This window comes from Leuciscus leuciscus (genome assembly GCF_965113295.1).
Source record: "Leuciscus leuciscus genome assembly, chromosome: 20".
Classification (NCBI taxonomy): Eukaryota; Metazoa; Chordata; class Actinopteri; order Cypriniformes; family Leuciscidae; genus Leuciscus; species Leuciscus leuciscus.
Genome location: NC_138744.1, coordinates 28,501,373 through 28,645,551, shown reverse-complemented (window position 1 = coordinate 28,645,551; position 144,179 = coordinate 28,501,373). Strand labels below are relative to the sequence as shown.

At 40.1% G+C, this 144,179-nt stretch overlaps 4 long non-coding RNA genes across 4 annotated transcripts; 2 read left to right on the top strand and 2 right to left on the bottom strand.

Moving 5' to 3' along the window:
- The first annotated feature begins 49,890 nt into the window (after window positions 1–49,890).
- Window positions 49,891–52,180, top strand: LOC309484299. Its single transcript, XR_014200835.1, has 2 exons — window positions 49,891–50,190; window positions 51,564–52,180. It is a non-coding gene; the product is annotated as an uncharacterized lncRNA (long non-coding RNA).
- A 615-nt stretch (window positions 52,181–52,795) lies between these two features.
- LOC309484243 lies at window positions 52,796–114,277 on the bottom strand. Its single transcript, XR_014200770.1, has 3 exons — window positions 111,963–114,277; window positions 95,310–95,356; window positions 52,796–53,583 (listed from the first exon to the last, which is right to left on the bottom strand). It is a non-coding gene; the product is annotated as an uncharacterized lncRNA (long non-coding RNA).
- LOC309484257 lies at window positions 71,983–75,963 on the bottom strand. The gene is made up of 3 exons (XR_014200791.1): window positions 75,823–75,963; window positions 73,448–74,404; window positions 71,983–71,997 (listed from the first exon to the last, which is right to left on the bottom strand). It is a non-coding gene; the product is annotated as an uncharacterized lncRNA (long non-coding RNA).
- On the top strand, window positions 76,345–79,764 carry LOC309484252. The gene is made up of 2 exons (XR_014200782.1): window positions 76,345–76,431; window positions 77,649–79,764. It is a non-coding gene; the product is annotated as an uncharacterized lncRNA (long non-coding RNA).
- Window positions 114,278–144,179: the final 29,902 nt, after the last annotated feature.

The window sequence follows — 144,179 nt, the reverse complement described above, 5'->3', positions numbered from 1 at the left end:
TCTAGCGCATGGCGCCTCGCTAACAGACATCTGCAGAGCTGCAGGCTGGGCGACACCTAACACATTCGCGAGATTCTATAATCTCCGAGTGGAGCCAGTTTCTTCTCATGTACTCGCTTCAACTAGCCGGTAATAGATTCTGCTCAGGTGTCTTCGCTTGCTCGCCATTCCTCTCCACGGATGGGATACGTGCGATTTTCCTCAGGTGAGCCTCATAAGCCCTGAGTCTCCTCCAGCACTGACGATGTCATCGCCAGAGTTGCCACCGGCAGCTTTCGCGCTTGGCTAGGTGCCTCCATGTGCATGGTTCCCCCTCTGGGCGACCCCCACATGTGTATTTCCACTGTAAGCCTCTCTGAGCATGTGTCTTTCCCTTGGCAAGCCACCTTGCCACCCCTGGGGTTGAAATATTCCACCTGCGGCTGGATACCCCAGTGTTTCTCCATATGCAGCCCTCCGGGGTCATATGTGTATTCCAAGTCCCCCCCTTTGGGTTGGGCATGTTTGCATATTTCCACTGAGATATGCTTCCCAGTGTACCTTGGTTTAATCCTGTGTTAAGTAGGAGTCCTTCGTCCGTGCCAGTCTCACGACAGGGAGCTCACACTTACGCAGGGCACTGGAGGACAGTCGGGAGGTGGCGTGATTACACTGGGAACCCCATTCGTCGTCATCCGACGTAACTCGGAGTGACAACGAAAGGGAACGTCTCGGTTACGTATGTAACCCTCGTTCCCTGAGTAGGGAACGGAGACGTTACGTCTCCCTGCCACTTCCGCTGTACCGCTGGAACGCCTGAGTTCAGTCTCGGCTCCTCAGCGAAGACATATCTGCATGTTGCAGCGTACTTCCTTATATACCCCTAGGGTGGGGCGGAGTTACGCTATGCAAATTCCGCAGACCCATGGCATTTCTTTGCCATTGGCTCGTTTTATATACTCGAAGTTGATAGGCTTTCTAAGCGAAACCCCATTCGTCGTCATCCGACGTAACGTCTCCGTTCCCTACTCAGGGAACGAGGGTTACATACGTAACCGAGACGTTTTTCCTAAATAACTACCTGAACCGTGGCACCGAGGATGAAGACATTTTTATGGTATGTTGGTCTACTAGACTTTTACGGAAAAATTTCGTTTGGTCCCCGGGGGCCACTTCCCCCCCCCCGCGCTGGGGCCCCCTTAAATTTTTCGTCAACGATACCAGGGACACCGAAACACCGGGGAACATGAAATTTGGTGGGCATGTAGCCCCACTAGACTTCTAAGGAAAAATTTCGTTTGGTCCCCGGGGGCCACTCCCCCCCCGCGCTGGGCTCCCCCAAACCCCCAAAAATGCAGTTTTTCCTAAATAACTACCTGAACCGTGGCACCGAGGATGAATAAATTTTTGTGGTATGTTGGTCTACTAGACTTTTACGGAAAAATTTCATTTGGTCCCCGGGGGCCACTTCCCCCCCCCGCGCTGGGGCCCCCGTAAATTTTTCGTCAACCATACCAGGGACACCGAAACACCGGGGAACATGAAATTTGGTGGGCATGTAGCCCCACTAGACTTCTAAGGAAAAATTTCGTTTGGTCCCCGGGGGCCACTCCCCCCCCGCGCTGGGCCCCCCCAAACCCCCAAAAATGCAGTTTTTCCTAAATAACTACCTGAACCGTGGCACCGAGGATGAAGAAATTTTTATGGTATGTTGGTCTACTAGACTTTTACGGAAAAATTTCGTTTGGTCCCCGGGGGCCACTTCCCCCCCCCCGCGCTGGGGCCCCCGTAAATTTTTCGTCAAGGATACCAGGGACACCGAAGCACCGGGGAACATGAAATTTGGTGGGCATGTAGCCCCACTAGACTTCTACGGAAAAATTTCGTTTGGTCCCCGGGGGCCACTCCCCCACCGCGCTGGGCCCCCCCAAACCCCCAAAAATTCAGTTTTTCCTAAATAACTACCTGAACCGTGGCACCGAGGATGAAGACATTTTTATGGTCGTCTACTAGACTTTTACGGAAAAATTTCGTTTGGTCCCCGGGGGCCACTTCCCCCCCCCCCGCGCTGGGGCCCCCGTAAATTTTTCGTCAACGATACCAGGGACACCGAAGCACCGGGGAACATGAAATTTGGTGGGCATGTAGCCCCACTACACTTCTACGGAAAAATTTTGTTTGGTCCCCGGGGGCCACTACCCCCCGCGCTGGGCCCCCCCAAACCCCCAAAAATGCAGTTTTCCCTAAATAGCTACCTGAACCGTGGCACCGAGGATGAATACATTTTTGTGGTATGTTGGTCTACTAGACTTTTACGGAAAAATTTAATTTGGTCCCCGGGGGCCACTTCCCCCCCCCCCGCGCTTGGGCCCCCGTAAATTTTTCGTCAACCATACCAGGGACACCGAAACACCGGGGAACATGAAATTTGGTGGGCATGTAGCCCCACTAGACTTCTAAGGAAAAATTTCGTTTGGTCCCCGGGGGCCACTTCCCCCCCCGCGCTGGGGCCCCCGTAAATTTTTCGTCAACGATACCAGGGACACCGAAGCACCGGGGAACATGAAATTTGGTGGGCATGTAGCCCCACTAGACTTCTACGGAAAAATTTCGTTTGGTCCCCGGGGGCCACTCCCCCCCCCGTAGATGGTGCTGTTGAGCGAAGGGTTGCTGGTTTAGGATGATACTGTCACACACACACATGCAGGAATACAAACAAACGCAAGCATGCACACACACTGACATCCACACGCACAGACACACACCCATACACACACATACAAATCCACATGCACAGACACACACACACAAACACACACGCGCACACATGTACGCACACATACATACACGCACAGACACACACACACACACACACACACACAGACACACACATACACAAACACACACACATACACACACACACACACACACACACACACACACACACACAGACAGACAGACATGCACATACTATTACTTTTTTTAGGTATATACATAAACACGCAATACAGCCAAATTACTCCACATCATTTATTTTTGTGGAAAGCCAGTGCAGGCCTGAGCGGCGGTCATATTTTGTACCGCGATGCGGTACATCTAGTTTTACATCTTGTGAAAAGGGGCATAATAGGTGCCCTTTAAAGGTGCTCTAAGCGATGTTGGGTGATGTCACTTCTTGTTGACGTTCGAAGTATTGTCAAACTAAATTTGTTTTGTTTCCTGAAACTGTCATGAACGAGTCGAAGGCTTTTCCGATGTAAAGTCGTGACTTCGCCCGTTCCTTCTCCTTTACCCTATTCTTTGATATTTCTTCATCTGAACATCATCTTGTGTGTCGGCCATATAAAAAATTAAGAGAATATAATTCTAATGTCAGTGGTTAGTCGTTGTCGTTGTCTTGGACATCTCTCCTCTAGCTAACTTCCCTCTTCATGCTTCTCTCTCCTCCACTCCCCACACCCCCCTTCATGTGCACGCGCACTAACCCCCAGTAACGTGATGCTCTTACTGCCTCAGATGTGGCAGTTCTAATAATGGAAAAAAACACGACATTCACTGATCAAAAACTTTGTAACTTCATTTGAGCTTGATCATTTATAAAGCCTCAATATAAACTTCTTTTTTTTTCTTTTTTTTTTTTTTAAATAGTGTTTTTTTCATTTCCTGAAAAAATATAACAGTTTTGGTCATACAAGGTCAACATTTTTATGTCAAAATATGAGTTAAAGGTAGGGTAGGTAGGAATTTTATAAAAAACTTTTTTCCAAATTTGTTTAAACTTTCTCTATATATCAATACATAATTAAAATGTTAGTACTCTGAAAAAAAAGAGTATAAAAATCAGTCGACTCTCGACTGTCACTCTCTCGCAACCATGGCAACCACCCTTTTGCCACACAGGATCTGCCCACTTGCGCGCACCCGTTTGATTTGAGGAATTCAAGAGGCACGGAACCTAGGAATAGCAAAACAATGGCAGAGAAAGAGCAATCAAAATTCACATTACCGGCATATGCAGTTAGCGAAGGCAAACAAGGCAAAAAAGGAAGACAGTACTAGAAAAGGTAATGAACAAAAAGTCTTTGGATAAACAAAGAAATAAAACGCGTGTCAATATCCTCGGACCCTAGTTGCACGACCTCCTCTGCTTCGCCCTCGACCCCGGACCTGTCCTCGAGCTGACGATGCGGTACTTGTCTCTGGAGTGTAACGTTAGTCCTCATCAAGAGTCAACAATGTTTTCATCATGGAAACTCTTACATGCAGAACACCATATATGTTATGAATCTTACACGAAATTCATCTTCATCACAGTGTAAATGATGGTAATGGAAAAATGTGTATCATGCAACCTGTTTTTAGCTTTGCCTTATAGATAACTAGCTCGTTAGCGAATCAAAAAATATATATTTTAAACTTTACCAATATCAATATGCTAGCTTGATAGTGAGTACTAAAATACATCTTATTTGTTTATATTCATAATGATAAAGTTCAATTTTTTTATTACATGTGATTCTGACTTGATGTCACTGCATGCACTGCGCTCCTTCCTCTCCGCTCGTCTCAGGTAAACAATGCGAATGCGTCTTCAGCTCAGCTGTCGGAGTCGCGCGTTCATGTGTTTTGGGGGCGTGGCTTTGGAAGGAGCCCAGAAGGGAGGGGGTGGAGTGAATGGAAATAATGAGCTGTCTTTAAAACAGTTGTGAGAGGTCTACAGACACTCGATTTTTATACTTTCTTTTTCAGAGTACTTAGATTTTAATTATGCATTGATATATATATAAAGTTTAAACAAATTTGGAAGAAAGTTTTTTTATAAATTTTTTACCTACCCTGCCTTTAAGTTCAGCCCTGATAACGACAAAGGGGAACAATATATTTTAAATCACTTTTGGGGGAAAATCCTTCATATTTTAAAATACACAGTTCAGTTATGTTCACAGAATGTAATCGAAGCACTTGAACAGAATAAACAGAATGTTTATCGTCTGACATTTAGTTATCACTATGGTTATAGTTATAGTTGTTGTGTGAACGGACCTTAACTTGAGTCTGAGTGTGAGGTCTTCCATGTGGAAGTAAGTGCAAATTCCAAAGTGCAGCGAATATGTCAAACTAACCTCTGCCCTGCTCAAATCTGCTGGGACCATTGCTGAAGGCAGGCTGGCCACCAATTACAATGTCTGTGTGGCAGCTGGATGCAACAGAGGGACATCCCACTGCCCCGAGGGTCACTGTTTTCATCCTCTCTCAGCCCACCTCTGACGCTCTGCTCCACTTACAGTCCGACAGGAGCATCTCTGAGGTATATGGCCATCACTCAGCTGTTGCCCCTCAGTCCCCACAGATGAGTGGAAACGTCAGCAGTATCGCAGGAGAGTTCGGTTATGACTGTCTGTCCACATTGATCTGGGCAGAACAAAACCCCAGGGCTCATCTCCACCTGTATGAGAAGCTGCCCACTAGAGAACAACAGTCTAAACATATGAAAAATACATATCTGTCACAAACGCCTCAAAATCTAACTGTTTTCTGTTTCATTTTATTATAAAATATTACAAACGTATTTTCTCCCGAGGATGTGATACATAAAACCTGTTTCAAAGTTTGCGTTATCAAGCCACCAAAACGCAGTTGTCGTGTAAATGAATGGCAGAATGCATAAAAAGTTTTCTGTTTTCAGTTGAAAGTGGTGTTGTGTAAACGCCCCCTAAATTAATATCTAATGATTTTTACAACAGAAAATTAATCAATGTTGAACTTACTTAAACTGCACAATGACTTTCTTCTAGAGCTACTGTACAGCCAAAACAATTGCATTAATTTCCTGTTATCACTGTAAAGCTGCTTTGAAACAATCTGTATTGTAAAAAGTGCTATATAAATAAAGGTGATTTGACATGAACAACAGGTGCCTTTGTGGATTAAATCTGATGATGGATGGACTCTCACGGCAGGGCCTCAGTGCAATTCTCAACTCAATTGTTGTCTTGATTTAACCATGAAAACTTTTGCATATTATGTAACTGTAATTTGTAAAATGTAATTTTTGCACTGAAGTTGTTAGGTGGCATAAAAGTAATGAAAATAGTGGAAAAATGATTTACTAATACACAACACCAGTTAAAATCTTATTTTACTGCACATTATTCAGGTTTTCACAAAGCAGCCATGAAAAGATTTAAAGGGGTCTTATTGTCATTAAAGGGTTGTTATTATCTTTTGTTTCACTTTCATGGACTTTCAGTTTGTTTTCATTCATCACGTGTTCTTTTGTTTGATTTTTCTGCCACTCATCAGTTGTCATGGACACTCATCAGATCATTACACCTGTTCGTCATCTCCTCATTATCACTGTGTATTTAAGTTCCTCACCTTCACTCTGTGTTTATTGGTAGTTGTTTGTGTTCCTGTTACTTTCTCTTCATTGTTGTGGATAACCTGAGATTGTTTTCATTAAAGAACCTTTTTTTTTTTTTACTCTCCATCTTCTTCAACTGGTGGTTCAGCTATGTTTTTTTTAATGTTCACTGAACTCTTGCCGTCACCAGCCCCTTCGACTGCATCGGGGTGAACTATCACCATTCCATAGACCTCCCAGACACCTCTGGATTAAACTGGAGGGTCACTATAATCCGGTGTCTGGAGAGTGTCTACCCCCGGTCCAGAAAACAGCCGGACCCAGAGCATGCGTCACCACCTGCGACCACAGTGGTATTGTGTGAGCCCCCAGCTCTTCTCTTCCCAGTCTGTCTCAAATGCATGTTTAGTTCCTCTTTCGATGAAACACCTCCTTCCTCCTTACCAAAGTGAGCCCTGTAGCTAAACACTACATCAACACTGTTATTCAATATTAGCTAGCAGGTTAGTTACTGTTTACATCGTAGAAACAACATAAAACGTATAATTGGAACAGTTCATTGAAAGCACAACACATAATTAAACGCTTACAGGTTGTGATCCATAAACAACTGATTGTCCCGACAAAGTGGGGAGTGCTGTCTTTCAGGAGAAGCATTTGTGTGTGGCCGGCATTGTAGGGCAGTTTTATTGTAGTTTTCATTATTATTACTGTTATTAATAATACAAATTTTGCATGCAACTGCCACACACAAATGTAATTCAATTGCAATTACAATATTTGATGATTTTATTTATTTATTGCAAAACTGTGCAGCCCTTTCCTATATCTCTAAACATGATATTGATCCATAATAAGGATGATTGGATGAGGGATGGATGTCTGGATATCTAACTATACAGATGCACAAACAATATCAAACTATACAGATAAAATAGTACTGAATTATGTGTTACACACAAGTGTTACAACTAACCTGCCTGTTACTATTAACCCCGCATATGGGGTAAGTTGTAACATTTGCAATTCTGTCACTGTCAGTGCAACTGTACGAAAATGGTAGGTCCTAGAAAAAAAACTTTAGTGTTCATTTGTAGCAGAGATGTATGTTGCTTGTGTAAAAAAAGATTTTTTTTTTAAAGATTTAAAAGATTAATCTAACTTAATGTTTTTTCTTTTTTTATATATATATATATATATATATATATAAGGGTCATTCCTGGGATTCGGTAATATTTCAGTCCCCTAGATTTTTGAAAGTGGTGGTTCACCAAAATGAAATGTTTAAAGCTTTTCACAATACTTTGGTATGTCCTTTATAAGGAATACAAATAATTATTGCATTTAAATCATTTTTATCATTAAAAAAAATCCTATTTCTGTCTTACAGCAAGCATTTTGTCATGTCCCTGAGGTTCTTCGCTGAATATGTACTTGGAAAATAATTAATAAAATGTGCACAGTGTCTATAATTTTTGGCAATAATGCAAGTATTTATTTGTGTTCTTTGCTTTTGAAAAGATTTTTTTATTATTTTTTTATGCAAGATATTTGATAAAAAACAACTTATAAAGTTACGTCCCTCAGTCTGAACTCAACCCCGTCACGCCAACCATTCTCCGCCCATAATAATTTAGACTCCACCCATATGTGACATCATTCACAGGAAGTTGCATCATTCAGCTCTCTTCAACAGCATGGTGCAGAAGAAGATGAATGATATCACACTTTTTATTCATTTTTTGAGGTGTATTATAGTCAGGGAGGTTACTGTCAAGCTTAACAATTCAACCCCATCACATACAATTAAGATGGAAAATGATGACTTTTCACAATTTTATTTTAATCCATAAAAATCTAAAATATACTTATTTCATTGGCTGCCATGTGGCCCACTCTTCTACACCACATTAAGAGCAGTGGCCATTTTGAGCAAAAAAACTCAACCCCATCACACTCAACCCCGTCACATATGTCATTGTTTCGGGGTTGTAAACTTTGTGACAGGGTTGAGTTATTCATTTAATTTAATCAATGATTTCAATTTAAAAATTAATTTCAGTAAATATATTATTACCAAAATCATAACTAATAAGTTGAGAGTAGAAAATTAGTTTAGAGCATGTACCATACCATACCATCTTCTTCCGCTTATCCGGGGCCGGGTCGCGGGGGTAGCAGTCTAAGCAGAGATGCCCAGACTTCCCTCTCCCTAGACACTTCCTCTAGCTCTTCCGGGGGGACACCGAGGCGTTCCCAGGCCAGCTGGGAGACTCCTCCCAGTGGGACGCACCGGGAAGGCGTCCAGGAGGCATCCGGAACAGATGCCCGAGCCACCTCAGCTGGCCCCTCTCGATGTGGAGGAGCAGCGGCTCTACTCTGAGCTCCTCCCGAGTGACTGAGCTTCTCACCCTATCTCTAAGGGATCGCCCAGCCACCCTGCGGAGAAAGCTCATTCCGGCTGCCTGTATCCGGGATCTTGTCCTTTCGGTCATGACCCACAGCTCATGACCATAGGTGAGAGTATAAACATAGATTGACCGGTAAATCGAGAGCTTCGCCTTGCAGCTCAGCTCTTTCTTCACCAAGACAGACCGGTACATCGACCGCATTACTGCAGAAGCTGCACCGATCCATCTGTCAATCTCCCGTTCCATCCTTCCCTCACTCGTGAACAAGATACTTTAACTCCTCCACTTGAGGCAGGAACTCTCCACCAACCTGAAGTGGGCAAGCCACCCTTTTCCGACTGAGGACCATGGCCTCGGATTTGGAGGTGTTGATTCTCATCCCAGCCGCTTCACACTCGGCTGCAAACCGTCCCAGTGCATGCTGAAGGTCCTGGTCTGAAGGGGCCAACACGACATCATCATCCGTAAAGAGCAGAGACGAAATCATGTTGTCCCCAAACCTGACACCCTCCGGCCCCTGGCTACGCCTAGAAATTCTGTCCATAAAAATTATGAACAGAACCGGCGACAAAGGGCAGCCCTGCCAGAGTCCAACATGCACCGGGAAGAAATCTGACTTACTGCCGGCAATGCGAACCAAGCTCCTGCTTTGGTCGTACAGGGACCGGACAGCCCTTAGCAAAGGACCCCGGACCCCATACTCCCGGAGCACCCTCCACAGGCCGCCGTGAGGGACACAGTCGAATGCCTTCTCCAAATCCACAAAGCACATGTGGACTGGTTGGGCAAACTCCCATGAACCCTCCAGCACCCTGGAGAGGGTATAGAGCTGGTCCAGTGTTCCACGGCCTGGGCGAAAACCGCACTGTTCCTCCTGAATCCGAGGTTCTACTATCGGCCGTATTCTCCTCTCCAGTACCCTGGTATAGACTTTCCCAGGGAGACTGAGAAGTGTGATCCCCCTGTAGTTGGAACACAACAGCACCTCTGGTCCACTTTCTTAAAAAGAGGGACCACCACCCCGGTCTGCCAGCCCAGAGGTACTGTCCCCGACCGCCACGCGATGCTGCAGAGGCGTGTCAGCCAAGACAGCCCCACAACATCCAGAGACTTGAGGTACTGAGGGCGGATTTCATCCACCCCTGGTGCCTTGCCACCGAGGAGTTTCTTGACTCCTCTGTACCTCTGTGACTTCAGCTTGGGTGATGGACGAGTCCACCTCTGAGCCCTCAGCCTCTGCTTCCTCAATGGAAGACCAGCACTGAGGAATGTTTTAGACACTAGTGAATTTACCTATTGTGCCCATTTGATAAAAGGTTCTGTTTAGTAATCTATTTTAGTTTTTTCTTACCAAAAATATTTGAAAGTTACTAACGACCATACTGTCTGCAGTAGTTTTCTTTGTTTAAATTCTCACTGCAGTTCAGATAATAAAGTAAAAACTAAAAAACTAAATATGACTATGTCTTTATTACATGGTTGCCTAAAATAAAATAGTGTTTTGTTTGAGTCTCAAAGACGGATTTTCGTATTAAACAAATACAAATTAAAAGTAGGCCAATGTGTCCTTTCAACCCTGTTACAGTATTCAACCCCATCACAGTATTCTCAACCCTGTCACATTAATATTTTTGGAAAATAAAATAAGGAAGACAATTCAAAATTAAAGCATTTCTTGCTGATTACCACTCGACATGTTAAGGGCTAACACAGTAAAATTGTGGTTTTAGTGAAACATCTAAATAAAAATGTTTCTTACTAAAATAAAGAGACCACGGACAAACAATTTGGATATTTGTAACTTCCATCACATACAAATGTGAAAATTATCATAAATGTTACATTTGAAGTAATTTAATTGGTATGAGGGACACATGAGTAGTAGGTAGATGTTTGTTTTATAACAAGTTTTGTGTAAAATCCTGTTTAAACTAATTCAATTTTGTCTGTTACGGGGTTGAGAATAAAAGGTGTACAAATCTGAAAAAAACAGAAAATAATAAAAAGTCTTTAATGCCTGAGATGGGAAAATATGATTTTTTGAAGGTTTGATATGTGCCTAATAATGTGGGGTATTTAGAAATGTAATCATATGTAGTTCAAAAATTAAAAAAGTCCAAGTTGAAATATTACCGAATCCCAGGAATGACCCATATATATATATATCATTGAGCCAAAACCAAAATGTGTTAGGTTGTGCACCAGTCTACCCTACTCTCTTAGGTTCTGAAAGCTGACCTCCATAAAAAGTGCAGCACACAGATACTGTAAACATTGGGGTTATAATGTTCAGGAACAGTGTTAAAATAAAATAAAAATCCAGATTAATCTTAGAACGTTTTCTAAGTTCGTCCATACAGGGGTTTTGGAACTGGGGTGGAAAAAGCAGGAATCTGCAGGATCTCTTTGACATGGCAACAACATGCTACTAAAGCAGCTTTTCTTTGTCTTCTCTAGCGCAGCTCAACCAGGCTCTTCTTTGCATATTCTGTGGGTGAGGAATATTTAAATGAGTGACATTGTGATTTCACAAGTACCTGAAGAAGTGTGTTGTAGTTCTTAAAGTGTTTTCTGATAAAGGGGTGGTTGATTATGATTTCACTTTTCTAACTTTAGTATGTAATGTTTCTGTTTGAGCATAAACAACTTCTGCAGTCACAACGCTCAGTTCAATGCAAAGGGAGATATTTTTCTTTTAAAGAAATCACTTTTTAAGGACTACAACAAACGGCTGGTAGAGACTACAACAAGCTTTTCACTGGGTTAGTGACATCACTAACCCTAAAATGTACATATACCCCGCCCCTCAGAACACGCAACAAAGGGGGTGAGGCCATGTTGTGTTGCTTTAGAGAAGAGTACAGTATTTGTGGTAGAGTGTTGTTGCCATGCCGTTGAAACGCTGTTATTTTCTCCCCGATTGCAGGTCCTCTTTGTTCGACCTTCCTAGGGACGCTGGATGAAGATTATAATCTCAATATAGCTGTCTGTGCCACACATTTTACAGAGGAAAACTTCCTCTAATAAAAAAAAAAAAAGAGGCTACAATTCAATTATGTATTCTGCTGTACTAAAGCTTTAATAAGGATAAAACCGTATATCAAAAGCTAACATAAACAGCAGTAGCATTTACAAATAACAGTGTATCTAACAAGTATGAGACAACTGCAAACAAAAAAACATACCATTCTGAAACGTCCTGTAACAGTTAATAATGTTAGTTCAGGAGCCGTGGTTCAACAGGTTCTGCTCGATCCTCCTCACTAATATTCTCTTGGTCTGATTCGGGCTCAAATTGATAAGGCAATATTGACGCCACATGTTTACAATACATGCACATGCAACTACCAGACGTTTCCGGACAACATGCACTACGTGGTTAGCAAATCACAAGACACTAGGCCAGCTTACCAATCGGAGCCCATTGCGTATTTCTGAGGGAGGGGCTTCATAGAACCCGGAACTCAACAGACGTTTTTTAGGATAACAGGAACAGCAGTGTAGAATAAAGATTTTTTAACAAAGCATGAACACATATTTCAGTGCACCCCATAAACACAATCAAGCCTTCAAAAATAGATGTTTTACCACCCCTTTAAAGAGAATATCTCCCTTTGGAATGGACTTTGAGCTTTGTAACCTTGCAGATATTTTTTTTTTTATGTTCAAACAGAAGCATTACACGCCAACTAAAATTGAAAAAAGCATAATAGGACCCCTTAAATAATCGGAATATTCAACGCATTCTCATCCTAGGGCGTCATATACTGACGCTTTTGACATTTCGTCCACATCCAACGCACATGGCACCCTTTAGCGTCAATATGACACGCACAGAGCTTTGTTCGGTTATGGGTAGGTTTAGGTCTGGGGTAGGGTTAGGGTTCTATCTGCGTCTCATATTGACGCTAAAGGGTGCCATGTGCGTTGGATGTAGACGAAATGTCAAAAGCGTCAGTATATGACGCCTTGGGATGAGATCGGGCTGGAATATTTGCACTTATGCATATTGTAATGTAATGAAACCATTTGTCTGCTGTAAAGCTCACTATTGGTGTTAGTTAAGCCACTAACCAGCTTACTCCGAAGCACTTGGCACCATTTTGGAAAATATCAATAAATCATGGCTAATTTAATTTACATGGTTTATTCATTGACCAACATGTATGTTATATATCTTAGATCTAGGTAAAAAGTCTCAATTTGCAGATTATGCACTACCATTTTTCAGTATAAATAATGCGAGCTGGCAATCTTTTCACTCATTGCGTTTATTGCATCGGAGAACATTGACACAACCCACATGAAAGGGCCTTTAGTTGTAGCTTTAAGCTTTTGTATCACTGGACACTGAAACCACGTTTTGGCTCTGGTGGGCAATTCTCAAAGCTCCAACATTCAAGATACTCAAAGTGGGAGATACAGAGATGATCCCAAAACTAAATACATCTCACTCTGTCCTTTGCCATCTTTCTTCAATCCTTTCTTTCTTATTCCCATGTTGCCCTCGGTCTACTTTTTAGTCCCTTAAGCCTCAAGGAGATCAAATCCAGTCCAGCAGTGTGTGACTAACGTTGCAGCAGACAATACGTTGCTACGATGCTTTGATCATAAATCCATTTAACAGCAAGAAATTTTAAAGAAAAGAAAGTGGGGGAGAGAAAGGAGCACGTCAGGCTCGTTATGGATCCTTCACGGCCCATCAGTCTGGCGTCGCTGATGTAACGGCATGAGTATGCCAAGCACGTACACAATTACGGATTAGTTTCTTTGACTGAGCCTGAAGCTAGAATATAAGAATCACCTTATTTCAGGAGTTGCATGCGTATGCTAATCACATGTGATAATGGTAATAAGTAACCTATATCAAATGCAAATGTGAAATTTGTCTTGAAGGTTTCTTGCTTAAAGCTTTTACTTTATTTTAGGCATGTTGTGGATGTTTGCACACTAAAAAAACATTGTTTAGCAATAAGCCTTGTTCACATGGAACTGGTTTTCCCTCAGGAGGTTTTCACAGACGTACTTTGTGATTTCAACCACGTCCCAATCGAACACATCTATGGTTTTTTCTCTGGGTAAAATTTACACAGCAAATTGCCTACTTTTTTTTGCAGTATTCAGGTGTCCTCTGAGAAATCTAATCCCGTCCGGATGGGAATGTATGATTATGGATATTTTATTTCTTATCCACAATGAAACGTACGGTGACCTTTGTTTAATACCTTATCTAAAGCCACATTTCTCATTGCGCTGTCTGTCGCAGCTTCAAAATGGATTTAGACCTTATAACCAACTTTCTGGGTAAAATAACAGCTGGAGGTTCATCCTTTATTCTGATATAAAAAATTAAAAAATTATATTAAAAAAATCACACACTATGCAGAAAATGATTGCTTACTATTCAAACAAGTTAGACAAGCTTCATTGAATATAATGGGGAACATTTAGTTTTGACACATGTCATGTCTAAATGTAGGTGGTTTATAACAACATTATTCATATTAATATAGATTTCAACTGATGTGCATCACAGTGTGCCACCTTTTTTACAACAGTGGCTCATCTAATCAGAATGATCATATTTTGTGGTTTTATAGTTTAATTTATTTGGTTGTCTTACTCTATGATGGGAAAATAATATTTTGGCCTCTTGGTCATTTGTAAAGTATTTCATAGATCAGGGGTTCCTGGAGATCTAACAGGATCCTTCAGATCCAACCCTGATCCAACACATATGTCTGTAGTTGTCAAGTGCTCCTGAAGATCTTAATTAGCTGGTTCAGTTGTGTTTGATCAGATTTGGAGCTGAACTTTGCAGGAAAGTAATAGACATTAATCCATGTAATGTATAAAATATTTTAGGTTGAATATTGCGCAAAAAATAACTATACTGTGGTATTAAATTACTTGTACTGAAGATTTTTTTCATATAAGCAAATCTTTGGAACATTTAAACTATCACTTTGTAATAACTATAGTGCAACTATAGTTAGAGAGCGTTTATAATAGAGATCCAAAACCAGTCAAATCAATATGAAATTACAGATGGCCAAATAGGTGTTAAAGGGGTCATAGACTGGATTATTTTTTAATGTTTCCTGGGGTGCCCTTATAATGTTAGTATGATTTTCAAATAAAAAATTGTCATTTATAAGTAAAAGGCATTTTTCCAAGCCTGATTTGAACGCTCTGTTTTAAGGGATTTAGTCTGCTGTGAGACTTCAGTGTAAACGCCCACTGCTGTGATTGGCTGACATGTTTGCATATGAAATAGCTAGTATTACATGTGGAACTCTCTCTAAAACTTTTACTACGTTTTTGCTATTACAGCTATCGAGATTAAGGAATCGTGAAAAGTATTGATCATAATGATCTATTTCCGTCACATGAGCATTGAGCATATGCAAAGATCTTATCATTGCAACGCAATTTCGGCACTCTCACAAATGCTTTCACCAGAGGTGTAAAGTCCAGGGGTCAGAAAGTAAAAGTCCTGCCATATATTTATTCCACCCATGAACCCAGCAAGCTGATTTCACTAATTAGTTATATCTCATGGCTGAAAAACAGTGCTAATTAGCAAATCCAGGTGATTGGAACAATAGCTACTGAGGAGGACTTTTACTTTCTGAACCTGGACTTTACACCTCTGGCTTTCACCAAATAACAATGCAAACACAATGTAAATACAGTAAGAGCTTTGTTGTACTGTACATTGTAACAGCTTCATGATATTGTGATGATTGATCTCAACCAGTTTTGGCAAGTGTCCAGATAAACTTGTGCTGTTTGATTGACAGCTTGGGCAATTGGAAAGGGAACGTTCTTTGATTGCTTTCTTTATATCATTTAATAACAGTTTCAATAAGATTATTTTCATCCAACAAAGAGAAACGACGTGGAGTTAATTGTTTACTCAATGGCTTGATTTACTGATGCATAAATAGTATTGAACAATATTTTGAGAGATAATCTGTCTGAACTTGAATAATTACATCAGAAATCACTGATCACAGATCAGGCATTAGAATAAACATGACTACTTACATGTTTGTGGCGTTGCTGGCAGATCCATATCGTAAAAGTCTGTTTGCAAAGTCTGCGCCGAAATTGACCAAATAATCCACAGTGAAATACACCGAATACAAACAAATAATGCACTGCTGAGACATTCACATTGTTGGGAAAAATAACCCACTCTCCTAGCATCGTTTAGAAGGTAATGGTATTATTGATCCTGTATCGATCTTTTCTTGTTCTCATGTCATTGTTCACTAACGCTCCAGTGGGCGGAACCAAAGCTGCCCTGTGACATCACAAGTCTCCACTTTTTAGATCCTGTCGTTTGCTGGCCTTGGTTTCAATAAAAGGAGTTTTTGGAATAACAAGAAAGTTTTGAGTTTTGAAACTTACAGGGTATTTTTATAGTATAACGAACTCTTAACTGTCAAAGGATCAAGGAACATTTGAATTCTCAGTCTATGACCCCTTTAATGGGCAGTAATTATAACTCTAATGTTCATTAGAAATTTGTGTGTAAAATACATAATCTTGGAAAAAAAAAATATATATATATATATATATATATATATATATATATTTTTTTTTTATAAGTAAATCTTAATAATTTGTTCTTGTGTAAAAGCTATGTTGCATCATCTCTTAAGGGGGAATTTGTTGGATCTGCTGTGGAATTCTTCATTTTGAAAACTGCATACAGAAATAAAGAATGACCCTCACACCATCATCATGCCAAACCACTGTTGCATATTCATTAGTAATATTTGAATGTTGAATGTACTTTCAAGTAGTCAAGCAAATCTCACATTTCCTTTTCATCATTAGGGCAGTTGACAGGTTTTAGCGCTTTTTTGAGCTGTCAGACTAGGAGCGTCTCTCACCACAGGTGGTCCGCCACACATCTGACATGCTGCTTTTGTCACTACAAAACTGGCAAGGTGAGAACTTCCCTGGTGAATGTATGATAGTTTAAACATGTTGAAGAGAGGGAGTGATAGACTGAGGTCCATATGTCTGGAAGAGAGATGAAGAAACAACAAACCAAACAAATAAGAAAACCCTCTCTCCTCTGTTTGTTTCATCAGCTGTCAGGTACCTTCGGTCCAGCCCTCTGTTTGGTTGAATCCTCTGTCTGCCAAAAATTTATAAAACAAAGCAAGCACATTGAGATGATTGAAAAAGCTTTAAAGTGCTCTGAGCTCGAGCAGTTATCTGGCTTTGTTCGCTGATCACTCTACGGTCCTGTGCGAAGCCCATCAAATGAGAGCATATCAGATGAAGGAGAACTTCACAGTATACTGAACTCTTTGACAATCAACTCTAATGTATTATGCAGAAGAGTAAGTAGTGTGTAGCTTTTCAAAAGCTCTCAAAGTCTTAAATCAACACAGTGAGAGATCACAATCCAAATCACATTATTTTTAGGCCTAACACTTTTACTGTAGTGACTGGATGTCATATTGTGGGTAGTCATCGTCGGTCACTCGAAGTGGGTATACGTATACTGTAGACAATGTAGTCACAGCTGCTCTGTCTGTAATGTTAGAAAACATTAAACCTTAAGTATCTTACTGCTGCCTCTTAAGCCCCTTTCACACAGAGATTCCGGAAAATACACGGATAAAGTGACCCGGGATTTGACCCGGGTTCGTTTGATTTTGGCTCATTCACACTGCCAGTGATTTTCCGGAATCAGAGAGTGCGTTCACACACAACCCGTAAAAATCCCGTAAAGACACGTGACATCGATGTGACTTTAATGTCTCAGCAGCGTCTTAAGTTTGCTTATGAGCTGTGATTTCTCTCTCGAGACACCACGCTTGAGCATTTTTTTTCTCTGATTCGATCATAAACTTGTGCATTACGTACCGTTTCACAGCTGGCGAACGATCCCGGCTTCAGCGTCATCACTACGACACTGCATTATTACGGCTTTTGTTCACACAGCGCGCGTTCCGGGACTGAACACGGCAATGTTACTAAGTCCCCAACACGGCATCGATGCCGGCATCAATCCCGGGTCGTGTTTGCGTTCACACAGAAGGCGCTCTGGCAATTTGCCGGCAATTTCCCGGGTTCAAAGCGCTGTGTGAAAGGGGCTTTACATTGCTCATTAAACACCTGACCTAACCATGAGTGGTGTGATTTTGTCACAAAAATGACTTGTCCACAAAGAAAATTTAAAATATCCCATGGTGCAAAACAACCACAGCCAATCAGAACACATCTTATAACTGGGAACTGGGATTTCATTGTGAGCTACCCAACACAATGTGACAGACATAACCAAGAAACCTGTTGCTTGTTGACCTGACAAAAAAGTCTGATTTCCCATCTATCATGGAACGTTCTCAGAACTTTATTCAAGGTTCTCTCAAAGTTATGAACAAGCATTTGTCCAGTTACATTTGTTAAAATATATATGGTCTTTAATAATGTTCTCAAAACCATAGCATTTTATGTACGTCGTCCATGGAATTAATATTATTTGTATTTATTTTTTTCTGAAATGTTTTCATTGGATGTTCATCTAACACTTTTAAATGTTACTTGCTTCAGAATGTTCATAGAAACATTTTGCAAAATGATAAGATGGAATGTTCTCTTAATGTTCACATAAAACATTTTTTAAACATTTTAAAAACTGGATATTTTAAACATTCAGAGAACATTCATAAATCACGTTTTCATAATTTTATGGGAACGTTAGCAAATAGTTCTTAGAAGATATTTGTGTAAGCTGGGTTATCAGGTTGTGCTCAGTTAGGACATGGTGTAATCTCTTATTTTAATGAGTAGGATGGCAAGTCATACCATCATCTTAAACACAATTTTGCTAATATTTCTGACAAGATAAGAGCCTTAATTACTGTAATTATCATTTCCGACTCCATTATGATGATCATTATGTAGTTAATGATCTACACGCACTATCAGTTTGGCTGACAGGTGAGGATTAATTAGTGTTAGGGCCGGTCATTTCATGGGCCCCTGGACCACTGGACCAGATTTGCTCTGACAGCTCCTGGTAAAATCCTGCAGTGACAGCAGATGCTCTACAGAGAGAAGGTGCAATCACATTCAGCCATGCTAAATATTGCTGCGTGATGTTGTGGAACTTACAATTAGATTTTATGTGCAATTGACGAAGTATATTGCATGATGATTTTACACATTGATAAAAATAAAATAAAAAGATCATCCTGATTGTCTGTCTGCTTCGTTTCTCTTCATAAACAGAGATTGTCTGATTGTTACAGACAATCAGTTACATCAGTTACATCAGTTACTTCATATCCTGTTACATCAGATGCAATCACAAATAGCCATTGATAAATGTAGCCTTGTTGCCATAGAGACAGAAGAATTAGTCAAGTTTAGATCAAACTATTAGTATCTCAAAAGAAAAGAAAAAAAAAAGAAAAAAAACCTTCCATTTCTGTTACATTTTAGCACATCAGAAAAATATAATTATGTTTCACTTCAAAATGCTATACAAACTTTAATAGACTAAAGGACAATCAGCGAAATTCATTATGGCAGTCATTCCATCCAGAGAGCTTGTAAGTTTAACCTCTCCTGGAGATGAGCCTGTCATGAGCAGCTCTGGGATGCTGGAGATGAAGAGCAAGTGAAGGGTGAACTGTTTCACAAGAGTGCTGCAAGCCGTTTGGGCTGGTTTGGTGTCAGTTCTGCGGTTTTCAAACATTTAAATTTTATAAGCTAATGGTTAATAATCAAAACTCAAGTGTGCATGTACTCCATAAAATCCGTCATGATGTTATTTAAACACACAAGCCCAAGAGTCGACTGCCATTGGTGTTGTACACACATGACGTCGCAGACGAGCATGCACTTTTACCCAATCAGCAATCAGCAGACAGGCGTGATCATTCATAATTGACAGGTTTTTAGCGGGATAACTTGTAGCTGTATATTCAATTGATCGCTTTGCCAAAGTAGCATAAATATACAGTAGGTTGAATCTACAGTGAAGAGTGGAAGAGTGACCCAACTCTCAAAACGTGAATTACACCTGTGGTGGGAGATGACTCGGCTCTTAATAAATAAAACTAACTCTGAGAGCACAGTTGAATGACTTAATTAAAAGCCTTCTGAAGCAAAGCAATGAGTTTGTGTAAGAAAAATATTCATATTTAACACGTTACAAAGTAAAATTCTAGCTTCCGGCAAGCTCAGCACAACTTCCGCAACTTATGACGACGGAAGTAGCATAGCACGTCATCATGGCGTACTGTAAATAGCAGGAGTACGTCTCATTACTTGCATAAGTTGCGCTTTAGACTTAAGTGGAATCCGCATGTTCAGCACACGCTACATTATGGCCAAGCATGCGCCCTTAAAATAGCATCTGAATAACGCGCCACTGACTTTAGACTAGGTTTTTCCTGGTCTGGGCGGAATTGTTTTCTGAAACTGCAAAATAGCACCAGGGAACATTTGCGCCGGAACACGCCTCCTCTTTTCGCTAAACGGCCCCTGGGAGCACGTTCATTCCCTAATTTATAATTGTATTTTGTCATCATTATTTAGTTTTAAGGAGGTAAATGGTACTTGTACACCTTGATTGTCATGACAATAGAGTTCTATCACATTCTTTTGGCAGTGAATTATTCAGTGGGTCTATAGCCCTATTCGGACAGTAATTGTTTCTAATGGGGTCGTAAGGTATTTTCAACATTTACAGGGGTTAGTCAGTGATTTTATTGCCGTCTGAATCCAGAATGTCAGTGTTTTTCTCCCACCACCAGTGTAAAAATCCCTGGCCGGTTGACCTACTGTTTTTTGACAAACACCAAGGTCGTGTGGTAATTTAATTGCCGTCCGAATCCACATCTCTGAGTTTACAGGAGGAATCAGTTCAGAATTCAGTTTAAATCCACTTAGACCACTGCCAAGCACCATACGTACAATAACTGTTGCGCTTCACTGTAATTTGTTTCATTTTAAAGATGTTGTCAGGATACAGGCACGGAGACAGAGGTAAGCGAATCCAAACACAGCTTTATTCAAGCAAACAAGAGTGCAAGGTGAGTATTCAATGAGTTCAGGTGCAGATACGGTGAAAATCACTCGGTGCGGGGCAGATAACAGGTGAGCATGTTCTTTTCAGGTTAGTTAATGTCAAGCAGTCAGTTCATTAATACTTGTCCTTTCTCTTTCAGATGCAGTCGTTAGCAAGCAAGCAAGCTCGGAGGAAACACAGGAAGCTCAGGATGATGCAGGATCACAGGTAACATTGAGTCGAACAGGATTTCTGGAGTCAGCGGAACAATGATACAGAGGTTAGTGTTTCACAGGTGAGTATATGTTACTTTTTTGGAATCGTTACGCCTCAGAGACTCAGGAGACAATGGATCATGGTCTGTTCCTGTTGGAGGCTTGACAAGGACTGAAATCACAGTGAGTGTTTTATGAGTTGGCTGATGAGGTAATTGATGATGAACAGGTGTGTGTGATTATTAATCCGGAGAGATTGAGTGCAGGTGCGCCAAAGAGGATTCTGGGAATTTTAGTGTATGACAGAGCCAAGGAGAACCAGGGAAACCGTGACAGATGTACACTTATTACTGAAATGCTGGGAATTGTTTAAAATAATAATATTTCATCACTGCTCCAACTCAGCGAACAAAAATGAGAAAGAGAAAAAAAAAAACATGTAAACATTTTAAATGGGCCGTTATTGTGGCAGCAATATATGCAATACAATTTTAAAATATGTATTAGCTATATAAAATTATATACATTAAAATATAAACCAAGCAGCTTTATGTTTACTGCATGTAAATAAGTGGCTGCATTAACTTATTACTAATGACTAATTTCCATATTTTTTAAATGACATCAAATGCAAGACAGAAATTTTAACTACTGCATATCCTATTTTTTTAAATATATATTTAAATAAAAAATTAAATAGAACATTATTTTCCTATTATTAAATTATATATGAATGTATTCATATTATTTCAAGCATATGACATTTTATTTACATTTTATTTGCCCGATCTGGCAACACTGCTGGTCTCCACAGAACCTGCAGCATTTGAATCCTTTCAATAGCATCATGGTTAACCAAATTTTTTTCCACCAGTAAACACTAACCGGCCCAAACCAGCATGGAAATCCTTGCAGCGTATTTCATTAGATTGCCGATGAAGAAAGACAAAGAGATGTTACCATGCCACTTAGAAGCCCACCAAAGGACGTCTGCGATTAGCAGAAAAGTGCCACTTCAACCTGCATGCCTTCCTCAAACTGTCTGAGCCCTTCATCTGCAGCTCGCTGGAGTCAAACCATCACGGTCCATGTAAAAAATGTGAGCCCTGGAGGTTAAGACCCTCATAATCATACTAATCACAGACTTTTCCTGTGTAATTAATATTAAAATGCAGCAAGACCTGATAAAACTCAGGGGTGAAGTAAACGTAAACATGCAGACCTGCCGTCCTCTGGAAAATGAAAATCAACAGAGGTCAAGGAATGAGTCTGAGCCAGAGAGAGGCAATGCTAATGAAAGGAAGCCCTCTGTGGAGATCTTCCTGTGAGTAACACAATGGCGAGGGCTTGACCCCGTGTTTCCCTCATGAAAGATTCATGCCGCTGACTCAACCTCAGAAGGAAAGTTTCTGTTGTGCTCTGTGATGATGCTAAAGAGTCTTTAAAGTACATTAAACACCAACATCGAGCACATGAATAAATGGAAATAGCCATAACCACTCTCCTGAAATGCAAACACTGACTGGTAAATTCTGAGAAATAGCTTGGATGCATCTGTAACCTCACCATTTCAGTCAGTGTTGGATTTAAATGAGTTAATGTTACTGTCATAGCATGTTAAAGAGAGGACAGCAGCGTTCTTTCATTAGCTGAAGGGGAAATTATTTGCAGTCTAAATATGTTCTGAGCAGGTTTGTAGCTCATGCTCACATGCTGATAATAGCACAACACAAGATCTGTGCAGTGGCACAGCTAACATTTTTGTATGTTCCAAACCAACGTTCTTTCTTATCTTCTAATCTAAGGTATAAATTATTTGATTGATACAATAACTTTCTGATGAAAATTTGTCAAAAAAATAAATAAATAATAATATATATATATATATATATATATATATATATATATATATATATATATATATATATATATATATATACACACACACATATTTACATATTTATTATTTAATAATAATTTAATAATTATTAAAAGTGAAATGCATTCACAACCACATAGCAACACCCACAGACATATCCATTAGTGTACACAGGCAAATATCTATTACATTCTGTTTCAGAAAATATGCTTTACAAATATTATTGTTTCAAAGAATTTCAAGACATGTTCAGACCTCAGACCAGCCGACAAGCAGGTGAACATGATTTTAACAAGTACAACATGATCCTGGATTAACATCTGTGTTTATACTGGACCAACATTCCAATCAACCAATTAGATTTGAGGGAAAAGCTTACAGTTTGTGTCAAGTTTAGGCTTACAACCTAAACTTGCTTCTACCTCAGTGTTATTCACCTATCATTTCCCACTGATTTTAGGGATAAGTTATGGGTAGGGTTAGGTTTAGGGGTAGGGATAGGGTTAAGACTAAAATTTTGGACAGGAATGCTGTTCCAGCAACAACAAAATATGTTGACCCAGGAACATGTTTTACTTGGCAAAATCACTGTGACCCTCCAGAGCAACATGAACTTCATCCACAGGAAGAGATAATATGAATCATCCTTCTGTTGGTGGAGTGAAGTTGGTGCTGTGCTTCCACACATGTGGCCTAGTGAGAGCCGCTGCTGGAATTTAGATGGGTCACCTAGGGTAAAAACATTTGTGTATGAAGCAGGAGAAAAAGACATGGGAGGGGGGATGAGCCCTATAGAGGGAGGTGATTATGTAAATGCTACTATAATGAGCCTGCCTGACTATCCCTTTCTCTCGTCTGTGGTTCTTCTGACCCCAGCAGCAGCCAGTCAGACAAGAAGCCGGGTTTGAAAGGGTGAAACCTCACTGCTCCGCTCAAACACACACATGCACAAGGCCTGGGCCCTTTCCAGATGGTGGTCTGTGATCATTTATTAATGAGGAAGTTCAGAGAGTTACTGCCAGCTGCTGCTCCGTAGGCCACACACACACACACACACACGTGCCCTCTAACATCCAGGCTCACTGTTGCCACTAGCTGCAGAAATTTGGGTAACGCTTTTAGATTACAGCCCGGAAAGTACTGCACAATTAAGATGAAGATGAGTGTACCTATAAAGTACTTGCATGTAAGTATAAGGGAACAATATGTAAAGTTTGGGTAATAAAGGGGTAACAACCAGGAGAATAAATAAACAAATATTTTTTTACTGTAAGTATTATAGAACTAAGGGGTACTTATTCTACTATTTTGATACAACAATCTTACATTTGGGAGCAATTTAGCGAGAACATACACTGCTTAACTGTGTACCAATACATACTGTATAGGCTTTTTTTTTTTTTTAATGACAGGGTACACATCTATGCATTTATTAAAAACAAATATTATTATTATTTTTATAGCAAAAGTGCAGATGTTTAAGTTTGGGCTTACATGTTTCAAGGCAAGTAAAACTAAAACTATTGCAATTTTTTTCAATACAAATACTCTTGTTCCATGTAGTTACAGGGTAAGTGGTGCTTGTTACCCTCTTGTTCCATTTAGTTACAGGGTAAGTGCAATACAAATACATACACAATCTAATATCACTGATTCGGAAACCTTTATTTGAAAAACAACTTATTACCGTTGGTCTGAAGCAATTAACATATTGCAATTTTTCTTACAAACACCTATCGTTTCACTTCAGAAGACATTGATCCATCCATTGGGGTCGTATGGATTACTACAGTTATTGCATTATGTGCTGATTGATGCTCCAACTTTTAGGAACAAATGAGCTCGCATTATATGTATTCCCAGAGATGTATTTTTTATTTTTCTAAAAACCTTCATTTGTGTTAATCTGAAGAAGGAAAGTCAAATACATCTTGGATGGCATGAGTGTAAAAGATGAGTAAATGGTTAGGATGTATTTCTGGGTGTACTGCATTTTCTATCAATACAGAATAGCAAGAGACATGATTTCTTCTTCAGATTCATCAGTGGAAAGAAAGAAAAAGAAGAGGAACAAAATGAAGAAGCCAAGCAAGAGAAAAAAAGGGGGGATAAAACGTGATAATTTCTGTCAAGACTTAAGTATTTGAAATGAATTGTTGATTTAAAAAAGCAGTTTTAAATGAAAAAGTAGTATTGTAAATCTGTTTTGAATTAAGTTGTTTTTTCAAATAAAGGTTTCTGAGTCAGTGATATAAGATATCAAGTTATGATGATTTAAGCCATATTTCCTATCCCCGTTTAGAGAGAGAACTCTGATTGGCTTCTCAGCTTAGTGAATAAGTCAGTGCATGAGAATAAAAGCAAAACAGCGAGCAAAGAAGTCAAGACGGTATAGATAGAAGTCTGTTCTACTCTTACGTCATCTTACCTCAGAGTTCATTAAAGTGATGTCCATGTGACAGTGAAATATGTAAGTGAAAAGCTGTGGTGAATGACGTGCACGACGACAGGAATACGATAACAACAGTCTTTTAATATAACACTCAGGAGCATCAGAATACACAGCCACTTAGATAAACAAGAACAGACAAAGGAACAGACAGAAACTCAGGGTATAAATGCATGAGGCAAACAAAGGGGAGTAATCAGGACACAGCTGAACAGAATAACTAATCAATCAGTAACTAAGGAGATTAATGAGAACTCAAACAGGCAGGCAAATGCGGAAATAACCAACAGAAACAGAACATGACAGTAAGCAATAAGGTACGAGAGGCCTTTCTTTATTGTGAATGCAGTCTCGACTGAAGGATAATATGATACCAATGTATCATATTACATATTCACAGGACAGAGCATGTTTGTCTAAGATTCAAAAAGCAACATTAAATAGTATAACTCAATGAACATTCAGTACCATCCATAGCTGAAACAGAAAACTTAAATAATATTCTACACTTCAGAAACTGAAGCAAGGATATAATGTTTTTGAGGGATTCCCATTTATTACGATTCGTCTAGGGTTAATCGTAACAAAAGAATAAAATAAATAAACATGTCTCCCACGCCCAGTCGTCAGACCCAAAGAACTCAAATGACTTCAAAAATCAAGAAAAACGATAAACGTTTTATTAAGACAAAAAAATTTGAACAATTTGAAAGTTGGATGTATTCAAATAAAGTAACAAAAAAAAAATCGGAATCGCAACAACTCGTCCTCTGGAAACGGAAGCACGGTCTTAAACCCACGTAAAGGGGTGGAGCCAGCTCACAGCTAATCATCGTAATCCTAAAACAAAGCAGCAAAATAAGCACACACACAAAAAATAACAATAACAAAATAAATACAAATACAAACAATATACAAACTCAAAACATTATATTGAGGGAGCAATGTTTCTCCCTCATAAGAAGACTTTCTTTAACAGGGGACATAACGGCAGCAGGGGTCACTCAGGTTCCATTAAATAAATAATAAACAAATTATTTTTTTCTGAAATACATATTACATGGAACAGTTTTGACAACATAATTATTGTTTTTGCTGGCCAGTGGCGGTTCTAGACCACAGTAACTGGGGGGGCCAGGCAGGGGCCACTTGTGCTTTTAGGGGGCACACCTTTAACATTCATCTTAACCTATTTTCAGTATTATTTCAAGTCATTTTTCACCATGTCATGCATGACTGCAATCTCTAGAAAAAGCTAATAAATTATATTAGCTAAGCTAATAAAACAATTTCAATTCAAATGAATGTTTCATTATGTTTAATTGTAGTGTGATATAATGATCAATAATAACACATTTTTAGCATCTAAGCACATCTAGGCACTTTTTTACACCTGGGGTGGGCGATATGGCAATAATATCATATCACAATTATTTTTATTTTTTTTAGGAAAATCACGATTTTATCACGATTCTTATTTCATGTTGGTTTTACTATTTTGCATGTGATTGAGCATTACAGCCAAACTAATGTCCCTATTTTAAAAGCAAAGCCTTATAGGTAACAAAATATAGGTAACAAAATATAAAATAAAAAAGAATGGCAGACATTTAGGCCAAAGTGGCGAAAATAAAAATCTTTGTCACTATTTTCTTTGTTATAAAAATTAAGAACAGAGATACATATTACACATACACAACTTAATATACAAATGAAATAAACAGTGCTTTATTTTTTCAGCTATAGGTGTATTTAACAGTAGAATTGAAGAAAGTAATTAAATGAACACATATGAAAATAAAACACAACAGACTTAAAGTTCTCAGTCAAGAGCAGTGAATGATTTCCTCTGTGTGTTTTGTTGTTTTATTAACATTAAAGGGATAGTTCTCCCCCCAAAAAGTCATAATTTACTCTCTTAAGTTGTTTTAAACCTGAATAAGTTTCTTTCTTCTGTTGAAAATAAACGTTATTTGAAAGAATGTGAGTAATCAAACAGTTGATGTACCCCTGTGACTTCCATAGTATATTTTTTTCCTACTATGTATGGAAGTCAATGGGGACCAGCAACTGTTTGGTTTTGGGTGAACTATCTCTTTAAGGACAAGCGGCAGCATGTTTATTATTAGGGCTACTGTCTCTTTAAGAACTGCACGCGACGCGTCTAATATACACGCATATGACAAGCAGATTTTAATAAATTTTCTCTGTTTGCTTTCACTTTAGACATAACCAACTTTGTTTGTGTAAACATTGTCTGTATTTGACAGTATTAGCGCAATATAAGACTCAAAAGATAACTTAGTCCAGTAACAGGCTTTTAGTGCATGTGCGCGTCGAGTGTACGCGCTCACTAAAGCGCATATTTGAACAGCGCATCAGCAGCGAATGACATGTTTAACCGGCAAGGCTTTAAAGCACATGCAAATAATGAACTTTTGTGAACTGCAGTGTCCCGTTCCTCTGCGTTAACATTTGATGTGAATATCCGTCGTGCTGCAGTGTAGCCTATGAAGGCGCCGCAACTGATAAAATGCGCAGTTGTTTGGTGTGATTTTACGATTCCAAATTTTGGGGGGCCAGAGGGGGGGCCAAGCTTGGTGACACGGGGGCACTGGCCCCCCCGGCCCCCCCTCTAGAACCGCCACTGTTGCTGGCAAGTGTGCAGTCACACTAAGGGTGCAGTCACTCACAGATTTGTTCGATTAAGCGGTCATAGCCATGTTTTACTGTAATAAAACTCAGAGTGACCAATCAGCATCAAGGACTGGAACTATCTGTTAATATAATACATATTATCTGGTCAGTTAACGTCATGTATGAACACCTTTATAATCCATTAAAGATAAAGGCTTCAAGTAAAAAAAAAAAAAAAACAGTAGGTCGCGATGATTTCCATATATGTCATGCATATCGTTATTTAAAGCTGCAGTCCATAGTTTTTCCTCTTTGTCGCCATCTCTGTTAGAAATCTACAATTGCAGTTATTTTTTGATCATTTTTGGTAATTGATCATTTTTAATCTTTATTGGTTTGTGCCTCGACACGGCACAGTGCGGATGAATCCAATGTTTTGAGGAGAATGTGCGGCTGTCAGTCAACGCGACGGTGTGGATACTGTCATTCAGAATCACAGATCCTACTTTTTGGAAGTATGCCCAACATAAGAATTTTCATCGGAAAATGTCATCTGAACAAGTAAGTAACATCCACTTTTGTTCTGACCAATTAAGGGGGAAAAAAAACATTGCAGTAAATTGTGCTGATTAAATCTAACATTTGCTTATCATATTACATCAAACCTTGCAAATTACACTTTGTTCTCAAATTGTTAGGCAAGCAGATAGTTTGGAACACTGGCTGGTTATGTACTTGCTCAAAAATGTATTTTGGATAATTTTTAACCCCAAAAAAGTTACAGACTGCAGCTTTAAGAATTTGCTTAATAAATAAAGTAAAGTGTTACCATCACTTCCTTCAAGTAGAAAGTGATAGAGAGAATGTAGCCCTCTTAGTTAAGTTGTTGTTAGTCATATACATTTAAAGGGGTCATGACATGGATTTTTTTTCTTCTTATTATTAATATGTTCCTTGAGGTTCACTTATACTGTTAATACATACAGTACATACATATATATATATAGATATATATATAGATATATATCAGTATATATAAAATTTTATTTATCAGAGGGGAACCCTTCAGGGTCCTCTTCGCCCTCAGGGCCAAAACTATTGTCAAAATACTATTTACAAACTTTTAAATAATAGTTTAAAAGGTAAACACTTTTAAAATAAAAAATCATCCGTTTTAATGTTATTTTTGGAATTCATAAAGTGACAATAAAAAACTAAATATTGAATAAAATCAAAATAAACCCTTAAAATCTACCTATTCAGTTTATAATGTGTTGTGTAGATAGTACTAGGCACCCATTTTCTGCATATTATAATTTTTCTACCTAATGCTTTCAGTTCTGTGATTGCTGGACCAGCTATGAAATTACCGAGGGCCAAGCAATGGCAAGTCAATGAGAGACTAATTTCAAATGACAGGAAAATCGTCCCTGTAAATGGGTGGGGCTTGTTATCCCTAAGTTCATTAAAAAGATCCGCCCGCTGTGGGGAACACGATCGAGAGATAGCTACCGCTATTATCTTTAAACACTGTCCTGCAGAGTTTAGTTCCAACCTGCTTTAGCACACCTGCCTTTGAATACTCAAGCGATTCTGAAGTGCTTGATGAGCTGATTCAGGTGTGTTTGATTAGGGTTGGAACTAAACTTTGCAGGACAGTGGCCCTCCAGGAGCAGGATTGAAGACCTCTGGTACAGATTGACCAGTAATTCTGCAAAATTCCTAACTCAGCGACAATTATGCATGCACATTTGTTGTAATTCTGCATAAGTAATTTTGTTTCCCCAAATCATAAGTTAATTAAGGTCTGTTACATTAATTTATCCACTTTGCACCGGCCCCTTACGGTCCCTCCTGCAGGTGGTGGGTCCACGGGAGGGTGGCCCCACGTCGCTCCTTCGGGCTGAGCCCGGCCGGACCCCATGGGGGGAGGCCCGACCACCAGGCGCTCGCATACGAGCCCCAACCCCGGGCCTGGCTCCAGGGTGGGGCCCCGGCTGCGCCATACCGGGCGACGTCACGGTCCCCAATTTTGTTGGCATCATAAGAGTTTTTGAACCGTTTGGAAGGTTTGGGGACCACACAATTTCATCTCTGCTCTTTGCGGATGATGTTGTCGTGTTGGCCCCATCAGACCAGGACCTTCAGCATGCACTGGGACGGTTTGCAGCCGAGTGTGAAGCGGCTGGGATGAGAATCAGCACCTCCAAATCCGAGGCCATGGTTCTCAGTCGGAAAAGGGTGGTTTGCCCGCTTCAGGTTGGTGGAGAGTTCCTGCCTCAAGTGGAGGAGTTCAAGTATCTTGGGGTCTTGTTCACGAGTGAGGGAAGGATGGAACGGGAGATTGACAGACGGATCGGTGCAGCTTCTGCAGTAATGCGGTCGCTGTACCGGTCTGTCTTGGTGAAGAAAGAGCTGAGCTGCAAGGCGAAGCTCTCGATTTACCGGTCAATCTACGTTCCTACTCTCACCTATGGTCATGAGCTGTGGGTTATGACCGAAAGGACAAGATCCCGGATACAGGCGGCCGAAATGAGCTTTCTCCGCAGGGTGGCTGGGCGATCCCTTAGAGATAGGGTGAGAAGCTCAGTCACTCGGGAGGAGCTCAGAGTAGAGCCGCTGCTCCTCCACATCGAGAGGGGCCAGCTGAGGTGGCTCGGGCATCTTTTCCGGATGCCTCCTGGACGCCTTCCCGGGAAGGTGTTCCGGGCATGTCCCACCGGGAAGAGACCCCGGGGAAGACCTAGGACACGCTGGAGGGACTATGTCTCCCGGCTGGCCTGGGAACGCCTCGGGGTCCCCCCGGAAGAGCTGGAGGAAGTGTCTAGGGAGAGGGAAGTCTGGGCATCCCTGCTTAGACTGCTGCCCCCGCGACCCGGCTCCGGATAAGCGGAAGAAGATGGATGGATAGATGGATGGACATTAATTGAATTGGCTTCTGTGGAAATGCCACAATCACTGTTCACAGTCTATGATGCAAAAGTCTCTTCTGCTTGTGTTTTCATTTCTTTCAATCTGTGTTTTGTGTGGACAAGCATATCTTTATGTCCAATATGTCCACAGTCAAAATATTCTAGCCAGTATTCACATAATATATAGGACTTCCCTTCGTGTTGAAGGCAAAAAGAAATATCGGCGATTTCAAAAACATAAACTGTCAGGATTCCGCCATTTGCTCCTCTTGTACCGGCTCATTATTTCCCTTTACCATGCCCCTTTGTTTAGTCCTTGTCTGGTCCTTGTGTCAGTAATTGTGCTCACCTGATCCTCATGTGCTCTGGTCCCTTTTTATTGTGCTCGTTTACCTCATGTATCTGCTGGTTTGTTGCTTGTCTTCTGATCTTTTTACACAGTGTTCCCTGCCAGTTCTAGGTTTTTTTTGTGCATTTTATTCTTTTGAGTTTGCTGAAGTCTAGTTATCTTAACGCATTATAGTCCTTCACGTCTATTGCGATCTCAAAATGTCAGTTATTATCAACTGGCTGAAATTTTGAGATCGCAATATCAATATTAACTGCTGGCGGTAGATACTTTTCCTATTTAGCACCAAAACTTTGGAACAATCTTCCTAACATTGTCCAGGAAGCAGACACAATCTGTCAGTTCAAATCTAGACTAAAAACACATCTCTTTGACCTAGCACACACATAACACATTATAGACTTCTATAATTCAGTGTTAGGCTGCATAGATTAGGTCAGCTGGAACCGGGATCACTTCCCATAAATCCTGATGTACTTGTTACATCATAAGAAGGATGGCGTCTACGCTAATATTAGTCTCTCTGTTTATCCGAGGTTTACCGCAGTCCGCCGGATCCAGGCCGTATCCAGATCTGATGAAGGACCTGTGCCTGGACACGATGACAACGCAGTCCTGAAGTGTCAACCAGTACACAACCCTGTGAAGGCCTCCTTCCCTTCCCTTTACCTCTGTATGGATAAAATGTTATCGGGATAATTCTGGTTCGCGTGGCTAAGTAGACGCGACAAAAAAAATTCTGTATTATAATTTTTTTTAAGGCCAGACAAGTAGTTTATTGAGGGTTGATTTGTAAAGAAGGACTACACGCCTGTGCACATATATATTCAAATGCACATACCTTTGGACTGAACACGTAATGCGCATGTGCTTTGCGTTTTCGCGGGCTTGCGTTTTTGTGGTTTGCGCAGAGATAATGGATAATCGTTTGCACCTTCGAACCTATTTCAGGGAGTGTGTTCTCGAGACACCAGGCACTGTTTTGTGCGGATGGGCGGCCAGAGCGTGTTGAGGGTTTTCTGTTAGAACGGTGTTGTGTTAGCGGCCCCTAAGTTAATAACTAATGATTTACATTTACATTTACATTTATTCATTTAGCTGACGCTTTTATCCAGAGCGACTTACAATTGCTATATATGTCAGAGGTCGCACGCCTCTGGAGCAACTAGGGGTTAAGTGTCTTGCTCAGGGACACATTGGTGTCTCACAGTGGATTCGAACCCGGGTCTCTCACACCAAAGGCATGTGTCTTATCCATTGCGCCACCACCACCCCATAATGATCTTCGCAACGGAAGTGAATCAATCAATCAAAACTAACTTTAGCTGGACAATAACTTTATCCTAGAGCTGTTGTAAAGCCTAAACAATCTGTTACGGTAATTTCCTATTATCACTGTAAAGCTGCTTTGAAACAATCCATATTATTAAAAGCGCTATATAAATGAAGGTGACTTGACTTGAGTCACCTTGAGAAACAATAAGTTCCAGTCTTTTGCTCTAGTTTTCTCAAGCCTTATTCTATATTCTATTATGCATTATTTTGGTTTATATTTTGATTTGGTCTTTTCTCTGTTTGTAGTTCCAGTTATTTATTCCTAGTATTTTCCTTTTTTATATTTTTTTATTATTTTCTATCTGCAGTAAAAAATAAAATAAAATAAAAGTTTCTCTATTTGCTGTGGTGAGTGTTTTTTGTTTTTTCTTGTCGGCTTGTGTTTGTTCCTGTCCTCCATCCTGATCCACCCTGGCTGCTGCTCTTAAGACCAGGCAGTGAGACTGTACAGCTCAGTTTCCAGCCTCTGGTTCCTCAAGCTACTGCCTGATCTCCAGTGTTGTCATTATCTGGTGCTACTCCATCTCCTCGGTTCTCCAGCCTAGCTTTGCCTGGGTCGGATCTCATCTTCCCTTTCTCCTGTTGACTGCCCTGTCCTGCTGTTTGGATCATCCTCACTCTTAACCATCCCTATTGTGCCTTGTCTTGTCAATAAAATTCCATCCCCTGGTCATTCTGCATCTGGTTCTTCTTTCTCCATAAGACTGCTGTGACAACCTGACATAAACACTTGGCTTTCTAAATGAGAGGATGTGCTTGATTTTTACAACCTAGCAGAATAATTTGTATTACTGCTAGCAAATTTTGTAATTTTCACTCAATTTCACAGTTAAGTATGAATAGTGGCACATTAGAAACAATAACTCCGTTCTCAATCAACCGACCAACCAAAGGGCCTTGTTAATTCGTGAGGCAGAAACTTTCAATTTGTTTTTACGTTTACATTTAATCATTTAGCAAAGGCGTTTATCCAAAGCAACTTACAAACGAGGAGAACAATAGAAGCAATCAGACCAACAAGAAGGCAACAGTATACAAGTGATGTAACAAGTCTCAGTTAGTCTAGCACAGTACATAGTCTAGCAAGATTTATTTGTATTTTTTATCAGAAAAAACAAACAAATAGAATAGAAAAGTTAAGTGCTTTTCTAGTGCTAGAAAAGTTAAGTTAAATTAATTGGTCAGGTGCTGACCAAAAAAGATGTGTCTTTAGACATTTTTTTGAAAATGCCTAAAGACTCAGCTGCTCGAATTGAGATAGGCAGGACATTCCACCAACTGGGAACAGTCCAGGAAAAGGTCCGTGAGAGTGATTTTGTGCCTCTTTGGGGTGGCACCACGTTTGTCAGGATAATTCCGGTTTGCGTGGCTACGCAGACACGACAAAAAATTCTCTATTATACATTTTTTAAGGCCAGACAAGTAGTTTATTGAGGGTTGATTTGTAAAGAAGGACTACACACCTGTGCACATATATATTCAAACGCGCACACCTTTGGAGTGAACACGTAATGCGCATGTGCGCGACGTCAGCATTTTCGCGGGTTTGCGTTTTTTGAGGTTTGCACAGAGATAACGGATAATCGTTTGCATCTTCAAACCTATTTCAGGGAGTGCGTTCTCGAGACACCAGGCACTGTTTTGTGCGGGTGGGCGGCCGGAGCACATTAAAGGTTTTCCTGTTAGAATGGTGTTGTGTTAGTGTCTGTGTATAACTAATGATTTTCTAATGAAGTGAATCAATCAAGTGCATCATATTCAGCCTTACTGATATTCCCATGCTTGAATGAAACACAAACATCACAGATCTTTTCGCTGAATGAATACAGAATAGTTCTCTTCATGGAATACATCTGTGAAATATCGTATTCCAACGGCCCTCACTCCAGCAGTTGCAGCTGCCTGTTGATATTCCCGATGTAGTTGGGAGATGGTTGTGCCTGGGTGAAGGAACTTTTTGTGTTTGTAAGTCTCTGTGCTTCTGCAGTAGTGTGAATCAACAGTGGGCAGGTCCCTCAACCAGTCCTTAAGGAAATCCTTGACATCAGCTTCAAGAATTGCAAGCAGTCTGTAATGGTTCTTTCAGGGAGACCAAGTGTAGATGAAAAAAGTGCCTTGCACACTTTGAGAATCGTTCCATCTTGAAGCTTCAGTTGGTAGGACAATGATGAATTGCGTTGGGATCTCTCAGCAACTTTCTTTTGCTTGATGTTAACCTTTGTGACCAAAGTGGTGACGTATAACCGACGTTCTTTCCAGGTGTTCATTGCCCAAATCTTTTGAAATATCCTCTGCTCTTCTGTAATGGCTTGACGCTGACTGAACTTCGCGTTGCAGGGAGGACCCATAGCCTTTGCACTTATTTCTTTGCCACCTTTGCTCTTTTATGATATTCCTTTGAGACGTTTCTCCTTGGATTAATTTTGTTTCCATGTTCCCGGACTAAGGCATTTATTTATTTTCCTTTTGACCATATTGTTTAAAGCAACATCCTCATCCAGCTGTTCTGGAGTTGTTGCCACCATGGTTAGGCTGTCTTCATTTTCAGAGGCAGAGGACTCATCACAGGATGGGGTATAGTCTGGATCTCTGATGACATCATCAGATATGTCCTCTTCATGGTGTGAATGTGTCTGCTTGGCATCTTCAACAACATCAACGGGAGTGTTTAAGGTATTTTCTGCTCCATCTGAAACTTAGTCTTGGCCTGTTACAAAATCTACATAATCTAGGATTAGAGTTGTGGTCTCGTAATCATTTTCAGTGGATGAGACCTGATCAGTGCTCCTGCCTGCTCTTGACCTGCTATTGACCTGATTGTCAAGTGCATCTGAGTAGATTTTCGTTCTTCTTGATGCAGCTGCCATCATGAAAAGCTTGTAAAATTGCCTAAGTCTCATTGTCTTTTGACTTAGGCACAATTAACCCCCTGAGGTCTACGGTATCGCCGGCGATACCAGCTCGCTTTTTTTTTATTAGTGTAAAAGAAACTCATAAATACTCTGTTGACTTTGATTTTCCATAGGAGTTTCATACATCAATCGATTCTGTTAAATGTGTATTATTTTTGTGTATACTCACAATAAAAACAAAGTGTTGTGCTTTTTGCCAAATAAAGAAAAATAAACACGAAGCGAGTTCTGCCTTCTCGCTGCCAGTGAAGTCCATTCTGAAACGCGTCCGAAAATTAACAATAACTCAGCGAATACTCAGTCAAACAGACATACAGACAGACAGGCATGAAGCTTGAATTCTCTTCTTTTAAATGAAGTAATTTATATAAAAAAACAATTATTCTCATCTTGTGAAATCTGTATTAAAAGAGAGCGATTCCAGTCGAGCTCATCTCATCTCATTACGTTATAATCGGCCCCGCCCACGGAGAGCGCGCGCTATTCAAACGCAAATGGCTGAGGCAATCCTGTGAACGCCCACATCAGCTCGAGAAAACACACAAGTTTATTTAGATCATTACTTGTTTACACCGTCTTGCAGCGCTGTGAGGAATAATACTAATGGAAAATGTCCCTCAGAAGTGCGGGTATATCGAGGAGCGAGCTGAGGAATACAAGTAAGTTTTTTCCTTCTCACGTGAATTTCTTCACGTGGGTTTCTGTTTATGAATGAATAAACGGCATGAATGCGCGCTGTTTACCACAGCTGGCAAAGACAGTTTAAATTTAAATCGCGTGTGTGAATGAATGATGATGTTTTAGCAAACTGTATTGCTATACTGAGATAAGTAAACATCGACTGAATGTTGAAATAAAATGTAGGCTATTTGTATAAGCAACGTATTAAACTGCAAATTAACAATATGCCCTAATATTTCATGAAAACAACGTTACAGTCAGACGAAATATGAAAGACAACATTTTGTTGACCAGATTTGGGTACAGTTTTTACTGTAGAATATACTGCCACATCAAATAAGCTTTTGTTTAGCCATTTCTATATATAAAATACTATTTTTGTCAAAAATAAAGTCATCAACTAAGATGTTAGCTGTTCCAATGTTGGTTATATTCAAACTAATGAATACATAGATAAAATGTAGGGCCTATAATCATTTTTTTTTACAAAGAAAGAGTACACTTGAAATATTGTTGAAATTGTAATTATTGTTGTAATTGTAACCATTTTAATAAAATAGCAAAACATATTTACAAGATAGATGTAAGCAAAATCTTAAATGGTCAATATAAGTCTTCTTCTAAATATATCTTTTGTCCTTGCATTGTGGCTCAGTCAGTGTCACACCTGAGTGAATGGCTAATTATGCAGAGTGGGTGTATTCTAAGGTGTAAACCACTCCTCGTTCACGCCCCCTCGCATATTGGCTTTCCAAGCAAAACCTGTTTTACATCAATTTAAATCAATGTATGGTTTTATGTGAACGATAAAGCAAGACTATTTTCACATAATTTTGAAGAAAAAACTATAGGCGACGACATCCATAAGTCAAAAGTCTTATTGCCACATATTTAGTATGTGTTTTGTGGTCTTATTTCAAAAATTTTAATTTTTAGTTTTTTCGATAACCACGCATAAACATTATTCTCTCAAAAATGAAAACATGTACATACATGTGGCTCACATATTATTGTAGTCCTGTTTGTGCTATATAGAGTGAATTTACACCTTTGCCATTAATATGTTTATAAGCAACTGAAAAAAGCACAAATGTCAGAGCATGTCAGAACACCCCCAGGGCCCAAAAAAACGCTCAGACTCCAGAGGGTTAAATGGCCTAAGTCAAACTCTTGACATAGGCCATTATACTACAGGGGTAGAATTGCATGATCTGTTCAACTGAGGATGTGGGCGATTTTACCAGAGGTGGCCAGCATCATGAGGAGATGATTTATGCAAAAAAAACATGACTTAGGCAATTATTTTAGGAAGGTGACGATATGTTATTTAACAGTTGATATGGTTTTGCCCAGCGATCCAGTGAATTGTCATTGGCCCAAAAACCTTGTGACGTGTGACGGAAATGTCACGCCCCTTATTTGAAACATCAGCTCCCAAAGCAAAAATGACAGGTGATAATGTTGGTTCTACCTTATCAATTCGAGCCCAAATCTGATCCGGAAAATGCAGATGTCCAAGCTGATCGATCAACTTTGCCAGCGTGACTGGACCAGATCGTATCAGATTGGTAAGGTTTTATTTCATTGGGGACATAATTACTGATTATAATGACTTACACTGTCTTTTTACGCATTGCACCGCAGTGAGAACACTCTGTAAACAAAATGATGTCTGCATTTGTGATCGTAGAAACGACAAGCAAGCGCTACTCAATACTGCTCAAAACTCACGTTTGAATAGTCAGTAGCAAATTCTTAAAATATGAAAACATACTTACAGGCTGTGTGAGTCAGAAGCGCCAGACTGTGCATGCAAAGATGGAATCTCCCCACTTTTTAGAATCAGCCTTTGTGCACAGCCGATTCTCTCAGGTTCTGGAAACCTGGAAATGCGCAGCACACAGTCGGAAATTTTAGTTGTACTGTTCTGGAACAGCGTTGTAAATAAAACTTTTCTAATTGTGTCCTCTTTTGGAAGGCCAAACAAAGTAGCTTGGCTTTTGCAACGAAAAACACACGTTACGCTTTCTTTTTTTGCATATACTTTTGGCCGGTATTACGAAACTCTGCCCCCACACACTGACGTGGATTTGTGGGGGCGTGTTTGAACAAAGCGTTTTAGGACTTTTACAAAGAATATCTCTTTGGGTTTGAGACTTTGAGCTTTGTAAATATGTAGATCTTATACTTGCACTAACAGCTACATAACACACTAAAGCAAAAAGAGGAAAAACAAGAAATCACACTATATGACCCCTTTAAGAACAAGCATCTTGCCCAGATAAACTTACCACAGCATGTCACTTAGTTAAAAAAAAGTGAACATGTGCAGTTGTTGCTTTAAGGAGGTATTTCTACCCGATTCTACCTAAAAAATATAAACACATTCAACGCTACGACTGCACCAGATCAAAAGAGGTCAGTATAGTCCTGATTCGTGTCAGCTACAGGACATCTGCTCTGAAGGACAAAGAAGAAGAACAGGTTTGTGTTTGGCTGCTCCTTGCTGATTGGCGAATTTTGCTATGTTGCATATTAATTGTTGCAAATTGTTGCAAATTTACATTATGTTGCATTAAAGTGAAAATCACGCATGACATTATAAAACAAATACTGTATACACTCAGCGTTCACAGGCAAGTTTGCTATGTATTTCCCCAGCGTCGAAATCGGGCTTGTCAGGAAACACGATAAATGTCAGGAAACACGATTCCTGGCTGCATGTCAATATCCATGGATCTTTGGTGAGTTGTATCGAGTCGGTGGCACTATATCGATATAGTGGTGGCATTATATTGAGTCCAATCTTTAGTTTAAACTGATAACTCATTTGTTTTACCTGCGTTTTCACAGTTTCCCATATTAAATCCAGTCACGCAGCAGCTCTTTTTGCCACTCAGTCCGACTGAGGGGGCATGTTCCGGCAGGAAAGTGATGTCAATGCATACCCTCTATAGCAAGGAGAATCAAAAGGTAGGTATCGTTTTATTTAGAAATCTTTTTTTTATAATAAAAAAAATAAAAAAATACATTTGGACATTCTCATGCTAAGAAATTGCTGATAAAAGATTAAAAATATATATATTTTTTTATTTAAATTTTACATATCTTTCTTGTTTGACATGCAAATAACTCGGAATAAGGTTGGAGGAAAGTTCCCCTACATGAGAGCAGCATCTGGATAAAATGTTGTGGTGGTAACAAACTATTCAAAAGTTACAGCATTTGGAACCAAGGTAGCCTTTCTGTTTAGCCCTTGACACCCCCCTAATGGGCATTTTTTTTATTTTTTCTCCATGATGGATATCTCGTGATCGACACAATGGATTATGTTGATTTGGGACTCATTTCAATCGGTAGCATCCACTGTAAGTAATGATGTGTAATTTTATATGATGTTCATGTTTCATGAAGTAGTGAAAACGCCATGTGAAAGCTACATTTGATTTTAGTTAGCACCTGTGAAGTTGTATGTCATTACTCAACTTAGTGAGGAATATCCCGTTATTGACGCAATGAATTATGTTGATTTTGGACTCATTTTAATCATGAGAATCTGCTGTATGATTTTCCACAATCGGAGAAATTATTGGTGAAAACGTGGCAAATGCATCATCCCTAGGCCTACAGTATATTATTTATTTATCAAGTTTAGTCAAAACTCAAAACAATTACAATTAAAAATTTCTACTCAGTAGGACCTTTCAAATGACATATTAACACATGACTATCTGAGCTGTATGATTTTTTTTTTTGACACATTGCAGTACATAGTACAAAAACGTGTTTCATAAATAAAAAAATGTATCAGCACTATTTATGAGTTCATCAAATTGGCTACATTCATTGCAAAGTTCAGATTTTAAGCTTTCAAATTACATCTATTTTGTTGATCAAGGCAGTAATTTTGTAGAAAAACAATTGCTTTGTAATTTGATTATGATTTGTTTTTCTTTTTCACAGGGGTGCCCACTGCCCAGTTGCTCCCACCACTCTGAGTGAGAGAGAGAGAGAGAGAGAGAGAGAGAGAGAGAGAGAGAGAGAGAGAGAGAGAGAGAGAGAGAGAGAGAGAGAGAGAAAGAGAGAAATGTGTGTCCCACCATGTTTTGCCAGATGTGGTGCAATGAAAAATTCCCTTTAGGAGTGGATTAATACTGTTTCCGTGGCCTCTTCACCACGCCTGTTTGTTCTGTTTTCATGTACTTTTAGTCAAACCCACGTCAGCAGACCCCTCGTGCCCTTTGTTAGGAATGAAATTCAGCATAATCATAACCTCACTACCTGCCACCTAGATCTGTCTGACTAGATACATACGTTTTATTTAACAATCTATGTTTTAACATCCATGAGATGTTGATTCAAAGGAGCTTCATAAATTGTGGCCTGCAGCTTTTAAAATGGAAATTCTGAATGAAACGGAAATTCAGGGTGGTAAAAACCCCAAAAGCCTCTTTATCCCATTCCAGTTCCAGGTATTTAAAATAAACATGCCATGAGATGTTAAGAAGCAGATACACAGGATGGACTCATAAACTCCTGAGAGAGGCCCATTAATATGAGCGTCACTCTCAACCACTTCAAATCATCAGCTGTGTTTGTTTCAGTGGCCAGAGCTTCACCTCACCAAGACACGTAGCTGGTCAGCTAACTTATTTAGCAAAGTCAGGCATGTGTGTGTTAGGCATAAACCTTTACATGTATGCATTTGGTAGATGCTTTTATCCAAAGTTTTGATTCCCAGGGAATGCATGAGCTGATCAAATGTACACCATGAATGCAATGTAAGTTACCATTATCCTGGATTGAATTCCTGCAAATAAGTGTCTCTGGATCAAGCTAAAGGCCCAGCTTATACTGGCTGTTTGTTAATATCCATTTCTGAACATCTGATCACACATCTGGTCAGTCAGGGCACTCTCATTTACATATTCTACATGAGACCACTTTATTAAATTAACCCCTTCTCCCACATCCCCCATTTTGGCAAGTGGGACATAAATGACAAACCCAAAATAAAAAGGTTGCTGCTGGGTCATTCTACAGAAACGTCCACTTTTGGTATGGCAAGATGTCTTAAAATTGATTTCTTCTTCTAACATTTAAACTTACACCACATTATTAGACTACCCTTTGACTTTATGAATACGGATAAATGACAGCTTAATGATTTTTTATATTTTTTGTACATTTATTTAAAGACCACATGTACCATTTTTTTTTTTTTTTTTTTTTTTTTTTTGTCACTGATGTTACCTTACTTCTTTGGCAATATTAAAGGTTTTTATGAAATATTATTTTATATTTTTTGCAGCACATGTAGACAGAGTTACCTAAAAATAATAATAATGCAAAAAATAAGGAGATTATGTTTTATTTATTTTAATCAGGTTTGTTAAAAGTGTGCTTGAATAGGGTTAGTTCATCTGCGCTTAAAACTATTTGCTATAACAATAAAAATATTTGAAAACCAGTTAAAATCAAGTAATGATGCAATCCTTTAAATCTTAACTTTTGAGTGTAGCAGAATTAAATGGATGTAACATTATTACTATGTCACATGTGACATTGTATTTAATGTGACAGAAAAAAAAGACAGTAACACCAGTGACACAATTAATCACCAGTGACATAACACCAAAGATCATTATTCTTCAACTATAATTAAGTAGATGAGACTAAATTGTTACATTTGGCATATCATCTAAATGAATAGCTTTGAATAAAGTTTATATATAAATGGGAGTCACTGGTGTTACTGGTGTTACCCATAAGAAAGGTGACACCAGTGACAGTAACACCAGTGACAATTTTCATAAAAAAATCATTTTACAAAATGGCTGCTGCAAGGTATCAAACCACATGTTGTCAATCATGGTAAACTAACTAAATTAAGTAGTTTAATCCATTTGTATTCTAGTTTTTTTTTTACAATTACCTAACAGTAAAGTAGGTCATACCAGAGACTTCAACTAAAAGCTTCATATGAAATCATGAGATAAATGAGAAGATTTCTGCTAACTGAAAAGAGACAGTCGATCTACCATGGGCTTTTCTTCATAGATATTCTGGAAATTGGAAGAAGGAAGTCAAGTGATGTCATCAGTGTGGTTTTTATTTCAAAATAAGAGATTTTTGTTTAACGGTAACACCAGTGACACAACTCCAGGGGACCACTGCTTTCATTATAAATGTTATAATATTTATTCTGCATTTTTTTTTTAAATATATCATTTACATAATATATTTGATAGTTATGTATACATTATTGTATTTTAAATGGTGTAAAAATCTGTTATTGACCTCAAAATAGAGCACTTTCCCTCTGTACATGACTGTGGGGACGAGCACTTCTGTGGTGCTTGGAATTCTATATAATTAATAAAAATCAAATATTGCCACATTGATGGCTCAAGAAGGTGTAATTGTTCAAATAACATATTGTTTTATTTAAAAATGTAAAGAAATTGTAACCCTAAAGTGTTTTTTAAGTGTAATATTTCTGTAAAGTCTAGGGACAGAAAAATGGACGTTTTCATAGAATGACCCTGCTCATAAGTCATTCTGAATAGACCATAAGTCATAACCAACATATTTTAGAAAGCAAACACGAGAGTTTACTGTTCAATACTCAGAATTACTCTGTTAAAATGCGTCATGAAATATAACTGCACCTCTGCAGCAGGTGCAGTACTACAAGTAGCATCAAGCTACATAAGAAAATGTATTCGATTAATACTATTCTTTTGCTCAAAACTTACTTTAATACACCAACCAGTGTTTGTTTGTCATTATCCACCAGTGTTTGTCATAACTTCCGACTGCGATCTAATGTGGATTTTAGTCATATAATGTTGTTGAAATATGTTATGTATAGCCTTTTATAAGCAATAATTTTGCTAATAAAATTGCTACACCTGCTTAGCATTTAAAATGTAAACAACCATTATTGGTATGAAAATACCCCAAATTGTATAAAAATCACACACAAATCATATACTATCGTAATCATGCGTTTATAAGCTTCTTGTCTCATGTGTAGAAATGTTTCTTTGTTTTTTTTGTTGTTTTTTACGGAGCTCAGAATGCGGAAGTGTACAGAACACCATCATCAGGAAGGGCAGGAATTATAGTCATGACTGACAGCTCTAGACAGAATGAGCAGTCGCTGAGGTGATAACTCAGAACAGACAGACAGAACTGTGTACTCTGCTTCAGCTCTTCAAGTTGCATAATTCAGTGGAAAATGAATAGAATTTACTCACCCTCAAGCCGTCCTAGGTGTATATGACTTTCTTCTTTCAGCCAAACACAAATGGAATTATAATAAAAAATATCCTGGCTATTCCATGCTTTATGAAGGGAGTGAATAGTAACTGAGATTTTGAAGCCCAAAAAAGTGCATCCATCCATAAACGTAATCCATACGGCTCCAGGGGGTTAATAAAGGCCTTCTGAAGTATGGGATAATTTTCATTTTTGGGTAAACTAACCCTTTAACGGATACTGTTCAGTGCAGCTGTGTGAACACAATAAACCGAAGCAGACGTGACTGAATATGAGTGCGTGCTTTTTTCTATTCAAAATATTGTAAGTTACAGAATGATTATTTTGCACTCCTAACATAAATTAAGAAATTACTGTCATGGATCTGAGTTTTATCATAAACAGTGGTCAAATATCGAAGCTGGAGTCTTTAAACTTTCTGATGATACACAGTTTGTCACAATCAAGTAAGAGTGTGATGTTTCAACGTTCAGTGAATGTGAACAACAATAATCTGGGGCCGCTGGCAATGCAGCGCAGGTTAAGGAGTTAAATCAGTTACTACTGACTGTCATAAAGGCAAAAAAAAAAAAAAAAAGACACAAAAAAAAAACCTGCAGAAAAATTGCCACACTGTTGCTGTCAAATATACTTGAATTATCTAGACACAATTAAGCAATATTGTCCATCAGAGTCATGAATACTTTGTATAAAGTATAGAATGTTTCAGAATCTTCTGATGTGCAGGTTATTTTCAGTGTTTGATTGACAGGTGAGTAGGCGGAGCTCCACTGCTGTCTGAGATGCATCAGAATAAATGAGCATTTACACTACAAATGTTAAGTGTTCTACAGTAAGTAAACAGAGTATACAAAAGGCTCTGCACAGACAACCATTTGTGTAAAACTAAGTTTCTAAGTTGAAGATGCCTAAGGGCTCTTACAGAGTCAACGCATAGATACACATAAGTGCCTGCAAGGCTACGCATCGCTACGCTTCGGCCGCCATTACGCGTCTATGCGTAGCACAATGTGTCCTCCCAGTTTTTGATACGCGACGCACCGTTGCATGCAATACTATGCGTTGTTGGTGGGGGCGATACTGCAAGTTGCTTGTGTCAGACGTGTAGACTATGAAAGGGAGCACGTCGCTCACGTTGCTCGCGTTGACTCTGTAAGAGCCCTTAAAATGTCCCAGTTGGCATTTTGGTGATTATGTATTTATGTATTTATGAGAAAGACAGGCACTGCCACCCATATGTTTTAAACATTTCTCATGTTTTTGACTCTGTGCTGAGAACAGATGACTAGAAACCAGATATATTTAATGTTCTCATTGCTCAAAAAGGGTGATTCAAACATGGGGCGCTGACAAATATACTGACCAGCTGAGATACATGCGGGCGGGCAGATAGACAGGCAGGCAGATGGTCTGGAGCGCAGACTCACGGGGAGAAGCAGGCCTCGGCAACACTTTACAGGGACACAGAAGTGTGAGATCATGGTGCCTTTAGTCAGATCCGACAGACAGGTGACCCAGTGAGGACTTAACTCTGTCAGGCAGAAATGGAAAATTGTTCCCGCATGCACTTTTGATGTGATACTGATGGTATCTAGATGTTTTTCTCCTCAGCACTGAATAACTGTGAGAGGGACAGACATGGAGATCTGTTTCTCTATCTTTCCATGCAGGTAGAGATTCATGCTCTCAGCGTGACTCAAACCAGATGTGTGAAGATCCAAGCACACCAAAGAAACCTGCAAAAACATGATACGCCTGTATTTTGTCTTGCAGCATGAGTTAATTTCCAATACAAATGGTCATTTCAAACACATACACACACATGTGTTGGAAACTGATCTACGTGCAAACAAACCTAACACACCTTTGTTGGTTCAGCGATAATTACGCCCAAGTACCGGCAATTAAACAGGTAAATGTGAACTTAAGTGAAGCTTTCATTTAAAATGGGAAATCTAAGTTCACGGACACAGCAGCATTTTTATGAGGCAATAAAACAGTTTGAGGGAACGAACAGAAACCCCTGAGGTTCAAAGTGAGAGCTCTGGAGTTTCCCCCTCTAGCACGTTCATAAAACATCATTACAGTCGACCTCAATCACGAGAATATGTTTCTTTGAAGCCCAAGCAAACTAACTAACTCTGTTCCAGCTAAATAAACTCCAGACATGCACGCTTTTGAGTTCTGCCAGCTAGTCTGATAAGCACCGTTTCTGGATCATTCTGATACTCTTTAAATATTTGAAGATTAAATGGCCTAGGATTTTATGTGATTGATCTTTATCCTTAATTTCTTTATTGTTGGCAGACTGTATCAACAAATATTCCTGGAGGCTGCAGTTCTAAGAACACATTTCTAGGACCCTAGCTAATTCTATTCCAACAGAAGAGACCTGATTCAAACCTGAAACGATGGAAATTATTATATTTTTGTTATCCTTCTACCTTATTTTTAACATATAAGTTAAATATAGCGCAGCCATTTTAAACTTGAATGTGCGTGGTTTCCGGTGTCCGCCTCCAGTTATTTTAGCTGTGCAAAATCAGTTTATTATGCTGCTTGATGTTGCAAACTGGTATTTGTTGTCATGTTTTTTAATTTATTATAAACACACTAGTTTGTAGCGCAAACAGTTTTACTGTTTACTGCACTTAATTAAGCCGGTCGCACATCAGATGAGAAGCACCACGGCTAATGAAATGGAAATCTTGCTTGTACAGAGAATAGCTTGCATCCTCTTTGAAAAAAAAGAAAGAAAAAAAGAAAAAGAGAACCAAATTTAAAACCAGAATATAAGGGCTCATAAATTGAAATAAATTAGGCTAAATATTTCAAAAAGCTTTCCAACCGTTAGTTTAGGGGTTGGTTAGGAGAATAGCCTACAGGAATTAAATTTAAGTAATTAAAACAGTAAATCTTTCCTGAAAAGAGTAATACAAATACAGAATTGAATAATAAGTGTTAGAAAATAATATAAACTGCTAGTAACACACACACACACACACACACACACACACACACACACACACACACACACACACACACACACACACACACACACACACACAGAGACTAGGGTCCAGGAAATGCGGTCCTGAAAGGCAGGATCATGACACTGGACTGTATGAGCGTGTGACCGCAGTGCCAGTGTCTGTTGATAGGCGGTGCTGTTTCACATGCAATCAGATTGCTTAAAATGTGAGGAACAATCATTCTCTTTATTCTGTCTCTCTCCAAAGCTTTGTGATTGATTGAAAGTGTGTGTTTGTTTCTTCTGAGGCATCATCATAAACACTTTTAATTTAAAACGGAATTCAAGGCCTGTAACTCAAATTATCCTCTGAAAAGAACAATTTACGCCATGACAATTCAGCAAGGAAATTCATTATGTATCCACAATTAACAGTCAGAATATGTTCTAAAACTTGTTTTAATAGAGGCTTAAGAGGCTGTACATAATTACCTACAGTACAAGTTTAATGCTAAAGCTGTAAGACTGTCTTTTGTAAGTTGCTTTGAATAAAGTACATAGTTGACATTTGTTAACACATTATTGGCTCAAAAGGGTCCACAGGTTTTTTTTTATTTTAATTTTTTTTATAACACATTAATCTGCTTTGTGGTGTACAAAAACAAGCATATGTTGATTGTCTCACTATGCTCGCAACTCTTTATTTTGATGGTCCCCTTTAGTCACTGTTGACTATAAGTAACGTTGCACCTACATACACACCTACTACACCTACACAGTGATAATAGGAAATTAAAGTTACAGAGACTGTTTTGGCTTTATAGCAGCTGTAGAATAAAGTTATTGCCTTCCCTATAAACCAACCCTCAACAAACTACTTGTCTGGCCTTAAAATTTATAATACAGAATTTGTATCGCTTCCGCGTAGCCACATGAAACGGAATTATCCCGACAACGCTTTATCTGTAAAGGGAGGGGAGGGAGGACTTCACAGGGGAGAGACCACGACTGCGCTGTCGTCACATCCAGGCGCAGGTCCTTCATCAGATCTTGATACGGACTGGATCCGGCGGACTGCGGTGAACCTTGGGATAGATAGATAGACTAATATTAGCGTAGACGCCATTCTTCCAGCCCGGTCTCACCCCAAAACGTCACATACTGACGGGTCTTGACCATACGGCAACATACGACGAAAAGGGTACCCCTATAACGTCAATATGTTTACAACGTTTTGGGGTGAGAATGTGTTGATTCTTCTTATGATGTAATGAGTACATCAGGATTTATGGGAAATGTTCCCGGATCCGGCTGACCTAATCTATGCAGCCTAACATTGAATTATTGAAGTCTATAATGTGTTATGTGTATGCTAGGTCAAAGAGATGTGTTTTTAGTCTAGCTTTGAACTGCTTCCCGGACAATATTAGGAAGACTGTACCAAAGTTTTGGTGCTAAATAGGAAAAGGATCTACCGCCAGCAGTCGATTTTGATATTCTAGGTATTATCAACTGGCCGGAATTTTGAGATCGCAATAGACATGAAAGACTATAATGTGTTAAGAGCTCGCTCAAGTACTGGGGAGCTAAACCATTTAGTGCTTTGTAAGTAATCAGCAATATTTTAAAATGTATATGATGTTTAGTAGGAGCCAATGCAGTGTTGACAGAACGGGCTAATATGGTCGTACTTCCTGGTTCTGGTAAAAACTCAAAGTAAACTCAAAAAAAAAAAAAAGTAATTTGTTTATTAAGCGTGCAGGGCAACCAACCATAAGGTTCCTAACCGACGACGAAGACTTAACAGAGCAGCCATCAAGTGTTAGACAGTATTCTAGGTTTGGATGTGAGGACGTTTTTTTGTCCAATAATTAGAATCTCTGTTTTTTTTTAGTTTTTTTTTAGAATTAAGTAGTAGGAAATTACTAGTCATCCAATTTTTTATATCACCTATACATTCCGTTGATTAGTGAATCGGTAAGTTTCGTCAGGGCGTGAAGAAATATAGAGCTGAGTATCATCAGCATAACAGTGAAAACTAATGCCATGCTTCCTAATGATATCTCCTAATGGTAGCATGTACAGAGTGAACAGCAGCGGTCCTAGTACTGAGCCTTGTGGTATGCCATACTGAACTTGTGATCGATGAGATCTCTTCATTTACTGCTACAAACTGATAACGGTCAGATAACATACATATAGGGTCTAACATACATGTTGTCGATTTAGATGATTTAACAAGTTTAGAAAATTATTCCTCTCTTAATGAATGAATCAAATTTTTCCTCAGGGAGACTAAAATTCACTCCCTGATGCAATACTGTAGTAGATGGTTGCATAGTTATAATTTTCTCCCTGATATTATCAATCTTATAAGTGAAGAAGTTCATAAGGTCATTACTGCTGTGCTGCTTGGAAACTTCTGGGCCTGAAGCTATATTTTTCATTAGTTTAGCCACTGTTTCAAATAAATTCCCAGTGTTTTGTTTATTTTCTTCTAATAGGGTACAAAATAAGCAGATCTAGCAGCTTTTAATGCCTCTCTGTATGCAATCGAGCTCTCCTTCCATGAAATGCGAAATACCTCTAGTTTTGTTTTCTTACAGTTGCACTCCATTTTTCTGGCTGCTCTCTTAAGGGCTTGAGTGTGCTCATTGTACCACGGCGTTGGACTATTTTCTTTAATCTTCTTTAAGCTTCTTTAAGTGCAACGGAGCAACTGTGTCTAATGTGTATACCGGCTGGTGTCAGACTTCTTGTGTATACAAAAATCTCATTGGATTCTAACAATTAATGGATGTTTGGAAATGTAAACTGATATTTCTACTGACACACTACAGCAAAATATATAAATAACTGGCTTAAAACTTGTTGTTTTTTGGGGTGAAAATAATAATGTGCCTAAGACTTTTGCACAGTTCTGTATATACTTTGAAAGTCGTGTTGTGTATTACGACAACATTACACCATCTGACCCTCACTTTTACGGCAGAAAAAGAGTAATTGGCAAAACAGTGCAGATACATAGGGTTTTAGTACCTTCACTGCTTAGACTGCAAACAAGCCTAAAATAGACCAGGATTCTTATTTTGAAATGTATATAATTAATTCATTACATTTATATAGCGCTTTTCTCGGCACTCAAAGCGCTTTACATAGAAGGGGGAATCTCCTCAACCACCACCAATGTGCAGCATCCACTTGGATGATGCGACGGCAGCCATGTTGCGCCAGAACGCCCACCACACACCAGCTTACTGGTGGAGAGGAGACAGTGATGAAGCCAATCAGTATATGAGGATGATTAGGAGGCCATGATGGACAGAGGCCACTGGGCAAATTTGGCCAGGATGCCGGGGTTACACCCCTACTCTTTCGAAAGACATCCTGGGATTTTTAATGACCACAGAGAGTCAGGACCTCGGTTTAACGTCTCATCCGAAGGACGAGTAGTTAAATATCCTTAACTATTTTTAGATGCTCATTAAAATGGTAAACATCATAATTTATTAACATAAGCAATAAATGTAAGGTATTCACTGATTGTGAAAACATTGAGCTGTGTTTTTACTTTGAAACCAGTAGCACTCATGTTTCAACACTGAATTAACCAATATTTTGAGTTTGGGGCAGGACTGTGTGTTTGTCTGACCAATTGAAGACTGCTTGAAAACAGCGGCCATGTTTGGAATACAAAAGCTTATAGCATAGCTTATACTCACTGAATACTGTATGGTACTGTATATTAAATTTATTAAGTCAAGTCAAGTTTATTCGTATAGCGCTTTTCACAATACAGATTGTATCAAAGCAGCTTCACAGTATTAAATTAAAATAATACAACAAAGTTTGTTTCAAGAGGAATTTGTTGATTGATAAAATTAAATTAAATATCCCCAAAATATCCCCAACTGAGCAAGCCAAAGGCAACAGTGGCAAGGAACCGAAAAACTCCATCAAGTGACCTAATGGTGTCCTAAAACTCCATCAGGTGACCTAATGGAGAAAAAAAACCTTGGGAGAACCCAGGCTCAGTCGGGGGCCAGTTCTCCTCTGGCATTTATGAGCTAGAGGCCGGATTGTAGTTTGAACTGTAGGATTATATGAATGCCTGCCTGAAGAGATGCGACTTTAATCTAGTTTTAAACAGGGAGAGCGAGTCTGAGTAACGAACAGTATCAGGAAGACTATTCCAGAGTTTTGGAGCCAAATGTGAAAATGCTCTCCCTCCTTTGGTGGTTCTGGATATCCTAGGTATGACCAAAAGCCTTGAATTTAGTGATCTTAAAGAGCGCGATGGATTATAGGGCGATAGAAGATCCGTTAAATAGACTGGAGCTAAGCCGTTTAGGGCTTTATAAGTCAGTAGCAATACCTTGTAATTAATACCGAACTTTATAGGTAACCAATGCAGTGCTGATAAAATCGGTGTTATATGATCATATTTTCTTGATCTCATAAGAACTCTAGCGGTGGCATTTTGGACTAACTGTAGCTTGTTTATTGAGGATGCAGGACAACCAGCTAATAAAGCATTACAGTAATCCAGTCTCGAGGTCATGAATGCATGAACTAACTTTTCTGCATCAGAAACTGATAGCATATTACGTAGCTTAGCAATGTTTCTAAGGTGGAAAAAGGCTGTTTTTGTAACATATGAAATATGATTTTCAAAAGACAGGTTGCAATCGAGTATAACACCCAGGTCTTTTACTGTAGAGGATAAAGTAACAGGACATCCTATGATGTTAAAGTTGTATTGTGCGAGGTTTTGTGGGCGGTTTTTTGAACCGATAAGTATTACCTCTGTCTTGTCTGGATTTAATAAAAGAAAATTACGCGTCATCCAATCTTTTATATCTTTAACACACTCTGTCAATTTGGAAAATTTAGCGTTTTCATCCGGCCGTCATCAGCATAACAATGGAAACTAATTCCATGTTTCCTTATAATATTTCCAAGTGGCATCATATATATTGAAAATAACAGAGGGCCTAATACAGATCCCTGCGGCACTCCATAGTTTACTGGAGTTATGATCGATTTTTCTCCATTTAAATAGACAAAATGGTAGCGGTCAGATAGGTATGATTTGAACCAGCTTTTTACAATAGTACAATAATACTATTACAATAGTACAATAGTATTATTATTACAATAGTGAACTTAAAGTTTAACAGCCTATTCCTCCGCTAGGCTGTGGTGGGATCCGAATCAAAGAAAAAGGTGCCTGTAAGGCAGATCAGCCTAGAGCACAAATTGATTTACACACACACAGGCACGAACGCACACACACACACAGAGAGAGAGAGAGAGCGAGACAGAGAGAAGCAGGAAGTATTTGAGGCAGTAAAATGATTCCACAATAAACAGTACACATGACCTCATCACTTTCCATGTTTAATTCAGCAAGTGGAATGACCAGTAATCAGCTGGGAATGGTAATGTAAAAAAAATTTCAAATCAATAAAATAAACAAAGAGATGAAAAATCAATCCATCTCACTGGAATGGGATGATTGAGAGCATTGCATTGTGTAATACAGTGAATATAGTATTCCGTAGAAAATTCACAACCTCAGTATAACATACTACAGTAGCCTATGTAGTGCAGCAACAGTAAGAACTATTCCAAACATAGCAGGCATTGTTTGCACTTCTGTCTGGTGTCACTGTGGTGCAAAAATCTTTAAATTGCACAGCTATTTAAAATACACTCAACACAGATGTAGAGTAGAATATTGATTGATTGATTGATTGATTTATTTGTTTATTTATTTATTTATTTATTTTTCGTTGATCAAGAACACAACCAAATCAAGTCTCAGCTGACATCAATTTCAGCTTACATTAACCTATAGATTCAAGTTTAAAAGTTTGTCTAGTGGATGCTGGACTGAAAGCAGAAAACACTCACAAATGTTCTTTGTATTTTACATGAATTCATTATAAACCGTAGTTTCTGATCACGGCCTTTGAATGACATTTGCCCTGCAGGTAGGTCTGCAGTGAAAGCCTGTTTTCTTCCACCGTTATTCCCACAGAATGGAGCCCAAGTTTGCTAATTCTCTGAGCCCATGATATAGTCAATGCGGGTGTTGGTGAGCTCAGACTAGCGGGAGTACAAATCCCTCAAAGAACTTAAGGCTGACTGTAGTCCTCGGCTAGGCTGTGGTGGGAACCGAATCAAAGAAAAAGGTGCCTGTAAGGCAGATCAGCCTAGAGCCCAAATTGATTTACACACAAACACACACACACACACACGCACGCACGCACGCACGCACGCACGCACGCACGCACGCACGCACGCACACACACACACACACACACACACACACAGAGCAGCAGGAAGAATTTGAGGCAGTAAAATGATGTACAAAACTACATGAACAACATGTAGCTGCATTTATTTCAATGATAACTTGAGGATGCTTTCAAATTAAAGAAGACATGTTGATGTTCGAAACATATTTTAACTTAATTCTGCTTCCTCGGGTTATTTTTCAGATGCTGGACCTTATCACCTAAAACCGTAATCGATACAAGAGGAAGCAAAGTGTGCTCCTCACAAAGCATTTGAATAAGGCATTTAGACATCAAAACACACAAAACTTTCTCAGACATTTGAATTGCTAGCTGTGTACTTCTCGACGTCTCAAGCCACATTTCTTGACTTCCCTGCTTTTGCTCTCTGAACACACTGAGAAATCGCCTCAGACCATGTTCCACATCAAAAACAGCAGCAGAGAAAGAGCGATTCACCTGCTCCCCTCTCTGCACGTCTAGATTCAGAGTGAATCGCTGAGCTACAATAGGGTTCAGAGATCAGCTTTGAAAATAAGGCCAGGGGTCGCAGTTCGCCTTGGCTCAACACCCTGTGGCAACTGGAATAGTAATGCAGTTGCTGGGATCCGGCCCGGGCCGCTGTGAAGACTTCCAGTGAGGAGAAGCTATTGTTTATGGGCCTCTTGGGCTGGAGCAGAGCAGAGAGGCGATGAGCTCCTCCGGCTCCTCTGTGCTGATGCTGGATTTCTCGGGCTCCTCTTGAGGAGTTCAGCATTCCTTTCAGCGTGAACTTTGGCCGTTTACTGTTTCTCACTGTGTCCTGCCCACCAGTGATGAATGTTCATTCTGAGCCAGGCGCCAAAAAGCAGTTTCTGAAGGAAGAAAACAAAGTACATCATGGTTTGCAATATATCTTACTGAGTCCATGGATAATGAAGAACTGCTAATAAAATATACATCATGTGAATCACCAACACAAACCCAACCGGCAGATGACATCAGGAGTTGGGCTGAGCTAACACTTCTCTTGCGGTGTAGTGTTTGTGAATTTTAAGTATGCATAGAATAAAGGACCTACAGTACTATATTTGCCCCAAATAATCTATACAACAGCACTCACGGAATAATATATCCCACAATGTAATTATCCCTTCTTTCTCCACTGTGACAAAGAAACGAGAAGCAGAGTCAGTCGCCTGACTGTTGAAGATATTTTCTCCCAAAGTTGAAATAAATGAACAAACTAGCTACATCTTATTTCAGAGATCATAACCAAATGCCACTCTCCGAATTAAATATGTGATGAGGACTAGGGATGTGTCTGAAGCTGAATACCCTATTCGAAAATAATGCCTTAACGAATGATGAATAATGAATTCTACTGAATAATAGGAAACATATATTTGTTAGATGCAGTCACTCCTCGTGTTTGCTGGATAGCTGGTGAGCAGGGGATAGTCCAATATTATACATAAACCTCTAAAATCACTATGCAATAATGAGTTTGTGAAGTGAATGGGTGCAAACTCTATGAATGAAATGAGCACAGCATGATCGCAAATCAAAAAGACACTTTCCGTCTCTGTAAGTCTCTCAGATATCAGAACCTGCCAGGAGTTATATCAGCTAAGATACTGAATCATACACATGGTCTACTACTTGATATGTCTATTTAAATGTTTTAAACCTTTTACGATATGACAATGTTTCTCTGTCTCACTCTCTCCAGGAGCTGGCAAGCATTTTGTAGTCTTTATAATTTGTTCAGATTTGCATTTGCTGCATAAAAGTTGTTTTAGCAATGTTTAGCAACCACTGAATATTTTCTTTCAAGTTCCATGTTCTATAATCAGCTGTTTTATATCGAGTCCTTTTATTTGAGGCTGTGGATGATTGTCCTGACATGTACACAAAATGCCTTTGGAAAATAATAAGATAGAGTTGTTTTCCATTTGTTTAACAATTAGCATTATTGGTGTTATAAGATATTGGTGTTTAAGATAATAAAATAAAAAAATAATAATTATTATTTTTTTTTAAAGTATAATTTTATGAGTTATACAAGGCACATTTGTAAACTGAAATGAATGAAGGTAACAGAATTACGTTTAAAAGAGGCTTTTCATGTAATTTGACTAAGCCACTCTTGGTTTTATCCAAATACTATACAAATATTTGGAGATTTCTACAGACACAGATAGGCTCCTCTGCATACCCCTAATGAGGACAATTGTTGCGTTCTTTTTTCACATACTTCTTTTTCTCATTTAGGATCATGAACATGCCTGCAAAGTGTTAACTGTGATGTATTGTGGAAAATGCATACAAATTTGTTATTACAATTATGATGTTTGCGGGTCAATATGACTTGCATATTTCATGGTTAAAGGCATGCTGCACAGACTTTTTTTTTATGTATTTGGTTGTGTCAGTTTCTAAACTACCCTCTTGTCGTTACATAAGGTGTATGTTGCATTGAAGACATCCTTTTTATTTGTTTTATGCGTGTTCATTTAGCTGGGAATCAAACCAATAAGTTTGCTGTTGCCTCAGAAAAAGCACACAGAAAAAGTGTTGTTTTGGTTACACCTGTTTTGTTCAAAATGTTAAAAGTTTGAATAAACGTTAGCCACAATACTATTAATATTATTTATAATTTGTATTGTTTTTGTATAATAATTATAATTTGTATAATTTTGAAAACAAAAATGTTAAAAATATAGTTCTATATCCAGTTTGATTTTAAAAAATCATACGTTCTTATGTTTTTTTGTAATGTGTGAGAAATACTGATTTATTTTTTGTTTTTCATAGGGTGATTTTTGGTTCATTGTATTGAATCCAATAACCCTAACCCTACATACAAATCATAACAGAATTTAAACTTAATACAAGGGATGAGCAATACATCCTGCATTATTTAGTAAGTAGCGTGCCAGTATTCCCTTCTGAAAACAAATTGGCTTGGAATCCTATATGCATAAACAACAATATCTCGGAGTTACACAAACTGTGGTGTCATTCCTTTGTGGTCTAGCAAACATTTGTGAGTTTGACACATGCATAAGCTCAGAAAACCAATAGTTACATCATCACAATTAGCTGAAAACAGCACTGGCCACAACAAGGGGTCATGTGACCATGTATTCCATACAGTCACTATGTTCTCAGAGCAGCCTGAGCCAAAATTTAATCGAAACCATGTCATCACTGTGCCACATATGTACAAATTAAATTACAGGGCACTGCAGTAATTGGTCACGTCGGCATGAGTAAAGGTGAATGTATAGGGTCTCACAGCAGGGGTTGTGTCCAGCCTGAATGAGTCAGTAGGTGCTGCAATGGTCTCTGTTGAGACTGAGAGGAGCCTGTGGTCCAACCACCGGGGTCTGATTTGACCATTACGTCTAAGGGCCCTATTTTAACGATCTAAGCGCATGGTCTAAAGCGCAGGCCGCAAGTTCACTAAGGGCGTGTCCGAATCCACTTTTGCTATTTTAACGATGGGAAAAATTAAAGTTTAATCGGGGCGCCAGGCGCATGGTCTAAAAGGGTCATCCCTATTCTCATAATGAGTAATGGGTGTGTTTTGGGATTTACGTGCATTGAACCAATCAGAGTCTCATCTCCCATTCCCTTTAAATGCCAGTTGCGTTTGCACCTTGGCAGATTCGCTATTTACATGACGGAATTTGATAGTGCAAAGACCAAACGTGTCTCCAGAGCGCAAACGGAACTGCTCGTGCGCGACGTTAAAGTGCGCAAGCAGACCATCTACGGGACAAGCCGGATTCCACCATATCTTTATGTACACAATAATAATCTTTTACATTGTAATCCTTTTATTTGAAATATTTGGCATGTTTGTGTGCTGCTGTGCATCCCTGTGTGTTTAATAAGCAGAGTGTACACGTGTTGTGGACCCGCCTATAGGCACACATTACTAACGCGCTCATTAAATAAAAAAATATATATATATATTGCGCCATTGACTTTAGACCAGGTTTCAGTTGATCAATGGCGCAGTCTATTTCTGTTGCATCAAAATAGCAATGCAATGCGCCAGAACACACCTCGTTTTCAGACCAGCATGCCCTTGGGCGCACAAATGGGTGCAAATGCATTTGCTATTTAAACAACGCAGGACGTGAAAATGATAACTGCGTCTGACTGAAACTAGCAAAAAACACTTGCGTCGTGCTTGGCGCTGCATTGCGCCGGGTGTAAGATAGGGCCCTAAACATCATTCAGACTTTCTGCACACAACGCCTAGAAGAGGAGCATCACACACTCATAAATTGTCACTTCTCTGACAGGTGCGAGACCCTAAACATGGATACTTGAAGCATGTTTGCTAGTCAGTGAAATCCTTCATGTTAACAAGCTAAGACTGCTTATGTGATGTTACGCTAGTGGCCTGAATCAATCAGGCTGGGCCATCTTCTAAAAATATAATGAGCATTGAAGTGTCAAATGTAGTATTTTACAGAAATCCTTGAAGCTATTATTGTTTCGGAGGCTCCTTATGGTGGCAGAATTCCATAAAAAGAGTGAGCGATTGCCATTTCTGACTAATACAGTAAAATTAACTATAAATAAAAGATGTAATCCAAAAAGTACCCTTTATCATATTCAAAAGTCCTCATTAGGCATTCAAGCCAAGTCTCGTTTCCTCTCCAAATGCAATTAAGTGTGAGCCTTTAAGGATAAAGTAAGCTTGTTAATAAGTTCACAGAGTAATGAAAAACAGCCTTTTCTTTATTGCTGAAGTGAGAATATTGAATCTAATAACAGGGCTGTGAAACATCAGCGACTCTGAGCAGTGCACCTGCCAACTTCTTGGGGTTAAAAATGGAGCCATGTGATTTTCTCATTACACATGGAAACCTCAGCCCTGACATCTGGGATCTTCACGACAAATAAACAGACATGATTAAATATCATAGTGTAGTGATGTTGGCTGTTCATGCAAAGTTTAAGTACTGTCAACGGGAAAAGTCCTCGCATTGAGCTGGTGAAAGCAAAAGTTATTCAGGGAATTTTAAGCTGTAGAAATGTTAAGCCAAAAAAGGTCCATGTAAACTTATCAACATATACCTTGGGAAAAGTTAGGGTTAGGATTATACAAGATTAGTGAAACATGGTAAAAAGGGACATGATTACAATCCGAGGACACAACAAAATCAAGGATGCTGACGTCATCTACAGCTTCGGAATGGCAATTCAGTCAAATAATGGCAATCAAATTTCCACAGCTTTTCCAATGTGTTTGGACCCTGAGGATTGTTGCTTGTGGATACATTTTCAGATTATGATGAGAAACAATTATTCAGTATGTTCTTCCACAGTATAAGTACAAATCCCACTCTACCATCATTCCAACAGCAGCATATGCAATATAGGAGACATATAATGCACAGCGGTAATAAAGCATTACACTTGTAGTGTTGCTCTGGGAGCCTGTCGGTGAGAAAGAGCCCGAAAATGGCTGTGGAAACAATTTCCTCATCCACGCCTCAGGCCAGAGATTAAAAAGTGTCAATTATAAATGATGTCAGTCTCACTTACTATGAGGAGCGTTTATGCATGAGGCTATCAGGGAGATTGAGTGGACGGCAGCGGATGATTTCAACATTGCCAGCAGCCGACTCTCTGTGCCACTGTCCACTGCTGGATGTGACAACTGACACGTAATGAATTGCGTTTGCCAAAAACAACAGTTTGATGCACTAACATTGTTTATTGACTTTGCTACTCACACAAACCCCATGCCAACTGCAGAATCAGTGGAAATGCGTCTCTACAACCTGATAGTTTCCACATTGGTTCAGATCTGGAGGGAGCGCAAGCTGCTATTTGTTGATCTTTTTTGTCAAGTTTGCGCTAAAGCTCTGGCAAAGTGCTTAACTTCAAATTCAAGGACATTTGTTTCTTCTTGGACAGGAGCCATTTTCATCAGAACCATGTGCATAAAGCGGGCTTATTTAGCAACCGATGTGTTGCTTTGAATATGTGGCCCCCCTTGAATCCAGATGTCAGAATAAAAGAATGCCTGCACCCTGCGAAGGTCTTCTTTCTCTGTCCCAGAAAACCTGTGAGGGAAGTGAATTCCCACTGAGCAGGAGCATGGATCATGGTAATTGCCAGCAGTACCTTGGGGCCAGAGCAATGAGCTCATTATTTCTCCCAAACCCTTAAGTCTCGCAAAACAACAGCCGGCCGAGTGTGGCTCTCGGTGGGAGTCGTGGGCGTGTGTTTGTGCATGTCGGTGTCGTCTTCCAGACATCCACTCTGCTGAAGCGTCTGGAAGTTCTTATTGTTTTCATGATAACAAGTAGAATATAGCTAGTTACAAAATAAAAAATAAAAAGACATTTCTCACACAGCCTCACGTATCTGACTTGAAAAGCAACGCATTCCCTTTTTGTTGTATCTCTCTCTTGGTGAGGTGCTGATGAATACAGACAACAGTATCCACCCATCTATCCATCTATCTTTATATCCATCCATCATCTCTCTAAGAGAACAATATCTCTTGCAAAGGTTTTCACAGATCTCAAGCAGAGGAGGCTGTCCAGAGAGCTGATGTGAATGGGAAAGCTAACAGTCACCCTGTCCTGCACTGAGCTTTCATCTGGGAATAAGGTTGTCGCTGGCATTGGTCAGTGCCCAACAGATATAATGCCAAGTGGAGCTTACACAGTATTTAATGGAGAGCCCTTTCAAAACCAATGCAGCTTAATATATCTACTAAACATGGCAATTAAATTAGAAAAATGCACTAGTTTATATTTTTTGCTTCTTTATATTAGGTGTCTTTAACTACTATATACTTGTACAATGTACTTTGTTTTATTGCAAAACACTTGTGCTGCAATTGAGGAGTGATACGGGTGAGGCTAGGGATAGGTTTGTAGGTAAGTGTAAAGTGCATGTAGGTATTTTTTTTAAATATAAGTGCAGTATAAAAACGTACATAATAAGTGCACTTTATCAAATGATTAATTTAAATATTCTTAATATACACTTAATATAAAGTGGGGCATTATTTTTATTTCATTTTGTTTTTGTGTTCACAAATACTGTATAAGGAAAAAGTTTTAAAATGGCATGCTTTTAAGAGCTCTTCATCTGTAAAACATCTACTTTAATACAAAGACATGTTTGTTACTTGTTTAAAAATGCAACAATGTTATTTATTTGTTTATTTATATTTATTATTATTTGAATATGTGGCAACTTTTTTAAATGGCTGTCAATGGAGAAACATGCTTTTGGTGTGTAGTTACAACATCTACCAGCAGGGGCTAACAAGGAGCAGGTGGCTGATGTACGCTCAAAAAGGCATTGAAATGTGCATTCACAATTTTCCACGCACATATCGGGATTTATAAAAAATAAACTTAGCGTAAATGGGTGTGCACAGTATGGACACTCTAGACACTATTTTACTAGAGTGAGCGAAGTAATGAATGATTTTTAACTGTTTTCCAGTTGAACATTTTCATTTCCACAATTAGATTAAATGTGCATAAGCACATCTGGGAAAATGCTTACTTTAGCCTGATAGCATTAAAAGCATACGTCCCACCCTCCCTGCAAATCGCCGTCCAAAGCCACGCCTCCTGAACGCATGAGCACAGCCCAGAAGACCGGAGACAACGTTACTGCAATACCAATATCATGTGTCATTCACCGGTGAGAAAACTTTATAGTACAGTTAGTAACATTACTACAACTACAATACCAAACGTAAACAAATTCTTAAAAACAGAATTAGATGCAGCAAGTTTTCGGTTTGTTTAGCTAGCAAAACTTGTCAGTGTGTAATAATATGTATTGCATGCCAGGGTTCCATGATGAGAGTCTGCTTGTTGCTGTTCTCGCTCTGTCTGCACAGCGTACGTGAACGCGCTGATGTCTTATTATGTCTGCGTGAACAGCCTGCGCAGTGGTATGCAAACACACATTGACCGACAGGGAACACATGCCACAGGACCGTTCAGACCGAACGCAACGATTGAACGAGCATTCTACAGTCCTACGCCTTCCACAGACACATATATTTATAAAAATACATTTAGACCGCTTAACAGGAGACTTTCAACCAGCAAAAAAAAAAAGTTTCTCCAGAGAATCACCTATGGCACCTTTAAATTGAAGTTAATTAAAGTTCAATTTTAGTTGTGGATACACTGCTTTTGGACACTTTTTCTGTGGCATGCTATCCCAGAGGAAAGAACATCTCTTTAACATCTCAAATGTTTCTCCTAGACAAAAATGAGGTTACTTTAACATCAAATGGAGACTTGAGTCTTGACTCCTGCTTCTCATACTTGTCTCCTGAGAGAAAAATAATCAAACACTCTCACAGCGGTCTCCTTTAAAGGTTTAGAAGAGATATCACCATCACACATTGTGCTCATATTTTTCTCCTTAGCTAGAAACTCTGGATCGCTCACATTTGTCTCCTCAAAAGATTTAGAAGAGATCTCATCATCATCACACACTGTGCTCAGATTATTTATTTTTTACTCAGCTAGAGAAACTGGAGCTCTCATATTTGTCTCTTTAGAAAAAGATCTCAACAACATCACACACTGTGCTAGAGGAGCTGTCACATTTGTCTCATTTGCTGTAAAGTCTAGAAAAGACCTCAACGACTTAATGAAGTTCCTAAACGCAAGTTAGGGAGGAGTGAGCCCATCTAATCTTTCAATCAACAGCCTGAGTATATAAGCAGCCGCTTACCTCTCTCTAGCATCAGCTGTTCCAGTATCCCTCCACCTCCCCAAACTCCACCTTCATCTCAGGTACCTTGCCCTTCAATTATCATATCCTACATTTAGCCACTGGGGGGTATATCAGAGCTCGAGTTGAAGCTGCTTCATCGAGCCCCTCTTCAGTGGACAGCAAGCCAAATAAGTTTAACCTAATATCTTAAAGATTTTATGGGCAAGCAAACTCGTTAAACAAAATGTGCACAAAGTCAAGTATTTATAATGCACCAAAGTAAAAAACAATCCATAAATTCAGAGTTTGAGCAAATATTGAGAGTGAAGTTATGCAGAAATAAGTTCAATGTTAATCTTAATTGCTGACACACAATAAGAGAATTGAGTTGTACAGTTTATGTGGATAGGGCACATCATTTGTTCTTGGAAATAGTAATGTACTAAGCCTTTATCAAAACTAACTTACAAAAGTCTTACTACAGGAAGAGTAACACGGGAGCTTACTTTGCTAAAAGGCACATTAAATGTCTTATGACTCAATCCTTGAGCAATTGTATTATTAATACGCAAAATCTGGCTTTTGTGAACGCATACTTTTAGGATGAAATCTACGGAAAGTTTTATATATGAGGCCCCTGATAACCAGCCAAGCCCTGACCCCTTTATGACACACACACACACACACACACAAAATAAAAAAATGTAACAAACATCTGTGGTTAATTGTTCTATATGTCACTCAGGCAGTCACTCGTCTCATTGGGCACTTTATTTATGACAGAATACTCTAATAGTCTGAATTCAGACTAGATTCATTAAATCAGACCATCCATCGATTAAAATTATGACAAATTAATTAGTTTAGCCTGACATTTTATTGGGGCTCCATTTGCATTTTATTTTATTTGTGTTTACTTGATGAGCTTCATTCATGAAACACAAGCAGAACTTTATAAATCATTCTTAAAACATTTCCTAAGTAAACTGCCACATTCAATTCCATGCAACATTTTACACAACATTCAAATACAAAAATTTGGTCTGTTCATATTTTTCACAGCTAGTTTTTGTCTCGTCTTGTAAAAGTTAACAGTAATAACCTTGATCCTGAGTTTTATTGCCAGAATGAGGATGTAAACCAGTGGGTTAGTAAAGTCCGATCAGCCCTTGAACTACAACATTCCAGAAGCATCTTTCTTGATGGACAGTCATTCAAAGTTACATGTTTTCTGACAAAATCCAATGAAAATGGATAAAATTACATTTTATTATATTTGATACTTTACTGACTGATGTTCTTCCCAAGGCTTTTATTGGTCCTGTCTGCCACAGCTCATCACTGCCTCTAATGAAGATCTGAGACTGTGCGTGTCATTGCTGTGCCTAGAACTGCACCGATCCTAGTTCATCAGCTGAGCAGATATTGAGAGCAAGTTCCCACACCCCTGCCTCTCGGTCGGGTAAAACCCAAGGATCAGTTGCCTCCCTGAACACCCATGGTCGCGGCAGGCAGCAGACGCAGGCCCTCGGGCTTTCATGTGCTGAGCAGGAAGCAGGCGGTGGGAATTAGACCGCTTCGTCTGCTGCTTCCAGTGGATGAAATCTCTCTTTCATCCTGTGCCGTGGCTCTGGCCGCTGCTAAATTTCACTGTATGATGTCCTCTCACTCTTTCCATACACAAGACCTTTAAATGGAGCTGCTCTTCATCTCCTCACCATTAATTACGGCCACTGCGCTGATCTCTGACAGTGAAACAGACGATCATCATTATAGATCTCATTTACTAGCTCAACACATTTCCCATGGCGTAATCCTCCCGATTTAAGTGGTTTACGTCATAACATAACATTATCTCAGATGTTTCTCCAAAAAAACCTAAGAGAAATAAAAACAGATACACTTTACAATAATAACATTTGTTAATGCATTAACTAACATGAACTAACAATAACAATATCTTATTACAGCTTTTATTGACCTTTTTTAATGTTAGTAAATTAAAATGTTCTTGTTCATGTTAGTTCATAGTGCATTAACTGATGTTAACAGATAAAACTTTTGATCTTAAAAATGTATTAGTAAATGTTGAGATTAACTAAGATTAATACATGCTGTTGAAGTATTGTTCATTGTTAGTTTGTGTTAACTATAATAACTAATGTTAACAAATGAAACCTTTGAAACCTATACAAATGAATGTGGGAATCTGAGAAGCATTAAAAATCTCCATGTAATCTAATTGCTGTAGAAGAAATAACTAAGATACGAAGACCTAATCTGTGCCGTTGCTCTCTCTTTATGCATGCGTGTTAATAACTATTCGAGCTCTTTGTAGCTGATGGTTTATTTCAGATGGACAGAACCAAAGCAGGTCTTTGCACATGGATAAGAGAGAGCCAAACAGATTAATCTCGCCCCTAGGAGGTTTGTGTAGCTACAAATATTCCCAAAGCATTTCCTAAACCTGGAAATTTTCTGATTCTGTTGTTACACCTACTGCATCACTGCCAATAGAAAAACAAGCCAAAATAGGATGTTCATTGAAGAGCATAAGAGCAGCAGTTTTGAAGATTGTCTTGCATTAACAGGTGGTCCTGCTCTTGGCAGTCAGTCTGGATTTATGCATATTTTAGGCTTCTTGCCAAGTACTCAACTGCCATACTGCCCATCAAAAGTGGGGAAATAAGTTATTTATGTCCGATTGAGGTTGCTGAATAAAAATTATAAAAATCCCACCTGAGAAAACAAACAGAGAAAAGCAGCACATTCTGAGTGGTGAAGAAAGTAGATAAACAGTTTAATAACAGACTTTATGATGCACTCTCAGAAAATAAAGTACATAATTGTACCTTTAGGGGTACAATGGCTTGTCACTGGGGCTGTACCCTCAAGGGTACAATGTTGTACCTTAACCTTTAAAAGGAACGGTACATATATGTACCTTTTAATGCTTTTTGACCCTCAAAAAGGTACATATATGTACCTTGAGGTCCAATAATAAGCAATAATAAGCCCTATGGGTTACGTTCGTGTAGATTGTACCTTGGGGGACAGAAATGGACTCCTACTGTACCCCTATTTCTGACAGTGTGTTGGTTTAGTTTTTTTAACTTGCATAAGTATGTGTTTCTTAAAGGGTTTCTGAATATGAATATCATGTATTTCAGTAGGGTCCTTATTTAATCAGAGGCATTCGTTTTAATGTAAATACTGCTCTCTTGACATTAGTAATTACCATGTTATCATTCTGAGCGATGACATGCAATGCACATTTTTTGACCACAATATTTTGACCTGTATTTACTGCATTAATCTTGCAGAAATAAAAAGGATGGAAGACATACAGAACATACACTACACTACAGTAAAAATATACAGTAAAAACAGTAATGTTGTGAAATAATATTACAATTAAAATAATATATTTTAAAATGTAATTTATTCCTGTTATAGCACAGCTGTATTTTTAGCATTATTACTCCAGTCTTCAGTGTCACATGATCCTTTGGAAATCATTCTATGCTAAGATTACATATCATTATCAATATTTAGTATCATTATCATTCTGAAATGTGGAAACTGCCAGTTTCTCTTCCCACTAAATACATTTCTTTATCTACTTTATATAAAAATAATGTTATATCGCAGCTTGGCTGCAGTAATAATCATACAACGAAAAATTGTCCAGAAGGAAATATTAATATTTTAATCAAACTGATAAATCTACTGATCTTCCAAAGGCTTTAAAAGTGAACCAACGAATAATTACAGACTAGGTTAATATTGTTAATATGTTTAATAGTCATTTTATTTCAGCTAGTTTGATAGACTCTAGTAATTTGTTGTTCATTGATGAACAGGGAATTGATGAGTCGACTAACTATAGGGAATCAGATTTATTTTCCTTTACCCCTATATTACCCACCCAAGTTCATAAACTGCTCTCACATTTAGACTGTAAGAAATCGATTTTTAATCTGAGTCTATCCACCAATGTTATCGAGATAATCCCTCTGATTTGAATAATTATCGCCCTTTTTCTAAACTCCCGGTTTTAGCAAAAGTTTTTGAATCTATGGTAAATGATCTAATGAAAGAATACCTAGTTAGTCATAATATTTTAAATACATTTCAGTCAGGATTTAGAGTGGACCATAGTCCAAAAACAGCTACTATAGTTACAAATGATTTAATCACTGCTCTCGATAAGAGACAGCACTGTGTGCGGCCTTATTTGTCGATTTGACAAAAGTGTTTGACTTAGTGTATCATGCCTTACTGTTACAGAGGCTTAAAAGTATAGGCCTCAGTAATTCGGCCTTGAGTTGGTTTAAAAACTATTTATCTGATAGAACTCAATGTGTTGCTGTAGATAATTACACCTCATCCATGCTAACAGTCAGAAAGGGTGTCCATCAAGGTTCTTTACTGGCACCACTTTTTTATATTTGTATTAATGAATAAGGGCAGCATTTTTTTATGCTGACAATACAATTATTTATTCAGCTGCATCCCCTTTGTCTCAAGCTATTGAAATTCTTTTCAGTTTACTTTACTAAAACTGAAGTTAGATTTAAATGTAAACAACACTAAGTATATTATTTTTACATGCAGCCGTTCTATGACCACTGCTCCGTCTATTCTTACTATTGATGACCTGCATATAGAAAGAGTTACAACTTACAAATATTTAAGAATATGGTTTGATGATAAGTTGGCATTTGATGTTCATATTGATTACTTGGTGAAAAGACTTAAACCAAGCTTGAGTTTACTTTTTCTGAAGAAAAAAAAAAAGAAAGAAAAAAATCCTTTTGGTGCTAGAAAGAGAATTATACAGAGTATTTTATTTTTTTATTTTTACCCATTTTAGACTATGGTGATGTTATGTATATGCACGCTTCCATGTATTTACTGAAAAGGCTGGATGGTGTTTATCATGCTGCACTGCATTTTATAGCAAATGCTTGCGGGTCCTCTTTAAATCAAAGAAGGAAATCACATATATTAGTATATACTCTAAAGGCATTGCTAGGTTTGCTTCCAAATTACATTACTAGTCTTTTATGCTTACGTAGAAAGAACTATAGCACCAGGTCATCAAGTGGAATTAAATTAGAAGTACCTAGGATACACTCAGAGCACGGAAAATCAGCTTTCTCTTATTATGCCTCATGGCTGTGGAATGAATTTCAAGCTATTATTCCACTAGAAACAATTCCTTCTTTGACTATGTTTAAAAATGTATTGCAGTGTAAAATGAATAAACCATGTTGCTGTTTTAATTAATTTGTTGATTTATGATTCATGTTTTTTGCTTTGACTGTTTAGAATTTGTCTTGTGTGTTACGTTTATGTGAAGTTTAATGTAAAATTTTAGTATGGCCATTTTGGTCAGGATTTATTTTACTCTTCTTGGAAAAATAAAGGATAAATAAAATAACAAAACTCAGACTAGCACAGGAGAAAACCCAACCAAAAAGCCTCGCAGGACAAAAGAACAGAATGAACTGACTGAGGGCTTATATACATACAGAGATAATTAATGTAGAAACAGGACAGGTGCGGTGAACTAATTAACTACCAAAGAGACTAACTGGAAAACAAATGACAGTGAACACGGGCAAACCAAAACAGAACTAAGCACTGAAGGACTGAACCTAAACACTGAAACTAAACAAAACAGAAATATAACCCTGAAAGTAGCTCCCCCTGCTGGAATGCACATCCTCGCGCCATAAATAGTTAATCTGAGGAGGGCTCTGGTGGAGGACATGGAGCTGGAGAGGGACGTAACCCAGCAAGAAGGATCTCCTCGAAAAAGTCATGGGGACAACGGATGGAAACAGAGCCGATGGAAAGGGAGCCCAGAGCGCAGACAGAGAGCAGATAGACCAGAACAGCATGCAGGCTTCGAAGGCCACGAAGGAGCCATAGCGACAACTCCCCGAGGTGGAACCAGGGTTCCGGAGGGCTGAGGCGGAGCCAGAGCAACTGAGGGCCGAGATGGTGCTGGAGGGAGGGCTTAGCCAGATGGAGCTGTAGGGGTGGGTGGAGAGAGGAAGCGCAGTGGACGGCTCGCAAGTCTGTGGTGCAGGCAAGGCGATGTCCGACCGAGGTGGAACCGCAGGATCGAGGGATGCCAGTTCAGCCGTAAGTCTGATGGTCCCAGGTGGAGCCGAGGGAGGGAGGAGCCAAGGCGGAGGAGTCTTGACGACAGGCCAAGGTGGAGTGACGGGATCAGCGGCTGAAGGCAGAGCCAAGGGATACCTTCTTCCAGGAGGAGCTGGATGCCGGAAGGCACAAGGTGGATCCACGCCACAGAGGAAAGGCATAGGAGTAGGAGGAGCTGAGGGACTGACGGGAGACAGCAGAGGCTGGCTGAAGTTTGAAGAGGAGGTGGGAGAGGGAGGCTAGGAGGGATCATAGGAGATACAGGAGACCTGGAGCTGGGCAGGACCAGTTCACCAGCACCCACAAAAAAAAAAGATCCCCAGAGGACCAACATCGGGCAAGCAAGCCTTTGTGCGCTCGTTGATGCTGGTGTAGTAGAATGTGCAGAGTGGGATAGCAATCGGGATAGTCAGTAAGGCTCGCCAGATGAAGGAATCCATGAGTGTGGTCCTCGAGTCTTTGTTGCTCCTGCTCGAGGCAAAGCAGCTGGGCTGCCGGTAAGTCCATTTTCTCTTGTATCGGTTCCGAGATCTGTCACAGCTTAGCTGCAGTAATAATTGATCTACAAATAATTGTTCGGAAGGAAACAAACTTTAAAATAATAATCAAACTCAGACTAGCACAGGAGAATACACAACCAACAAACGATATCACGAACAAAGAACAGAATGAACTGAGGGCTTATATACATACAGAGATATGTTAGAAGTTTAAAGTAGAAGTTTAAAGTAACAGGACAGTTGTGGTGAACTAATTAACTACCTAGGGAACAAATGACAGCAAACATGGGCAAACTGAAACTGAACAAAGAGATCATAGCCATGCTCAATTTTCATCTGACAAATTAAGCAAACTTTTTAGCTAAAGGATAAAACAACACACACACACACACACACACACACACACACACACATCAGCATTTCTGTATAAAATTTAGACAATAATATTCTATGTACTTAGAACAAAATTATAAACGCAACACTTTGTTTTTTCCCCCATTTTTCATGAGCAGAACTCAAAGATCTAAGACTTTTTCTATGTACACAAAAGGCCTATTTCTCTCAAAGATTGTTGACAAATATGTCTAAATCTGTGTTAGTGAGCACTTCTCCTTTGCCGAGATAATCCATCCACCTCACAGGTGTAGCATATCAAGATGCTGATTAGACAGCATGATTATTGCACAGGTGTGCCTTAGGCTGGCCACAATAAAAGGCCACTCTAAAATGTGCAGTTTAACTGTATTGGGGGGGGGGGGGGGGGGGGGGGGGGGGGGGGGGCGGGGGGACACCCCCCGAAAAAAGAAAAAAAAACAGGTTGTTGATTGTGGCCTGTGGAATGTTGGTCCACTCCTCTTCAATGGCTGTGTGAAGTTGCTGGATATTGGCAGGACCTGGAACATACTGTTGTATACGCCGATCCAGAGGATCCTAAACATGCTCAGTGGGTGATACGTCCGGTGAGTATGCTGGCCATGCAAGAACTGGGATGTTTTCAGAATTGTGTACAGATCCTTGCAACACGGGGCCGTGCATTGTCATGCTGCAACATGAGGTGATGGTCGTGGATGAATGGTACAACAATGGGCCTCAGGATCTTGTCACGGTATCTCTGTGAATTCAAAATGCCATCAATAAAATGCACCTGTGTTCGTTGCCCATACCATAACCCCACCGCCACCATGGGCCACTCGATCCACAACGTTGACATCAGCAAACCGCTCACCCACACGACGCCATACACGCTGTCTGCCATCTGCCCTGTACAGTGAAAACCGGGATTCATCCGTGAAGAGAACACCTCTCCAAAGTGCCAGACGCCATCGAATGTGAGCATTTGCCCACTCAAGTCAGTTACGATGACGAACTGCAGTTAGGTCGAGACCCCAATGAGGATGACGAGCATGCAGATGAGCTTCCCTGAGACGGTTTCTGACAGTTTATGCAGAAATTCTTTGGTTATGCAAACCGATTGTTGCAGCAGCTGTCCGGGTGTCTGGTCTCAGACAATCTTGGAGCTGAAGATGCTGGATGTGGAGGTCCTGGGCTGCTGTGGTTACACGTGGTCTGCGGTTGTGAGGCCGGTTGGATGTACTGCCAAATTCTCTGGAACGCCTTTGGAGACGGCTTATGGTAGAGAAATGAACATTCAATTCACGGGCAACAGCTCTGGTGGACATTCCTGCAGTCAGCATGAATGAATGTGTTTGGGATGCTCTGGATCGGCGTATATGACAGCGTATACGCCAGGTCCTGCCAATATCCAGCAACTTTACACAGCCATTGAAGAGGAGTGGACAACATTCCACAGGCCACAATCAACCTGGAAACCAGTTTTTTTTTTTACATGGTTATCAAGGTGATTAGACGTGGTTGATGTCTGGAAATGTTAGTATGTAAAGATGTAAAGATAAATTAAGTAGTATTTAATTGAAATATAATATAATAATTAGACAATGAAACAACGGCTGCATTCCAGTCCAAAATTGTCATGCCCTTCACTCGCTAACTTTCCCTCCGTCTCGTTCACTCTGATTGCTTACGTTGCATGAGTGCCCACTTCTGGCAGAACCTTTGCAATAGGCTGAATTGGAATGAGCTAAGCCCTTGATCACTTAGAATCTACAATGGGGTTTATTTTTTATTTTTTATTTTTCCCTTACAAAATTGTTTAATGCAGCATTCTATATGTATATAGGTGTGTTTGAGTTGTTTAAAAAATCTTTTAAAATAATTATCAAGCGTAGTGTCAGTTCTGGCTGGTCACGTTAGTCAAGCTCGCATCAGCTGACTCTCAGCTGATCCACATCTACCTAAAGGAATACAACGCTTATCACTGTATACATATATAAGCTCCTTCAGTATTATCAGCAACTATCGCGTTTCTCAGGAGCTAATTAAATGGCGAAATTCGGGCAGGCAAACCACATCATCTCACAAGGAATCATGCAATCGCGAATTTAGCAAGAGGAATTCGTTTCCCACAAGGATCTCACCTCAGATTTATTCAAATTCGTGAACTTGAACATGAGATTCGCCGCATTGATTATAAGCTGCCTGATTTGGAAGTGACCTCAGTCTGCATTGCTGCTCGCATCGCTGCATTATTGACACATGACTCGATGTGATTCATTCTCCATTCATCTATGAAAGTCTTCACAAAGCTAAGTTCCTTTTTAATGCTCATTGCTAAAAGCTATCAGGGTATTGGCAACATGCTTGTTTGTAATGCTATACGTGTGGCTTGGGCTTATCTAACTTGGACGTTTTCATTAAAATGCTCTTTCTAGGCTCTAGGGTTTCTTGGAAACACAGCGTTCTTAAAGCTATAGGGCCCCATCTTGCACCCAGCGCAATTCACTTTGTACACTGACGCATGTATCATTCCTATTATGCACCTGCGCACAGCGGACTTTTCCCTCCACAGACGCACGTCGGTAAATTAGGAAATGAACTTGCGCTCCCCAGGGGCGGTTCGGTGCAAAGAGGAGCCGTGTTCCGGCACACGTTCCCTGGTGCTATTTTGCAGGTTTAGAAAACAATTCAACACAAAACAAAGTGGCGCATTGCGCATGTTATTCATATGCTATTTTAAGGGCGTATGCTTGGCCATAATCAATGTAGCGTGTGCACAACGCGCATGCACTTTGCTTTCTCATCTACACACAGACGCAGCAGTTCTCATTTTTAGAAAACCATACATTATTACAAGGAAAAATATTAACACACGAGGGAAATCATTGTTGTGTCCATGAAGATGTGAAAAAATAGGCATAAATCTAGCTTACACATTTACCCATATTTTTATACGCCTGTTTAACCGAAGCTAATTTGGGTGGGTTTCTCCCATCCCCATACAATGTGACGTCTCTGTCTTTTACGGCCCCAACGAGAACATCGGTCTCCTCGGCTGTGAACCGCTCCTGGCGTGCGCCTGGCAAATCCGCCGTTATAATAGCAACCCGCCATGGAACAAGCGCGCCTGCTCTTAAAGGGAATGTGAGATGTCGCTCTGATTGTTTTATTTCACGTTACTCCCAAACCACACCTATGAATAATGAAGCTACTTCAGACCAACCCATTTTAGATTTGCTTCGGGCACAAGAGTCATTTATCCCGCCGGTATAATAGCAACAGCGCCCAAGACCTGCCCACAAAGTTACTTGTGTTTCGCGCTTGATACTTGCGTTTCAGATCGTTAAAATAGGGCCCATAGTGTATTGTATACCGTGCTTGCATTTTTATAGGCTGAAATGCAACATGGTTGTATATTTAAGATGTGTATATAAAAAAAAATATAATAATATAATATAAAAAAAAAAAAAATATATATATATATATATATATATGTTGGGCCTACATGAAACACTGTTTGTTCTAAAGGCTATCTAATGGCTATTGAAAACTGCTTGCTTTAAAAGCTGTTAGTTGCTATTGGAAACATTGTTTTACTTTTATCCTGGACGAAAACCTTCTCCAGAGTGCTCTGGACCTCAGACTGGGCCGAAGGTTCACCTTCCAACAAGACAATGACCCTAAGCACACAGCTAAAATAACGAAGGAGTGGCTTCACAACAACTCCGTGACTGTTCTTGAATGGCCCAGCCAGAGCCCTGACTTAAACCCAATTGAGCATCTCTGGAGAGACCTGAAAATGGCTGTCCACCAACGTTTACCATCCAACCTGACAGAACTGGAGAGGATCTGCAAGGAGGAATGGCAGAGGATACCCAAATCCAGGTGTTGCTGCTCTCCCTGCTCTTATCCATGCTAGGCTACTCCCTAACAGGGAGTTCTTGCCCAGAACAGAACCATACCACCAATGCAAACTGTATGCTAATTGTCAATCGTATTCGATGATAGTGGTCCTGACAGAAAATATATCATAGAGTTGTTTGTGGTGGGGTAAATTAAACACAATATGCGTTGACGTCACAATCGTATTGCATTGTGGTATATGGAGCTGCCTGAAGTGTACAGGGTCTATCCATATACACTTCCCTCGTCCACTTCACGAAGTGGAACGCACTTCAAAATGGCGGCAGGGATTCCCCCGAGGGGAAGTGCTTAGGGAAGTTTGCAAGTGCATGTCTAAAAGTGGACACGCAGCCAATGAATGACTATGGAAGTTCAGGAAGCAGGAAGCAGGAACTAAACACTGAACACTAAACATTGAACACAGGCAAAGTAAGACAAGAGAATATCAAAATAAAGATCCATGGACCCAGACACAGAGAATTTGTGACATATAAAATGGATCTTTATCTATTTATTTATTTTAATTGTCTGTGTCATACAAAATATTACGTTGCCTCTTGCACAGTTCACTCCACTTTCAGAGTGAAATATCCAGTAAGTGGCACTAAAATTGTGCATACCAAAAACATACAAATCACTGCAATTCAAATCACTGCAGGCAGTAAAACACCAACAACTTTTTAATCTTTTTCAAAATTATGATTACAGGGCAGATTATCTATTAATAAATATATATTTTCATGTTATGTGCTCAAAATACTTTTACGTTTGTGCATCATTTGTAAACTAATAAGGTTAATGCTCTATCAGCACTAAAAGGTTAATGCTCTATCGTGAAAATAACGTACCACCAAACCCTAAACATAGGGTTAACAAAAGGAAACGTGAGATAAAAACACATTTGCTAAAGCATCCATTTTAGCTTGCTTTTATTAATCTTTGTGCACTTTTATCATGGCGTGCTTCACAGGACTCGAATGCTCCACATCACAAGAGCATGAGCTGAGATGAGCTACTGAGCAAGTCTGCAACATAAGAAAAGCCACACATATGTGATGCAAACATCTACATTTATTAGTTTACAAATGATGCACAAACGTAAAAGTATTTTGAGCACATAACATACAAATATATCTTTATTAATAGATAATCTGCCCTGTAATCATAATTTTGAAAAGGATTAAAAGTTGTTGGTGTTTTACTGCCTCTAGTGTTCTTTTCTGCTGGAAATTGCAGTGATTTGTATGTTTTTGGTATGCATTTGGAGTTTTGCAAAAATATAGAGGCACGTTTTTTCCAATGAGCCTATGTATTTGATTCATTATTTCCAAGTCAACCCTAACCCTAACAGAAATAAAGTAAACAAAAACATTAAAATGAGAACCTTTCAACAGTGCATTGTGTCATCAAACTAACCTCCTGTCATATTGTGATTTAAGCGAGCACTGATTCCTCTTAAATAGTTCAAGAGCTGGATTTGATTTTATTCAGTACGAAGGATCAGGGTTCTGATCTACACTAATGTCTCATCTATTGTAATAAAGTTAAACTGCAGCTGTACATCTTTGAATGTATATCCGGAGTGAGGATACAATTCACTTACAATACATAATGTACTGTTATTATTATATAACTCATTATTATAACAAGTTCAAAACAGTGAACAAAAAGTGTTACCTAAATTAAAGATAATTTATTTTCTAGCTAAATGCATTTTGTCTTAAGGATATTTCTATATTTTTACTAATAAAGGATGTGATGACCCGCACTCCCACAGTACTGTAATTCAGCACCTGGACAGGCGGCTGGTGATTTTGATTCATAGACATCCCATCAGCACAGTTACATGTGATCTTCCCAAATGCTCCTACACACTGGAAAACTCTTCACAAATACTTGATGTGTTGAACGGATCCAAAGCAGCTGTGTTGGGGGAGGCAGAGCATAAGAAAGTGAAGCGAGTGGGAGAGAGAAACTGGAAGAGGAAATGAGAAGGACTGTGAGTCTGTGAGAAATCAGGCAATTGCTTACAGTTTTTTACAATCGCAATGACAGTTTTTTCAATACATTTAACAAGTTTCCTAAACTCTTAACGCACCAACACACCTAAAACACACAATTGGCAAAACAGTTAATTTCATGCTCAAAATCACACATTGTAAACTAAACTCCAAAACTAATTTTCAAAATACAATAATACACTAACACAATACACAATGTCTAACAAAACACTGCAAACATGTTTCAAAATCAAATAATTATTCAAAACACTAACACATGTTCTCTTCCAACAGGAACATTTAGTCAATCATAACACAATGACAAAAAAAACACTATCATCAGCTGAAATTACAGAAACTGCATTATTTTATGTGTCAGGTCTGCCCTTATACCACAGACAGATCATAGATTGTGTTTTGCACTGCAGTTTCTTTTTAAGTCGCTCCACATTTTTGTTTTGTTTGTAATGTAAATGCATGCATTTTGTTGGTTTTTTTGCAGCAGAAATTCAATACAACAAAATAAATTACTCTTCTTAGAGTAGCTTTATAGAATGTATGGTTTATGAAAAAAGAAGACAGAGACAGAATTGCTGCAGTAACGGCTTTATTTGCAACAGGACATTTCTGCAAGATAACAAAATATGCAATATAGCTGCCATTTACAGTATTACTGTATGTGAAAATACTAAATATACAAACAGAAAAAGCCATCTTCTAATCTGCCCGGTCTTCTGCATTTGTCCACGTTCTCATCCACATCACACCTGATATCTTTCCTGGCAAGGCATCGTGGGAAGAATCTTTTGGCATGCCTTATCCACCCCTGACAGTGTTCAGCTGTGATGTCTTGGTATGCAGCATCTTTTGCATACAGGAGGGACATTTGGTCCTGTGGATGATGGTCAAAAACCTTTCTTCATCTCCAGGCTGAGAAAACTCCTCAATGGGGTTGAGGAAAGGGAAGTAAGGGGCAAGGAAAATGGACATCATCCTCTGATGGGCGTCAAACCAGGCTGTGACGGGAATGGTGGAATGCCACATTGTCCCATATTTGCATAACTTCAATCAGCTGTTTCTCAGTAGCAATGGAATAAAATACAGGGGATATATTTGTGTTTCAATTCACAATATAAGCAGCTGTTCACCTTGACTTTAGCCTGTAAGGTTAGGTGTAGAACATGGTGTTATCTGTTCTGACATACAGTGTTAAAGCATTGGGAAATTTGGCAGTAAAAATCCATTGTTTTGGTCTTGTTTGAGCTTGTGTGTAAAAGAAGTTCAGGCATTTTAAATTTGTGTTAATTGTATGCATTTTGTGTTAAAGCAACAAGAAATGTGTTAATAGTATAGCTTACACAGACGGATGTAGTGCTAACTGTGTTAAGAGTTTTGGAAAATTGTTAAAAGTATTGAAAAATCTGTCATAGCAATCGTAAAAAACTGTAATAAATCCAGACATATAACTGAACAATGAAGAAGTTACAACTCTTAATGTGAAACTGTTAGTCAAAGCCACAACTAAGCAGTGTTTGTGTTCCTCCTGATTCAGACCAAAAACAGGCTGCTCTGTAAACAGCCAAACAGTTAATAATAACTGTTTGGCTGTTTATTTGCAGGGAGCGCAGAACCATTCACATTTTTCTTCATCGAGTTGTTGAATAGGTGCAAAGTGTCCGTTTTTTTTTGGAGGGCGCTCTTCACCACGGGAGGAGACGCATGAGGAGGGCATGATGATGTGAGAGCAATCACATGACCAAACAGGAGCCAATGAGATGAAGGGAATTCAGGTTCACTACAAAGTTTAGTGGGTCAAGCCCAGCTGTGGACAGATACGGCCAATGAGATGCAGAAAAAAGGCTGTGCCGCACGGCTCCAGACAGACGAAATGTGATCGTCTTGTGTGACACAAGCTGCACGAGAGAGAGACGGATAGAAAGGAAGAACCAACAGCTGAATCAGTATGAATGGATGAGTGCTGGAAATATGGTACAATACGACACCTGACACTCTTTCAACAATGAAGACTGGATTGTTTTCTATACATGTATAGGCTAGTTCAGCATATAGTCAACACAAACATTCATATTAATACATTGAACAGACGATTCTGTCTAAAATGACTCGCAACTTGTTTTATCAGTATATTATCAGTATACGTGCAGTCTCTCGGAATGGTTACTGTGGAGTTTTTATAGAGTTCTTAAAATATTTAATAACGAGTGCGTTTAGTACGGCCGAATAGGCACGACCATGGCATGGCTGGATCAGCATTGCTGTAATCACAGCCATGCTGATATACAGCGATATCGCAAGGCTACGAGTGTGATATTGCTCATTTAAAGGGATAGTTCACTTTGAAATTAATTTTTGGTATGTTTTAGCTTACCTCAAGGGCATCCAAGATGTAGGTGTCTTTTTTTCCGCAGTAGTTTCAATTTTTATATTTTTAGGTCAAACCGTTCTTGTCTGTCAGTCATAATGCAGGTCTATGGTCATTATCTCAAAACACAAGCACAGAGTCCAAATTAAAACAATTCCCCGTCGTCCAAATTAAACAATTCCCCATCGTAAGTACACATTGATGGCCTAAGACACGAAACGAGCGGTTTGTGTGAGAAAACGAACAGTATTTATATCGTTTTTACCTCTTATACGCAGCCATGTCGAAGTGATCTGATCTGACGTGTACGCAGACTGGTGCATAGATATATACACTAGATGTCGCCTTAAAGACATTTGTTCCAATGAACTGCCGTAGACAGGGCGACATCTAGTGTGTATATATCTATGCACCAGTCTGCGCACACGTCAGATCAGATCACTCGGACATGGCTGTGTATTGGTAAAAACGATATAAATACTGTTCGTTTTCTCACACAAACCGCTCGTTTCGTGTCTTAGGCCATCAATGTGTACTTACGATGGGGAATTGTTTAATTTGGACGATGGGGAATTGTTTTAATTTGGACTCTGTGCTTGTGTTTTGAGATAATGACCATCGACCTGCATTATATGACTGACAGACAAGAACGGTTTGACCTAAAAATAGAAAAATTGAAACTACTGCGGAAAAAAAGACACCTACATCTTGGATGCCCTTGAGGTAAGCTAAAACATACCAAAAATTTATTTCAAAGTGAACTATCCCTTTAATTTCACTTCAATCAATAAATAAAATATAAGCCACTATGACTGACAATCATAGACTGTTGTTACTGAAATAAATTATATTCTGCACATAGTCCCTGTGGTTCTTGTTCCCATCAGATAAGGAATGCCATCACCCAAAAACCTGCCTACCAATATGGATATTATCTTCTATTCTCATCACTAAACATGTAGAACCTCAACTTAATGGAAAACGGCTTGTATGAGATAGCTTTATGTATTTTCTGCATAGAAAACATGTATCCAATAAAAACATACAAGAACCAGACCTCACACCAACCAGCAGACACCTCCCCGCAATGCTTTGTGAAGAAGGTGAATTATTCATGCTTTTTTCTTTATAAAACATCAAGGATTCAGAACTTGAATTTGAGCTAAATATATATAAAAAAGAAAAAGTTATACATACCAAAAACCTGAATAACAAATGTATCTGTTCATACACTAGTAAAGTTATTTCATTTTTTTTTTTTTTTCACAGGCTGAATTCAAATACAGGACTGTGTTTTTCAACAACAACAGTGGAATATGACAGCAGTACAGCAGGTGTCAGAGTACTGCTGCAGATTTGCTGCGTACACACATACACACACACACACTATACACAGCTTCTACAATAAAACACACCGTTATCAGATGAGGGTCTATTTTATGTTTCTTTTTGTTTTGACATTCAAGAAAAGAAAAGAAGAAAAAAAAAAAACAGGTTAGAATCAATTCTGTCTAAGAACAAACCATGATTTAATATATATAAATTATATATATATTCTGCTAGATTTAAAAGTAGACTAGGAAATTTACTTTATAAATACTTTTTGTAATACTGGTTGAAACTCTCTTCACATCCTGATAACAATCAATAATAGAAGTGGTCTAAATAATATTTTCTGTGGAAGTCTCAGGACCAAAAAAAATGCACACGTCATTGCGCGTTCCATGAGGCTATGCAGAGTTGTAGACAGACAGTCAAACACACAGCAGACACTTTTACAGTTACTCCTGAACCGAAACATCGAGCTTGTGCTTTGTTCACACCATACCGTAACCGTAATTATGAGATGGCAACCCGTGACATTCTACCTAGTGCTGTTCAGATCCTCAGACTCAGATTTATGCTTTTCTATGTCAACACTATCAACACCGAAATTAATCAGCATTAGTCAGGTGGTACAACTTAAGCTCTGTAAGTTGTTTACATTCATTATTATTGTAATATTATGTGCTTTGAGACATTAGGGTAATTTAATGCTGTCTCTCATCATGTGACGTTTTGCAGACTCTGCTGTGCGTTCATGTGCTTTGGAGGAGGCGTGGCTTTGGAAAGTGCTCTGAAGGGAGGGTGGGATATTTTGCTTTTAAAGTTAGCTATTGCTAGCCTCTTTGAAATTGCCTATCCTACCTTTAATCAAATTTAGTCTAATTATGGATACTATACAGAGAAACCGAATGTAAAGATACTGATTTTTACAACCTCTGTATTCTCTATACTTTTTAAAACAATTCAGTTTTCTTTTGTAGAATTTCTTTACGAAACAAGAATGACATCTTTCTACTGTTAAAATGAATTGCAGTATATGTGTCACAATCCTCCAGACCAGTAACCTCAGCACGTTACATTTCCCATAATACTCTCTGGCTACCACCTGTGCACACTCAACAATGACCACACCTTTCTGCCGTCAGCCTCATCAGTTCATCCATATAGGCCAGCACCAAACACACGTTTGTCTGGTCTTGTCGTTCAACCCTAAACACTTACTTGACGACCAACCTTTTTAAATTCAGAATATTTCAATATGGTATTACTGTAAAAATGTAGTAAGTTGATGTCTTATTTAGTCTTGTAATATGTTAGGTATTGAACTTACTCTTTTCAAAACTTAAGTAAACGTGCAAATAGGCATGTAGGTTTACCGAGTTTTGGGAGTGTTTGTGTCTGTGTTAGAACAGAACTCATGTTATTTGAAATATATCGTCATTGATTGAAATGCATTTTGTGCCAAAGCAATGATAAATGATCCACCGTTTAGCCCAAATAGACTGATGCTGCGCTCATTGTGTGAAGAGTTTTGACAATCATGAATGTAAAAAAATATGTAAACTTGTAAAGAAAACAAATATTACTTTGTGTGTTATAAGAAAATACAATTTCAGTCTTTCTACTTTGAAACCTTTATTACTCAGAAATTGCTAAGAAATGACACACTGAATTAAACATGACATTTTAAAGTAAATCAGTGTATGGTTACCCTTGCAACTTGTTTTATCAGTATATTATCAGTATACGTGCAGTCTCTAGGAATGGTTACTATGGAGTTTTTATTTAGTTCTTAAAATATTTAATAACGAGTGCGTTTAGTATTTTATCACTACACCACATATGGCATCAATCATGGGTGATGCTATGAACTGTTGTGTATATATGCTTTTCAGTAATGGAAATATAATTTAATATCTGTCCCAATATGTACAACATACACCCCTAAAATCATAACACACAGATACCCATAAACCTCATAAACTCCGGTCCAAAAAACGTCCAACACTCGTTTGCAGCTTTCAGACGGGAATGATCTCTGGAGATTGTTATGAGGAAAGACATGTTTGGTACTTGTAGCCACATTAGCCTACGGTTCATGAGAATGCAGCACCAGAGGCCATGCGGCATGCTGAAGAGGAACACACCTCACAGACCTGCAAATGTCAAAGTGGCTTCCTGCTGAGCAGCCGATCAATGCTAACCTGTGACCCTGCCACCATGCCACAGTATTTATGCTCGGTTCTTCAGAGGTCAGACGTCGCACAATTAGCACGAAGATGAGAAGCAGAGAAGGAACGAGAGTCGAAGGAACAGGAAGAAACCAAGTACGATGCTAAATATAGATAGGCAATAACACATGCTTTATAAACTCTTTTTAAACACTTTTGACAGTAGCAGTAATACAACGGTTTCCTTCCAAATACAGCACTTAAAGCATTTTGTAAAGACATTTTATGCTCAAAGACCAGTCCAGGAAGGATAATGCAATTAGTCCTGACAGTTAGTTAGTTGGTGTGCAAGCAAAGCCACTGTTCACCAGCTTATATATTTACAGTACATTTATTTATTTAGCAGATGCTTTTATTCCAATTTTTATTACTTTTTTTGCAAGAGGGGGAAAAAAACCCACTAACAGTAATTTATCATAATGGAACCAACAATATTAGCAGTGCCGCAACAGCACATTTTAGTGGTTTACACATCTAGAGAAGTGAAATTGCAGAACAGAAGTTTACATGTGGGTGTATATGGTCTGTTAAAGTCCTGGTGGTGGAAACCATTGAAAGCTTTGCCTTGAACCAGCATCCAAAGCTCAACATACTCTGGAGTTTTCAGCAAATTAACGTCATGGCTTCATTTATTTCAGTAATTGCCACTGCATCTCTAGGACATATATAAATGTATTGTTAAAAATTTGAATTATTGCCAAAGATCTGTATATCCATGCATATATCCGAAAGTGTTTAAAACTAGCACTTGATTCACATACCCTGAAATATATTCTAATTCACACAGAGACAGTGGTGTATGAGTCACAGTGTTTGATAAATATTCTCAATGTTCTGATCGAATCTGACTTCTGACCTGTAATGCTGCCTGAATCCTAATCATACACTGTTCACTCGTTGGCCAGAGGAGAACTGGCCCCCGACTGAGCCTGGTTTCTCCCATGGTTTTTTTCTCCATTCTGTCACCTGATGAAGTTTTGGTTCCTTGCCTCTGTTGTCTTGGCTTTTGGCTTGCTTAGTTGGGGACATCTAATATCCAACAAAATTATTGATCTGCCTTACTTAAGGTGGAAGATGACGCAATTTTCTTCTAGAAACAAACTTTGTTGTATTATTTTCATGTTATCACTGTGAAGCTGCTTTGATACAATCTGTATTGTAAAAAGCGCTATATAAATAAAGGTGACTTGACCTGACTTGTTTGTTAGCACTGACCACTACCAGTATGTTACATAATGGCCGTCCATGCGGCTCGTAAAGTCAGTCTGGGAGACTCTGCAGGACAAAACCCAGCACCCAGTGGAGTCCACCGGGAGCCATGAGCCTGAATGCACACATTCTGCACAGATGGATGTGCCGTAGCTTTCTGTGAATTGCATCAGCCAGGGTGGTCTATTTTTACTGTTTATTTGAAAGCTGGTGGTTTTTCTTATAAACATGCAAAAAGCTTTTAGGCAAGATATGTATGAGATATGAGGGCGTATTGATCCTTGGATACTCGTTTTTTTGGAGTTCCTGGATATCAAGACCAAACCGATGAATGTCTTAAAGGGATACTTCACCGATTAGCATTAAACTTTGCATAAGTAGAAACCCGGTAGCATTTTCGAATGACCATGCTTCCCTCCCTCATGTCCCCCTGAGACAAGAGATTTCTGTATTGTGTGTCTGGAAAAAAAAAACTCAGATGACGCAAAAATCGTCATTTTGCGTCATCTGAGGCTTTTTTGGCCAGAGGCTAGAGACTACAGCCAGTAGTAGGAGCTAGTTCCGCATGTTTTCAACCCGTCCATAGGGGGTGGGATCTCACGATAAAACAGCGTCTTTTCAGTTTCGAGTCAACTAGTAGCCTAGTTGTATCATTTCTTCCGATACTGCCCTCTGTAACCGGTAGGCGTATGGCAAGCCGTTTTAACATTTAATCATTTTAACCGACTAGTCTCTATTTTCATGCTACTAGTACTTATTTTTTTAGATACTAGTATCTATTCCATTAAGTACTAGTACTTATTCATTAGCTACTAGTGCTTATTCTTTAGGTACTAGTGCCTATTCTTTAGATACTAGTACTTATTCATTAGATACTAGTACTTATTCATTAGATACTAGTACCTATTAAATAGATACTAGTACTTATTCATTAGATACTAGTACCTATTAAATAGATACTAGTACTTATTCATTAGATACTAGTACTTATTCCAATAGTGACTAGTAACTATTCTTTTGTTACTAGTAACAAATATTATTTTTTGCCATTGACTTCTATGGGGATCTGTCATTCAGATATCAACTATTCAGTTCTGACTAGTATGTATTCCAATTGTGACTAGTACATATATATTAGATACTAGTAGTTATTTATTAGGTACTAGTACTTATTTTTTAGATACTAGTAACTATTACTAGATACTAGTATGTATTCAATAAACACTAGTACTAAGTCATTAGATACTAGTACCTATTAAATAGATACTAGTACCTATTAAATAGATACTAGTACTTATTCATTAGATACTAGTACTTATTCAATAGATACTAGTACTTATTCATTAGATACTAGTACTTATTCATTAGATACTAGTACCTATTAATTAGATACTAGTACTTATAAATTAGCTACTAGTACTTATTCAATAGATACTAGTACCTATTTATTAGATACTAGTATTTATTCCGAATGTTACTAGTAAGATTTTTTATTTTACTAGTCACAACTGCTTTTTTACTCGTCTTATGTTATGACTAGTCAGAACGGCCACTGGATAGTTCAATTAAAAATCTTACTAGTAAAATCCAAAATCTTACTAGTAACGTTTGGAATAAATACTAGTATCTAATAAATAGGTACTAGTATCTAATGAATAAGTACTAGTATCTAATGAATAAGTACTAGTATCTATTGAATAAGTACTAGTATCTAATGAATAAGTACTAGTATCTATTTAATAGGTACTAGTATCTATTTAAGAGGTACTAGTAGGGATGCACCGAAATGAAAATTCTTGGCCGAAACCAAAAACCGAAAAAGAGGAAACTAAGGCCGAAAACCGAAACACCGAAATAAATTATGCCAATTATTAGTACCATTGCATTTATGGCTATGACTGTGTACTAACTTTACTATAATCAAGGCTTTGCATAAATTAATATTTAAGTTTCAAAGAATAAATCAATAAAAATTTTATGCAAATATTTATTTAGCACATTGCAAAGTATAAAATGAAATGTTTAACTTGACCCCACTCATGTGTACATTAAATAATAATGTAAAAGCCTACTGGCCTGCAGAAACGTTTAAAAATGAAATGTTCTCTCATAAAAACAAAGTGCATTTAGGTCAATACTGCCATAGCCCATAATAATATCTGCAGCTATATGCTCATGGACGTGAGTTGCAAAAACCATAAACAGCTAAGGTAAACACACACACCTCTGATAAATGACGGCTGCTCTGCACACACACGCAAGGTCTCTCGCTCCCTCTCTCTGCCGCGCGCGCGCTACGTATGCTCATGCTCGCTCGCGATTCCGGGAGATTTAAACTAATTTGCGGGCATCAGGGAGCCGCTATCAATACGCGGGAGACTCCCAGAACTTCAAGACTTGGGACGTCTGTGTTTTAAAAATCGCCTGTGGGTCACTCTCAGATAAATTGAAATACGTCCACACCGCAGATATGTTGCTTCAGACAAGCACGTGCAGGTCGCGGTATCTGCTGTTTGCGTCATCACAACATTTCGGCCGTATTGTTTCGGTGATAAAAGTCTTTCGGCCGAAAACCGAAAAAGCACTTTTGGGCCATTTTCGGCCGAAAATTTTCGGTGGCCGAATATTCGGTGCATCCCTAGGTACTAGTATCTAATGACTTAGTACTAGTATTTATTGAATACATACTAGTATCTAGTAATAGGTACTAGTATCTAAAAAATAAGTACTAGTACCTAATAAATAACTACTAGTATCTAATATATATGTACTAGTCACAATTGGAATACATACTAGTCAGAACTGAATAGTTGATATCTGAATGACAGATCCCCATAGAAGTCAATGGCAAAAAAAAATTGTTGTTACTAGTAACAAAAGAATAGTTACTAGTCACTATTGGAATAAGTACTAGTATCTAATGAATAAGTACTAGTATCTATTTAATAGGTACTAGTATCTAATGAATAAGTACTAGTATCTAATAATAAGTACTAGTAACTAATGAATAAGTACTAGTATCTAATAAATAAGAACTAGTATCTAATGAATAAGTACTAGTATCTAATGAATAAGTACTAGTATCTATTTAATAGGTACTAGTATCTAATGAATAAGTACTAGTATCTAATGAATAAGTACTAGTATCTATTGAATAAGTACTAGTACCTAAAGAATAAGCACTAGTATCTAAAGAATAGGCACTAGTACCTAAAGAATAAGCACTAGTAGCTAATGAATAAGTACTAGTACTTAATGGAATAGATACTAGTATCTAAAAAATAAGTACTAGTAGCATGAAAATAGAGACTAGTCGGTTTAAATGATTAAATGTTAAAATGGCTTGCCATAGTAGGCGTGGTTTGGGAGTGTAGCAGGGCAGCGAAGCAAGTGCATTCTGAGAGTTGTTGTCTTTCATCCACATGAGCCAAAAATCTCAGTCTAGAAGGCACCAACTTCTAAAATAATTTCACATTTCTACTACATAAATGACCCAATTTAAATAAACATTCATCTTTCCAGCAGTGAAATATCCCTTTAAGTAATTTATGGCATAAGTTGACTAAAAGTAATTTCAACTAAATTGTCCAAGTAATGCTCAAAGGGATTTAGACTACACATGACAACAGAAAGATACAGAAAGCACAACAAGGGCAACAACACATACCAAACTCAGATATGGTCACAAAGCTCAGTGATGCCTAAACAAAACGGGAGTCTTCTTGTAGTCTTTACACTGAGTTTCTCTTCATCCCTCCACCTGTTAAATTCCTATTAGCCCTAATGACACTCTAGCCTTTGAAGCAGCATACAGGATTTTCTTTCCTTTTATGACACCTGTTAAAGAAAGGCAAGCACTTCAAAAGGCAAGCGTAAGTGGCACCTCGCAGGGAGAGACGCGATCGCACTGCCGCTGTCATGCCATCGTCTTGACGCACCAGAGACGACGGTGAGAATGCACAGTGTGTCTGCATATCATTGTCTTGTCTTATCAGTGCAAACAATTATTAAAAGGCAATAAATCAGTCGGGAATCATGTCAGTAAATATGACATGATAGTTTTTCTCGTATACTTATAGATGTACCAACAGTCTGAAAATATTCTTATTGGTTTAACCCACAGGTTCATATTTGAAACTGTTTGTTTTGAACGTGTTTCACATTTCTTTAAGCTATAAAAGCCAATTGATAAGTACGTTCCAATGGTGTTCTAAAATTAGGAGGCAAAGTATTCAGTTGCTCACGTTACATCGACGTGACGACGTAATTGGGATCACTTCAGGGAGGCCTATCATCTTTGAGTGTCTACAGAACGAGCCAATGAACGTTGGCGTGCATGAATCACGTCACACGCCCCGCCCCCCGCCCCCCGCCCCACAGCGCAGGTTTAAATACGAAGCGAGCGCACGCACCTTTGTCTTTCACTTCGGAGCCGAGTGGTTTCACTTGTCTTCTCGAGTGCAGCATAGAGACTCTGCAAAGTTGGAAACCAGAAGAACTCTGTTCCAGTGTTGGCCTGATGACGCGATCAGTGGTGGCCGTGAGCTTTACAGTTCACAAACTGTTTTTTTCACAGAATTACATTCTGTGTGTGTGTTTGTTGGTTTCGGTGGGCGTTCCATTTGAGTGTGTGTTACACCGTGGATATCCCTGGGTGTCTCAGCACTGAAAGAGTTTTCTTCTAAAAGAGCAACATAGGCGTGACACTGCTTCCTTTTCAGGATGTTATTCTCTATGTGTTGAAGTGAAACCTGTTCGTTGAATGGTGTTCTTCTCACCAGGAGAACCCCCGAACTTGCTCGATCAGAGCTGTGCTTTCCTACCTGCAAGATGGGTTGGAGTGAAGGCTGTCTCCCTCCACCCTTAAAGTGTATGTTGCCGCTATCGCCGCACATTACGATGCAGTTGAGCACGAACTGAGGGGGACGAGGAGACTAAATCCGCCTCGCCCACTCTCGATACCCTCTTTGGATTTGTCTCTGTTCCTTTCGGCACTTCAGAGACCACCCTTTGAGCCTTTGCAATAAGCAGAGTTAAAGATTCTGTCCTGTAAGACAGTACTCCTGGTTGCATTGGACCTGCATGCATTTTCAGTCGACGAATCGTGTCTAGAATTCGGCCCGGCTTACTCTCATGTGATCCTGAGACCCCGGCCCGGATACGTGCCCAAGGTTCCTACCACTCCCTTCCTGCAACCGCTGCCTTCGGAGGTGGCAGACCCAGCCCTGGCTTTTCTCTGTCTCGTTCACAATATGCGCCTATACGTGGACAGAACGCGAAACCTCAGGACCTCAGACCAGCTCTTTGTCTGTTACGGAGACCAGCAGAAGGGAAAGGCTGTCTCCAAGCAGAGGAAGGCCCACTGGATAATGGATGCCATCGCCTTGGCTTACGAGGTCCGAAGCATGCCTTGCCTGCTCGGGTTGAGAGCCCACTCCACTAGGAGTGTCGCTTTGTCCTGTGCGCTGGCACACGGCGCCTTGCTGACAGATATCTGTAGAGCCGGGGCTGCACGACACCTAACAGAGTCCGCTCTGCCATCACTGCCCGGTGTAGTCTGCCCCCTTCCCAGGCTGGAGACACATTCCATATGTTGTACTGCCCCTAACTGGCCAGTCCATATATGTATTCTCCACATGTTACCTCCCTTCGGGCAGGAATGTAGGTTGCACAGCGTCCCTCTCCCCTGGAAAGGCACGCTTTCCCAGTGTTATCCAAGAGTTCCGCTGTGTGGGTTATAACGGAACAGCAATTTGAACTCCCTATATCCAGGCCTTCCACCCCAGTCAGTGGGGGTCTGAGAGTCCTGCGTAGGGTGCTGGATGGACGTTTTCCATAGGGATCCCAATTATATCGTAACGTCGAACGTGAGCGACTGATAGGGAACGTCTCGGTTACGTATGTAACCCTCGTTCCCTGAAGGAGGGAACAGGAAACGTTACGTCCCGTCACCACCGTTGCTGACCATCGCTGTAACGGCCATCACGATCTCGGCTCCTCAGCAAAAACAAAGGTGCGTGCGATCGCTTCCGTGTTTATACCCACGCTGCGGGGCGGGGCGCATGATGCGATTCATGCATGCCAACGTTCATTGGCTCGTTCTGTAGACACTCGAAGATGATAGGGCTCCCTGAAGTGATCCCAATTACAGCGTCACGCCGACGTAATGTCTCCCGTTCCCTCCTTCAGGGAACGAGGGTTACAAACGTAACCAAGACGATTTTTGTTTTAATACATTGCAAGTTCATGTTACAGTTACACCTAATGTTGATATATTTTCCAAATTCAGTTTTGCATTTTTAATATTAAACTTATTTTCAGATCATCACCCAAAGCTCGATAAATACTGCAGGTGTCATGATGGTCACAGACACTAAACTGATTGCTCACTAAAATAGACCTTGATCATGTTTTCAAGACATTGCGAGTTTGATTTTGACAAAACGGTGATACTTTTTAAGTAGTCTTCTTATTAATACCAATATTTATTGATTGATTGACAGACTGATTGGTAGATGTGGAATGCGCATGAAAACGAGAGGTGGGATGTATTGCATGAGTTATAGGCCAGTCAGAGCACAATGGAATCTGATTGGTTTACGAACGTTCTAAGTTGTGCAATTATTTTCAATGAAAAGCATGGCTAAAGTAGTTCCAGGCAGGTCTTGACCACATTACAGTTCCATATCCCTTCTCCAAATGATTTCCGTTCCCTTTTGAGGTAACTTATGTTGTGTTGAAGATCACACTTTAGGGAAAGCCTCCAGCGTAATAGCGTCTGAAACGTGTGGAACTAGCCCAATCTCGATTGGTGTTGCGCCATGATGTTACATGTGACGTTGTACACGGAAGCTACAAAGGGGAGCCGGCACATAACAGTGTTCGCTTTTGCTCTTCAGCAAGCATTCTGTGTTGCTCTTGTCAGTCTTACTTGGTGTTGTTTGTCCTACGGTACAAAGCTTTCACTTATACAGTATATTTCAAAGGAAGTGAAAAAAAAAAAGAAATGGCGAGTGAGAGGCAATACAAGGAGTGTGCGTCTCCCTGTCCTAGATACATCACGGATGGGGACACACACTCGCTTGTGTTATGTGCCTCGGAGCAGGAGAATGCACGGGCAGTGCTTGATGGCGCTGCCTGTGTGAATTGCGAGCTGATGCCGCTCAGAAAGATCCGCCAAGGCGGTGCAGCATTTACAATCATGGGGATTGCAAATGGAGCTGGCTGACGAGTTTGAGACACCTTCGGTCCTTTCTCAGCTCTCAGCAGCCAGCTCTGTTGTTCCCATTCAGATGTCGGAAGCCCACTCTGCGGCTTCTTCTGCCCGGGATAAGAACCTGATGTTAGAACTATCTAGCTCTGAGGAGTTAGATGTTCTAAGCATTGAGGTAGGAGAATTAGAGGACTCGCCACCTCATTCTACTGATTTTGAGGAGCTATTGGAGGTTGTGACCAGAGCAGTGGTCAAATTAAACATTAAATTGCCATCATAAAAGCAGGAGGTGCAGAAGAAAAATAAACTTGATGAGCGCTTCCTGCAGTCTTGGTCACAGCCTTCACGTAGGAGTCTGCCTTTCTTCCCCAATCTCCACACAGAGGTATCGCGATCGTGGAAAAGGCCGTTCTCGTCAAGATTATTGAGCCTAACTGTACATAATTATTCCTCCATCCTGGGCTCAAAAGAGAATGGCTATGGGGTTGCCGCGGGTTGAAGAGACACTAGCATCATATCTTTCACCCGACGCTGCGTCATCCCTCAAAACTCTAACGCTGCCCACCAAATCTCTGTGTTGGTGGGCAAGGCATATATGATGGGGGGGTCGGGCTGGTTCATGCCTGCATTCGATGGGCATCATGCAGGCATACCAGTCCAACCTCCTAAAAGATTTAGATGACAGCGGAGAGATGGAGCTTGTATATTTAATGGTGACATCACATCCCCAACCTCGCGCTGTGACAGAACAACAGCAGGAGGGCCAGGGGGCTTTGGAGGAGGACAAGGTGATGGTGAAGGGATGGTGAGAGGCAGACGAGGAGGCATGATGGCAGGATGTGGCGAAGGGCTGGTGATGCCAGGACGATGAGACCCCAGCAGCAACGATGGAGAGTTGCTGATGGCACAGACCCAGAGCTCTCCAATGTCGACAGCCCACGGCGAAGATGAGGGAGGGAGGAGCCAAGATGTTGCTTGCTTGGCTGTCGACATCCGGGCGATGACCGACGGAGACAGAGCCAGTGGATCTGATGGCACAGACCGAGGGTCAAGGGAGCTGAGTGACATCGCCTGGGTCTCCGGCGACGAGCGTCGAAGGTGGAGCCAGAGTACCTGAGGGCTGGGTTGATGACGGTGTGACTGAGGACAGAGGCGATGCCGATGGGAAGGAGGAACCTGCTGCAGCCTAAGGGGTGGAAGGACGGAGCGCAGCGGATGACCCATAAGTAAGTAGCGGAAGTGATGTGACAACTGACCAAGGGGGAGCCGGTGGGATGAGGGAACCCGGAGGAGCCACTACGCTGAGAGTCTCTGGTGGAGCCGAAGGAGGGAGGAGCCAATACGGAGCCGATAGGTTGACGGGCTGAGATGGAGTGGAGGGATCCTAGACTGAAAGCCTCTTGGACAGGCGTTGCTGGTGGTTGCATGACCTGCGGCTCGACATCCTGGTCGAGAGACCAGAGACATCCCCAGAGACGCCGCAGGGCTGCAAACATCCAGTAGCGATTGGGCTGAAGGACTGGCTGAGCTCTGTTGGAGAGGATGACCATAATTATGAGAGTCCACACAGGTTAGCGCAAAGAATGAATTCATACCAATATCAACTGTGTGGCAGGAGTGCAGGAGAAGGAACAACTTAAGAACTAAACACAAACGAGGATAATTAATCAAACACAGCTGACACATAATAATGATGGTAACCAAGGAGACAGATGAGTGGCGGAAATCTGCAAAGGACACATGACAAATTAAAAACAAATGTCCATGAAAACAGAAACTAACAGAACATAATAGTGACATCTTTATAGTTCTTTTGAACTTTAATCTTTTTTAAAAATTTGCTTAAATTATTAGTTTTTTGTGTATTGTTTTCTTGCATTTAAATGAGAGTTTTTGTTATAAGAATTTTTTTTATGTTGTGTTGTTTTTGAACAGTGGATTATTGTCTCATCCAATTGTTTTGAGGAAGCACTGCCTCCCTTGCCCATTATATGTTCTAACAAAAACCCTAAAACTAAACATGCCTGCTGCCCTGATGAAAAGACCAGCGGTGCTATTTGCAAGATCTACCATCTTCAACACAGTGACTATGCAGGTGAAGCTGCTTCATCAGTCACGTTTGCTGGTGAACAGTGAACAGACGCCAACTCCTGCGAAGACCTCAGAAGATGCAACTCTGAATCAACATGCACCAATGCTCCGTTTTTGTCATAATCAGTTGTTAACAAACAAGTATTCAATACTTCAATGACCTCATTGTTTCTGCCTTAAATTATTACATTGTTTAAATGAATAAAATTTTAGCTAACTGTGATTTTGTATATGTACATTTCTGAAATACATAACTTAGACAATTACCTCTGATAACAGATTACTCTAAATTGTAATGTGCATTCGATGTCTATTGTGAAAAGCGCCATACAAATAGATTTGAATTTAATTTAATTTAATTGAAACAGTATGGCTGTTCAGGTAAACCATCAATACCAACATCAAAAAAACACCTGGGACTAGCATGCAGATGTTGGTCTAATCTGGTATTTTAGACTCTAGTGCTCTCCTTTCTCAGAATATTTAAAAGTGCAACCTCTGGAAGAGAGCCACATGCAACCCACGTGGTTTCACTTGAGCAGATCTCTCAACCACAGCAGGCCAAGTAAACATCTTCATGTGTTTAACATATCGTCTGCGTCCCAATGCAGGTGTTTGACTGAGCGGTGCAAACATCCGGTTGGAGGAGGCCTTCTTGCCACACAGTTAGCACTCTTTCTTCCTCAGGAAGAGGCTCAGTTATCTGTGTCTGTGATCACATCAGCTGCTGATCTAAAGTCAGCTTCATGCTTTTTTCAGATGGCTGTGTTAGGTCTACAGAGGCTGGTCCTGGATCAGTGCTGGAAAGTTTGACATCAAGCGTGGGACGTGAGCTAAATGACACCACCAGATCACAAACACAACAGTGAAGTGCTTCTGTTTCTCTTGATCAACCATATGAACCAAGACAAGATCTCTGAAAACACTGTGAACCCCTCATGCGAGATGAAAACAAGAATATTTACATTCAAACAGTAAACATGTTTAAGATTCAGAGAATCTTTTTTGATGGCTGATATCTTGGGTACCTGATGACCAATATAAATCCAATCACACTGTTTAATTTAAACATAACACATGCAAAGAAAATTAAAAGTTATTTTACATAATATTTGATTAAATAGTTAATTATAGGGCATTCATTATATTAAGAACATGATAAAAAAAAATCTGTTTAACATTTTTGTAAAAGAGTTAATTTTGTTTATTCTAAAAGAGTGAATATAACTTTTGAGTTCTTAGTTGGCTCTTTAGAGCTCTTATTGGCCAGATAAACAGGAAAAACCTACTGGAAATAAAAATTTACCAGCCAATGCTGGTCATTAAAAAACTGCCAAAAATCAACCACTAGAAGCAAACCCAGCAAGCAGGGGCGGGTCTACGTGGTGGCCAGGGGGGGCACCGGCCCCCCCTGAAATTCGATTGGCCACCCCAGGTGCTTAACTGAACAGCTTCGGAGTCATTGGAATGGTTATATTACTTATTTCGGATTGAATGGTGGTCGTTTCGCACCCTTCTGGTGCCCGTGAGCGGAAAATCCGCACTTGCAACTTTGAGCCGGCCGGCCGCCGCGTCAGGAAGTATCGCGTGATATCAGGTCTCGCGATGTAAACAATTGCTTTACGGCCAAAAGAAATCTGCTAAAATGCTGTCATTATTGCGCTCCCTCACGCTGTTCGAACCCGAATGAAGAAGACGTTTTAAAGAATGTCCCATCTGCTTCGATGTCGTTGATCTACTAGCCTCTGGTGTCTGAGAATCGCCAACGAGTTTTTACAACAGAGTTGTCAAATATCTATTCCGAAGCTGTGGGGGGAGCTCTAGAGAGAAACCTGCAAGCAAAAAGCGAGAATACAGCGAAGAAATCCCGAAACTACTGAGCCCTGCTTTAATAAAACACAATAAAAGTAAAATACGCTGGGCGCTATCAAACAATAAACACTGTCATGGTGATTTGCATATTTTGTATCAGTTTATTTTGTGACAGTGACCACATAGCAAGATTGCACCAAATGACAATATGCAAAGAATGTTCCAAAAAAATAAATAATAATAATAATAATTGTCTGGTGACACGTTACTTGTTAATGCATGAGAGTAAGTCAGTTAGATAGTGTTAAATTGTCAGGCCTAACTTAGTCATTTACACGTGAAATGACATGGATGCATTCTGTGCATTTCATTCACAATTTGAACAATTTTTGTTGAGATTGAGAATAACAGACACACATAAGTGTTTCTTTTGAAGGCAGGGAAGAGAGCAGTGCCAAGCCATGAAAAGAAGTAAAGATATATTATAGGGAGTTTCTTTCAAAGAAAAAACAAAACAAAACAAGTGTAGAGGCAGAAGCAACTGAAGAAAATGTTACTCACCAAACCATTTGAATTATTACAATGGGGGGAATTTTTTATTTATTTATTTTTTATTATTTGAAAGAGATTGTGAATAAAACTACTGTATATTGTAATGGCCAAACTACTTATTAGAAGAAAATAGTTGACATCGTTTCTGCTTCTGGGTTTTTAAAATTGCTCATTATTAAAATTGCTTTTATTTGATAAACTTGTTAGTTTTATGAAAACACTAAAAATAATAAACACTGGCTCTCAAATGTAACTTAATGGATATACAGGGATGACAAAAAACTAAATTAATCAAAAATGTGCTTTATTACTACATGTGTTTACAAGTAACTTTATTCAAGTTAAAAAAATAATAAAATCAATAGGATTTACGTAATATACTGTAGAATTTAGCTTCTTTTTTTTTTTTTTGGTCACTGGCGGCCACCCCGTTTGGAGGCAGTACCCCAGCATGGCCCCCCCACTGAAAATGCTCTAGACACGCCCCTGCCAGCAAGGATTCTGATGCGTAGAGCAGTTAAAATGTCACACAGCCACACAATCCATTCATGACACACTGAACAGCGCCAGTGTGCCATGAACGACAGTAAATATCCTTTAACTATTTATCTGTGAACCGGATTACAGTGAGCTTCAATATGCAGAAAGAATAAATCACACATATGACCCTTTTACAAACCTAACAAACAACAGCTCATTGTGTGCAGACTGTATGACACTGTATCAGCTACAGTGTCTCATTCTGTACACAAACACACAGATGGAGAAAAACATTCGCATCTGTTAATAAAGGAGAGTCGCTGATGCTACACAGGCTTTGTGCAGGAGAAGCATCTCCATGCTGTTCCACTTCCTGTCCTGGCACCACTCACACACACACACACTGTCAACACTCGGCACGCCACCCGACACACACCTCCTCCCTCCCTGCCGACCTTCACACACCCCTGGAGTCTCCAAGAAACCCAATGACCTGACAGACAGGGCCTGGTGGATATGTGCACACACACACAGACCCTCCCTGTCTCCCTCAGGCAGACTCCTGTTGACATGCACTTCCCAAGCATAAGTAAAACAGCCGGATAATGAGAACGTGCTGAACAAACACACATGCACACAAGGGGAACTCCAGCTTATAAACTGTTGTTAGTCAGCCAGTTCCTGCAAACAGGCCTTGCTTGTCTCTTCATAACACCAGCCAGAGTTCATCCAGGAATCTCATTATTTTGCAGTGAATCTGCAGTATAGATTGAAGGAAGTGATCTGGAATGTGAGAAAGTGTCTGTCTGTGAACTTTAGATTTGACAGAGTTATCAAAAGAGACACTGTACTCAGCTGCAGCTGTGAACATGGAGCAGAATGCAACTCATGACAGTCTAACGAAACAATCACTCATCCTCATGATGTTATATCACATCAGTCTTCAAGCTTATAGATTCGGGTCTTTTGAAGAACAAGTTAGACAGCAAGTTCTGACAGCTTCTGATGGAACGGACTGTCTCATTACACAATCCATGTGTGCAACAGGTTCCTCGACTCTGATATACAGGGACACAGACACCTGCAAATATCAATATACATTGTGCTTTTACGTCTCAAGTTTTGAAAATCATTTGGACCTTCTTCATTGCTAAGATGTAATGAATTAGCCGGGTTGGTTTCAGTTTTATATATAAACTGTCCATAATATTCAGAAAGAATCATTTTGCTTACCTGTTTGACTGATTCATTGATAAGAACTGACTCAAACTCTGATTAATTTGTGAATCAGGCATCACTAGTTTTGATGTAAAATTGTAATATAAAATGTAATATTGTACTCATGGCTCAAAACTGGGCCACACTATGAAAACTTATACAATTTATTTGTCATGTGAAAACAACTACTACACTTAACCCACACCTCCAAACCCACATAAGTTTGAGACCAAAGATCTGGAAGCCCCAAATCGAAAGAGAAGAGACTAATCATGAGTCTGAGTGAACATGTCAAAACAAACAGCTGCTTCTGTGACTTCCTGTTTTTCTACAGTGATCCCATTCGTAACACCATTTGAAGAAGTGGTCAAGCTGTACACTCATGTAATGGATAGAATGAAAACAAGAGCACCTACCAAGCAAATCATCCTGTTCCTCTCATCAACACTGCAGCTGGTCCGATCTGGAAGGAAAATATTAAGACACATTAGCAATGCCGTAATGCCATGCTGTCTGTCTGAAAAATGGCACATACAACTGACTGCTAAACTACAGAAGGAAAATAGTTGTAAAGGATAGATATGCATTACATGTCCAACAGAAACTGTAATCGGGCCATTTAGAAGCAGTTTACAGCAGATAGACAAATTGTCAACAAGTAAAAGTTGACTCTGCTTACTTTTTAATTAATTAAAAAAAAAATTAGATATATAATAATAAATAGATGTTTGTCCACATAACCATCTGATCAAAATCTAATAACTTGTGCCACCTATAAACTGAATTTTGTGGGATTTTGTCTCTTCAAAAAACTTGGATAAAACTGCTTAATTCATATGGATTACTTCAATGATGTCTTTATGTATTTGCGTGAAAGTTTTGGTTTTTTGGACTGTTTAAAATGGATGGACAAAAGTGATGAGAATAATAAAAATAAATTCATTTGTGATTTGAAGATTAATGTAGGGCTGTCACGATTATTAAATTTGCCTGACGATTATTGGTAGGGTAGGCAATTTTTTTTCATATTTTTCTTTTTTATAATGGTTGAAACTCTCTTCACATCCTGATAGCAATCAATAATAGAAGTGGTCTAAATATTAAAGGGGTATGAGAAACCCGCAACCCGGAGGAAGGAGGAACACGCAGTCAAAGAGCCCTCGCCGCAGTGGGGAATCTGCAGTGCCATCAAGTACGTCTGAGCAGAGCCTGCCGCCATGGACGATCGAGGCGGTGCGCTGGAGTTGCCGGGGGGAGGGACTAACTCGCTGCCGGCCACCTGAGTTCTGAAGGGGCGGCTGCCGTCCGCGAGGGAGCGCAGGAGTCACCGCCGTTCACCGTGGTCCGGAGCCTACTGCTGTCCACCATGATGGGGAGGAGCAGGGAATGGGGGACTCCTGCCGGCTGCCCGAACTCGGAGGAGCCGTCACCGTCCACCAGGCGACGGAGGAGTGTGGAGCCGTCCACCAATCCAGCGCCACTGTGGAGAGAACCAGATCAAGATTTTTTTTCTTTTCCTTTCCACTCTCCCCTCTCTTGTCTCTGTCACTCCACATGCTTCCCTCTCCTTTTCTCTTGTCTCGTTTGTCCTCACCCCCAGGTGCCGCAGCCGCCGCGTCTGGCCCCCTGGGCAAGCAGAGCGGGGCCGAGAGCCGTGAGAGAATGGCGGGAGACCAGTGGCGTGATTGATGATGAGCGCCACCTGTGAGCTTCACCAGCCTCGTATCTATCACGGAGGAGCTTCAGAAGCATAAAAGGAGGAGCAACGATTACGTTATGTTTTATTTATGAGTGTGCGGCAGTCGTCCGTGAGGGGCTGCCGTTTCAGTGTTATTATGCTTTTTCACTTTTTCAACTGTAGTTAGTGTAATGTTTCTGTTTGAGCATAAAATAGATCTGCAAGGTTACAAAGCTCTAAGTCCACTCCAAAGGGAGATATTTTATTCAACAGAATTCACTTTTCAAGAACTACAACGAATGACTTGTTTGGACTACAATGCATTTATTTCTGGCTTTGTGAAGTTACAATGTTAAATAATCCCCACCCACAGAATACGCAAAAAAAGTAGGCTGTCTGCAGGAAGCTAGTTATTTTAGGGTTTTTTTCTTACACAAACGCATCACTTCAGAAGGCCTTTATTAACCCTCTGGGGTTGGCGATCGCGCGACCAGCTCGCTTTTTTTCTTATCAGTGCAAAAGAGACTCAAAATACTCTGTTGATTTTGATCTTACATTTAAGTGTTATACATCATTCAAAACTGTTAAATGTCTTCTTTCATTTGTGTACACTCATAATAAAAACAAAATGTTGTGTTTTTTGTAAAATAAAGAAAATAAACATGATGCATGTTCTGCCGTCTCTCTCAATGTGAAGTTCATTCTGAAACTATTTAAAAACAAATATTCTCTGTTTAAGTAATCCGTATGAAAGCAACGAAGGACAGTTTCTCAAACGCATCCTCATTACCTCTAATGTGACCACACCCATGCACGCACAAGCGATTGACATGCAAATAGTCCACGTGAAGGAACGCAGACCTGTAAACGCCCATCACCTCAAAAACAAAGAATCAGAGACTCCAGTAACGTTCTCCTCTGCTTTTCATCGAGTTTGGAAGACTGTGTTTGTGCTGTGCTGTGCTGTTTACCTTGGATTTAACTCAGAATAATTAGAAGAACACGATTTGAAGATTTGTATATATAAACCATATAACACACACATTATGCCAAATGTCCATTTTGTCGAGCGTCCTCATAAGAGCAGTCTTACATTTTTAAATAAAGTCTTAAATGAACGTAGAGATTTGTGCGAAAATGGGACGCGTGTCAGATCGCGTCTCTGTCAGCAGCGGCTGGTCTTAAAGTATCATTAATGTTAATCAAGGAACAAAGGTAAGAGAGTAAATTACTCACTCAGACCTGGCGCCAGGAGGATTATTATACCGGTAGCCTAATCATGAATGCACTCCGCTATCTTTTAACACATCTCCGGCGAACTGCTTTTTCACGCAAAAGAAAAACTCTTCATGAAGCGCAGTGAAATTCAGCGACCATGTGGCGTTTCTTGATGGATCGAGTTGTTTGTTAACTTCATTTTACATTTTACTCGTAGATATTCGAATATATTCGAATACATTGCTTGATATTCGATATCCGTTCGGATTTGATTTTTTTTCAAAAGTGACAGCCCTAATAAATACTGTGTTTGTGGATATCTGCTCAAACATACATATGTATAATATGGTAACAATAATGTTTCATAGTTTGGAGCGGCTCGATCGCTTCAGTAAATGTTCTCTGCACGCACTGTGGGTTTGAGTCACTCGCGCTGTGCGTTTGAAAAGCAAAACTGTAACGGTCACCAGCTGGAGTGCCCTTGAGAGCCACCAGAGGGCACTCCACACCAGACTATTATCACTTCCTCACAAACTACATTTCCCATAACTCACTGCCCGGACTCATCATCACTGATTGCATTCACCTGTGTCTCATTACCCTGTTAGTCTCAGCCTATTTATACCATGTTCACTCATTCACTCACGGTGAAGTTTTGTATGTTGTTGCACTGCATTTCCGAGCGGTTTCCCTGGTTTCATGTCTCTTGGTTTTTTTGGGATTTCTTGCCTGTTCCGTGGATTACTCTTTTGCCTCTGACCCCTGCCTGTTTTGTTTGTTTGTTTGTTTGTTTGTTTGTTTGGACGACCTACCTGTGTTTTGACCTATTGTCTGTATATTGGATTACGTGTCTGGATTGCCCCTTAATTAAAGCTGCATTTGGATCTCAACTTTCGTGTCTCGGAGCAGTTCATAACAAAAACGCCCCAAATATTATGCTTCATGTTTTTACTATCTCATTTCATAACGTCATAACGAATGGAAACATTTGAAGTAACATATGATAATCCATATATTTTTCTCTAGTGTAGTGTTACTGAAGTGTTCCTTTTTAACGATTTATAGGCCGCCTGCTATAGGCTGTTGTTATTATTATTTTATGCAGCACTACATGTAGCCTATTTGCCTACAAGGCACAACAAACCTGGTGTTCATTTTTTATATATATATATATGTATATGTGTGTGTGTGTGTGTGTGTGTATTTTGTAACATTTAAATCGCAAAAAAATCTGAAATGTATTCCCAAAATCGTGCAGCCCTATAGTTCTCTTGATATCAGCATGTTCACAGCTGGGGTTTTTTTGTTTGTTTTTTTGTTGTTGTTTTTTATTTTTTTACAGGGACCAGATGCCACTGATAAGTCCTGCTGACTTTAACATGAGTCTCTGTACATGAACATGGTAAAGCGAAAAATCAAACACCTTGGAAATGACAGGTATGTACTATGTTTCAGGAATGGCACAAAGGTGTGTTGACTGTTCAAGGCTCTTTCTTTAGATCAGTGTTTTCAATAATGTGCTTTTTTTTTTTTATTCGTTGTGTATCTTTGGATTATGTTGTGTTGTAAATAAATCCAAACAATCAAAAAGCCATTCTTTTTTAAATCTCTCCTCATTCTTTGTGCAAGGTTCCTCATAATGATAGGGCCTGATAGGGCCATCATGGGAGGGTCTTTGTCTTTTTCAGGTGTGAAACATCAATATTCATGATGATTCACGCCTCCTCGCATAAAGCTTTCTTACACAAAACATGTCTTACAAATTTTAAATCAATATATTGTTTTATCTGAATGAGTAGGCAGGATGATTTTCACATCGTTTTGGAGAAAATATTCTAGGCTACGTGATACAATTTTTTTAAGTCTTTTGAAGAAATAATCAGTATGGGTTTCATGACCTTATTTCAGTGACAATGCAGTGTTCACTGACAATACATGCTGCTGACATATTATGTGCTAAATACAGTGTAATTAGACTTTAGCCATGAAAATGTCACAAGTAACCGAAATAAGCACAAATGTCAGTGCATGTCAGAACACCTCCAGGGCCCAGAAAACACCTCAGACCCCAGAGGGTTAACCCCCCTGAGCAGTGTGGATTACTTTTATCATGGATGGAAACACTTCTATGGACTTTAAAACTGAAACCGGCCAATTACTGTCCTTATAAAGCTTGGAAGAGCCAGTATTTTATTTTTTCCAATATAACTGGCTTGAGAGTGAGTAAATCACTGGGTAATTTTCATTTTTGGGTGAACTATCCATTTAACCGTCTTACCTATCCAGTTAGCTTTAACTTGTCAATCCTGGCGAATGACCAATACCGCTACTCCATATACGCAGTGTACGCATTCTGCATAGGGCACCAACTACCACAGGGGGCACCATCTGTTAACATCCTGTTTCACTCAGAAATGAGCCACATTTCGTCATGACAATGACTGGTTGTGCATGACCTTTTGTTTTGACTTGAAAATCGTATTCTCTGCTTTATGTTTTCTCCAAATGAATCATAGGTTCATAGTGTGTACATTAGCCAGGGTGATTCAAAGTGGAGTTTTGGGAAGCCCATGTTATTAAGATTCCCATGAGCCTCTGCTGGTGGGAAACAGCACAATAAAATGTGTCTCACGAGAGCACGCCAACCTCAGAGAGACTCACATCTGCATATGCATCTTGTTAGTCTCAAAGTCTCTACAATGCTGGGTAAGCAATTGCCTAGAAGCCGCTAAGAGTGCAAATGAGACAAAGATCTTGTTTTCGTCTCTATTGTGGCTCTTCTATGTTTCTGCTCTTGTGGGGTCAGCCAGGACACGCTGATGCAGCACTGGTTTCTGAATTGGAGGGTGTTTTTGCTCTAACACTCAATAGCAGTGGAACCAGTTCAAATTAGCGGTGAGAAAGTTCTGCCGTGGATAAAACTAAAACCAGCTGTAGGGTAATTAAGCTAAATGGAAGATTTCAAATGACTTTAAAACAATATTTCAACTTCTTCGTTGAAACCTCCCTCTTCAGTAACAGCAATAAACAAGAGGCCATCAGAGGTTTTGGACTTTTTTAAGTGTTTAAAAAAGTGTTTTAAGCTCTGCCTGAACAACTGAGAACAACTGCCTGCTGGAATGAGAGTGTGGTATTCATTAGTATTATAGCTTTATGCTGATGAATCATAGAAATATAGCATTGCTTTACCGTGTAAATCAGAAAATGTTGCAAACGTATAATGTGCATTTCAGACAGCCATTAGCTGGACTTTAATGCACCAGTAGGGCCCTATCAAATTTGTCCAAAAGTCAGTTAAATTTTTTTTCTGGATTATGTTTGTTCTGTTTAAATTTTAAATCACCAACACAAACACGCCCCTACTCAAAAGGATCACACACAAACACACTTAAATCACACACTTTGCACACATTCCAATTCACAAAAAATACTGACTGAAAACGAGTCGGTACTGAGCTGTATAAAACAATGTATAAAAATGCTTGCATTCGTTTCATCCGTCCTCATTTTCTTTCCTCGCAGCCTTCCCTTGCATCCTACAGGGGGTGGAGCTGAGACGTGAGGAAAGGAAGCCAGGAAAGGAAACGAGGATGCACAAATAAGAATTGAGAAGCACCCACAGTCTCGGTAGATGCAGCCTTCCGTTTGAGAAACGCCCATTGCAACACAGGTACCTCCCCCCTAATGAGTGTATACGCCCCTTACTGCTGATTAGTTACAAGTGTGTTTTGGTGCTCGGTCCAATCCACTTTCAACAGCGTTTCTCAGAAATCGCTTACTTCACCTTTAAATTTAAATTTAATTCAAACAAAATAAAATAAAAAGAATGTCTAATTAATTGAAATTATGTAACTAAAACAATTTAATAACAATGGGCCCTATGAAATCTTTTTTTTTATTTTTTTTTTATTCTGTATTTTCTGTTTGAATGTATTTTATTTAAATTTTTTGGGATTATGTTTATTTTTAACTGTTTAATAACATTGTATTAATCAAAAAGAATGTCTAATCAATTGAATTTATGAAAGTTTAAAGCATTTTACAATAATTTACAATTTTGTACATTTTTACAATAATAGGCCCTTTGATAATTTTTTTGATTTTTTTTCAGAAATTCTGTGTTGTGTGGTTTCATTTTTCTGGATTTATGATTTAATACAAATCTGTTATTAAAAACGATAGAAATCACAGGCATACAACATTAGCAATTAAATTAACTTTTTTTTTTTTTATCTCCTATTTTTGGTGATTTTTTTTTGACACAAACAAATAGGAAACTGCATCGCTCATTCACACAGAGACACACGTTTTTCACATTGTGGAACTCGTAGGGCTCTAAACCAGTCAGTGCTCTTAAACACCTGGATATTCAACTTCAACATGTTGCATGAGGAGACTGATCCTGACCTGCGTCAGCCGTGACTCCTGATTCAGTTGTGATGGAAGGTCAAGCACGGGGAATGTCAATATTTCCAATAGCAGAGACAAAGACATCATGACTATTTGTTCTTCTGATCCTTTCCCAGGCCTCCCTGCAGTGGAGCAGATATGTCATCAGCTGAACACTCAGCACTTCAGCACACATTCTTTCACACAGACTCCAGCGCTCATGACGTTTCAAATGACTCATTCCAGTGAGGTGAACTAGAGTCACCATAACAGCACACAAGGAGAGTTTCTCCCTGATTACACCGAATTTGAGACTCTAAAGAACTCGTTCACCAAACAGACATTCTTTTGAGGTTATAGAGTGTGTTTGAAAACACAACATGTCTTTGACAGTGTAATGTGAGAGCTGCAATTCTCAGACATGACATCAGAGGAATGGAATGTGCTTCACATGTGCCATCAGCAGGCCACTCTTAATATTCATCTGCTCTTTCTGTATGGGGCACAGAGTGCCAAACCCCTTTAATTATGCTAATTCATAACAGTAATAATGAACTGAGCGACTCAAACACCTACGACCGGGTTCTATATATAACTTTAAAGGGTTCTGTCCGGCGCTTCACATATAGAACCCTTTAGGGGTTTACATTAGAGGATCATCTTATGGATTTTGTTTTAATTTATGATGTTGTTTAATTCATTTTTAATTTGAATTAAATGTTATGAATTAAACAGCTCACAAACATACTTTATCACTAGAAACAAATCGAAATAACCCATTAAACATTTAACCTTTTTTGTAAGAGTGTGGTACTGAGGGAGGAAAGAGTCACTGACTCGCAGAGAGTCCAGCCCCTGAAGGCCTGACCGTGGTCTAGCGACGCCCCTGGTCACGTGTGATGAGTTTCAGACTGCATTATTTTTACATTCATATGCATGACTGACAGCACTCAAGCACATCTCCTTACGTAAGACATTACGTGCATATCCGGTGAAACATTAAACTAAAAATGTTTTACCCTATGGGCCCCAAAAAGTTTGAGAACGCCTGCTCTAAAGTGACACCAATGTTCAGTAATGTAAGCAATGAACTCTGCTCAAACTAGTCACAAAAAAAGTGTGCATTCTTATGATTGTTATGGTATTCTGCAGGCAGTGCAAAAAGACAACCTTTGAGTTGTTTTTCACTGAGTTGATCAGCGAGTCTTTGGTGTTACCTAATTGTCTGGCAGTTCTTGACAAAATCTGTCATTTTCTTAGCGATATATGCTATTTACACTAAGTACATATGAAGAGTTCAGATGCAAAAGCCTCTGAAATTTCCCTCTAGAATGATAATTTTTATCAAGCTTGTATGTTCAGTTATTTCACTTTAATGGCAATGAAAATTACCTATTAAAGGTGCAATGTGTGATATTTCTGAGGATCTATTGACATAAATGCAATATAAGATCCATAACTATGTTTTCAGTGGTGTATAAAGACCCCACTTAATGAACCGTTCTCTTACGAGAGGTCTCTCGTACTGCGTAAGATATCTTACGCTAGGGGAAAATCCTTTTCCGCGAGATATTGAAGCCAAAAATTATCCTTAATTTTGTAATAATGCAAAACGCGTTGCAGCAGCAATGCAGACATAGGCGAGACAGCTCGCGCGCCTATTGGCTGCTCTGCGGCAACTGCAGCAGCCTATCGAGCGAGGCCTGGCGTGACGTCAGACCCAATCAGGGCACTTCGCGCCCGCTGCGTCACGTCCCGCCGGGCGTGGTCTAGGCCTATAAATATCGCTCGCAGGCAGCTATTATCTGATTTTTCATCCTTCAAGCGAAGCACACGCATCGCTGGAGCTGGATTAGAAGCCGCGCCGTCGAGAGAGAGCACCTTCAGCGGGACGAGTCACTGAAGTCGCTGGCCGCGCCGCCTTCCTGCCTTCCTGCTGCGCTTTCCAAAATTTTAAAAATTTATTTTAATTACACTGTATTTCTGTGTGTGTGTGTCGCCGCCGCGACACACATTTCTAAAAGAGCAGGCGTCTTTTTAAAGATGCCTTCCTGCGGCTCGTGCAGAGCCCCACTCAGCGGCGTGGACCGCCACGTGATCTGCGTTTCCTGCCTGGGTGAGGAACATGCAGCCCTCGCGCTCGCTGACGGCGGATGCCCTCACTGCGAGCTGATGGCAATGGCGACTCTGAGGACTCGCCTAGCCGTCTTCACCGAGACTGCTCCCCCGCCCGCCGCGGCGTCGCGCCGTAAAAAGCGCCGTGCCCAGCGGGCCCCGGAACCCTCCCTCAGCCGCCAAAGCTCGCCGGTTCGCCCGCTTGCTTCCCCGGCTTCTTCTGTTTCGCTTCCTGACGGACAGCGGCCGCCGTCTGCCGCCGCTTCCGTTGATATCGCGGATGAGGAAGCCCTGCTGGGAGAGGATGATTCCTGCTCTATCCTGGCGTCAGGCAGTGAGGATTGGGCGGGCTCTGGGGATTTTTCCTGCCTGGGGAGCGCGCTTCGCCTGTGTCCAGACCGGCGCCCTTTCTTCCTGAGTTACACGAAGAAGTCGCCAGGTCCTGGAGAGCCCCCTATTCTGCTAGAGTGCGTCCTGCTGTTTCTTTGGCATTCTCCGCCGTTGACGATGCCAAGAACAAAGGATACCTCTCGCTGCCGCCGGTTGAAGAGGCGATAGCGGCCCACTTATGCCCGCCCTCCGCTGGACGGCGCGCTAAGCCGGCCCTACCCTCTAAAGCTTGCCGCACGACGTCAAGCTTGCTCCACCGCGCTTTCTCCGCCGCCGGGCAAGCGCAATGGATAAGTGGTGGTGGTGGCGCAATGGATAAGACACATGCCTTTGGTGTGAGAGACCCGGGTTCGAATCCACTGTGAGACACCAATGTGTCCCTGAGCAAGACACTTAACCCCCTAGTTGCTCCAGAGGCGTGCGACCTCTGACATATATAGCAATTGTAAGTCGCTTCGGATATAAGCGTCAGCTAAATGAATAAATGTAAATGTAAATGTAAGCTGCGTCAGCGTTGCACACCATGGCAACGCTCCAGATCTTCCAGGCCGATCTCCTCCGTAAGCTGGATGAGGAAGGACCTGACGCGATCTGCTTGCCGGACTTAAGGAGTGCCACGGACCTCGCTCTTCGTGCTACTAAGTCCGCAGCACAAGCCATTGGACGGACTATGGCTTCTCTCACCGTGTCTGAGAGACATCTCTGGCTGACGCTCTCGGAAATGGCCGAGTCTGAACGCACCGCGTTCCTCGACGCCCCGCTTTCCGCCACAGGCCTCTTTGGATCCTCCGTCAAGGATTTCGCGGAGAGATTCGCAGAGGTACAGAAAGCGTCTCAGGCTATGAAGCACTTCCTCCCGAAGCGCTCCAGCTCTGCAGCAGGCCGTGCGAAACCGTCTGCTCAGAGCTCACAGCCACAGCCACCGTCCACTGCCTCCACTTCACAGCGCCGCCAGGCCAGAAGCGCGAGACCGCGCTCCCGCTCATCCGGTCGCCGCCCCGCAGGACGCGGCTCGCGACCTAGGATCACGGTGAAGCCCGAGGCCCCGAAGTCGTCCTAGCACAGCTAGGAAAACGACGGTGTTCCAGTCCCGCTGCGGCCGGACTCACACCAAAGCTATTCGCTCGTCCAGTTCCAGAAAATGTGACTGTTCCAGTGTTTTCTGCAGCCAACAAGTCGGTTCTGTCACCCGCTTGCCTGCACACAAATGCCGTTTTCACGGCTACCCAGATAAATCCCCAAAAGAGTGTATTTTCTGGTGTCCCGGCCACGGCCGATGGTGTTTCATGTGTAGTAAGAATGCCCACTGCCCAGTGCCCATCCCTACACATAAGCACAGCCTGTCACACAGGGCTCGCGCACATAAAACCGACTCAGATCGGTTGCGCTTCAAACATGGTGAACGTGCCCACTACCCAGTGCCCACTAACACCACGTTATGCATGTCTCACGGTTTCTGTAAAAACGAAACCAACGTGCACTCGCTTCACGCAAGCGAACGATGCTTTCGGTGTGATAAATGTGCCCGCTGTCCCGCGCCCACATCCACACATAGACATGACAGTTCCCACGGGAACCGCCCAGCCCTCCCCCTCGCGGTTAACCACCGCAGAGGAGTCGAGCGCGGGCAATCTGCCCGCTGTCATCAGCGCGCCCCATGCCTCAAATGTCACGAGCGACACGCTTGTGTTACAGCACACCGAAGCTTCTCCATCGCTGAGCGAGCGGAGCGCGCTTCGTATTCGACCCCTAGCTATCCATGCAGACGCATGGGCAAAGCTACCCGGGGTTTCGAAGTGGGTGCTGAACATTATAGAAAGAGGCTATTCGCTGCAGTTTCGCCGACGCCCTCGCCGCTATGTGGCGCACGTCGAGACCACGGTAAAAACAGAAGTAGCACATCTACTTCGAGCCGAAGTGACGAAACTATTGAGCAAAGGGGCCATAGAACCTCTCTCTCAAGATCAGAGCGAGGGAGGGCTATACAGCAGATACTTCCTGGTACCGAAAAAAGACGGGGGTCTCAGACCCATACTAGATCTAAGGCAACTGAACAAAGTGCTTGTGAAGCGACAGTTCAGGATGCTCACGACCAGGCAAATCCTTGTGCAGATTCGCCAAGGAGATTGGTTTGTGTCAATAGATCTGAAAGACGCGTATTTTCAAATACAGATAGCGTCACGTCACAGGCGATATTTGAGATTCGCCTTCGAGGGCCAGGCATATCAGTACACAGTCCTGCCGTTCGGTTTGTCCCTAGCACCCCGTACATTTACGAAGTGCATGGATGTGGCGCTCGCACCCCTCAGAATGAGAGGCATGCGAGTGCTGAACTATTTGGACGATTGGCTGATTCTAGCGCAATCTCGCGCAGTGCTCATAGAACACACGACCATTTTACTCGATCACCTCGAGGATTTGGGTCTGAGTGTCAATTGGGCAAAGAGCTCCCTGTCACCCAGTCAGAAAATATCTTTCCTGGGCACAGAACTGGACTCACTATCCATGATAGCGCGACTATCACAACAGCGCGCGGTAGACATTCGACGCACAGCGAACTCTTTTCGCTGCGGCGCGTCTGTCCCGCTTAAGAAATTTCAGAAGATGCTAGGTCTCATGGCCTCAGCATCGTCAGTGCTCCAGCTGGGTCTGCTCCGCATGCGCCCGCTGCAGTTTTGGCTGAAAGCGCGAGTCCCACGCGATGCGTGGGCACCCGGTTTGCTTCGCCTCAGGGTCAATCAGAAATGCGTTACAGCTCTGAAACCCTGGAAAGCGAACGACTGGTACCAATCAGGTGTAAGCCTGGGGACTTCCTCGAGGGTGAAAGTGGTGTCCACGGACGCGTCCACCTCGGGATGGGGAGCGCTGCTCGAGGGCAGACCGTTCTTCGGCCAGTGGTCAGAACGGGAGAAGCTCCTGCACATAAACTGCCTCGAAATGCTGGCAGTAGACAACGCGCTGACGCGTTTTTGTCCCCAAATAAATTTGTCACCACGTCTTGGTCCGTTCGGACAACATGTCTGTGGTGTCCTACATAAATCGCCAGGGCGGCATCAGATCCGAGAAACTGTACAGGCTGGCAGAACGCCTCCTGGTATGGGCTCAGTGCAACCTGCGCTCGCTCAGAGCAGCGCACGTGCCAGGGATCTTGAATTTAGGACTGGACAGACTGTCCAGGAACAATGTTCCGGCAGGCGAATGGTCTCTACACCCACAGAAAGTCCAACTGCTGTGGAAGAAATTCGGCAGAGCGGAAGTGGACCTGTTTGCGTCTCAAGAAAACGCTCACTGTCAAGAATTTTTGTGGCCCCGCCGCCCGCTCTATGCTTTTCCCCCCGTCTCTCTCCTGCCTCAGGTGATAGAACGGATCAGGGAAGAAGGATGCTCAGTACTGCTGGTAGCACCGTTCTGGAAAAACCAACCTTGGTTCCCAGCCGTGATGCAGTTAGCAAGTACTGCCCCGTGGCCAGTACCAGTGAGGAGAGATCTCCTCTCACAGGCCCGCGGCTCGATCTGGCATCCTCACCCGGAACTATGGTCCCTTCATGTCTGGGCCATCAACGGGTACATGTTGGACTCCCTAAAGGAGTATTAAACACGATCACGCAGGCTAGAGCTCCGTCTACAAGACGACTCTATTCTTCGAAATGGTCAGTGTTTTCGGGCTGGTGCACAGCCCGTGGTGTGTCACCCACAAACTGTGATGTGACGGAGGTGCTTTCCTTCCTACAAGAGCTGTTGGATGGGGGCAGGGCCCCCTCCACGCTCAAAGTTTATGTGGCGGCTATAGCAGCGTTCTCAGAAACAACGCTTGGTCAGTCAATAGGAAGGAACGATTTAGTCATCCGCTTCCTTAGAGGGGCTAAGAGACTGAATCCTCCCAGACCTCCCTCAGTCCCCGTATGGGACCTTTCTACGGTTCTGGAAGCCATGAAAGGTGCGCCATTTGAGCCTTTACAGTCAATCGATTTGAAACACCTGTCTTTCAAAACGGTGTTTTTGCTGGCTCTCGCTTCAGTGAAGCGCATAGGGGATCTGCACGCGCTCTCTGTGAGCGCGGCGTGCATGGAGTTTGGGCCCAATGACTCAAAAGTTATACTCAAACCTAAGCACGGTTATGTTCCAAAATCCCTCAACACACCGTTTAGGGCGCAGATTATCTCTCTGTCAGCCCTACCGGTCCCTGATGAGGAAAGAGACGCGAGCCTCCTTTGCCCCGTCAGGGCATTACGAGCTTATGTGTCTCGCTCGTCTGTTTTCAGACAGACGGAACAGCTCTTTGTTTCGTTTAGCGGACGTTCTAAGGGACTAGCCGCGTCGAAACAGAGCCTATCCAGATGGATAGTTGATGCTATAGCGCTGGCATACGCCTCCAAGGGCATGCAGTGCCCTTTGGGTGTCAGAGCGCACTCCACAAGAGGCATGGCCTCTTCGTGGGCCTGGTCAAGTGGGATTGCCTTGCAAGATATTTGTATGGCGGCAGGCTGGGCCTCCCCGTCTACATTTATAAGGTTTTATAACCTAGAGGTTCCCGCCCTGCAGGCCAGGCTGCTGTCGGTCTAAACTACCAGTATTATCTGACCTGATGCGTTCAGCTCAGAATGCTGCGTTTGCTGAGCACAGCTCAATGTTCGACAGTATAAAGCTGGGCAAACTGTGTAAGACCCACATTTTTCCCCATCAGTTCAGGCCGTACCCTGCCCTGTCTGTATGATGAAATTCGCGTCCCATCGACGCTACTTTATGTGGAAAAGTGAGGCTGCACCCCTCCTTCTTCCCGGACTCCCTGTGAGTTCACTGAGTGATTGTGCACTATATGTACCCCGGGCTTTCGCCCTTGGGTCTTTGGTGTCAGATCTCAGCATGCACGGCGTTTTACATTGGGTCCCCTAGCGTAAGATATCTTACGCAGTACGAGAGACCTCTCGTAAGAGAACGTACTCGGTTACTAACGTAACCTCGGTTTTCTCTAGAAGAGGGAACGAGTACTGCGTATCTTGCCGTGCATGCACACGCTCTGGTTGCTTCGATGATGAAAAACCAGATAATAGCTGCCTGCGAGCGATATTTATAGGCCTAGACCACGCCCATTTCGGCGGGACGTGACGCAGCGGGCGCGAAGTGCCCTGATTGGGTCTGACGTCACGCCAGGCCTCGCTCGATAGGCTGCTGCAGTTGCCGCAGAGCAGCCAATAGGCGCGCGAGCTGTCTCGCCTATGTCTGCATTGCTGCTGCAACGCGTTTTGCATTATTACAAAATTAAGGATAATTTTTGGCTTCAATATCTCGCGGAAAAGGATTTTCCCCTAGCGTAAGATATCTTACGCAGTACTCGTTCCCTCTTCTAGAGAGAACCGAGGTTACGTTAGTAACCGAGTACGTTATGTTTGTATTACCTTAGAATGAGTCATTTATATCTACATAACCGCGGCCACCCCCTTCTATGAAGGTCGACATACTGTGACGTCATGTTTCTACCGTAGCCGACAGCGAACAGAGCGCTACAGAGCGCGTTTCGTCACTAACTTGAATGAGAAGCAGCAGAAAAAGACGCAGCAAAATACTCAGGTTGTCCCTGACGCGGCAAACGTGGAGAAAAACATGCTGTCTGAACGACGCCTCGGACATCTTAACGTTAGCTATTTCCCCTTACCTAAGTTAGCTGCTTTGATGCTCTTATCTTATACTAACTAGCATGGAAACAAGCTATGGTAAAGTCAGTGAATAAAAGACTAACACAATGATAAACAAGTAAAAATATCAATCACAATAACATGTGGTTTTACTGAATAATTAAGTAAATATAATTTAATATAAAATATAATATAGAGAAACCTCATTGCTTGACTTGCTACTCTCTGCTGACTCAGACGACGACATATTCCGATCCTACGTCGGCCACCGTAGATTCTCATTCGAGTTTGCAATTTGAAGGAAAGGCCGCGAGTTATTGACCGGTTGCAATTCGTAAATTTCACCACTAGATGCCGCTAAAAATCACACACTGCACCTTTAATTGTCATTAAAGTGAAATTACTGAACTTAAACATACGAGCTTGAAAAAAATGCTAATTTTAGAAGAAAATTTCAGATAGCACTTAGAGTCTTTTGCATCTGAAGTCTTCATATAGTGATAGCTGCTTTTTACACTAAGTTTAAAAATAGCAATAGATTCCATTTACACTAGGTGCCAGTAGCAATAGATTCTATTTACACTAAGTGAAAATAAAAGTGTTTTCTTTGCAATAAGTGTTAGTAGATGCTACTTATACTTATTATAAATAGTGGCAGATACTATTTGCACCTCAGTGTTGTTGTATTAAACGGTATGAAATAATAACAGTGCAAATTATTATATTTAATACAATTATTAAATGGATTCCGCCTTACTGGGACAATAAAGCCCTCCCTACACCAACCCCTAACCCTTACTGATAAACACTTTATTTTAAACACACGTTCGACACTTTATTTCCAATTTTCGTATATTTTCTTTCCAATCTGATATACAGTATGATGGGATAAGGGAGTAGAGCGAGTTCATCAAAAGGCTGTTGACAATCTAGCGTCTTCTGTAATTTTGTCTGGCCCAACCAGATTTATTTGCATTTAGTGTAAATAGACACTCAGTTTATGAATTTGATGACGTATAGGCTGTGATGCCCAGTTAGCAATGCTAGAACTGATGTGCGTGCGTACGCCAGGCGTTCAATCACTTGGATTTTTTTTTTTTTTACATAAAGCAACGGAAACAATTTAAATACTCTGTCATTTATGGTTAATTCTTCTTCATTTTTTAATTATAAAACAAGTAATAAAACAAAACCAAAAATTATGCCCCATCATGGGCTGTAATCACATTACCACATTCCTCCAATATTCTGATTATTTGTCCAATGCGTTTATTCTTAAATCACTCATATTGCCTTTACTACATGACTACACCAAAGATTAAGAAGAAGAAAATAACACATTGATGTTGTGTCCTCTCTGCCTTCAAGCTAAATCGAGTTCGACACCCCTGATTTAGTGCATTCATCTTTATTGGGCGGCAGACAGAACCGCTATAAACGAGACACACTGGCTCGGCTACAGACATTCATTAATTCTGGAATGCTGACAGATCCAACGTCCCAGTTGTTTGCAAGTTGTCTGTTCATGTCCTCTTCAGTACAGAAAGAAAAGAGAACTTTAAAGTGCGGGATAGACAAAAAATCTCGCAAAAACTCATAAGAGATCAATAAGAAGTCAGGCTCATGGCTTGTCTCTCTTGTCCTACCTCATCCTTCCTTACTGGCGGTTACAGTGGCCTGGTTTCCACCTCTGACCACAGACAGGCCCCGGGGTTCCTGTTTACTTGTGCCTGACATGAAAGGCTGTAGCTAGCAGGCCTGACACACACACAGAGTTCACACTCCAACTGCCTGCGAGCTGAAGCCTTTGCTAAACAACTGTGTAATAGGACTCGGTGCATAACAAAAAGCACCACAATCAGCCATTTCATATAAACATGAGATTCATCATCAGAGGAACATCCTGCACACTTCCTGTTTTTAAACAAACAAACTGGCTACTGAAGAGAAAATCTTTTCTTTTTTTTTTATTTCTTTTTTTTTATTGTTAGTTGTGATGCAATAGAAAAAAATCTCCTTTTTTTCAGATTTTGCACCTGGTTTTCCTAAAGCCAAATGGCCCAGCTCCCATCGCTGACTAGAGTCGGCCAATTCAAACATTCTTTACAAATAGGCACATCTCACGACTTCCCCCTCTGATTGGTAATGACAAAAAAAGACAACACAACAACACAAGCTTAGCAGTTCACTAGCATGACCAGACCTACATGTTCATGCATATGCTAATACAGACAGTCAAAAAAAAAAAAATGTTGCACGATTTATCAAAGATTCGTTAAAAAATTGTGAATTATAAAAGTGCTTATAGAGCAAATTTTCAGCAGTATTGGTTCTGGAGTATTTTTACCAGAGCAATTTTAAAAGAGTCTTTGTTAAAGGGGTTATTATGAACCAAACCAATCAACTATAAGCTTAAATCACAACATTACTTTGATTTGAAGCAAAAGCATTTATCAAAACTGACAAAAAGACAAAGATACAAGACTGTGTACCAAACGGTTTTAACTCTATCCCTGCCATTGACAAGACTTCCCATTATTTATGACACAACGCTTCCCCGCAATTGATGAGTTTTCACTTTCAGAACCAGACTGGTACGCTATATTACTATAGCAGTGTTTTCTAAGGCAACAATATCATTGCTCCTACTTACTAGTAACTGCATAGCAACACACTAAAAACTCATCTGAAGACCTTATAACATCCTGTCATTATGGTGGAGAGTATTGCATGGCCAAACACATTTCCCCCAGCTTCATTTTTAACTGACACATTCACATACAGTGTGCAGTGTTTCTTGTCATCAGTTTTTAAAAATGGTAAAATACTAATGTTAAAAACACTGATCATCTTGACCGGTGCACAGCTCTCTTGACCTGATGGCAGCGGACTACTGAGCGCAGGACAGCGGTGTTTTCCGAATGATGTGATGCTGAAGGAATGTGCCCTCTGACCCAGATCTGCCTGTATAAAGGGATGTGGAGTGGCCCGGAGAAGAAAGCTCAGTGTTTAGGACCCCTGCTGTCCATCCCCACTCTTCTCGAACACTGCACTGTTTTAGTCCACCCTGTGTTAACACCCCCCTTCAGCTCGCACAGACGCTGTCTTTCTCTTCCTCTGCCCCTGCAGCTGCAGCTTCCTTTATGTAATCACCTCGGAGACACACTGCGTGAGGCCTTTATTGTCCGGCAGCGGAGAGGGCCGCCCCAAATAGTTGTAGTCCTTGGACGAGTGGTCTGCTGTTGGAGTAAGTGTGGATGGAAAATAGACAGTGGAGACCACACTTGAATACTGATGACAGATGAACAGGTGCACCTTCACACACACACACACACACACACACACACACACACACACACACAGGTCAGCGAGTACAACGGGGAGAAAAAACAGCAGGGTAACTTGAGGCATCATCAGTTTTCATCAGCAGTGATGTGAAGCTTACAGTTTTAAATGTGCAGATTTTTGAAATACTGTATACAGGGCATGAAAAGTTCCATAAATTAAATACTAATATGAACCATGAACTTTAATAGTTAAAGTTGTGTTCTTTTGCAGCCTCACGTGAGACTCTTTTTTAACCTTTTTATGTTTCAGAACTTTCAGAGAACATTCAAAAGAATTGTTTCCATAATGTTTGCAAAATGGAATGTTGCCTTAGCTTTCGCATAGCCAAGATTTGTTTAGTTTTTTTTAACGTAAAAAAAAAAAAAAAAATTGGGGTGTTTTGAACATTCAGATAACATTCAGAAATACAATTTTCATAACTTAAACACTTGTATAACTTAATGCGAATGTTAGCAAAACAATTTTAGAACATTTTTGTTAGCTCGGTACTAACTTTACATTTTACTCAGTAAAATTTACACTGTAAATTGTGCATTTCACAATGGCATAACTGAAACATTGAGTTATTCTGCATCCATCCCACTAGGAGTCAGTCCAAGATGACTTTCATATCTGCCTTTGTAAATTAAACTAAATAATTATTGACTACACTTATAGTTCTGAACTTTTCCATGGTCACTTATGATTTGCACCTGTTATGTTCAGTCCCTTATCGGTTCTTGTTTTTAATTGATTGTGGTTGCGGTTCTCCTACGTTTATTCATATGTTCTCCTGAGTGTTTGGATTATAAATAAAGACAGTGTTCACTTGAACCTTTGTCTACATGTGTGTACCACTACGTGTGACAATATCAGCATCCACACCAAAGCACGATAAAGTTCTGTTTATTGTAAGATCACACTGTAGTTTTGTGGTCTTCCGCTTTAAATGTTCAAGCTCTTTACAGCAAGATGGATAGAAGGGCAAAGAAGAGCATACCTAAAGTGGTTTGCAGACGTCTTTAAAATAACATTTCTGAATCCTTTATTAATTGTCATAAAAATCATTGTTATTGTACATAAAGTCTGTAAGATTGTACATTTTAATATTAGAAACAGTACTAATGGTATAAATTATATGTCAGATATATATTCTTTTAAAAGTAATTCATGATTCTGGATAATATGTTTGTTTGTTTTTTTTATCTCTTGAATGAATGATTCAATGATGCATCAAATAAATTTTAACAGTCAATGGTCATCACCTACTGGCAAAACAATGTAATAGATACCATCTTTATTTGAAGCGCATTAGTTACAAAGGTCATTCACTCATTTTGATTGCTGCTACAATATCAGTTTATGTCAGGACTATAAACTTTTATCCCAATACGTTCATTATTGTTTGATGTTTGCAACAGAAATAGCAATACTGTGTTGTTGAAAACACTGTTTGTGAAACTGTTTCAAACATGACCACTGTTCTCTTTGGGTCAGCGGCAGCGCAAAAGCAGCTTTAAATATTCCAGTGTGATCGTAATTTCAATGTTTGAATTGTTGTATCAATGTTGTAATCTCATGTTTGAATTGAGATCACAACCTTTTAATGAATAATCGTGCATACAAATTTATTTTTTATATCATATTTGTACCGGGCCTCAAAAGTAACCCGGGCAAGGGCGACCCCGCTCCCATTTCTGTGATCCATGGAGTTACATGTAATGTAGCTCAGCTGTTTCTCATAATAATATGAATTCTTCCAATACAGCACTGCTCTAGACAGCCAACAACCCCTCAACTGCCCCAGAGTTCAGCTGTTTCATCTGTCACACTGGTGCCTTAATTCTTCAGAATGTGATAGTGCTGTAATGTGGTCTTTGTGCTGTAATTTACACACAGTGAGTCCAGTGTTTGCAGCAGTCTGAGGAAGAGGAGAGTGATCTGTACACAGCTCCTGGTCAGGCCTGTGAATCTGAAAGAGAGGCTTTGTCTGCCATATGCAGCAGTGCTGAAACCGAGCACTCACAGATTACAGGCTAAAGACTAACTGCATGAGAAGCCCCTTCATCGCATGAAATGTCACCACGGCTCTGCAATACAGGCAAGTACTGAACAGTGAAATGGTCACGGAAACACACAGAACATGGCAGCAGCATCTCCTTCTGTCTGAACTCACCTGAGAGAGGAGCGTCAGTCAAGATTCTACGTCATTACGAACTCACTTGTGAATGTCACATTTCAAAATTTAGACTGAACTGCTTTTTTAGTGACGAACTTTGGATGGATAAACAGAGTTTAGATTTCCTATTAAAGTGTCAGCCATGACAACCTCAAAATCAACATTTTTACTATATATATTATTTTATATATATCTTTGTGTGTGTGTGTGTGTGTGTGTGTGTGTGTGTGTGTGTGTGTGTGTGTGTGTGTGTGTGTGTGTGTGTGTGTGTGTGTGTGTGTGTGTGTGTGCTGATGTTTCAAATGTGGCCCATTTGGTATCAGAATTCAGAAAATTTTGAGTGCTTGTATGATTAAGCTTTTAACATTGAACGTAATATAATTAATTCACAAAACAAGTTTGTACTCAGGCATGAAAAATTTTAAACAACAAATGTAAAAAAAATATTTATGTTTAGTGCATCTGAGCTGTGATAAAAACAGGTCACATTCAGCAGCATGTTAGTGTTTATTCTGTTGTTACGTCTTATGTCTTTTTTAAAGTGTTTTGTTGTTGTGTTTTTGAGTGTGTATGTTGCAGGATAAAGGTCTGGCCTGCACTCAAGCCAGCTGAGATCCTGATTGGTCTGTTCCTGGTTCCGGTGATAAGGACCACCCAAAACACACTATCGAAGCTGAATTCGTGCCAGTTGTTCTGCTCGGCCTTGGTTTCCTCTTTATAAAACTTGCTTTTGTTCAATTCAATTTACAATTCTTAGCATTACTTTTGCCTTCTGTTATATTGCGTAAATATTATCTGTAAATACTCAGTTTAAGGGAAGTAGGGAGTGTGTTGCCATTTGTTTCACATATATCGTTTGTTCTATGTTTTGGGTTAATGGAGATAGGGAAGTTGCGTTGCATTTTGTGTTTTCTTTCTTTTAGGGAATTTAGAGGGTACTATCCACTCCTGAATTTAATCCCTTTGTTTCTGGTTTTCCCCTATATTTTTGTTATAAAATCTACTTTTGTTAAACATTAACTTTGTGAGTGAGCTAGCGCTTATAACCTTATAAAATGTGTGTGTGTGTGTAAATATATATATATATATATATATATATATATATATATATATATATATATATATATAACACTTATTCTCAGATCACATTCATGAAAGCAAACGTTTCTAACAAAAACTAATGGAGCTCTGAAGGTCTTAACTAAGGAGTCTGTTTTTAATCAGTTATGAAAGAGGTGTAGAGAAATCAAAGGATTTTGAAGCTGTAAATTGGGATGTCTTCCATGAGCGTCTAATTGCACGCCTGCTGTTGTCAAGGCATGGAAGGTGACAGCAGGTGAAAGCCAGTCATGTTTTTCAGGGGTCTGGAATTTAAATGTGCCTTTCTCGCTCTCTCTCTCTCTCTCACACACACACACACACACACACACACACACACACACACACACACACACACACACACACACACACACACACACACACACACACACACACACACACACGAGTGTGAGTGTGAGTGGCAATCAAGCTTCTCTCGGGATGAGCGCGGTCTGCACTCACGCATTCTCTCTGTCCCTGCATGTCAGTCACTGTCAGAATGTCAATTGTGCCAGGAGCGTCACGCCTGATTATATATTTTGATTTTTTATTTAAAATCTCATCCATTCCTCAAACCACCAAGGTCATTGTTTCACCAAACCAGTTCAAGTTCTCCTGCACATGGTTGAAAGGCACATTATTAGAGCTCTGAGTTCAGAGAAGTCTCCACTAAATATATTACAGTACAGACTCACATGCGCATGTGATCCGTCAGGAAAATGTCTCATCATACGGCCTCTCATTTGATTCTGTTTTTAATGCTAATATAAAGAATTCGAAATCCAAATAGCATCTCCTGACTACATCCAGCTTTTTCAACATGCTGGAGGCTATAAAAAAAGAAATTCTATTCCGTCACAAGGAGATGTTCACCATAGCCTGATGGTTTGTGCCAGCACTTTCTATAGAATAATTGAAAGAGGAAAGTGCATATGGAATAGCGCAATAATAATAAAAATTTATATTGCTGATTTATATAGAAAAATCTACACGCTGGTTCCTACAATCACACTGCAATAGAAATATATAATGTGGACACGCATGACAGCACTGCTCTCGCTGGAAATGTGTGTATTCATCACTTGGCCATTACATTAAAAGCTAGCAATAGTGTCGGTTTTTGTGAACAGCAAAACCTTTTATCTTAATCTACATTGATGATGTGAGAATGTACGTGCTCCGGTTTCAGTCAACAGAGTGAGTCTTAGCTTGGATGTTTCATAGAATAAAACAAATATCTGTTTATACAGGCGCATGTATTTATTTATTTCTCAAGAGTAACCAAAATAATGCACTTGTTTTTTCTTCAAACTGGTGACTCTGCAAATCAATACAGAGAACGGCACTGAGGGCCTGTCAATCCTCTAATCCAATTCAAAATCTATTTTCGATTCTTCTAAATCAATCCGCCTCAATCCAATATTGCACTCAATAAAGCTTTGGTCACAGCCAGTGTGTTCTGGAGAAGGGCTCTTTGTGAAACAAAGAATTCAATCAATCCAATGAAAGCATTTGAAGAATTTCACCAGTATGTGAACAACACAATATCAAAAACCGTTACAGCAGATCTGCATGAATACTAATACTGGGCCGTTACTCTGGATACAGGTTCATTCTACACTGTTAACTTTTAGGCATGAATTTATATGTCTTTTCACATCAGTGGATGCAATTACGTCAGTAAATAAGTCAGCTCTGCAGTGCAATAACACTGGAGGGGAACAAGGACTGCAGAGGAAGGCGGACGCCCACCGCAGTGCTGAGAGGGGGGACCGCTCCCTGTCTCCAAATGGAAATGAATCCCCCAAAAAACGAGCTAATCAGTATTCTGCTCACACAGCCTCCAATCGTACAGGAGGGCGGTGGGAAGGGTGCAGGAGAGTCCTGACTGACTGCAAGAGCACTCCCGACACCCAAAATGTGCCTATTCTTTCTTCCTACCAACTTCATTACTCGCTATTTGTGTTTAGACAGCATTTCAGAATGATTCCCTCTTTTAGCAAGTCGTTTTTACCTTGAGAATCAAACAGGAATGACGGGCGTCCTTGTGTCTGTCTGTCAGACGGCTTTAAAGAAAAGCCAATCCACCAGAATAAATTATGTGGACATTATCATAACACAAAAAGATCCATCCAATCCAGGATAAATTGCTTCATGCTTTCAGGCGCCTCAAATTGCCCATATGACAAGTTTTTTTTTCTTTTTTTTTTTTTTTCTCTATGGACGTGAATATATTATTTCTATCTTACACCTACATTTAAATGGGTGGAAGAGGAGTTACATGCTGCATGCTACTGATACTGTACATGTCAACCAAACACACTTCTCTTACACATGAGATTTAGTACCTCCTTTTATGTAAATCGGACTAAATTGTGGTGGATGAACACTTGAGGGAGTTGGGGAGGTTAATTGTGATTGGATGACAGTTGCTTTCTTTCTTTCTTTCTTTCTTTCTTTCTTTCTTTCTTTCTTTCTTCATATGCAGGGAAGATTTAATTTTTAAATTAGTTATTGCACAAATCAAAATATTAATTTTAGCTCTGATTTCTAGCTCACTGCTGATACCAAAGTTTAAACTCTCCTTGTGTCTGATTGGCCACATTTACCACAAAAGAACTGCCTTAGCCACAAACACAAATGAGAACTGTACAGTTTCTTCAGGGAAGCATCACTTAAACTAAGTGTGTGCATCATCCTGCAGTGTTTGTGCTTCAGATATGAATGATTCCTAAAATTATTCATGTTGTTGAGGAGAGTTTGCTGATACTACTAAGTGATCAGACACCCATTTTGGACCAGAAAACAGCTGCAAAAATCCCATTGGAAGAAGGGACCTGATATCACAGAGACTCAGAACACCCTAGAAGCCACTCAGAACACCATAGCAACGCCCTGGCAACTACCCATAACCTAACATTGTTGCGCCAATTACTGCACAGTGTACGACTCTGAGCGTCTGTCACGTCCTCAGCACATGCACACTGAGCTCAGATTAGCTGCCTTTAATTGCAGCCACAAACTGTGATGAGATCAGATGTAGACACTCCCTGTTCTGGAAGAGAGATTCAGGGAGTTATGGCTCGATGGCCCAATGTCAAAGGGTGGAGAACACAACCACAGCCTCTCTCTGTTTGACTCTCTAACTGCCTACACTTTATTTATTGTGCGTCTTTTCAAATCTCCACTGGTTTAAATTGTAAGTAAAACTGCAGATGCAACAGAAATAAACAACAATGCAGAAGTGACATAACTGAGTCAAAGAGCACCAACTCAAAAGAGCACCAACAGTTTTTTTTTTTTTTTTTTTTTTGCATTATTTAAATGTAAGATAATTTTTCTCCTTGTGATAAATAATTTACATCGCTCATGTAAGTAACAGTGTGACACATCATCACTACACAACGCAACCATCTCTTACATCATCCTTGACTCCTTTTCCGTCATATTTCAGCAATTCCCGGCTGTCAAAGTGCTGATGTAGGAGTCCGTTGACTAACGCCATGCGCATATGTGGCTAATGAATCCTCCTCAAGAGAAAGAGTGACGAGTTCCGCAGATCAAACACTGAGAAAGAGAGAGAGAGAGAAAAATGTAAACAGAAATGTGCTGTTAGTGCCACTTTGCCATCATCGCGTCCCGTTTGAATGCTTAGCCAAGAATAACAATCCATAATTCATGAGCTGCCGTCTAGTCCACAGACACAAGTCAACCAAGCATTTATTATTCATTGGCACACACCTCATGTGATGAGCTCCAACAAATGGGTTTCAGGCCTGCTTTTTTTTTTTGTAAATCATTTATTTTAGTTTTAGTTTCGTTTGTTGCTTTTTTCTTCCCTGTTGTTGTTTTTCTTTTTCCCTTTTTTGTTTTGCATTTTTTTATATATGAAAAGGGGATTAACTCATCAACTGGCAGCAATTAGCTGTTATTAACTGGTATTAGCATAAACATAGAGTGAATGAGCATTAGAAAAATGCCCTGAAAAGACATTTCAAATTCACCCACTACAGACCTATTAAATCAGTCTAGCATATTAGCATACATGAATCACCATGTATGATCATGAACTGCACATAACACTGTTTTATGTGAAAGGTAGGGGTCAGAGGTCATGAGCAGCTTCTGCAGCTGTTTATGAAAATGCACAATCACTCACACCAGACCTCTGCCATGTTAATGTGCAGTCATTAGCGCTGTGAGAATAGCCTGATTTGATCATTTCTGTTGTGTGGAGGGATCCTGGGGCACATGTTTCCTCCGCTTTAATCAGATTTGAACCAAATTCACATCTGATTTAGATGTTTATTTCTCCCAGCGCTCCTGACGATATGCGTGTGTTGGTGACCTACTTTTGCTTGAGCTGATTCAGCAAGAGGCGGTGGGGTGCAGGATTCAGGGTCCCTCATGTCGATCTGTCTATTGTGTTTCAGTATGTGTGTGTGTGTGTTTATGTGTATATACGGGTGAGTGTGGCTGTGGCGTGTGTTAGTAATATCAGAATGCTGATCAAAACAGTTCAGCACACTATAAACGAACAGACACTTCCTCATGTCTTAAAAGTTAACAGGAAACGTTCACAACCCAAGTGGAGCAAGATGTATTAAGACAGTAAAAGGAGTTTGATCTCAAACTCTGAACTCAACATTTGCAAATGTGTTGCTGTCTGAGGTGAAGTAAGAACATCTCTCCAACACATAAAATGTAAGGAGGACAACACAGAGACAATGCCAGTTCCCAGAGGAATGGATGCATTTCCTCAGATAAACAGGAGTGAATCCTGTAACATTCCGTGCCCAAAACAAAGTGTCTGTGGATGAGAGTATGAAGTGAGGACTGGTGGGACGTAGGCTACAGTAGTTCTGCTCCACTTCACAGACCATGGGCCCTATCTTGCACCCAGCGCAAGTGACTTTGTACACCGACGCATGTATCATTCCTATTTTGCACCCGCGCAAAGCGGACTTTTCCCTCCACAGAAGCACGTCGGTTAACTAAGAAATACACTTGCGCTCCCGGGGGCGGTTCAGCGCAAAGAGGAGGCGTGTTCCGGCGCAAACGTTCCTTCTTGCTATTTTGCAGGTTTAGAAAACAATTGCGCCACTAACCAGGAAAAAATAGTTTAAAGTCAGTGGCGCGTTGCGCATGTTATTCATATGCTATTTTAAGGGCGCATGCTTGGCCATAATCAATGTAGCGTGTGCACAACGCGCACTTTGATTCTCTCATCTACACAGAAGCAGCAGTTTTCATTTTTGCAAATCATACATTATTACGATAGATAGATAGATAGATAGATAGATAGATAGATAGATAGATAGATAGATAGATAAACAATTTATTATAAAAGCATACATCTAGCTTACACATTTACCCAAATTAACCGAAGTTAATTTGGGTGGGTTTCTCCATTTCAATGTAACTTCTCTCTTTTACGGCCGTGACGAGAGCGTTGCTCTCCTTGGCTGTGAACCGCTGCTGGCGCGCGCCTGGCAAATCCGCCGTTACAATAGCAATCCGCTATGGAAAAAGCGCATCTGCTCTTAAAGGGAATGTGAGATGACGCTCTGATTGGTTTATTTCACGTTACGCCCAAACCACACCTATGAATAATGAAGCTACTTCAGACCAACCCATTTTAGATTTGCGCCTGGCGCAAGAGTCATTTATCCCGCCGGGAAAATAGCAACAGCGCCGAGACCCGCCCACAAAGTTACTTGCGCTTTGCGCTTTGACACTTGCGTTTCAGATCGTTAAAATAGGGCCCCATGAGTGCTAGGGGAATTTTTAGATTAACACAACAGTCACTGATGACATTATATTTAACAACAACTGCAGCTTGTTCCGTGCGTCATACGTCATTACACCATCATTGCACATCGCAGTCCTTTCCGGTTTCGGTTTTCAATCTGATCAAGTGTTTACATGTCCTCTCGATCAGATTAGAAAGTGAATAAACCACCCCTTCCAATCCAATCGAAATTTAATTCGGATCGAGCTCAATCGGATCGATTAAGGTGTTTACAAAGCTTTTCAGTCCGATTGAGCCATCAGTCGGATTGCCGAAAGATTATTTGGTTGCATTTAAACGTAGTCAGTGTGTCTGCTAAACACTAAGGGTTTTCAGGATGAGGACATCCTATGTAGTTGTAACTGGTTATTGTTGCGTTATATTACAGCAACAGCTTCAATGAGACTGATGAGAAACTGTGCTAAACAGCATTTCATGTCTTATCTGAATGACTGCCCTCTGTTTGGGCTCCCAGAGATAATTTCCCTTTTAAAATATTTGAAAAAATATATTCTGAGAAGAAAAAACTATAATAGCGAATGATCTTCGCTAGCAAATACAAATCTGAAAGGCTATTTAAAAACATATAAACGTAGTTTGACTTTCTGTTTGACTTTCACTAGTTCACACTCTGAGCTCAGAATTTGTCCCGAACCCAGAGTCAGAGTTTTATCTTTTTTATGCTGATCTATAACAGCTGATCTATAACTTTTGGGTCTCTCATCCCTGAAACAAAACATTAGTAAAGGTGCTGAATGTGTATCCTAAAATATGGTTTGATGGAATATGGTATGGTAGAATAAGGTCTGCTTGTGAAGATATAACAGCAAAACACCAGAACAGGTGTGGAACAGATTCATGCAACCATTGACACAAGTCACAACAAGAACTCTCTACCATTATACACACACACACTTGGTGTGTGTGCGTGCGTGTGTGTGTATGTGTGTGCGTGTGTGTGTGTGTGTGTGTGTGTGTGTGTGTGTGTGTGTGTGTGTGTGTGTGCTATTCTGATTCACTGTCTCATGTTTTCTGAGCATGAACAAATCAGAGTTTGTCCAGACAAGAGTCATATTTCACCAGGCTATTTCTAGTCCTCTTAGAAGTACATCTATGATTATGATCAAATTATAGCCACGTTACATAGAGCACAGTAATTGCAACTTAATTTGCATTAACGGCCTTACCTTATGAACTTGTGTGATTTCTGTAAAGCTCTGCACCTGTAAACACAGTATGCATGTCGAGACATGAGTGAAAGTAGATGTCACGGCTGATGAAGGAGCCGGGCAGAGAGACACGCGCAAACTGCATGAGAGGGCTATGATGTCTCAACCGCTAGCACACTTAGCCCTACTCCGGATTTAATTAGAGAGATGCGGGCCCTCTATAAAATGCTATCAGTAAACACCATCCACCATGTCCTTTCCTGCTAGCTATGGCAACGGTTTAGCCACCTCTTGACCCTGTTGGCTACAAACCGTTTGGTTCCTGAAAAGGGAGGTCAGAGGTCGTCACAATTGTCGATCCCAATGGTAGTATGCTAAATATCCAATCGTTTAACTCTTTCGCTTAATCTCCCCTGTGGTTACCCTACAGGAGCACTTCTTTAATGGCAATAATGTTGTTATTCTGAGAGCAGTCATGCAAACAATAGTGGTGCAGAGACAGCGGCCTCTGAGGGTTAGCAAATGGCTCAGTAACATGAATCAGAGTGACCAAAGAATGTGTGGCGTCTGCCCTGCTGGAAACGGGCAATTATGTAAATAATGTGTGTGATCTTTAAAAATAAGAACATCGTCTAGAACTAAGTGGGTTAGAATCTGCATGTCAGGACTCGAGGACTTGCCATTACTGGCTCAACGGTAGCTCTATCTTCATGTTTCAGCCTGCTGGACAGACTACAACTCTTCCGTCTTACCTAATGCCTGTGTGACGTATTCCGGTCAATCTCACACCTGTTCGTTCAATAAGGCCAAAGGAAAACTCGTCCCCTGACTGAGCCTGGTTTCTCCCAATGTTTGTTTATCCCTTTCTTTCAACTGATGGAGTCACATTTGGCTTGCTTAGATGGAGACACTTAATATCCAGCAATATTACTGATTTAACTGCACTGACACTATTGGATGAGAAACAAACTTGAACTGAGTTGAGCTGAATAATGACACTATTGTCTTCTGCTTTATAGCACAGTAATAAAAAATTTAAAAAAATTAAAAACTGAAGTTTGCAACATTGATAACTTTATTGAACTAAATTGAATCAACAGTAAACTGACTCGAGCTGAATAACGACACTGTTGTCTTCAGTAGAGCTTCTTATAATAGCTATATTGAACTTATTTCATAATGAATGTAATTTAGTCATATCACTGAACTGAATCATCACTGAACTGAATTGAGTTGAATAATAAGTTTGCATCCTTTTTGTGAAGCTGCTTTGAAACAATTTCTATAGAATAAAGCCTTATAAAAATAAAGCTGACTTGATTTGAGGAAGAAGGAGTATATCCACAGGACATGATACAGAACTCAATGAATCCAATAACGGTTGCGTGACGTAAAGCGCTCAGAGGACTGACCTCCTCACTGTACAAAGACAGCTACTCTGTGTATTGTCAGAGGTGAAGCTAGTAATCAAACCGGATTGTATGCACACAGCAATTAATCATGTTGTACAGTCATGAGTCAGTTCAAAAACACTTACTGTAGCTTCTCAATCTACAACTACACATAATAGGCTTTGAAGGCTATGCTATATTGTAAAAATAGTCACGGCTGAAGGGGTGCACAATGTAGCACAGCCGCTTATATATTATTGATTAAATATGTAACGTAAAAACAGCATTTAAAATACAGACGGGTGACAAATTGGGGGGTCAATCAATAGTTTGATGATTTTGAAAATTATTTCAATCATATGATGTCCTTTGCAATCATCAGGGGCCTCATTTATAAAATGTTTGTATGCAGAGATTTGAAGTAGAGTGTGTGTATGCTAAAACCTAGGCCATATTTATAAAAACGGTCTTTGACGTGGAAAAGTGCTTAGCGCCATGTCAGGGTCCAAGCAGATGTACGCACTTTTCCTTGTGGCAGAGAGTCGGAGAACTGCATGTATTTGGAAATATAAGCAATTCTTGCCGCTCGCCATTCAAGTAAAGGATTTGGACGCTGACGGGTGCTCTTTTATATGTTAATGACATCAATTATGTGGCATTTAAAAGGCGGAGATGTGAAGCCATTCAGCTGAGCACAATTTCAAGATCATTTGCAATTTATACATTTCTCTTCTGGCATAAACGGCATACAGGATTTTGTGCGTACGTTCATTCTCTGAATCACACGTACACACATTTGAGAAAGGATCGTAAAATCAAAGACACCTATGGGAGATTTTGGAGCTACATTCTCCACCACTATCATCAAACACCAAATGAGGGAATATCTTTTGGAAGAATGGTGGTCCATGCCTCCAGTAGAGCACCAGGGACTTAAATTGTGAACTAAAGCGGTTCTGGAAGCATGTTGTGGTCCAACCCCTTACTAAGACATGTTATGTTGGTTTTTCCTTTCATTTGTCACCCATCTGAGCATATACTCTGTTTTTATTGTGCTTTTTTTCAATTATGCAAACAGAATTCTGCTGTAAAGCAGCCCTAAAAAGACAATAGAGTCATTATTCAGTTGAAGTCAGTATAGTTTTGGTTCAGTTTGGTTCAAGAACTTTGTAAAGTTCATAAATTATGGAATGAGTTCAATTCAGCTATAAGCAGCTCTGCAGAAAACAGTGATGTCATCATCCAGCTCAGTCCAGTTCTCATCCAATAGTGACAGTGCAGTCAAATCAATAAGACTTCTAAGTCTGCAAGGCATGCTGGGAGAAGAGAATGCTGTACTAGATTAAAGTGAGATGTGTCATTCTTGATCTGCCTTACTTAAGGTGGACGATGGCGCAATTTTATTCTAGAAACAAACTTTGTTGTATTATTTTCATTTTATCACAGTGAAGCTGCTTTGATACAATCTGTATTGTAAAAAGTGCTATATAAATAAAGGTGATTTGACTTGACTTGACTTGCACATAAATAAAACCAAGACAGCAACATCCAAACACAAATAGCAGCTTCTGCATCACAGGGGTTGTTCATGTTTCCCTTTCTGCAGATTACCGCCTATCCTCTCTGCTCCTTCTCTCTTTTCTCTCGTACTTTTCTGCACTTTCACTTCTGCTGTAGCTTCTGTACTGCCCCAGCTTTCTCTTTAAACTTGAGTGTTGTTGATCGTGTGTGATAAACTGCTAGTGATGTTCCTCATTTGTAAGACACTTGGGATGAAAGTGTCTGCAGAATGACTAAATGTACTTGTCAGTCTCTCCTCGCGGCCTCATCCACCCTTGCTCATATCTGCCTACCCTCAGAATCACAAGACAACACCCAGCAATCTACAGCTCTAAACAAGGCATTTAAAACACCCATATGAGCTATTAAAACTTCAGAGTTACAAAACGTTCCCAAGACTTGAGTCCACCCCAAGCCTGCTGAAGAGTCTAGCCCTGAGCTGTAGACCCAGGAGGTTTCCACAGCAAGGTCAGACACCGAAGAGGGTTATTACATTACAATTAGGCCCTGGCAAACCAGAAGGGAGTGGCGGTTCGACTTTATGAACCTGCAAGTAATATGGGCCTGTTTGCTGATGTTATCGCACAGAGCTCTGGGAGGGTTTGGACAGTCCCTTGAGGTGTTTTCATGCTGTTTTAAATCATGCACTTACTAGATTTCTAAATGTCTAAAATGGCCAGCTCTCTTTGATGTCCTCACCTCTTCAACCTCACCGAAGAACAATCAATGTGAAAGACTCAAGGAGCAGCCAGGTTTGCTTTCCTGGTAAATCTTCTAAAGAATGACGTCCTACCTCCGTCTTTCAGCAAAAACATGTTTTTTTTTGTTTGTTTTTTTTTTTTACATTATTTGTACAATCATTAGTCTGACCTACTAAAGGTTGTATTGTTGTTCAGAGAAAATATGATTATGTTACTAGCATTACACACTAGAGTCACCATATTTTAGTTTTCAGAAAAGAGGACGGGGGCGTGGTTGATGAGTGGGGGCGTGGTTGGGGGTGAATGCTTCAAAAAATACTTGACAAATGCATTCACAACCTTGCAACTGTTATTGTACGTTAATACAGAAAGTAATTCATCCTTTCCATTCAACGTTTGGCCCGCAACAATAGAATAATAATAATAATATGTATATATATATATATATATATATATATATATATATATATATATGGTATATATGGTATATAATTTAGCTTTTAATTAACACCTTTTACATGACACTGTTTCTTTTCATGGCCATAGGTTAAAATAAAATAAAAAATCGACTACACTAATTCAGTAAAAAAAATATTTCAATCCTCCTGATGTTCTGTTGTATACTTTCCTTAAAGGGATAGTTCACTTTGAAATAAAATTTTGGTATGTTTTATCTTACCTCAAGGGCATCCAAGATGTAGGTGTCTTTTTTTCCGCAGTAGTTTCAATTTTGATATTTTTAGGTCAAACCGTTCTTGTCTGTCAGTCAAATAATGCAGGTCTATGGTCACCACCTCAAAGAGCAAAGGAATTGTTTCATTTGGACGATGTGGAATTGTTTTAATTTGGACTCTGTGCATGCTCTTTGAGGTGGTGACCATAGACCTGCATTATTTGACTGACAGACAAGAACGGTTTGACCTAAAAATATCAAAATTGAAACTACTGCGGAAAAAAAGACACCTACATCTTGGATGCCCTTGAGGTAAGATAAAACATACCAAAATTTTATTTCAAAGTGAACTATCCCTTTAAGTGGGCTTCTAGGTCGCTAGCACCTTTATTTGACACTAGCTATGTTTCCATCAACTTGTCAATCGAATTATCTGAAGTTCTGTAAAAAAAATAATGCAAATAAAGCTGGTGAAAGTGTGTTTCCATCAAACGGCTTTAAAGCGAATAAAAACCTGTGCGTAATGACGTCACATGCTGTTTTGCGATCAAACTGGTATATCGAATTGATTTGAGACATTTTAAGGTGTTTCCATTCATTTTCGCACTGAATCGCAAAACATTCAAGCAAACATTTGCGAACAAAGTTTTGCTAGACAAAATGGATTGTGCCATCTACCAACAAATGATCAATATTGCACAAGTTGTAATAGTGCAGAGTCCTGCACGGGTCCATTTTTGGAGACCCGCCCCCGCCCGTACCTGCAAAGTTCAGCACCAGATCTGACCCGTGCCCGTGATAAATCGCATACAAGCTAAAATCATTCCATTTAAAGTGCTTTATTTTTTATCTCGCACCTCTCTCAACATCACAATAGCCTCATGAATGGGCTAATGAGCGCTAAAGTGCGCTTTGTTTTGGGCCATTCAAGTAGCCTAGGGCCACCTCCAGTTCACGCGCGGGCGCCTCTCCGTGTCCTGATTATTGCCTGCTATATTTAGCTCTTATTTATTAAATCCAGGAAAATGGTTGATTAAACATTGATTAAAATTAAGATACAATTAATACAAAACGAAATTCACTTTAAAGAAAGTCTTTCTACAAAAACAATCTTAATAAAGTGGTCAAAATCATGTCTGCCCGCTCCATTTGTCTCCCGATATTCGGAATCATCTTATTCATGCTTTTTTTCACTTTTCATATAATCAACATGAAATTTTAAACAAATATATATATATTATTTTATTTAAACATGAATATGAAACTAAATCGTTTTTTAATGACTGGGCTACAACACATAGGCTTATTAGCCTGCCCTACAATCATTGAATATTATTTTGCTTGATTGACGGGTTTTTATTTAAAAAGAAAGAGCGTAGCCTACACAATACTTAGGCCTACTAAAATATAATTAATATTATTTTATTGCATTTGTATTAGTTGTTTGAAGAGTAAAAAAAATATATATAAAAAAAATCGGTCGATCTTAACGCAAGTTTACAACCGGCCAGTCGGTTGGACTAAAAGGGGGAAAAAATTAATTGGGTCGGTCCTAAATTGACAGGATCGGTCGGGTAACGGCAAACAAGAATATTTTTAAGGATGCCCAAAACACATATTTGCGAGTGTGTAATGGCAATTTATGGGTACAAAATTGCACATATTTTTCATCCGCTACCCGCCCGCAAGTAGTTCATTATCCGGCGGCATTGCCGCCTGTGAATTTTAGGAATGTCACAATCCACCCGTTTTAGCCACTTTTATGCGGGTACCCAACCCATTGCAGGACTCTAGGTGCTTATGTGACAGCTGATAGCGACATTATTTGACTATTATGGCATTTCTTAGATTTTTGCTATAATAGCCGTTTTATTTTTCTGTTAAATTAAATTCAAATAGTATCTCGTCTCCTCGTTTGTCCACTTTGTTGACACCGGCCATGTGTGCAAACCAGACAGTATATAATGGGTGCAAACTGGGCGGATATTAACTAAAACTTCTTCTTTTGTGGCGGGTTGTACCCATAAAATGACCTAAAACTTAATCGCAATCCATTATTTATTCGGCAAATAACGTTTCCATCAGCGTTTATCGCATAAACCGTACATCGATCAAGATAAAATCCGATGAGACCGACCGTATTTCATTTTAGTCGATATTCAAGAAATTCAATCGAATTTTACTGTTTCCATAAGGCATTTTTCATTCGATATCACATAATTCGGATAAAAACGTGTTGATGGAAACATAGCTACAGACACGTACAGTACGTGCCAGCTTTGCAGGGCATGCATTCTGCTTTACATGGATCCCGACCGAAACGAAAACACAGGAATTTTCTCTGTAAATCATCTGTGATTTTACATTTGGGCTTTTAGCAATTTACATCTAATCTCGCACTTGACCATAAACTGAAGAGTCGAGTCACGCTGCTAAAATTCGGAGAACATAAAGTCCGCCTACTTTGGTTTGATTGGTCATCTCAAATATTCTGACATTGACGAGCAGTGACAGACCAATGAGGCTGAGATGAACACACACAGGCCTCTGACGTGCTCTCTGCTTGGAACGTGCTGATTATAACAAGACGGGTCGAAGCCGAAGCCGGTTTCATATGTTTTAAAGGGGACTGAAGCGATCACGAATTAGTGTAAAGTTAATAAAAAAAAATGTAAGGGGGTTAGGCTGAAGTTTAGGCCTAGTGACGCCCATTCGCTGTTCAGGAGCCATGTGCCACTGATAAGCAAGCACTGCTCTGTCTCTCTCTTGCTCTCGTGCCGTGGTACTGAGGGTATTGACTGAGATGCAGTTTAACCCGTGTTTGCGTTACGTACATGACCGACCGACCAATGGTGGCATGTGAGAAGGTGGGACCTAAAGCAATGCAAAAATGGCAACTGTAGAAAGAAAAAGCAGAATCTCTGACATTTTGGTTGATCTAGAAATCCCGGCCGGACGCATTTTTTGAGGTCCAAAAAGAGGACGTATGGTCACCCTATTACACACATATAGCTACCTGAAGACCACAAGACCACAGACAGGGTCAAACGTAAAAACAGTGAAACCTTAGGTGACTGTGAACTGTCTGGATCATGTGTCCTTCAGAGTGAGTCCAAACCAGAGGATCTCCACTTGGAGTCTCCAGAGATGCATAAGGAAATGCATCTTACTTACAGTATATTTTTTTTAAATATGAGCATACTTTTTTATGGCTGTACCTGTATGTTAAACTTACATATAACATACACAGCTACTCCTGCTTTAAAATATTGTGTGAATTATAGGATACAACAGATCCTTACATGATCGCACAGGTGACCTTGAATGCAAAGTGTTTCCATAACTTGACTACCAATGTAGTTTTTGCTGCTTGTAAGATCCAAAAAGTGTCAAACTTTGCCAAAAAAAAAGTTGAGGCACATGTTTTCAGTCACTGGGTTTACAGACAAGCTCAGGAAACACGGGAACGGAAATATATTTTGGACCACACAAATGCAAAAGACATTGCAGGTCAACAAAGAAGAGGTTTTCATCAAGACGACATGCCTGAACATGCCCCGTATCTGTGAGAGTCTTGAGCTTGCTGCCTCAGTGAAAAAGACTGAGCTTTTCTTGACCTCGGGTTTGTATTTAGCAATAATTAGACTCTCAAATTTAACCCGCGGTAAATGTTCTGCCCGGATTACATCAGCATTCCAGTGGGAAAATGGCAAACAGCCATTTAAACCAGTTTCATGGTGAACGACAAGGTCTGTTTTGAGAGTTGGCTATGATTTAACCTCAGTGACTGCCATGCAACATTTCTCCACACTTTTCACTATACAGGGACGCGACAACATGCATGATTGTTTGTGTTTGTTCATGATACAGTTTCTCTAAGCTGCCAGATCAGCCCTCCAGAGGGTCTTACAGCATACAAATTAGCCTTTTACTGCGGCTGTTGACTGGAATGCACCTCACAAGAGCCACAAAGGTTTAGATCCAAGCCATAGTGAAGTCTGAACAAGCACAGCGGTTACAAAATGCCACGGTGGCTTGAGAATGAGGATGAGAAAGTGAGAAACCGCAAAAATCATTAGCATACCATCGTCTCTACCACCTTATTAACATTTTGCAACTGTCTTCCCCCGACGCTCTCCTCCGATCAGGGCAGGCTGCTTGAATCCTACACATAAAGATAAATGCACTCTGGAAAGAGCCTGAACGTCAAGGCACCAAATGCATGCCTGGGTTCAACTCTCTAATTCAACATTATCTCAAGGTTAATAGCCCTGACACTTAATAACCCAATAAAACAGCACTACATCATTAAACCTCCCTCACAGCATAGCACTGCCGCTACGCTGGGGACGGGGACCACAACAATGGCCGTAATAATCTCAGAGACTCTAATTCACAGCTAGAGTTAGCCTATAATTCATGAACCCATATGTTCGGATTTTGGATGGACTCAGAGAGCTGAGCGCAATTCAATGTCAGCTCTCAGAGCAGACTCACCTTCAGGCAATAAGCCACGATGACTGTAATCATAATTTGTGTGAAAAGTTGGTGTTTTACTGCCAGTAGTGGTCATTTGAGCTGCAAACTACAGTGAATTGTATGGGTACATTTTTGCCAAATTTGTGACATCTGGAGATAAGTTACAAAACACGTTACTGTAAGATTCTAAAGTTTCTCTTTGATCTCAATTTAACCTCATTGCTGTCTAGGAGCAACAATCGAGCTGTGCTATCCAGACAAGATTCATCTTTACTCTTACCGTTGTTAACAAAACAAAAAGTACACAATTCTAACAGAAAAAAAGAAACATAACTGAGGACTCAAGTCTCTTGTGTTATGAAAGCACTTCTTCTGAACCAAATGTTCTTTTGGTTCCCTTAACTCCCCTCACAGTAATTACACACGTCCAAAAAAAGACAAATGATGAAAAGTCTCGAGAAATTGTGTCAATTTTATTTTTTGACATCCACGGTTCCTTTGTTATTGTACACAAGGTCTAAATGAGTTGCCTGCAGCTTTGTTTATATGACTTCTCTGTATCTCTATCTGTATCTGTAAGTTTTAATAAACCCCTTTGGATAGGGAACATCTACAACAAAACATCTGCTTATTTCAAGTTAATCTCATCAAAATTAGCATAAAATGTTTGGCCCCATAATTTGAGATCAACATGAGCTCAACTGTTACATAATAGGCTATGCCGTCTAAGCAAAAAGACAAATTTACAGTTTATCAAGAGCCTATCAAATTCTAGGCTCGCACAATTGCCACAAATGGCCACACGCCTCCCACAGCAGGGCAGAAGCCCGTCAGGGGTGTGAAGTTCGTTCCCCCACTGGGCTTCTCTCCCCATCAGTAACAGCAGGGTATGAAAGCCGGGAGTGGAAAGTCCCTGCGAGCCCAGCCCATAAAAATGGCCTGTTATCTGTGAGGTGTAAGGCCTGGCACTACAGCGAGGTTCATATGGGGCCTGCTTACACCGCCTGACCTCACCGTGTGCGTGCTTGTGTGTGTTTACTGTGCGAGGGAAGCAGATCTGACGAGTTTATACACAGTTTACTCTGTGTTTGGGTTACCAGGGAATTACGAGTCAGTAATGGTTTCTTATGAGGCCAGATTACTGTGTCGCATTTGGACCGAGTTTGGATTGGACTGACTTATGTTGGGTTTGATCTGAAAAAGATTATTCTTTATTTTCTTTGTGTTTTTGACGAAACAAGCAACATCTGTTTGAAATCTATGCATGTACAAGATGACACTGAACAAGGGTCCTTAAAACAAACACACACATCTGGAGTCCTTCCTGCTTTCAAGAATAACAGAGGAAATATGGACAGATAAGACATGAAATATGAACATAATACATGATAAACTGCCACATCCTGCAGAAGAAACATGGCCTCCCTTCAGTTTAATTTCAAAACCATCTCCCGCTTCACTCAAAGAGCTTCTCTTGCTTTTTTTGTTGTATTCTTTCTTCAGCCCATTTCATTTTTGTTCTGATGTTTATTGACCCATGACCGCAACACAAATACTGTGCTGGAGTGATGGAGGGATGAGGATGAGAGAGAACACAGGACAGAGACAGGAGGGAATTACTGACGGCATGAATCTGGAGAGTCTTGGGCCTACACCACAGGAGCTCAGCCTGCAATTTCATCCATGGCCAAACCAGAATACGACCAACCCAGTCTGGTCCTGGGTAGCCAAATGACCACAGCACCCACTACATCTGTCTCAGACCTGCTGTCTGTTCATGCGGACTGTAATTGTCAGAGCAAATCTAATCACCGAACTGGCCAAAGTTTGCAAGGGTAGTAGCAGAAAATGCATGCAAAGTTTCAACATGCTGATGTGTTGTGAAATGTGCATTCAGAACATTTATATGATCTTGATGTTCATGGGTCAATTTTACCCATATATAGGCAGCTATTCAAAAGCAACTGTACAGACCCCCCAAAAAATCGAAATATGTGAAAACAAAATTGTTTTACTTTACCTTTTAACTGTCAGTCCCACTTTTTGAGCATAGATCTAGAAATGTAATTTCCTAATTTAATTTGTTATTTAATACTTTGGTGCAGAGAGTTAAGTTTGGTGTCTTTTTAAAGGGGACACTTGTCAGATTATTATAGAAGTAAAAAAGTTATAAAAGTGAAATTATAAAAAAAAGTTATAGAAGTTTAAGTTATATAAGTATATAAAAAGTTTATTTTACAAATCATTTTCAACTCTAAAACAAAAAAACAAAAACAAAATAAAAAATGATCTAAACCAAAGATCTGAACAAGTTCTGTGCCAAATTTTAGGTTGATATGTTAAAAAATTTACTTGCAATAAGATTTTTGGGCAGCAGTACCAAACTTTTCCACTAGAGGACATTCAGGCTCCACTAGTGACAAATAAGGATGCACTCATTTCAAATAGTATGGTTTAAGCGATCTTAACCATAAATTTCCATAATTTTCATAATATTTAAGTAGACATCCTATTCAGAAGAAATTTGGGCAGTAATGTTAATATTTGATTTGAATTCAATCTCTAAAACCCACATGAAAACATACAGAAAGAATCAGGGTGTGCGTTATAGTTTGACACCGCGTCACAGATGGAGAGTATTTTGCTATCTATATATTACTCTGTCATTTATTTTAGACTAAGATATTATTGTTATAAATGTATAATGGCAGGCGTCCCACATGTGTGGGGGAGGGGCCGTCTTAAATATAGTGGTCAACAACATTTTTATTAATCATAAATTCAAATATGTATTCTTTGTAATGTGTGAAAAGTATTGATATTAAAAGTTAATTGTTTGGACCTGATTATTGGTTGTTGTTGTTGTTGTTGTTGTTGTTTCAAAGTTTGATTTTTGGAGATTTGTATTGCATCCATTTGGGGTCCATTTGACCTACTCCAACAAGATTGGATGCAGAATTTGAACATAATATGAGGGTTAAATTACCAGTTGACGCCGTTGTATTGCTGGTCAGTCCTTTTTAAACAAAAGGGTGTGCTTACCTGAAGATTCTTTTGAGAAAGAACTCAAACTGCATTAGCCACGGCAGTTTTCCTGTGGCAGTCTACTACTGTTGAATCATCTATTTTAGATAAATCCTACTCTAAATTTCCATATTAACTGTACAGTTTAGGGGTGGGTTTAGACTGGACCAGATACTCTGGCCAGTAAAACTACTTTCCTGCTGGTTTTAACATGGGTAGTCAAGCTGGTCTAACATCATTAATACTTAGCTCATCATCTTGAGCTAGTACTAGCTCATCATTGTCCATCTTAAACTAGTTCCATCTTGGAATTATTTTCATAAGAGTTTAAATGGTTCTATTGAAGAGTCACACCCTGCATCACATGTTCTAACTAAAAAAAATGGTGTCACAGACCACAATAAGCCACGTGAAGCATATTTTTCCCCAACACAACTGCAACACACTACCATCCTTCCTGATTGGATTGGGTTTGCTTACAGTGTTTCCCATCTCTGCTTAATGAAAGTTAATATTTTAGAACTGTTCCATGCTGGGCAGTGTTGCATTACCAGTCATAAATATCCAGATGAATGTACCGCAGTGCCTTTGACTATCAGCAGCTCTCGACTGGGCTGGAGACAGAACCCCCACCCCATCCCGCCGGCTCTAACCCAACATGAGCTGACCTCAACTGAACCGCTACTGAAACTGAAGCACAGCACTGAAACAGAGTTCATTAGTGCCTCTCGCTCTCATTGTGCTCAGCTCAGGAACACAGCCACCCTGCAGCATGAAAAACACTGAATACACAGCAAGTTGTCCCCTCCACGTCTGAGACATCTGAAAGGTGTAAGGTGTCTGATGTCTGAGACACGTCTGGGCCACAACACTAAATGAAAGTAAGGAGTTTACAGTTACGTGCTTGTTTTCCAACCCATTAAACAGAACACACACTCAACTCTTGGGGGTGTAAAAGACATGAAGGAGTTCTGCCAAATAGGGAAGCCAAGATGCCTGTATATGATGCCTGGCAGTGACCTGAACCAGGGCCATTTAGAAACATGTCTCCACTTAATATGCGTCAGTTTCCAGTGCTCGTGAAATATAGATTAGATGTGTGAGATAAGGAGAGAGGCTCGTAGAAGATGGTGGCATAAGGACAGATGGAAGAAAGTGAGATAATCAAAGAATTAAAGATATAAACAATAGGCAGCAAATGAAAGGAGCTAATGGCTGAATTGCAGGCTGGTCTTTAATTACAGTCCTCTGGTGGGACGCTCCGCAGACACTAGGACCCAGACAGCAACATAGTGTCAGCCCAGATCCGGCCCACATCTGGGAATGGTTATATATATAAATTATCTAAATTAATAACTTTTTTTTCAACAAAAATAAACCATCACTAAACTTACTTAAGCTGGACTATGATGCTGTTTTCTTAGCAAACTTTGTTGCAAATTTTCCTGTTATCACTGCAATGCCGCTTTGAAACAATCTGTATTGTAAAAAGCGCTTTATAAATAAAGGTGACGACTTCACTTGACGAGACACCCAAACAGATCAATGTTTTAAAAGTCACAATGTTACACTTTTCATTGAATTCAACCTACACATGACTGAAAGAGACTCCTCTTATTAAGCAGCAGGGATTCAAGAAAGTATTTTTAATAAAATAAAATAAAACACTGTAAGAGCAAGAGACAGATTGGGAAGGTGTGGGCATGTTTTTAACAAATATAATCATTCAATCAAGCTGCAAATGTAGTAAGAGGAGCTATCTTTCTGCAAAAACCATTCAAACACATGCACAAGAGAATCACAAACAGGTACAAAACCTTTGAAAGACACAGAGAGGATGTTGCTCATTGAGCAACGCATGTAATTGGTTTTGATCGCTTCCATCACACCAAACTTCCTCCTGCTAGTTTCACCGAGTTCCTGATTTAAAACAAAGCCCACTCATGATGACTCCATTCACTCCAAGTTTCCTTCACCCAGAGAAACAAACAAATCATTTTGTTTACAATGTGCTGTTGTTAGTCACAGCAGTGCAAAAAGAATATAGACTATAAAACAAATTGTAAATAAAACAAGCATTGTTGAAGTAGGCTTTACAAGAAAATTCTATTTCAGTCTTTCTACAAAATTCAGGTTTAATTCAATGTGCCATTTGTGTCACGGCTCATTGGACTCTTATTTTGTTCCCTTTAGTTCCTGTTTCCCTGCTCTGTTTAGTTTGTTTATTTATTAATAATAAGCTCCTTGTTTGTTTCCTATGGCTACATATTATTTCCACCTGTCTGTCATTATGTTCACCTGGTATTTATACTCCCAGTCGGTTCAGTGTGTTGTCGGTTCTCATTTGTTTGAGTTTATGTGGTTGTGATATATTTCCTGTTTTCTTCTGAGTATTCCTTACTAAAGATTGTTCTAGTTGAATTCTCCATCATCATACACTTCACTGCAGCCACCAATACCCTGACAACTTGCTGTTTCTTTTTAATTATTTATGAAATTTAGTAGCATTTTTGAGTGAAAATTGTTTCAAGTAAATCCTACACCTATTTTTTTACCGTATGACACTGCAAAAAATATTTCCTGAACATGCCACCAAGCACGTCCTCCATTGGTCGTCCTCCCCTGGCCAAACAGAAAGATCCGCCCCAAACTCACACCACCGGCTGAGCTAATGTCAATGTCAAGTATTTTAACATCAAAACAACATTCACCTGTGTCTGTGTGTGTGTGTGTGTGTGTGTGTGTGTGTGTGTGTGTGTGTGTGTGTGTGTGTGTGTGTGTGTGTGTGTGTGTGTGTGTGTGTGTGTGTGTGTGTGTGTGTGTGTGTGTGTGTGTGTGTGTGTGTGTGTGTGTGTGTGGTGTGTGTGTGTGTGTGTGTGTGTGTGTGTGTGTGTGTGTGTGTGTGTGTGTGTCTGTGTGAGAGAGATCCACAGCCTCAAGGCAGGGCATCTGCTGCTCATTTCAGAAACTCTATCAGATAATGGTGCATGTCTCATGTAAAGGCCGAGGGCTGGTGAAACAGACACCGGCAGCCCATATCACTTCTACTGCAGAGCGGACTGGCTCCAGACACTGGCTCTGAATGGCCTGTGCGGGAACAGGGGGCCGATTCAGACTCATTGTTGGGACCGGGATGGGGCGGCTTCCAAACCGCTCCATTAAACCGGACACCGAGACCCAGAGCCTAGAACATCTGTCAGGCAAGCCCAGCCAAATCAGTTGCAATCCTCTTTCAGCCATGAACAGGAGGAGCTAAAACTCACTGCTGTTTTCCCTGATGTGCAGATAGAGTTTCTCCATCATGCAAGCAGGAATTGAGATTTCATTCCATATGAAACAATCATTATATTATATCTCTAGTTATCTGCACTGGAACTCCTCATTCCCCCTGAGAGTACAACAGCAAGCCATGTCCGTCTCATTTTCTGTATTAGAAATATATGTGTAGATACACTTATATCACTATTAGCCAGTAAAAAAACAAAACATATTGGTTGACTACAACTAGTCTGACTACAACTCTCCTGGTGAGCTCAGATGCTATGACAAATAAATGATTCCGTCAGGTGTGCACAATGTGAAACAGTAAGAGAGTGCATGAGCAGAGAGGGGAGTGAGACTGTACTGGTAATGTGAACCAGATACCCATCAGACCCACGTCTCCTCGAGCACATCAGTACAAGTACGACCACAGACTCATCCTGCATGGTCTCTGTTGATGTTGTGAAGAATCAGCTGTGTCGTTACTGTCTTGATGAGTTTGTGTGAAACAGAATCCTACCTACCACACACAGCAGGAAAGAGAATGATCCTGGATTAGTTGTGTGAAGGACGGACAAGAAAGAGTCCTTAAAGTCACCATGAAATCAAAATGGACCATTCTTATTTATTGTATTGAATATTGCAGTATTTATTATAAATGATTTATCGATGCGTGTCGCGATATTGACAATAAACATGATATTTAAAAAATGAAATATTATTATTGTGTTCATTTGGGGTGTCTAAATATATTGGTATTGCCGATAATCATAATGTTCCAAATTAATAGTGCACATATGATGAAATGGCACATAAATAATCCAGCGCCGGTGTCTGGATGACATCCCAACAAGGTGGTGTCGGTATTGCACCTTAACACTGGTCACCATCAGTCATTAGACACAGCTCGCAGCAGCTACTGCCATGTAAAAGCATGTCGTCGGATATGACAGACAACACACTCTACCCGCACTCCAAAAAAGTTAGCTTGCCAGTGTAGATGTTTTTGGGATTCCGTGAAAATGACTTTTTAATCAGCCCAGGACTTGCCAGTCCACAGTGAGCGCAAAAGAGGGCAACCACCATCCTCATCACCCACTCCTGCTATCTTGCAGATCACTGACTGTACAGAGAGTAAGTTGCCATTATTTTGCTAGTCCTGAAACAGGTAATGCTACATTCATCTATTAAATGACCAATAAACCGAGCAACACCTTTCTGTGTTTTATTATATTTACATATACAGCCGGTGCACTTCATTTAAAAAAAAATTATAATAAAATCCATGTAATCTTTAATTAAAAACTTCCCCTCCCTATTACATCAACATCACTTCTCTGATGACGACGTGTTTACTGGCATGAGGGCAAAACAACCTGTCACTCACATGAGATCGACCAATAGAAAATCACAATCATCCAATCAATTCCCTATGGACAAAATCAAGTCCTGCCCTACATTTTTTCTTGTTCCTGAAGCCATTTCACTTATATGTCACAATAGGGAAGAAAAGATTAGGGCAACTTCCGCTTCACTCCGACTTTAAATAGACGCAGTGTGACGTGCTTTCGTTTTTTTTTTTGTTTTTTTTTTTTACTTGGTTTTATGGGTGACCAAAAGATTCAGTAAACAAACAATGAAGGAGTTGGGACGAGCAGCGTTCTGCAGGACACTGGTAACAACCTGAAGTCAAACTAGTCCTTTATGGTTCCTCCAAAGGGTGATAATACTGCTAAAACTGTGGAAACAAGTGTCTAAAATGTGCGGTTATGTTTAAAGGGACTCCAAAAATGAGCAGATGATTCACAGCCATACAATTGAGATGAAGATAAATGGCTTCTTCGATCTCAGCTAATTAAGACCCGGGCCAACAGGAGGGAGACGTCCATGTCCAATCTAAATGTCAAGCCGGGCCCAGAGGAGCCTCTTTAACTTCATCAGAGAGGGCTCAAGTGTCCACTGCTAGCTACCTATGTACCTCTACTGTATGATCGCTCCACAATAACAGGGTGTCGCATACAGAGATGCAGGCAAGCGGAATTAAACACCCCGTTCATTTTAATGAAGCACTCAGAGAGAATAAAGGTCATCTCTATACACTTTTGCTCCTGTTCACTTACTATAGTTCTTTGTTTCTCCCTCCCGACTCCCTTACTTATTTAAAAAGTGGCTTAATGGTCTATCAAATGAGGCATGTAGGAATTTCAGGGCTTCATTAGACCTAATCCAGTGTATGTGTGGACCAGAGCTGCTCTCTGTGGACACATGCAAGACACTTTAGAAGTTACCTTGACCACCTGATCTGAGCTCAGTTGGGCTGCTTCTTTGAACTAAAACAATGTAGACATACTTACAATGTAGACAAGCTTCTTCTGTCCACACAAACCATTAATGGACAGTAAAATGCATGCAAAATGGGTAATTCTGCTACTGTCACAGTTATGATGTCACGACACGAATAGGGCCCTATGAAAGCATTTTTATTTTTTTCTGTTTATTTTTTTCTGGATTCTGTTTTAATGGTTAAACTCAGTTCATATCTAATTAACTGGAATCGTGAAACTTTAACAACAATTTATTAAAAGTTTAACAAATTATAAAATAAGGTGGCAATTAAAGGAAGACATAATATTTTTTTAGTAATAGTTTTTGACAGGAAATTGTTATGAAGAACGTTTTTCATCAAATGATCAGAGCTTCTCTCCACATTCGTTTTATAGCTCTATACTGTTACTATATGACAACTAGTGAAACATTTGGGTCTGCTTTATTTTTCCTAAGGAATTTTAGGTGAAACATCTGAGACAAAATTGAGCAGCTTCTGAGAAATACTGGGAATGTGAATGTAGGGTTGGTTGATCCTGATCAATTTAAACCAACTTTTCTCCAAAACTTCACTCAATGAATCATTAAGTAAACAGAGTAATAAATTAAGGCAGAAAGAAAGCCGTCCCTCCGTGGCCTGATTTACATTGATCACACTAAACAGTTTTATGTTAAAGCAAATAATAAATATCCTTTAAAATGAGATTCACTGGGTGGTTCAGCCGGGGTGTAAATTGAGCTTTACTCTTATCGTCATGGAATATCATTCATTCCATCCTATTTCAAGGTCCATTTATGATTCAGACACCAGATCTGATAGAAAAATGAATTCTGTTCTCAGATGGGGACCATTACCTCAGTAAAGCCTCACGTGTCACATGCAAATGAAATATGAGTGCTGTTTGTGATTGAGTTAATTACTGACTGAGAGGCTTTATGAAGTTGAGCTCAATATGCCTCATCAGCATCCTGTAATCTGTGTTCAACCACAGGATCCGACCACCATCAGGCTTTTGGCGTGTGATTCACATCATCACGAGAGGTGTGACTCATGCGTGTAGGCAGGCTGTCTGAAAGCTTGTTTACAGCATTTCTCCCATCATTCTCTGAGCCTCAGAGAGACGGCAAACGCTTTAAAGTTCAGGAGTGCAAACAGCCCTTTGCCTCTTCTCTGCGCAGGGGGTCACACTTTGAAAGCAAGCCACAGATCTCCTCAGATGTTGACAAGTCGCTAACAGAAAGAAGAAAGCAGATTGCCATTTCAGACATGACACAGACACACAAATCTGCCTGGTATAAGTCTCAGGCATCTGTGGTTTTGCTGATTAAAGGGCCTCCATATCAATAAAAGTGAGTGCAGATACATAGGCCTACTGTATGCAGTGGCTTCAAACTTTCTGAATGCAGATCACAGCATGGTTAGTGCTAAAGGCCTGTGAAAACATTTCACATGAAAATAATGGGCTGATCATCCAATAAGAGCCCGACAATCCATATGTGAGACTCTCTGTTTGACTTCCATTACTCTATACGCCGTTTGAAGACAACGACCATGATGGAGCGAGAAAGAGAGCTTTGCGCTGATCCACAATCACACCATTGTCCATTTGCTTCTACATAGACTGCAAACAGAGAGTATAATGACATATATTTGCCTAATATCTCTCACATCGTTCTTTATGAATATCTGAGATTTGAATACTTGGTTAATCACATTAGTCCTGTATATTAAAATAATATTTTGTATTGCACTTTTGTTGTATTGAAAAGCTTAAACTTAATTTTAGTGGGTTGAAGTTTCCTATACAGCAGATTCTTTTTTAGCTTACAGCTGATGTTCTTGGAGCCATCTACATTGTGTAGTCTGTTCTAAACAAATGTATAGTCTGTTTCAAACTTGTTCTTGCCAGATTCAACACTGTGGTTGCAGTTTTAGTTTGATGGAGAAATAGAGGGTGACTAACTGGAACAGTCTTTGATGTCACACGTTTCAGATTGCAAGAAACAGACCCCCCAGAAGATCACTTGGGGACTCGGCCAAATCGGCAGTGCTGACATACACATGAAAGGGATCATTCACTTGAAAATGATCATTCCTTCATCATTTATTCACCCTCATATCATTCAAATCTTCCTTCAAAATATCTTCTTTTGTCTTATACAGGAGAAAGAAAGTCATGGAACAACATGAGGGTGAGTAAATTGGTTTCTTCAAACCAAAATTCACATGTAAATAAAACAAAGATTATTAGAGTACGTTTAACAAGAAAATAATATTTCAGTCTTTCTACTTAAAAATTTTATATTTAAGTGTTACTTGGCGTTTCTATGTAATTATTTGTGAAATTTACCAGCACTTTCTGAGTGGAAATTGTTTCAAACTAAATCCTACACCAATTATTTTTTTCATTTTTTTTTGTCTGTGCAGCTTGTAGAAAATATTTGCTTTAGATTATAAATAAATCAATGTGTGGGAAAATGCAAAGAGAAGTTTGGTGCATTCTTCTCAGACTATATTACTGAACTAATGAAGTAGATTGGTGTGATCTTAAAGGTTTCTACTCCTCCGACTACATCTTAACCTTTCATGCTGAGAGCTTAAAGCTCATAACTGGATCATCACACACATTTATAGTAACACGTTTCTGCAACAATATTGAAAAGTCACAGGACAAAAACAAGACATGAAGCGCTAAGTCTCTGAAATCTACTCAGTGTGCAGTAATGTGTTTCTTCACTGAGAGAATGAGGAGGTCCCTCAATGTAAAAGCTGTGCTTTCTGGCATTGCCACCTCTTAAATTACTCTTCCAAGCTCCTGCAGGAATTTAATAGCTACCTGTGGCTTAAATTCCAATCGTTACAGGGAGTCCTGATGGAGCGAGTA